General features: G+C 44.9%; 1 protein-coding gene across 1 annotated transcript; it reads right to left on the bottom strand.

Annotated features, from left to right (window-relative positions):
• Positions 1–7,934: 7,934 nt before the first annotated feature.
• tmem161a (transmembrane protein 161A) lies at positions 7,935–53,828 on the bottom strand. Its single transcript, XM_073068093.1, has 12 exons — positions 53,730–53,828; positions 51,736–51,839; positions 48,296–48,376; positions 37,724–37,821; positions 36,319–36,475; positions 30,917–31,068; positions 30,080–30,146; positions 26,998–27,141; positions 25,479–25,592; positions 19,875–20,049; positions 15,659–15,755; positions 7,935–13,661 (listed from the first exon to the last, which is right to left on the bottom strand). Exons 1-12 carry the CDS (start codon positions 53,730–53,732, stop codon positions 13,390–13,392), a joined length of 1,464 nt encoding a protein of 487 aa, XP_072924194.1. The 5' UTR covers positions 53,733–53,828; the 3' UTR covers positions 7,935–13,389.
• Between the last annotated feature and the right edge of the window lie 68,068 nt (positions 53,829–121,896).

The following is a 121,896-nucleotide window of genomic DNA, read 5'->3' as shown; positions in this document are numbered from 1 at the left end:
GCAGTGTCATGGGCAAAAATACCTTGTTAATGAGAGAGATCAGAGGAGAATTGGCATGCTGCTTCAAGCTGATAGGAAGGCAACAGTAACTCAAATAATCTCAAGTTACAACAGTGATGTGCAGAAGAGTATCTCTGAATGCACATCACATGAAAATGGATGGACTACAGCAGCAGAAGACGATAAACGTGCACTCAATGGCCACTTTGAGGTACAGGAGGCAGTTAATAAAGGGGTCACTGAGTATGCTCTTTCAGTATCTTCCAAACCTTTCCACTTGTTCATTGTTTATATTAGCCCTTTATCCTGTTATACATTCCTCTGTCCCTATTACAGTGAATATGGTTCGTGGGAGAGGGCAGGAGAATGGGGTTGAGGGGGAAAATCAATCAGCCATGATTGATTGGTGGAACAGACATGATGGGTTGAATGGCCTAATTCTGCTCCTATGTCTTATCCTCCATCCAATCCCGATTGAGGGACAGAGAGAAGGAATTAACTAGCTGAAAGCAAAGTTCCCTCATCTCATACCTAAATGTAGTGCAGAGTCTGGGGTTTCTGCGGGTGTGGGGAGGTGGAGTTATTGAGGATACTTCAAGAGGAAGTATCTAATTATTTTGAATGAGGAATTGAGAGCTGAGGCCAGTGTGGATCAGCCATGGTCAAATTTGGATGGTGGTACAGGTCTGAAGGCACTGCGGACTCTCTTCTTATTCTTGTTGCTCTACAGCAGCAACCACGATGCTGGTTACTACGAACTCTCTGAAATGTGTTGATTAATCACTATGGTTGCATTTGCTGGGTTATGGCAGCCTCATGCAAGATAAAATCACAATGACACCATCCTCCACACTGTGTGAAAAGTGCAAGTTACCATTAAAAATGTCACCATTCAGGACTTTTTCCCTTCAATGCCATCAAATGCTTAAGAGTTGATGATTGTGTTCTAAAGAAGCTTGGATTGGAAACCAGTAATCAGGATGTAACTCCTTTTTTATTTTTCCAGACAGTATTATACTTCATTGTGTTGTTTCTCGGGGGACACTGTCTGGGTGTCTGTTAGGCACGCCTGCTGCCACCACCCCAGGCCCTCAGCCTAGCAACCGTCACTACAACAAAGGCCTAACCAGGCCCAAAAACAGATGCACCATTTAACCTCGGGCTGGGGAGACCTGGTATCCAAGCATTTCATTAACTTAAACACTGATGTGGTGGCCAGACAATGGCAGTATTTTTAACCCTTTGAGTGCCAGCCAGGGCTGTTGCTGTAAATACCAGCATTTGGATTTGTCCTAAATCACCAAGATGTTGAGAAAAGGCTGGAGAGAAATCTCTGCCACACAAGACATAAACACAGTGCAATTTGAAGCACAGCAAGTGCTTTCATTGGTAATGAAATATCCAAATTGAACCAAGCACTTGTGGAACCAGGTAGTGGGTGTCAACCACATATCCAGCCACTGGGCACCTGACAAGAGGAAACCAACTCAAAGCTGTAGGTTCAAATGCACAAATATGTTGATGTTTTGCAGTAAATTGGAATTATACAAACTGCTACAGGATTTTCAGCAATGTGACAGAAAATAGCAACACACACAAAATGCTGGTGGAACGCAGCAGGCCAGGCAGCATCTATAGGAAGAAGCACTGTCGACGTTTCAGACCTCCTGACGAAGGGTCTCGGCCCGAAACGTCAACAGTGCTTCTTCCTATAGATGCTGCCTGGCCTGCTGCGTTCCACCAGCATTTTGTGTGTGTTGCTTGAATTTCCAGCATCTGCAGATTTCCTCGTGACAGAAAATAAATCTGTCATTAGAGCATAGAAGACAGGCCATTCAGCCAATTATGTGCTGATCTTTTAACCAACTCTAAGATCAATCTAACCCTTCCTCCTACATACAGTAGCCCTCCATTCTCTATCATCCATGTGCCTATCTAAGAGCCTTTTAAATGTCCCTAATGCATCTGCCTAACCAACCCTCCCCCCCCCCCCACCCTGGCAGCAGGCTTCACACACCCACCATCCTGTCTGGGGAAAAAATACCTCTGATGTCCCCACCCCTCCCCATACTTACTTCCTATATCACCTTCAAATTGTATTGGTGATGTCATTGTTAACCACTGGAGTTTCTCAAACAGGGCACCAAACCTCACGTGCTAGATAAAGGTACATGGAGCGAGTGGGAGAGGCTTAGAGAAGGAACTGCAGGGTTGTCAGAGCACAAGCTGCACAAAAAGCTGCCACGGCTGGAGTGTTGGGATTTGCTGAAGTTGGAGGCGAGATGGTTCAGGAGGGTCAGGTAAGCTCATGACAAGTTTAATATTTTTGAGAAGCTGCTCACTGAACTGCTACTGAAAGGAAAACTATGGATACAACAATACAGTCTAGAGGTGTGAAAGGTATCTGAACTATTTCTCACATTTTTGAAAACAACAGCAGGAGAGGACGCTGAGTGGAGAGGTGTGAATTGGGAGAGCAGAGCAGGAGCTATGGCTGATTCAGAAGGAATGTGCTGTGTGGTTCACTGGGTCAAATGGCTAATGAACAGAGATCTCGTTTCTTCTGCCTGAGGGACAGGCATGCAACAGCTTCTATCAAGCCACTTTTCATCCATGTTTGCTCTAAAGAGAAAAGCACTAGCTTGCTCAACCTATCTTCATAAGACGAGCTCTCTAATCCTGACTGCATCCTGGTAAATTTCCTCTGCACCTTCTCTAAAGCTTCCACATCCTTCCTATAAACAGGCTTTCAAAACTAAACAGAATACTCCAAAAGTGGTCTGATCAGAGCTGCAACATTACCCCATGGCTCTCAAAATAAATCCCAACTGCTGAAGACCAATACACCACCTTAACAACCATATCAACTTGTGTAGTAATTTTGAGGGATCTATGGAGAGGGACCCCAAGACCCCCCCCCCCACCACATTCCTCCACTCTGCTAAGAATCCTGCCATTCACCTTGCTGAATCTTCCAACTATTCTAGTGCAACACGAGTGAATCTGCGGATGCTGGAAAACTCCTGATGAAGGGTTTTGGCCCGAAACGTCGTCACTACCTCCTTCCATAGATGCTGTCTGGCCTGCTGAGTTCTGCCAACATTTTGTGTTTTCAACTATTCTAGTGTTGGTTTGTAGTCGAGGTTCTGGCCTGTTGGTTGGGTGAATAACAGTGTGCCTCTTTTGGAGAATGTGGGCTCTGGTGCCATGGAATCAGAGGTGCTTTCTTTTAAGACTACACTGAGACCCCAAGGACTCCACAAGAGGCTGGGCCAATCATTTCTCTTGCCAAAATCAGGTGTTTTTTTTCTCCTCTAACCAGAACTCACAAACTGCAAGGAATTGGGGACATGGGTCAAGGATGTGGAAGGTGCTATAGGAATGCAAGTCTTTATCAGTGTAGAACAGAGATGAGGAAATTCTTTAGCCAGAGAGTGAAGAATTTGTGGAATTCATGTACCTGCACAGCTCTGGAGGCCAAGTCATTGGGTATATTTAAAGCAGAGGTTGATAGGTGCTTGATTAATCAGGGCATCAAAGGTTACATGGAGAAGGCAGGACAATGGGGGTGAGTGGGATAATAAATCAGATCTGATGGACTGAATGGCCTAATTCTTCTATATCTTATGATTTCCTTAGAGGTTCCTATCTGGGGTTGTCTTGAGAAGATGAAGCTTGATGTGGAGTACATAGGCTGTGCAGAAGAGTGGGTCAGGTATGAAGAAACAGCCAAAATACCCTGGTATTCTTCCGTGAGTGAGGGAGGAGAATTCAGTGATGGACTGCAGTTCTTGCAGCTGTCAGAGAAGCCACAGTAAACACCTGAGGGAACACCAGGCACTTTGCCCAAAGATCTGCCTGTGGGATAGCAGCAGAATTGCTGGTCTGGGAATCCAGCAGTCCAGATGCCAGAGCTGATATCCCTCAATAGTGGCTGCAGAATTAGACGACATGCATTTAAGGTGAGAAGGAGTAAATTTCTGTGCAGGCAATGATGGCTAGAATCGAGTGTGTGGGGTGGTGGTATCAGAATCAGGGTTAATACTACTGGCTTATGTCATAAAATTGCAATAAATAAAATCTATAAGTTACAGTAAGAAATGTTCTATGTTACAAATTCAGTTATTGAAAATGTCTGAAGTAAAGCCCTTGCAAGCATTGGTCTTCCTTTTGGTGACAGCTTTGCCCAGCCACTGGATGTGGTTGCTTCACTGGCCCTCTGTGCTGGCCTTAACCCTCCCATGGTAAGAAATACAGCCATCTACTGGTGTGGAGTGGCCTCACTATAGTTTTGTTGTACTGATGATGAATCACAGATAACAGTTCAGAAGCTCCAAGAAAACTCCCACTACTCCTCAACAGGGCCACACAAAGAAAGGTGAGGAACATGAGAAAGGCAGAGCTCCCACCCCAAGACTGAGATTTATTTCCCCTCCTAACTTTTCCCCTTTATGACCAATGCTGCACGTATCGGGAACTGGATAGTGTGACACCAGCAGAGGTTCTGAACACACAAAATTCTTCTTCAAAGAATTAGGAAGTAGGCTTGGTTCAACTGAGCACATTGGTCAGCATGTTGGAGTTGGGCTGAAAGCCTGTTGTGACGAGTCCTTCCCTAACCTCTGTACAGAGCAGGAGGCCATCCCCCATCACCAATCTCACGTTTGAAGATTGGCGTATTCATCCTCACTTCACCCAAAACCAGAGCCGAGATTCGCTTTAAAAAGTCCATCTAACAGTAAATAAGGGATATTAGAATCAGCTGACGGCAAATCCATCTTTGGTGTGTTAAACCAGTCTGAAATTGTTATTAGTAATCTGATTAATTTGCAAGAATTGTGTGTTTTAGTGTGCATGCACAGACTATAGTGACACTCTAAATCAGCCTCATGTTGAACAAGATCTACTTATAAATTTTCTGCATACCCCAGTCACACACTCTGGGCTGCCCACCAATGCTGGCTAATGAACACCTCTTTGGAACGTCACAACCTGTTCATCATCCTGTCAGAGCTACAGCCAGCTGCTTGGAGAAAGCAGCAATACTCCGAACTACTTTGTTGCTGTGACCAGCCTGGGTCCGAACACTGGTTCCGTTGGAACGATGCTACAGTGGATTCCGGTTCATTGGGCCAAAATGTACTTGGTCCTGATGTGTCCAGAACCAGAATCCACTGCATTGTCTTTAGGCACGGCAAAGTAGTGTAGTAGTTCACATAACACTATTAAATACCAGCGACCAGGTTTAATTCCCACCACTGTCTCCCCATGACCATGTGGATTTTCTCTGGTGCTCCAGTTTCCTCCCACATTCCTAGACATCCTGGTTAGCAGGTTAATTGGTCACATGGTTGGTGTGGGCTCATTCCCATTCCGTATCTAAATAAAATAAAAATAACATTACAGAGATCAGGGCAAAGCTGGCATGAGAACAGGCACACGTCAGTACTGACCAGCTGCTGCACCATGTTTGCAAGACGTTATTAAACGTGTGCAGATTGGTGATAATATGGCCTCCTCGCTGACGATCAACACTGGCGCACCTCAGGGGTGTGTGTTTAGCACATTCCTCTACTCTCTCTATACCAACGACTGTGTGGCTAAGTATAGCTCAAGTACCATCTACCGTATAAATTTGCAGATGATACAACCATTGTTGGTAGAACCTTAGGTGGTGAGAGGGCATACAGGAGTGAGATATACTACCTAGTGGAGTGGTGCCACAGCAATAACCTGACTTCAGGAAGGGTAAGACGAAGGAACACATACCAATCCTCATAGAGGGATCAGAAGTGGAGAGAGTGAGCAGTTTCAAGTTTCTGGGTGTCAAGATCTTTGAGGATCTAACCTGGTCCCAAGATATCAATGCAGCTATAAGGAAGGCAAGACAGCAGCTATACTTCATTAGGAGTTTGAAGAGATTTGGCATGTCAAATACACTCAGAAGTTTCTATTGATGTACCATGGACAGCATTCTGACAGACTGCATCACTGTCTGGTATTGGGGGAGTGGAGGGGCTACTGCACAGGACCAAAAGAAGCTGCAGAGGGTTGTAATCTAGTCAGCTCCATCTTTGGTACTAACCTACAAAGTACCCAGGATATCTTCAGGGAGCAGTGTCTCAGAAAGGTAGCGTCCATTATTAAGGACCTCCAGCACCCAGGGCATGCCCTTTTCTCACTGTTACCATCAGGTAGGAGATACAGAAGCCTGAAGGCACACACTCAGTGATTCAGGAACAGCTTCTTCCCCTCTGCCATCTGATTCCTAAATGGACATTGAACTCTTGGCCACTAAACTCACTTTTTAAAAAAATATACAGTATTCGTTTTTTTGCATATTTTTTAATCTATTCAATATACATATACTGTAATTGACTTGTTTATCATTATTCTATTTATTATTTTTAAATTTTATTTATTATTTTTTTCTCTTCTCAAATATGTATTGCATTGAACTGCTGCTGCTAAGTTAACAAATTTCACGTCACATGCCGGTGATAATAAACCTGATTCTGATTTACTTCAGCCACAAGGAGGAACTTCCAACAGGTTTTTCACAATACTTAACCCCATTAACAGAATTTGGCCATTCAGCCCATCGAGTGCTCAGCCATTCCATCATGATCTACATTCTCTATCTCTCAACCCATTCTCCTGTTTTCTCCCTGTAACCTTTGACACCTTGCCTAATCAAATACTGTACCTATCAACCTCTGCTTTAAAAATATATAACAACTTGGCCTCCACACTGTCCGTGGCAATGAATTCCACAAATTCACCGCCTTCTGTAAATGAAATTCATCCTCAACTCTGTTCTAATGATGGAAAAGATGCTTTAAGATTGCAGATGATACGAAAAATTGTGGTAGTATTGAGGAAACGGGTAGGCTGCAGAAAGAGTTAGATTAGGAGAATGGGCAAATGAAGTACAATATTGGAAAGTGCATGGTTGTGCACTACAGTAGTAGAAATAAATGTGCAGACTATTTTCTAAACAGGGAGAAAACCCAAAAATCTGAGATGCAAAGGGACTTGGGAATCCTTGTGCAGAACACCCCAAGTGTTAACTTACAGGTAGAGTTGGTGGTGAGGAAGGCAAATACAATGTTAACATTCATTTCAAGAGGTCTCGAATACAAGGAAGTGGATGTGATGCTGAGGCTTTATAAGGCACTGGTAAGGCCTCATCTTAAGTACTGTGAACAGTTTTGGGCTCCTTTTCTAAGAAAAGATATGCTAGCATTGGAGATGGTGCAGAGGAGATTCACAAGGATGAAAGGGTTATCATATGAGGAACGCTTGATGGCTTTTGGCCTGTACTCGCCAGAATTTAGGAGATTTGGGGGAGGGGATCTCACTGAAACCTTTCAAATGTTGAAAGGCTAGATAGAGTAGACGTGGAAAGGATGTTTCCCATGAAGGGGAAATCTGGGAAGAGGGCATAGCCTCAGGATAGAGGGGCATCTATTTAAAACAGCTGGAGAGAAATTTCTTTAGCCAGAAGGTAGTGAATTTGTGGAACTGGTTACTACAGGGAGCTGTTGAGGCCAGGTCATTTGGCAGAGATTGATAGGTTCTCGTTTGGACATGGCTTCGAAGGTTATGGGGTAAAGGGACCAGCCATGATTGAATGGCGGAGCAGACGACAGACCAAATGGCCTAATTCTGCTGCTATGCCGTATGGTCTAAGGGAAACATCCTTCCCACATCCACTCTATCCAGACCTTTCAGTATTTGATAGGTTTCAAAGGAAAAACTCTAAACACCAGATTGTGGCCAGGTTCCCAGCAGTTTGTGGGTTGCAATGATTGCTACTTTACAAAGAGATGTCCTTGGCTGTAATGCAGTTTGGGACCTGGGGTTGGAGCTTCTTAGAAACTCCAGTTGTTTCTTCCTGTGGTCATCGGACTGGAGAAAAATAAGAACTCACAGAAGATTTTAAAATATAATTATATTTTTTTAAAAGCTTGTTTCCAAAAGCACACACATCAGTCCATAATGTGCAATTTCACTCTCTTTTACATGATTAAGTCGGTGAGGGTGGGTAGAGATCAGAGCTCTAGTGTACACACACATTAATGCATATACACACACATGTATGCAATATACACATACAAAACCTATATACACACACACACACACACAAACTAGGTCTGCTTTCATACTTTCACACACAGACATTTCCACAGTGGGCACCAGTTGACAAACTGGAACTGGAAGTCCTGTTCCACTCACTGCCCCCAGCCCCCCAAGCCTGCGGCCCACGTCCATCCCACTGCCGTTGTGCTGAGATCCCAGCCTGGTGCAGCTGCTCTGCGGCAGAATGGGATTTGAAGATGAAATTCTACATTCGAGAGGAGCTAATGGGAGGGTTTAATATTTAATTCATATCTGGCTGGGATGGACTGGCCCTTTAACACATACAGCTTTATAATTAAGTCATTTGAGTGGAAATGAGACAGATGAGTGAATTGGGAGTCTCATGGGAGTCTGTAGGGGCCAGTTTCTCTCGGGCAGCATGTGACCCAGACACACATTACAGGCTGCAGTCAGAGACTTCTGCACAGCCTAATGTGCACAAAAGAGGGTCTCAGAGGGACTTGGATCAGATGGTTTACTGAACCTTAACTGAAAGCAATTTACTTTACAGTAGCTGTTAAAACATGAGAGGTGTGTGCTTTTACAGAAAGGGTAATCACTACAGAGAGATGGCTGGTGGGAGAATGAGAGTGGCGAGGTGAGAACTGTCAGTGGAGGACACAAGATTCCTACACCCTGCCTGCTCCTAGCTTGACAAAGCCCAGTGAGTGAGGATACCAAGCAAAGGAAGAGGTGGGGACAAACTTTAGTGACCCTCAGACCCAGCCATGAGTGTGAGATCCAGCCTTGTGTCAGTGCACTCTCTCATGCAGGGGATCCACAGACTCTTCAGTTAATGGTAGGGGATCCAAGGCATAACAAAGGGTGGGAACCCCTGTTTTAACATCACAAACACAAGTGAATGATCAGCCATCACCGGCTTAAATGCTAGAGATCCCTTGAGGGGCTGAATGGCCTGTATTCCCCTCCACCTTGTTCCTGATTTCTGAGTGTTCATTCAGAGAACAAACATAGTACAAGGAAGTCCTTGCTTGTGCAGAGGGTGTTTCCTTTAGTGGGAGAGTCTAGGACCAGAGGGCACAGCCTCAGAACAGAGGGAACAAGGAATGGTGAGTCTGTGGAATTCATTGCCACAGATGGTTGTGGAGGCCAAATTATTGGGTACACTTAAAGAGCAGGTTGATGGGTTCTTGATTCGTCAGGGTATCAAAGGTTATGTGGAGAAGGCAGGAGAATGGGGTTCAGGGGAATAATAAATCAGCTATGAGAGAATGGCAGAGCAGACTTGATGTTTCGAATGGCTTAATTCTGCTTCTATTTCTTATGGTTTTAAATGCAGAGTTGTCAGAATGCAGCCAACATCCAAACAACACAAGAGGGAGCAACATGTCTCTTTTTGACAGTGTAGTGGAGGGGCACTGTGTGTACATGTGCTCCCAGTCTGTGCTCCCCTACCCTGAAGTGAGTGAGACACCGTGTATCACACTGACCCTGCTCTGATCGGGTGAGAAGGATGATATCACGTATTTGCTGTACAAATCACTCTCTCACCTAGATGGGGTCAGTTGTGCTGTGAGGATTACATTCCTTGACTTCTCTAGTGCCTTTAACACCATCCAGCCCAAGATCTTAAGGCACAAACTAACGGAAATGGGAGTAGACTCTCACATGGTGGATTGGATAGTGGACTACTTGACAGATAGACCTCAGTATGTGCGGTTGGGAGACTGTAGGTCTGACACGGTGGTAAGCAGCACAGGGGCGCCGCAGGGAACCGTACTCTCTCCGGTCCTGTTCACCCTGTACACATCAGACTTCCAATATAACTCGGAGTCCTGCCATGTGCAAAAGTTCGCTGATGACATGGCCATAGTGGGGTGTGTCAGGAATGGACAGGAGGAGGAGTATAGGAAACTGATACAGGACTTTGTGATATGGTGCAACTCAAACTACCTGCGTCTCAATATCACCAAGACCAAGGAGATGGTGGTGGACTTTAGGAGATCTAGGCCTCATATGGAGCCAGTGATCATTAATGGAGAATGTGTGGAGCAGGTTAAGACCTACAAGTATCTGGGAGTACAGTTAGACGAGAAGCTAGACTGGACTGCCAACACAGATGCCTTGTGCAGGAAGGCACAGAGTCGACTGTACTTCCTAAGAAGGTTGGCGTCATTCAATGTCTGTAGTGAGATGCTGAAGATGTTCTATAGGTCAGTTGTGGAGAGCGCCCTCTTCTTTGTGGTGGCGTGTTGGGGAGGAAGCATTAAGAAGAGGGACGCCTCACGTCTTAATAAGCTGGTAAGGAAGGCGGGCTCTGTCGTGGGCAAAGTACTGGAGAGTTTAACATCGGTAGCTGAGCGAAGGGCGCTGAGTAGGCTACGGTCAATTATGGATAACTCTGAACATCCTCTACATAGCACCATCCAGAGACAGAGAAGCAGTTTCAGTGACAGGTTACTATCGATGCAATGCTCCTCAGACAGGATGAAGAGGTCAATACTCCCCAATGCCATTAGGCTTTACAATTCTACCGCCAGGACTTAAGAACTTTTTAAAAGCTATTATTAATGCTTTTTGAGAGTGATTTAGATGCATATCATATTTTTACTGAGTTAAGTATTGTATGTAATTAGTTTTGCTACAACAAGTGTATGGGACATTGGAAAAAAGTTGAATTTCCCCATGGGGATGAATAAAGTATCTATCTATCTATAGAGGGAGCTTTAATCTGTATCTAGCCATTTTTAAACCATAAGACATGGGAGTAGAATTAGGCTATTCGGTCCATTGAGTCTGCTCCGCCATGCCATCATGGCTAACTTATTATCCTTCACAATGCCATTTTCCTGCCTTCACCCATAACCTTTGACACCCTTACTAATCAAGAACCAGTCAACCTTGGCTTTAAATATTCTCAATGACTTGAATTCAAATAAGTTTATATTCAAATGGCCTGTATCCCTGCTGTACTTTTCTATGACTTGGTCTCCATGGATGTCTGTGGCAATGAATTCCACAGGTTTACCACCCTCTGGCTAAATGGATGTCCCTAATCTCTATTCTAAATGGATGTCCCTCTATTCTGAGGCTGTGCCCTGTGGTCCTAAACTCCCCCACTATAGACAAACATTGTCTCCACTTCCACTCTATCCAGGCCTTTCAATATTCGATGTTTCAGTGAGATCTCCTCTCATCCTTCTAAACTCCAGTGAGTAATGGCCCAGAGCCATCAAACGCTCCTTAGTTAAACTCATTCCTGGAATCGTTCTCATGGACCTCCTCTGGACCCTCTTCAACAAACCTGCTTGATTCACTCAAAGCTGACAGATAATATATCCAGATTCAAGTTTAAAGTTGTATAAGCAATCAGCTGTTCTAGAGTTGAGAGAGGCTTACTCTCCGACTCACCCCTCACTCACTCTGCTCCCCCACATCACAGTACGTTATACAAGATTCATTTTAAACAGTCTTCTCCCCAAATACCCAGGTGAAGTTTCTCTAATTATCCCATTTCTACAGTCCAGTGTCCTACCAGAACAAAGGGCCATTGAGATGAAAAGTGAATTCTCCTTCCTTCTGCACGGACACTGCCGAGTGTTTCCAGAGCTTTCTGACTTTATTTCAGATTTCCAGCATCTGCAGTTCTTTATGTCCTTGACCCCACCCTGTTCATAACCGTAACCCTCATCTTTGCCCAGGGTATAACAGGAGAGGGGACAGTGGATTGATTACCTGTGCTAACCTTCCCCTGCCCCTGTGTCAGCCTCTCCCTCACCAGTCACATCAGTGACCACCGAGCAACATTCCACACTACTGTCAGGTGAGAGGACATGGGGTTGTAACGGTTTATGTCAGAACACTCTCAACATCATTTCCATATGTTCTAATACCCTTGGGATGTCCTTATCTTCTGAAGCGGCAGAGGCTGATAAAGAGTTTGATAAGATTATGAGAAGCACAGCATCTTTTTCCCAGGGCATGCACTTAGAGTGAGAGGGGGTCATTTCAAAGGAGATGTGAGGGGTAATTATTTTACTCAGAGAATGTGGGTGCCTGGGGTGGAGGTAGCTGCAGAATTTTAAGAGATTTTTTGATAGGTACATGAATGTGAAGAAAATGAAAGGATATGGACATTGGGAAGGCAGAAGAGTTGGACATTTGATTCCTAATTTAATTGGCTTGGCACAACATCATGGGCTGAAGGACCTGTTCCTGTGCTGCGTTGTTCTATGTTCCGTGTTACCCATAGCACACACACAGATCTACAGGCACTTAACAGCCTTGGAAACAGTAAACATCATGTTCATGGTCAGCACAGGACAAGGATGGCAGTTTCCAGAGGTCTGGTGAAGATCCAAGCCCACTGTAACAAGCCTGACCTCACCACAACCCTCTCTTGTGCCCCAGCATCACCTGAAACAATGCATCACTATGCCGAAACCCCAATGCAAACATCTCTCCTGTCATCGTGAGAGAGAGAGAGAGAGAGAGACATACACACAATGCTGGAGGAACTTAGCAGGTCAGGCAGCATCTACGAAGGGAATAAACAGTTAATGTTTTGGACTGAGACCTTTTTTCAGCAGCTAATGAGGGGTCTCAGCCCAAGTGATGACTGTTTATTTCCCTCCCTAGATGCTGCCTGACCTGCCGCGTTCCTTCAGCGTATGGTGTGTGAGACCCTTCAGTCTATTTCAGATTCAATTGCTCTGTCCAGCCAGAGTCTGATCTCCATGCCACTCCTCCCAGGGTTTCTGCCCATTCCCACACAGAGTTATGCACAATGTGGGTGACCAAACAATTTCACCCTTCACTGCCCTAGTGATACCTTCACTGGAGAAGCACAGACACCACTTTCCAATCCGAGAAAAGAACATGCTGAACAAAAAAACCAGCTCAGGTGTTTAACGTTAAATGAACAACTGCCCAGAAGAGTGAACCAGGAACATAGAGGCCAACAGCTCAGCTCCTCCTGATCAGACAAACATCCAGTACCTTGCCCTGAGTGTATGGGCATCTGGCTCTTCCACACAAAGCACAACGAGTTCAGTTACAGCAAGCTGCTGTCTATACCTTATCCACAGGCAAAGAGGAGACAGTACGTATCTGTGGGAGTCAGCGGTCAGCACAATCAAGGGCAAGGGTGGGGCAAGCGAAGAAACTAATGAGGCTCAAGAAGTAAGAAGCTTTGTTTAAGCTGGACTGTTCGCCTGTGGTCCAACATGACAGAACGAAGGCACTCGAGAGAGCAGACACGGTCCCGTAGCTGAGCTACCCGCCGTCCTATGAGCCCATGAGGTACTGATGGAAGTACAGGCCGAAGAGGTTGGTCACCACCTGACAAGCAGCCAGCCACCAAGTCAGGTAGGAGAAGAGTCCCCGGTAAAAGAGTGGCGTGAAGACATTCCGTAAGGCTCCCAGTGCTGCTGTGATCTGCGAGGCGGCCATTCGATAATCGTCTTCTTCGCCGGGTGCAGAGCCCGAGTTACGTGGACTGGCATCAATGGCTGGTGAAACTCCAAGAGGTTCCGGGTACCAACCCCAGGAATAGTCCCCTGAAAAAAGACAGAGCCCATACAGTTACAGATCTGAGGCCATGATAATAAACCTGATTCTGATTGTGGTCAGAATGAGGAGGGGGACTGGATGCTTCAGCACTACACAGGAATCACACTGCAGTTGAGCGAATTGATGGCTACCTCACTGTGATGTGGAGAAAGTGGCTGGGCTAGAATCTGGAACCAAGGATACAATGTCAGGAGAAGGGAGTCAGCTGTTTAGGAGAGAGCTACAGAGGAAATATATCAATAAGAGAAAATTTATAAAGCTATTGCTGGGACCTAAGGACCAGAGTTATAGGGAAAAGGTGAACAGGTTAGGACTTTATCAAATTGTCCCCCAATCCTCTACATTTTACGGAATAGAGGTATACACAACTATGAGGGGTATAGACAGGGTGAATGCAAACAGGTTTTTTCTACCAAGGTTGGCTGAAACTAGAACTAGAGGGGTAGTGAGAGTGTGGGCCGAGATGCCCGTGCAAATGCTGAATGCAACTTCAATCTCAACACTTTAGAGAAGTTTGGATAAGTACACGGGATAAGAGGGGTATAGAGGGCCATGGTGCGGATGCAGGTCAATGGGACTAGGAAAAATATGTTTGGCATGGACTAGATTGATCAAAGGGCCTGTTTCTATCCTAGAGTGCTCTTCTGTCAGAAGTCTATAGATCCCCACAGCCTGAGAACATTCAGAACTCAAGAGATACAACACATTTGGCATTTGCATTCTCAGCCAAGGCTGGCGATTTCGATTGCCAGAGTCAGGGAGTGTGTGACTAGGCAGTATTACTAAAGAGCCACTGCAGATTCTGTTGCTGCACCATTGAGTGGATAAGGCAAGGATGGTGTTCAGGGTGAATGCAGCAAGTACTGGGAGAATCCAGAACAAAACCATCAAGACCCCTCACCCAGCAACTGGATCAATGTCATTTCCAGTATGGAAGTGTAAAAGAGAATAAAATAATTGTTACTCTGGAACTGTTCCCCCAAAGCTGCAGCAGGGGAGCAGCTTCCGACACCCAGACCAGGCATTCATGGGATGCCGATGGGCTGCCACATAATTTCACAGGCTGGTTAAGAAAGCGTATCATGTGTCTGCATTCATTAGTCAGGGGACTGAGTTCAAAAGATACGAGGTAATGTTGCAGTTCAATAAAACCTGTTAGACCACATTTAGAGTATTGTACAAACACGAGGAAATCTGCAGATGCTGGAAATTCAAACAACAACACACACAAAATGCTGGTAGAACACAGCAGGCCAGGCAGCGTCAATAGGGAGAAGCGCTGTCGATGTTTCGGGCCGAGACCCTTCGTCAGGACTAACCGACGTGAAAGATAGTAAGAGATTTGAAAGTAGTGGGGGGAGGGGGAAATGTGAAATGATAGGAGAAGACCGGAGGGGATGGGATGAAGCTAAGAGCTGGAAAGGTGATTGGCGAAAGTGATACAGAGCTGGAGAAGGGAAAGGATCATGGGACGGGAGGCCTCAGGAGAAAGAAAGGGGGGGGGGGGGAGCACCAGAGGGAGATAGAGAACAGGCAAACAACTAAATATGTCAGGGATGGGGAGGAGGGGCATTAACTGAAGTTAGAGAAGTCAATGTTCATGCCATCAGGTTGGAGGCTACCCAGCCGGTATATAAGGTGTTGTTCCTCCAACCTGAATTTGGATTCATTTTGACAATAGAGGCAGCCATGGATAGACATATCAGAATGGGAATGGGACGTGGAATATTGTAGAGTATTGTGTTCAGTTCTGATCGCCTCGTTATAGAAAGGATATGGAAGCTTTGGAGGGTGCAAAGGAGATTTACCAGGATACCACCTGGAGTAGAGAAGATGTTTTATTAAGAGATGTTGAACAAACTGGGGTTCTTCTCTTCCCGAGTGAAGGAAGATGAAAGGTAACTTTATAAAGGTGCACAAATTCATAACAGGCATAGATCAAGTGGACAGCCAGAGACTTTTTCCCAGGGCAGAATTGGCTTACCCAACACTTTAAGCAGCAGAGTAGAGTGTAGCAGGAGAATGGTGGGGCCCAGGTACTGCACGGTGACCACACACAGGTAGCAGAACACTCGGGAGATCTGGTATAGGAGAAACAAAAATACCCTGTAAGTCACCTAACATGGACACAACTGTCCACTGAATACACCGGGGGGAATCATGGCACTATGTCACATATCCCCTGGGATCATGATTTCAGAATACAGATGCAGTGAACAAGCACCAGGTGATATCAAGCCCAGACAGTGTTCTCAAAATAAACTCTCAAATTAAGTCCAATTTGCAATATGTTCTTAATAATTGGTTACTGCAACATAACTTTCAACTCCAGCCCACGCTCAAATCCCTCCTGGAGTGAAGGGGATTGTTTTGCTGTTGAGGCTGTGCTGCTGTGTTATTTCTGCTGAACATTGCGGACATGGTATGTTGGCACCCTAATGTGTGGGGACACTTGCGGGCTGCCCCTAGCACATCGTTAGATGGTGTTGGTTGTCAATGCAAATGACACATTTCACTGTATGTTTCCAAGTACATGTGACTAATGAATGAATCTGAATGATAGTCAACTGATCGGCACATGAGGAAGCTTTACACTGAAGTATCATGAGCTATGTGTGATATATGTTTCATGGGGGCACTGTGGTCCGGAGGAACGTTGTTTCATTTCGTTGTATACATGTACAGTCAGATAACAATCATGAACTTAAGACCATAAGATATAGGACCAGAACTAGGCATCGAATCTGCTCTGCCATTTCCTCATGGCTGATCCATTTTTTGTCAGCCTTAGTCTCCTGCCTTCTCCCCACATCCCTTCATGCCCTGACCAATTACGAATCTATCAACCTCTGCCTTAAATATACGTAAAGATTTGGCCTCCGCCACTGCCTGTGGTAATGAATTCCAGAGATTCACCACTCTGGTTGAAGAAACTCCTCCTCATCCCCATTCTAAAATGATGTCCCTCTATTCTGAGCCTGTGTCCACTGGTCCTAGACTCTCCCACCATAGGAAACATCTACTCTTTCAAAGCCATTCACCATTCGATACATTTCAATTTGATCACACATCATTCTTCTGAATTCTAGTGAATACAGTCCCAGAGCCATCAGACACTCTTCATATGACAAGCCATTCAATCCTGGAATCATTTTTGTGTACTTTGAATACCCTCCAGTTCAGCATATCCTTTCTAAGATTAGGAGCCCCAAACCTGCTCACAATATTCCAAGTGAGACCTCACCAGTGCTTTATAGTGAGCGAGTGAGGCGTCTATCAGTCAGGGTCAACCATGGATATTGCATCCTAGCTGCCTAGATACGCAAGCCTACTCAGTACAATGTGGAGGGCCCATACAGCAAGCTTTCCCTCTCCATGCAGCTGAACCCAAAGGAATGCCAGTGTTGCTGGAGTTGCCGCTCAGTAGGACTGCCTTAGGGACTCAGTCTCTAGATTTTTCCCTCAGGGTTTTCCCCATGAGTGGGTATAGCCACTAGGCAGTGGGGGCCTTGAGATCAGAGCTTTCCTTCTCCTAGATGAGCTGATGAGCCCCATCTGCCTGAAGCAACTGGTTTTAAAATGCCAGTAACCGGCCTTTGCCCATCCTGTCAGTAGAAATAGGCTCGCCGGGTTTAGTAGCATAGCCACATGTGAAGATCAGGAGCAGAATTTGAGGCGCACATCAGTGGGAGCATTTAATAGATAGTGGGAGCTTGTCCCCATTACCGCCCCTGGCTATAACAACATTAAGGATCCTGTGCTTTACAAAGTCTCAACATTACATTCTAATCCTCTTGAAATGAATGCTAACGTTACATTTGCTTTCCTCACCCCAGTCTCAACTTGCAAATTAACTGTTAAAGAATCCTACACAAGGACTCCCAAATCCCTCTGCACCTCAGTTTTTTGAATTTTCTCTCCATTTAGAAGATGGACAGTCCTTGCATTTCTTCTACCAAAGTGCATAACCATACACTTCCTGACACTGTGTGCCATCTGCCATTTCTTTCCCCATTCTCCTAATCTGTCCAAGTCCTTCTGCAGCCTCCTTACTTCCTCAAAACTACCTGCACCTCCGCCTTTCTTCATATCATCTGCAAACTTTGCAACAAAGCCATCAATTTCATCAACCAAATTATTGACAAATAACATAAACAGAATCAGTCGCAACACAGTCCTCTGTGGAACACCACTAGTCACTGGCAGCCAGCCAGAAAAGGCTCCCTTTGTTCCCACTCTTTGCCTTTTGCCAATCAGCTACTGCTTCATCCGTGCTAGAATCCTTGTAATACCATGGGCTCGTAACTTGTTAAGCAGCCTCATGTGTGGCACCTTGTCAAAGGCCTTCTGAAAATCCAAGTACACATCAACCAATTCTCCTTCATCTATCCTGCTTGTTATTTCTTCAAAGAATTCCAACAGATTTGTCAGGCAAGATTTTCCCTTGAGGAAACCATGCTGACTATGGCCTATTTTATCATGTGCCTCAAGTACACTGAAACCTCATCCTTAACAACATCTTCTCAACCACTGAGGTCAAACTAACTGGGCTATAATTTCCTCTTCTGCCTCTCTCCCTACTTGAAAAGTGGATTGGCATTTGCAATTTTTCAGTCATCCAGAACCATTCCAGAATCTACTGATTCTTGAAAGATCATTACTAATGCAGCCACAATCTCTTCAGCCACCTCTTTCAGAGCCCTGGGGTGTACACCATCTGGTCCAGGTGACTTATCCACCTTCAGACCTTTCAGTTTCCCAAGAACGAGCCTCCTAGTAATGGTAACTTCATGACCCTCAACACCTGGAACTTCCACCATACTGCTAGTGTCTTCCAGAGTGAATACTGATGCACCATACTTATTCAGTTTGTCCACCATTTTCTTGTCCCAAACTACTAGCTCTCTAGCCTTGTTTTCCACTTTCACACTTTATGTACCTGAAGAATGATATTCTTTAATATCATTGGCTAGCTTACTTTTGTATTCTATCTTTACCTTCTTAATGACTTTTTTAGTTGCCTTTTGTTGGTTTTTAATAGCTTCCCAATCCTCTAATTTCCCATTAATTTTTGCTCTATTATATGCCCTCTCTTTGGCTGTTATGTTGGCTTTGATCTCTCTTGTTAGCCATGGTTCTGTCATCTTATCTTTAGAATATTTCTTCCTTTTCAGGATGTATAATATCCTCTGCCTTCCAAATTGCTTCCAGAAATTCCAGCCATTGCTGCTCTGCCATCATCCCTGCCAGTGTTCTTTTCCAATCAATTCTAGCCAACTCCTCTTTCATGCCTCTGTAGTGCCCTTTACTCTATTGTAATACTGATATACGTATCTGATTTTATCTTCCCCTTCTTAGATTTCATGATGAATGTGATCACATTATGATCACTTTCTCCTAAAGGTTCTTTTACCTTTGATCTCTAATCAGTTTCAGTTCATTGCACAACACCCAATCCAGAATAGCTAATCCCCCAGTGAGCTTAACCACGAGCTGTTCTCAAAAGCTATCTCGTAGGTGCCCTAGAAATTCCCCCTTTTGGGATCCAGCACCAACCTGATTTTCCTAATCTATCTGCATATTGAAGTATCCAATGACTATTGTAACATTGCCCTTTTGGCATGCGTTTTCTGTCTCCTGTTGTAACTTGTGGATCACATCCTTACTACTGTTTGGGGATCTGTATACAACTCCCATCAGGGTCTTTTTACCCTTGCAGTTCCTTAGCTCTATCCACCATAATTAAACACCTTCCAACCCTATATCACCTCTTTTTAGTGATCTGATTTCACTTTTTACCAATGAAGCAATGCCACCTCCTCTGCCTTCATGCCAATTCTTTCAAAACAATGTGCATCCTTGGACATTACGTTTGAAGTTTGCATTACAAAGCTGGAACGGAGAACTTGATGGAAAATACTGGCATGGTGCTACTGAGAAGTGTGATGAATTTTATGAGCAGCCATGTGTTGTTGGGCCTATTGTTGTGCTATTTGAACAGATTTCTTCATTAGCCATGAGGCAACCATTTCCACTTAGGAGAACAGGCTGATATTTTGTCAGCCATGGCTCCTTCACCCTACTACCTTTTTCTGCCTCAGTGGGACAGATCTATCCAGAACCCCCAAGAGCCCCTTGTGCAGCCTCCACATTTCTGCTGTGACTGCTGACCCTCCTTCTCCCCATGATGCCATGCTTACCTTCCGCTGAATCTCGATCATGGAGATGCAGCCAGCCTCCCTCCTCATCAGTGCCACCCACCGCTCGGCCAGGTTAAGGTAGGCCTGTAGGTGATAGCGGGTCAACAGAAGACGCAGTGTGCAGAGCCCCAGGATTATCCACAGGCGCACTGTGTTGTACATCGAATCAGACAGCCTTCAGGAGCAGGAAGGAAATGCCAGAGTCAGAGAGACTACACCACTGTGGGAGACACGACTGCAGATGGGCAGGATTGCTTAGAGAGCAGGGCTGAGGGAAAGAAGCTCGCCTCAGCCCTTGTTTGAGTCTGATTGTGCTGAGCCAGATGGGAGACAGGACATTCAGGAAGTACAAAGCCCTTTTCCCCAGTATTTTACAGTTTGGCTTTTGCAGTTTGGTTGCTTGTCACTGTTTGATTACGTGTTTCGTCTCACAGATTATATGACATTTCTTAGTTTTCCTCTATATGCTTGCATAAAGGCCATCGGAGTGAAAGACCCCACAGACGGGAACTCTGGGGTCATCCTCCTCCATTATTTGTGACATTTACTGGGAGTGCTGCAGCAGAAGGGTTTGAAGCATCGGTGAGAATCCCTACCACCCACTCCACAATTCCTGACCTACTTCTGTCAGGAAGGAGGTACGGGACAATCAGGACTAGTGGACTGCCAGACTGGGTAACAGGATGTGAGACTAATGAACACCCTGCCACCACTGATGACAGTGAGCTATTTACTGTTTATCTGTCAGGCACACTACATGCATTCTGAATTATATTTTATTGGAACATTAGAAAGTTTTTGACAAGTACAGGCCATTCGGCCCAAAACACTTGCCAAAGAACAGAGAGGGAGGCAAAAGAGGTGGGGGCGTGGCATTGCTAATTAGGGATAGTGTCACAGCTGCAGAAAAGGAGGAAGTCATGGAAGGATGGTATTGGAAAATGAACCTGATCAAGTGTCAGATCACTCGGTGGGAGAGCATTTTGGAGACAGTGATCACAACACTATCTCCTTCACCATAGTGCTGGAGAGGAATGAGCAGACACTTTGGGAAAACATTTAATTGGGGTATGGGGAAATAAGATGTTATTAGGCAGAAACTTGGGAGTATAAATTGAGAGCAGATGTTCTCAGGAAAACGCAAGGCAGAAATATGGCAAACGTTCAGGGGATATTTGCGTGAAGTTCTGCATAGGTACGTTTCAATGAGACGGAGAGGATGGTATAGTTAAAGAACTGTGGTGTACAAAGTATGTAGAAAATCTAGTTAAGAAGAAAAGAAAGGCTCATGAAAGGTTTAAGAAACTAGATATTATTAAAGCTCTAGAAAATTACAAGGTTGCTAGGAAGGAGCTTAAGAATGGAATTAGGAGAGCCATGAGAAGGCCTTGGTGAGCAGGATTAAGGAAAACCCCACAGCATTCTACAAGAATGTGAAGAGCAAGAGGATGAGCCGTGTGAGACCAGGACCAATCAGGTGCGATAGCGGAAACGTGTGCATGGAGTCAGAGCAGGCAGTGGAGATATTTGACGAATACTTTGCTTTAGCATTTACCAGAATTGTGGGGATGACTTATAGTCAACTGAAATGCTTGAGCATAGAGACATTAAGAAAGAGGATGTGCTGGAGCTTTTGAAAGGTACTAAGTTAGAGAAGTCTCTGGGACTGGATGAGATATACCCCAGGCTACTGTGAGAAGCAAGGGAGGAGATTGCTGAGCCTCTTGCGATGATCTTTGTGTCATCAATAGGGATGGGAGAAGTATTGGAGGATTGGAGAGTTGCAAATGTTGTGCCCTTGTTCAAGAAAAGGAGTAGAGGTAACCCTGGAAATTATAGACCAATGAGTATGACTTCAGTGGTGGGTAAGTTATTGGAGAAGATCCTGAAAGGCAGGATTTATGAGCATTTGGAGAGACATAATCTGATTAGGGATAGTCAGCATGGCTTTGTCAAGTGCAGGTTGTGTCTTACGAGCCTGATTGAATTTTTTGAGGATGTAAAACACATTGATGAAGGTAGAATAGTGGATGTAGTGTATATGGATTTCAGTAAGGCATTTGATAAGGCTCTCCATACAAGGCTCCTTCAGAAAGTAAGGAAGCATGGGATCCAAGGAGACCTTGCTTTGTGGATCCAGAAATGGCTTGCCCACAGAAGGCAAAGGATGGTTATAGATGGTTCATATTCTGCATGGAGGTCGGTGACCAGTGGTGTTCCACAGGGATCTGTTCTGGGACCCCTCCTCTTTGTGATTTTTATAAATGACCTGAACGAAGAAGCAGAAGGGTGGGTTAGTAAGTTTGCTGATGACACAAAGGTTGGGGCATGTTGTGGATGGTCTGGAGGGTTTCAGTGGGACATTGATAGAATGCAGAACTGGACTGAGAAGTGCCAGATTGACTTCAACCCAGATAAAGTGTGAGGTAGTTCATTTTGGTAGGTCCAATCTGAAGACAGAATATAATATAAATGGTAAGATTCTTGGCAGTGTGCAGGATCTGAGAAATCTTGGGGTCCATGTCAATAGGACACTCAAAGCTGCTGCAAAGGTTGACAGTGTTGTTAAGGCAGTCTATGGTGTGTTGGCATTCATCATCCGTGAGAAAAGGTTGAGTGTGCTTGGCCTTTTCTTCTTGGAGCAGTACAGGATGTCAGGTGACCAGATAGAGATGTATAAGACAATGAGAGGCATTGATCGTGTGGATAGCCAGAGGCATCTTCCCAGGGCTGAAATGGCTAACACGAGGGGGCAGAGTTTTAAGGTGTTTGGAAAAAGGTACCAAGGGGATGTCAGGGGCAAATTTTTCCACACAGAGTGGTGGGTGCGTGGAAAGCACTGCCGATGGCAGTGGTGGAAGCAGATACAATAGGGTCTTTAAAGAGCCTCTTAGATAGGTACATGGAGCTTAGAAAAATAGAGGGCTATGTGCTAGGGAAATTCAAGGCAGACTCTAGAGTAGGTTACATGGTCAGCACAACATTGTGGGCCAAAGGGCCTGTAATGTGCTGTAAATTCTATGTTCTATGTCTTCTAAGAGACTCCTGGACAGGTGCATGGAACTTAGTAAAATAGAGGGCTATGGGTAACCCTAGGTAATTTCTAAGGCAAGGAAATGTTTGGCACAGCATTGTGGGTTGAAGGGCCTGTATTATGCTGCAGGTCTACGATTCTAAATTATCTTAGTCAGAGGGTGGTAAATCTGTGGAATTTGTTGCCACAGGCGGCTGTGGACGCCAAGTCATTGGGTGCATTTAAGGCAGAGATAGATAGGTTCTTGATTAGCCAAGGCATCAAAGGGTATGGAGAGAAGGCAGAGGGGTGGAGATGACTGGAAGAATTGGATCAGCCCATGATTGAATGGCACAGCAGACTCAACGGGCTGAATGGCCTACTGCTGCTCCTATACCTTACGGTCTTAAGGACTGTGTAAAAGCCAAGGAAAGGGCATATAAGGTAGCAATAGTGAGTGGGTAGTTGGATGATTGAGAAGCTTTTAAAATCCAATAAAAGGCAACTAATATAGCTATAAGGGAAAAGATGGTAAGGGCAGAATAGCCAATAATATACATAATACCAAAAGTTTTTTCAGTTATATAAAGAGAAAAGAGTAAAAGGGAGGTGAGAGTTGATATTGGACCACTGGAAAATGATGCTGGTGAGGTAGTATTGGGGGGACAAAGAAATGGCAGACGAACTTAATGGGTACTTTGCACCTGTCTTCACTGTGGAAGACTTCAGCAGTGTGCCAGAAGTCTGTGACTGTCAGTTAGCAGGAGTGAGCGTCATTGCTATTACAAAGGAAAAAGTGCTAGGCAAACTCAAAAGTCTTAAGGTGGGTAAGATACCTGGACTGGATTGACTACATCCCAGAGTCCTGAGAGAGATTGCTGAAGAGATAACAGATTCAATAATCACTTGATTCTGCACACTTCCAGATGACTGGAAGATTGCAAATGTCACTCCACTCTTCAAGAAGGGAGGAAGGTAAAAGAAAGGAAATTTAGGCCAGACAGCCTAACCTCAATGGTTGGGAAGTTCTTGGAGTCTTTTATTAAGGATGAGGTTTTGGGGTATTTGGAGACTGATAAGTCAAGGTCAGAATGGTTTCTATAAAGGGAAATCTTAACTGACAAATCTGTTAAAGATTTTCGAGGAAGTAACAAGCAGGGTAAACTAAGGAGAGGCGGTGGATATCATTTACTTGGATTTTCAGAAGGCATTTGATAAGGTGCCACACGAGGCTGCTTAACAAGATAAAATCCTATGGCATTACACAAAAGATACTGGCATGGATAGCGGAATGACTGACAGCCAGGAGGCAGTGAGAGCGAATAAAAGGGGCCTTTTGTGGTTGGCTGCCAGTGACTAGCGGTGTTCCTGGGGGTCCGTATTGAGACCGCTGCTTTTCATATTGTTTGTCAATGATTTGGATAATGAAATTGATGGCTTTGTTGCAAAGCTTGTGGATGATACAAAGATAGGTGGAGGGGTAGGTAGTACTGAGGAAGCAATGTGATTGCAATTGGGAGAATGGGCAAAAAAGAGGCAGATGGAATAGTGTTGGGAAATGTAAGACAATGCATTTAGAAGGAACAATATTTCAGACTATTATCTAAATGGGGAGAAGGTTTAAACACCAGACTGAGGAGTTCTGATGTAAGACTCCCTGAAGGTTAATTTGTAGGTTGAGCCTGTGGTAAAGAAGGCAAATGCAATGCTGCCATTTCTTTCAAGGGGAATAGAATATAAAAACAAGGAAATAATGCTGAGACTTTACAATACACTAGTCAGGCCACATTTGGAGTATTGTAAACAGTCTTGGGTCCCATATCTCAGAAAGGATGTGTTGTCATTGGAGAGATTTCAGAGATTTATGGAGATGATCCCGGGAATGAAAGGGTTAACATATGGGAGCATTTGGCAGCTTTGGGCCTGAACTTACTGGAATTCAGAAGAATGTGTGGTGATCTCATTGGAACCTACCAAATGTTGAAAGGACTAGATAGGGTGGATGTGGAGAGGATGTTTCCTATGGTGGGGGTATCCAGAACTAGAGGGCACAGCCTCCAAAGTGAGGGGCAACCTTTCAGAACAGAGATAAGGGGGACTTTTTTGAGTGGACGCAAAGTCCATGGGCATATTTAAGATGGAAGCTGATAGTTTCCTGATTGCAGGCCAGGCAGCATCTATAGGAAGAAGTACAGTCGACGTTTTGGGCCGAGACCCTTCGTCAGGACTAACTTAAAGAAAAGATAGTAAGAGATTTGAAAGTGGGGGGGGGGAGGGGGAAATCCTCCCTTCGCAACTCCTTTGTATTTACTGTGAATGCCCACAATAAAATGAATGTCAGGGTTGTATATGGTGACATATATGTACTTAGATAATAGATTTACTTTGAACTTTGTCATCAGAGACCCATGGAGTCCCCAACCCATGATGGTCAAACAGCTTCAAACTCACACCAACCAGCTACCTTCGAAATGACCCAGCAAGACCCTGTCCAACAGGCATCGTGGAGTTGTGCACAGAGTTCAGCCTCACCTTCCCTAGGCAGTGTACGATGTGATAAATGTGACGTGCAAAACAGGTCAGGTACTCACAGTTGGACCTTCTCCTTCCCGAATGGAGTACTGATGACAAAGTCTCTGCTGATTGGCTTCACCCAGAGCAACAACACGAGAATGGGTGACAGAAAGTTTGCGTACAACAGTACCCTGGGAAAGGGACACAAAACCACGAGATTGTCAGCAGTTTTGGGCATAATTCTGCTCATACGTCTGTGGGCCCACCAGACCATGGAGGCGGCAGCAGCAGCACCTGCTGGAGGAACTAAAGCAGAGCAAGAGAGACCTGGGGCAAGGTAACCATCTGGCTCAAACATCCCCCACTTAGAACATAGAAAATCTACAGCATTTTACAGGCCCTTCGGCCTACAACACAGTGCCAACCACGTAACCTAGAAGCTACCTAGAATTTCCCTACCGCATAGCCCTCTATTTTACCAAGCTCCATGTACCTATCTAAGAATCTCTTAAAAGACCCTATGGTATCCGCCTCCACCACTGTTGTTGGTAGAGTATTTCACGCACTTCTATAGCATGATTCAAATGTATTTATTACGTGCACATCAAAACAAACAGTGAAATGCATAATCTGTGTTAACAACTAACACATTCCCCCCCCCCCCATACTTTCCTCCAATCACATTAAAATTATGCCTCCTCGCGTTAATCATTTCTGTCCTGGGACAGTCTTTGGCTGTTCACTCTACCTATGCCACTCACTATCTTGTACACCTCTATGAATCACCTCTCATCCTCCTTCATTCCAAAGAGGAAAGCCCCAGCTCACTCAACCTGTCCTTTCTAATCCAGGCAATACCCTGGTAAATCTCCGCTGCACCCTCCCTAAACCTTCCATCTCCTTCCACAGGGGACCAGAGCTGAACACAATATTCCAGGTGTGGTCTAACCATAGTCTTATCGAGCTGCAACATTACCCCGTGGCCCTTGAACTCAATCCCGACTAATGACGGCCAACACAGTAAATACCTTCTTAATCATCCTATACCGTGTTTAGCAGTTAGCGCAATGCTTTACAACACCAGCTGTAAGATCGGGATTCAATTCCCGTCCCTGTCTATAAGGAGTTTGTACATTATGCTCATGACCACATGGGTTTCCTTTGGGTGCTCTGCTCTCCTCTCACATTCCAAAGATCCAAGAGCCAATGTTAATGAGTTGCGGACAACCAACATTGGCGCCAGAAGCACAGTGACACCTGCAGACTGTTCAGTACAATCCTCGCCAGTTTGATTTGATGCAAACAATGCATTTCACTGTATGTTCCGATGTACATGTGTCAAATAAAACCAAATCTTCATCTTTAAACTTGCACTGCAACTTTGAGGGATCTGTGAACGTGAACCCCAAGATCTCTCTGTTCTTCCACACTGCTAAGAATCCTGCCGTTAACTCTGCAATGAAACGAGCACCAAGCAGTGCAGGGAGCAACTGTGGTGGCTCAGAGAGCCGATCTCTGCTCTGTCCTCCAACAGCTGCTCCCTACCATATGGTCTCACGAACGCACTGCTCTCATCGCCACCAGTCTGTTACTCACTGTGTTAGGGGCTTGTCTGCAGTCATCCTGAGAGCGTCTAAGTGAGTCTGTGCCAGCCGTAGGCCTGGAAATGTTAAACATGCTCCAATGAACGAGGAAACTCCAACCAGTGAGAGCTTAAAGATCAACCTGGCTACTGAGTATCTGCAATGGAAAGAAACTGGCATCAGTGCTCGTCTTAGACCGGGACTCCCAACCCATTTTATGCCATGGACCCCTACCATTAACCAAAGAGTCTATGGACTCTTTGGACTATGGACTCATAAGACAAAGAGTCTTATGTGAGGCAACTCGTCAAGAGGAAAAAGGAAGCATATGTTAGATATAAGAAGCAGGAAGTAGGAGGGGCTTATGAGAAATATAGGGTAGCCAGGAAGGAGGTAAAGAAAGGACTTAGGAGAGCTCGAAGGGGGCATGAGAAGGCCTTGGCATGTAGGATTAAGGAGAACCCCAAGGCGTTCTATGCATATGTGAAGAATAGGAGGATGACGAGAACGAAGGTGGGACCACTAAAGGATAAAGAGGGCAACATGTGCCTGGAGGTGGAGGAGGTTGGGGAGGTCCTAAATGAATACTTTGCTTCAGTATTCACAAGTGAAAAGGATCTTGATCAGGATGAGGTCGAAGCAGAGCGAGCCTGTGTGCTGGACAATGTGGAGATTAAGGAAGAAGTAGTGCTGGATCTTCTTAAAAACATTAAGATTGATAAATCCCCACGGTCAGATATGATACACCCCAGGTTGTTGTGGGAATTGAAAGAAGAGATTGCAGGAGCATTAGCTCCTTTGAATTGAATATTCTGGCTGCAGGGGAAGTGCCAGAGGACTGGAGAATGGCAAATGTTGTTCCCTTGTTTAAAAAAGGTAATAGGGAGAAACCTGGGAACTATAGACCAGTGAGTCTTACGTCGGTGGTATGCAAACTACTGGAAAGGATTCTTAAGGATAGGATCTACGAGCATTTGGAGAAGTACAGTCTACTCATGGATAGTCAACATGACTTTGTGAAGGGAAGATCGTGCCTCACGAGCTGATTGAGTATTTTGAAGAGGTAACAAAAGAAATTGATGAGGGTAGGGCAGTGGATGTGGTCTACATGGACTTCAGCAAAACATTTGACAAGGTCCCTCATGAGAGACTCATCCAGAAAGTCATGAGGCATGGGGTAAGTGGAACCTTGGCTGTTTGGATAAAAAATTGGCTTACAGGAAGAAAGCAGAGGGTAGTAGTGGAAGGAAAGTATTCTGCCTGGAGGTCGGTGACTAGTGGAGTGCCGCAGGGATCTGTCCTGGGACCCCTGCTATTTGTGATTTTTATAAATGACCTGGATGTAGAGGCGGAAGGATGGGTGAGTAAGTTTGCGGATGACACGAAGATTGGAGGAGTTGTGGATGGAGCTGTAGGTGGTCGAAGATTACAAGAGGATATAAACAGGCTGCAGAGTTGGATAGAAAAATGGCAGATGGAGTTCAATCCCGACAAGTGTGAGGTGATGCATTTTGGAAGGACAAACCAGAAGACTGAGTACAGGATTAATAGTCAGTTACTTAAGAGTGTGGATGAACAAAGGGACCTTGGGGTTCAAATCCATTCATTCCTCAAGGTCGCAGCACAGGTTGATAGGGTAGTTAAGAAGGCCTATGGGATGCTAGGCTTCATTAACAGGGGGATTGAGTTCAAGAGCAGAGAGGTCATGTTGCAACTCTACAAATCTCTGGTGAGACCACACTTAGAGTATTGTGTTCAATTCTGGTCACCTCATTATAGGAAGGATGTGGAAGCTATGGAGAGGGTGCAGAGGAGATTTACCAGGATGTCGCCTGGTTTGGAGAACAAGTCATATGAAGCAAGGTTAGCAGAGCTGGGACTTTTCTCTTTGGAGCGTAGAAGAATGAGAGGGGATTTGATAGAGGTCTACAAGATTATGAGAGGCATAGATGGGGTGGATAGTCAGTACCTGTTTCCCAGGGCACCAATAGCAAACACCAGAGGGCATATGTACAAAATTAAGGGAGGGAAGTTTAGGGGAGACATCAGGGGCAAGTTTTTTTTTTATTTTTTATTTATATTTTTACACAGAGGGTTGTGAGTGCCTGGAATGACTTGCCAGGGATGGTGGTGGAGGCTAAAACATTAGGGGTATTTAAGAGCCTCTTGGACAGGCACATGGATGAAAGAAAAATGGAGGGTTATGGGGTAGTGTGGATTTAGTACTTTTTTTTAAGGATTATATGGGTTGGCACAACATGGAGGGCTGAAGGGCCTGTACTGTGCTGTAGTGTCCTATAGTTCCATGGACCACAGGCTGTGAACCCGTCTTAGAGGGACCACTCACTAGGACACCGAGCATGTGGAAATAAGCCCAAAACTGCCCATTACAGATGTCCACAAGAGAGACGACAGATGCTGGAAATCTGGAATGACACACGTACAAAATGTTGGAGGAACTCAGCAGGTTCAGCAGCATTTATGGAGGTGAATGAACCATTCATGTTCTGAGCTGAGACCCTTCATCAGAGCTGGAAAGAAAGACCTAGATTCATTCATCATGACTAGCACATACCCCCCCCCCCCACTTCCCCTCACCCTTTCATGCTGTCTTCTGCCTCCTTCCTTTCCAGTCCTGCTGAAGGGTCCAGCAAAACTGTGCATCTAGTGGCCTCACCCACTGGAAATATCTGCAAATAACCCACCTAACTGCTTTATCCTGACAGCCAAATTGTGCAGAAGATCCCACAAGTAAACCTACAACATCATTTGGCCTTCTGTAGACTTTGGCTGAGAAGTGAATACTGGCTGGGTCAGCGGGGAGAGAGCTCCCATACCCATTTTCCAAAAGGAGCAGAGGAAGGCAGAGTTTGAGGTCACACATTAAAGCTAGTACACTGAACAGGACTATATTCCATCATCACTGCCTTGACGCATCACACAGATCACTGTGCCTGCCTCTGGAGCTGGGCACCTACCACAGTCACTTAACACAGGCAAGAACATTAGCCACTAAGTCAGAGATGGAAGAAAAAGGCAAAGAAAGAGTTCAGTAAAGGCAAAGCTTTTTATAACAAGAAAGGAGGGAGACTTACGGCCAGATGTCACCCAGTCCCAGCTGCCTGAAAAACATCTGCAGGTTTTCGTACAGGTTAGAAAAGCCTGTGTGGGGATCAAAGACAAAGAGGCGGTCAGCGTCCAGCAACACGGTGAGGCGGTCAGCATCTGGAGATACAACCACTAGCCTGTTTTTACAGTCACTTGTCTTCTGAGTGACTGAGCCACATCGGTCAAACTGGCATCTCAGGGACAGAGCAGCCCAGTGCCATTGTGACTGCCTCACAGCCCCATGACCCAGAGTTGACTCTGACTGCTGCTGTGTGGAGTTTGCACATTCTTCTTGTGATTGCATGGCTCTTTCCCTCATACTCCACTTCCCTCCTACATCCCAAAGATCCGGAGATGTAACGTCACACAGCACAGGTACAGTCTCTTCAGCCACCATGTCCACCCTGACCTCTGATAGGTTAACTCACCGTTGTCAATGACCCCTGCTGTAAGTGGTTGGTGGGGGATTCAGGGTATCTTAAAGGGAACAGGGTGGGGTAGCATCATTGAGCACTGCCGAACAGCAAAGTTCAGTGAAATGTGTTGATTTACGTCAACAACCAACGAGGAGGATGTGCTGGGGACAGCCCGCAAGTGTCTGGTACTAACACAGCATGCCCACAACTCAATAACCCTAATCTGTATGTTCTTAGAAAGTGGGAGGAAACCAAAGCCATCACGAGGAAGACGTGCAAACTCCTTACTGTAGCAGCAGGAATTGAACTTGGATGACTGGTGCTGTACAGTGTTATGTCATCTGCTATGCGACCATGCCACTCACTCACTCTGCAGTGCATTATGAGCACTATTCTCAAGAAACTCACCTGGCTCAAGACCAAACTCCAGATAATCCTCGCGCACCACCAGTACTAACATGGCAATAAGGACGAAGAGGAAAGCAAAGGTCAGGCAGACAGAGCGCTCCCCTCCTTCCTCAGTCTTGAAGTAGTGAGCCATCAGAGAGAAGAGAAGTTTACTGTATGTGACATGTCAAGGTGAGCAAAATACTTTGTGGAAAAAAAATCAAACTGAAATAGAGATGTGTGGCGCATTGGGACAGACTTTAAAATTATACTTCTCAGAATTTCTTTGTCAGTGATCGTCCAGTTAGGGAAGCAAATACTCTACTCTGGGAAGGGGAATGGGAATGGACTAGGACAAAACTTCACTGCCATGGATCTTACCCTGTAAACAGGATGCACCCAATCTAACCCATGCCTGTCCTGTCACTCATTTACATGAAACGACTGATCACTGAACCTTGCAAAGGACACAAAAGGAAGAACTAAGCATCCTTGGTCGAGAGTATTACTGAGCATTTTATAGGACAGGTATGAGGTAGCAGTTTGGGCAGAGGATGCCCATCCTCTGGAGGTAGAGATCAGAAACAAACAGGATAGGATAGGATACATGAGCATTTGGAAACCCATGGCCTAATTCAGGAGAGCATGCATGGGTTTGTGTCTGACAAGTTGTACCTTACCTACTTGATTGAGTTGACAAGGTGTTGAAAGAGTTTGATGAAGGTAGGGCAGTGGATGTTGTCTACATGGATTTTAGTAAGGCGTTTGGGAGGCTAATCCAGAAGATACATGGGATCCGCGATGAATTGGCTGCTTGGATTCAGAACTACCTTGCACATAGAAGACAGAAGATAGTGGTTAGAGGGACTTATTTGAGCCAGAAGTCTGTAATTAGTGGAGTTCAGCAGGGATCTGTGCTGGGATCTCTACTGTTTGAGATGTATGTAAATAACCTGGATGAAAATCTAGATTGGTGGCTTAGTAAGTTTGCGGATGATACCAAGGTTTTTGGAATTGTGGATAATGTAGAAGACTGGCAAAGAATACAGCACAATATACATCAGTTGCAGACATGGGCAGAGAAATGGCAGATGGAGGTAAGGAGAATGGAGAGAAAGGGATATGGAGATAGTGTAGGTAAAAGGAATTACTGCTTGGGTGGTTTTGATTTGCTTTTTAGCTGGTTTGGCACAACATTGTGGGCCAGATAGCCTGTTCCTGCGCTGTACTCTTCTATGTTCCAGGAGGGACGCAGAAATCAGATGGAGCTTGAGATGTTAGAGAAATTGCAGATTTAGAACTAATAAGGTGGAGATTCAGAATCAGGTTTATTATCACCAGCATGTGACGTGAAATTTGTTAACTTAGCAGCAGCAGTTCAATGCAATACATAATCTTGCAGAGAAAAAAAAGTAATAAATAAAATTTAAAAAGTAATAATAATAAATAAACAAGTAAGTCAATTACATATATTGAATAGATTTTAAAAACGTGCAAAAACAGAAATATTGTATATTTTAAAAAAGTGAGGTAGTGTCAATCCAGGATTCAGATGGCAGTGGGGAAGAAGCCCCCCCCAAATCGCTGAGTGTGTGCCCCCAGGCCTCTGCACCTCCTACCAACTATCAATAGTTCCATTTAATATACAACCTGAAATTCTTGTTCTTCACAGACATCCACAAAAACAGAAGTGTCCCAAAGAATGAGTGACAGTAAAAACACTAGAACCCTAAAGCCCCATACTCCCCCCTCACGCACAAGGCAGTAAAACAATAACCCCCCCTTACTTCAGCAAAAAAAAAGCATTAACTCTGTCCACCCACCAAGCAAGCAAAAGCAAAGCCCCCAATAAAGACCATGATCTGCAGTACAACAAAAACTAGTTGTTCATCTGACAATTCAACATGTCACAAGCTCTCTTTTCCCAACAAAGGGACAAAGAGGTGTCATCCTTTCATAGTGAAAGGGGAGAATAAACAAAACATGATGCTGATTTACATTGACAAAGTCTGCTACATCACGTTTATGTGCCCACAGGGGTGTAAGGGTATTCAGGGAGGGGTAGCACCTCTGGTGAAGGGGCTTGGCTTACCTATGCCAGGGCAATTTGCTCACCTCTGGGCCCTACCAGACACTCAGCTCTCACCTGTGGCTCCAAGTAGCTGTTTGCATGCGACAGCATCCACACACAGGTAAACCGCTTCAACAGGTAGGCTAAACCAGGTGAGGGTAGCCTGCAGGACTCGTACTCTGGTGAGATAGGGACATGCCTTTCTTAGCATGCGAGGTCAGCTCCAGCAAACTGGGTGGATGAGATCAACAGTGAGATCCAACGGCCAGGAAGGTGGTTCTGTGATGCTTCGTGGAGGGCAAAGGGCGTGACGAGGCACAGAAGAGATCATGGTCATCCATTACAACCATGGAAGACCCCAGTTTGTGATGACTACTCATACTACAGGAACTGGACTTCTAGGCTGAGAGAGTGGAACTCTCCCAGTGCAATGGCATTTCCACTTTAAAAACACTTGTGATCATTGTATATGACAGACAACTACCACATTTACCAATGAGAACACCTAGAACACACTACGGAAGGATGTGGAAACTTGGGAGAGGGCGCAGGAAAGTCTAACCAGGGTGTTGCCTGGATCAGAGAATCTGAGTTTTGGAGAGGATGCAGAAGAGGTTCACCAGGATGCTGCCTGGATCACAGAGTGAAGTACATGAGCAGTTGGAGAACTTAGGTTGTTTTCCCTGGAGCATCATGGCTGAGGCAAGACCTGGTTGAGGTTTGTAAAATTATGAAAGGCATAGACAGGTGGATTAGTTAGAATCTTATTTGATAAACAGAATATTGAACACAACAGGGCATAAGTTTAAGGTGAGAGGGGAAAGTTTAGAGGAAATCTGAAAGGTAAGTTTCTTCTTTACACAGAATGGTGGGTGCTTGGAACATGCTGCCAGTGGAGGAGATGGATTAGTATGTGTCCTGATGAAGGGTCTTGGCCTGAGATGTTGATTGTTTATTCCTCTCCGTAGCTGCTCCCTGACCTGCTGAGTTCCTCCAGCACTGTGTGTGTTACATTTGCAATACACTTCCACTGGCAAAGGAACAGACAGGGAAGGGTGGGGTATCAACAACTTGCAAGCAGACAGCATTATGGTCAGCACGAACATTATGGGCAGAAGGGTCGGCTCCTGTGCTGTCCGATCAAAAGCACACTGCCTCCTTATACTTGCCCAATCACACAGATGTCAGCTGGTGACACAGGACAGGTCAGGGCTACAGGCAGACCCTGGTCCAGGACAGCACTGCAGGGGCCAGACAGTGGGTCAGAGCAGGGGCCTGGCCCATAGGATGCCCTTGTCGTCTGTTATTTATAATTACTGAGAGGGATCAAGTTTGTTTATCCATGAACCCTGGATAAGGGAGGGTTGCAGGATGGTAAATAGTTCAGTTCATTACACAAGCACCTTTCTGCAGGGGACACCATCATTAACTACATTCACAGCACTTCACAGAGTTGGTGTTTCAATAGTAGATGAACACATTGCACCAGGCTTCAGGAGTGTTTGCAGCAGCTGTGCTCTCTCTCTCTCTCACCACTTAAAGCAAAAAGCAACATACTCTACGGACGCCAGAGCTACAGTGACGGGATTTCTTCCACCTTTCATCATTAACAGAAACAAGTCCAGCCTAACACTGTGGCAATGAAAAGATCATCACCTCGTGCACTTTTCTCTCCATCAACTCACAAGGCAGCCAAGGAAGAGCAAATCACAGGCAACTCCGCACATCCAGCACACAGCAAGATCCCACTGCAAATGCAATTTGTATCACTGGGCCCAAGGACAGCTTATATCCTGCTGTTATAAGATGATTGAAGGATCTCCTAGTACAGCGCTATCGCAGAAAAGAACCATCCATCATCAAGGATCTCCACCACCCAGGTCATGCTCTCTTTTCAGGAAGGTACCGAGGGGTGCTTGGGAGTAGGTACAGAGGAGATGTCAGGGATAAGTTGTTTTTTTTAAAAAACGCAGAGAGTGGTGAGTGTGTGGAATAGGCTGCTGGCAGCGGTGGTGGAGACGAAAACAATAGGGTCCTTTAAGAGACTTTTGGATAAGTACATGGAGCTTAGAAAAATATTTGGAGTTTGAAGAGATTTGGCATGTCAACAAATACACTCAAAAACTTCTGTAGTTGTACCGTGGAGAACATTCTGACAGGCTGCATCACTGTCTGGTATGGGGTGGGTGGGGGGAGGGGCTACTGCACAGGCCCGAAAGAAACTGCAGAAGGTTACAAATCTAGTCAGCTCCATCTTGGGTACCAGTCTACGAGGTACCCAGGACACCTTAAGGTAGTGGTGTCTCAGAAAGGCAGCATCCATTATTAAGGACCTCCAGCACCCAGGGCATGCCCTTTTCTCACTGTTACCATCAGGCAGGGGATACAGAAGCCCGAAGGCACACACTCTGCAATCCAGGAACAGCTTCCTCCCCTCTGCCTTACAATTCCTAAATGGACATTGAATCTTTGCACACTACCTCACATTTTAAAAAAATACAGTATTTCTGTTTTTGCACATTAAAAAAAAATCTATTCACTATACATAATTGATTTACTTATTTATTATTATTACTTTCTTTATTTTCCTCTGGTAGATTATGTATTGCATTGAACTGTTGCTGCTAAATTAACAAATTTCACGTCACATTCCATGATAATAAACCTGATTCTGATTATGTTGTGCTTTGTAAACCTACTCCGAGATCAATCTAATTCTTCCCTCCTACATAGCCCTCCATTGTTTCTTCATCCATGTGCCTATTCAAGTGCTGAAATGACCATAAAGATTCTGCCTCTACCACATCTCTGGCAGGACATTCCACAAAAAAAATCTACATCTGACATACCCCTATACTTTCCTCCAATTACCTTAAAATTACAGTATTAGCATTTCTGCCTGGAAAATATCTTTGGCTAGCCACTCAATCCTCATCATTTTGTATACCTCGATAAAGTCACCTGACATCTTCCTTCACTCCAAAGAGAAAACCCCTAGTTCAATCAAACCTATCCCCTATATTCTGTTATTGTTTTCCTTTGTTCCTCCTCAATGCACTGTGTAATGATTTGATCTGTATGAACAGTATGCAAGACAAGCTTTTCACTGCAACAATTATAATACTACTAAATCAAATCCAAGTAAACCTGCTCTTCAGACATTGACTGAGAGGAATGAGGCCTCAGATCAACACCTCTTCCTACTCTAAACATCAGCCTCAGATTAACTCCTCACCCATGCAATCGCATCTCTCACCGGCAGAGCTCTAAAACATCAGCCTGTAGTTAAATGCTTGAGGTTCTATGTGCACAAATGAGGAGATGAGGGGGGCTCCCACTGTTGCAAGGATACATTCCGAAGACCAATGTAAGCAGGCACCATAGCACGCCCACGTTGATCTCGCCCTGAACGTTGAGCAGACTGTAGTACGCCTCTGTGAACATGTAGACCAGGGTTGCATACATGACGAAGTCCACCAGCCACTGGTAGTCCAGGAAGTAGCGCAACACTAGGTAGAGATGACACAGAAGTAGAGAAGGCGGCCATTTACCAAAGCACACAGAAATTTCATTGGATTGGCCAGTACTGGCCACACTGACACTAGACATTATAGACCTCCACTTGGGCAGTGCTGTTAACTCCTGATTTCTCGCACTACTCCCACTTCCCTGTTTTACCCCAAATCATTACACAACCTTCAACATGCTCATGGATCCTGCTGCAAACATCACAAGGGAGACTGTCCAAAACGATCAGCACTGGTTACCAAGGAGTGGGCAGAGCCGGAGGCCGTAGCATCAGGGAGCAAGAGAGAAGTGCGGAGGCTTGAGCAGTCAGCCTCAGAACTTGAGAGCAGAGAGGTAGCTGTGTTAGGGCATATTCTAGACTGTGTTTTAAAGATTGTTGGTCAAATTTCTAGAACAATCTCTGCTTGTCTTGTAGGCAGCCAGTAGGGATGGTAGTGTAGATGTACATGCAGATAGAGTAATTGGGGGATGGGTCCTGAAGCAGGGCATTTTTGCTGCGCTATTTGATTAGACCCTCCTTAAGGTTTGGCTTTTCCTGGAACAAATTTAATTTTGTCCGGGAGGGCCAAGAGGAGGGACTGTAGGAGCATATCCTAGACTTGTGGTATATAGCAAAAGATTAACTTCAGCAACCGATCTTCAGACCTGAAAGTGGATTGTAGATTAAATTTAAAATGCAGCCCTGGATAATAGGTTCCTAGCACTGTGAGCAGCATTTAATTGAAAAACCAAACAATGCTGGTTAACATTCATTTTGGGTGTGTGGTGTGGGTGCAAAGGAGATGTGAAAATTATATGTAATTCAAAGGAAGCATTGTAAATATAGAATTGTCCTTTGATCTTTAGCAAATAAAATGTCATGTAATATTGGATTGAACAGGTCTCATCCTCCAAAAGGGGATCAATCTGATGCCTGCTGCTCATTTTTGTTGAATAAAACACTTCTAAATCCACTAGCTTTAGTCTCTCTCTGGTGACTTTACTCACATTACAACAGCAAAAAGGGACTTCCTCCAACATTGGGGTGAGGGGAACGAAGAAAGGCCAGGCAGCCAGAATTTCAGCATGTGCACGAAGAAAGTGAGTTGGATATAATAAAGGGGATGGAGAAAATGGATGCATTTCTGAACTGGTCCGGGAGCTTAGATGGGGTGTGACTAAACTCTCTGAACCCAGGGTGGGCACAGATACTGCAACCGACAGCCACCGAAGCAACACGCACTCCTTACCCAGAGCGTCCAGAGGCTTGATGGGTGTTGCTTCCAATGACAGCTTGATATCTTTGGGCACCATCTCAGGTTTGTTCTCAGTGACGCCATTCTGCCTCCTGTCAATAAGTGGAAAATTCAGAAGAAGCCCAAGAAGCTGGCTGCACACTGAGTGACCGCCCACTTACCAGCCAGCTTGTTTTTGTACATATCAGCATCTATGTTCATAACATCACTGTGGGCTAGAGAATTCTAAAGCTTCAGAACCTTCACAACAAAGAAATTACTAGTTTCAGCAAACCTTTAAGACTCTGAACCCTTAATTCACTCCTCACCCCAGGAAGCACCTTCACCAAACTCACCACGTCAGACCTTAGAATTGGTATGTTTCAATCTCATTTGTCTTAATTCCAGGTTGTAGAAGCCTAGTCTAGTGTAGCTCACCTTAAGCATCAGACCTATCACCTCGGGAATCAGATTAGTGGCTCTCTGCTGCATTCCCTCTCCAGCAAGCATCTCATTATTAGATAAGGACCCCAACATTGTACAAAGTCACTCCAGGAATGCTATGTCCAACGATCCATCTCATTGTAGTGAGACATATTTACTTCAAGAGTGTAATCTATCTATCTGGACAGGCAAAGACCAATCACGGACAGTCAGTTGGCTTTGTGAATGGAGGTTGTGTCTCACAAATCTAGACCACAAGACATAGGAACAAATTAGGCCATTCAGCCTATCGAATTTGCTCTGCCATTCCATCATGACTTATTTATTATCCCTCTCAACCCCATTTCCCTTGTAACCTTCTGAAGCCCTGACTAGTCAAAAAGACTATCAAACTCAGCTTTAGATAGACCCAATGACCTGGCCTCTACAGCCGTCTGTGGCATTGAATTCCAGAAATTCACCATCCTCTTGCTAACGAATTCCTCCTCATCTCTGTTCTAAATGGACACCCTTCTATTCCGAGGCTGTGCCCTCTGGTCCTAACCTCCCCCTCTATCAGAAATGTCCACTCTATCTAGACCTTTCAATGTTCAGTAGGTTTCAATGAGATCCCACCGTTATGCTAAACTCCAGTGTCCACAGGCCCTAAGCAATCAAATGCTGATCATATGTTAACCCTTTCATTCCTGGGATGAATCTCGTGAGCCTCAAGTTCAATTGTCATTCAATCATACACAAGAATACAGACAAATGAAACATTGTTCTTCTGGGGGCAAGGTGTACAGTACATACAGTCACACACTGAACAGAGCTCATACAGTTACAACAGCACATACAGTGCCTATAAAAAGTATTCACTCCTCCCTGGAAGTTTTGAAGTTTTGTTTTACAAAACTGAATCACAGTGGATTTAATTTGGCTTTTTTGACACTGATCAACAGAAAAAGACTTTCATGTCGAAGTGAAAACACATCTCTACAAAGTGATTGAAATTAATTACAAATATGAGTCAAAATAATCGATTGCATAAACATTCACAGTATTTGTAGATGAACCTTTGGCAACAATTGCAGCCTTGAGCCTGTGTGGATAGGTCTCTATCAGCTTTGCACATCTGGACTCTGCAACTTTTCCCCATTCTTCTTTACAAAACTACTCAAACTCTGGCAGATTGCATGGGGATCATGAGTGAACAGCCCTTTTCAAATCCAGCCACAAATTCTTATTTGGATTGAGGTCTGGACTCTGACTTGGCCACTCTAGGATATTAACTTTGTTGTTTTTTAAGCCATTCCTGTGTAGCTTTTGGTTTTATGCTTGGGGTCACGGTCTTGCTGGAAAACAAACCTCTCAAGTTGCAGTTCTCTTACAGACTGCATCAGGTTTTCCTCCAGGATTTCCCTGTATTTGGCTGCATTCATTTTACCCTCTACCTTCACAAGCCTTCCAGGACCTGCTGCAGTGAAGCATCCCCACAGCATGATGCAGCCACCACCATGCTTCACGGTTGGGATGGTGTGTTTTTGATGATGTGCAGTGTTTGGCTTATGCCAAACATAGCGTTTAGTCTGATGGCCAAAAAGCTCAAATTTTGGTTCATTAGACCATAAAACCTTCTTCCAGCTGACTTCAGAGTCTCCCACATGCCTTCTAGGAAATTATAGCCGTCATTTCATCTTTTTTTTCAACAGTGGTTTTCTCTTTGCCACTCTCCCATAAAGCTGTGACTGGTGAAGCACCTGGACAACAGTTGTTGTATTCACAATCTCTCCCATCTCAGCCACTGAAGCTTGTAACTCCTCCAGAGTTGCCATAGGTCCCTGGTGGCCTCCCTCACCCGTCCCCTTCTCGCACAGTCACTCAGTGTTTGAGGCTGGTCTGCTTCTGGCAGATTTACAACTGTGCCATATTCTTTCCATTTCTTGATGATTGACTTAACTGTACGCCAAAAGATATTCAGTGACTTGGAAATTTTCTTGAATCCATCTCCTGACTTGTGTTTTTCATTAATCATTTTGCAGAGTTGCTGGAGTGTTCTTTTTTGGCTTCATGGTGTAGTTTTTGCCAGGATACTGACTCACCAGCAGTTGGACCTTCCAGCCACAGCTGTAATTTTACTACAATCAATTGAAACACCTTGACGGCACACAGGTGATCTCCATTTAACTAATAATTGTGACTTCTAAAACCAACTGGCTGCACTAGTGATGCTTTGGTATGTCATATCAAGGATAGGGACGAGTGAATATTTGCACGATCAATTATTTTATGTTTTATATTTGTAATTAATTTAGATCACTTTATAGGCAGTGTACAGTCACAAAATAACATGAGCACAAATCCCTGAGTGGCCTGAAGATTGATGACTCATAGGATACTTTCAGGGAGCCATGTTTCCACAAGAACAACCAGTTCCTCTTCATGTGCGGAGTCAGTTGCAGCAAAGTAAATCCAGCTCGTCCCACGTTGAGTCAGTCACAAACAAAGACAATCCAGCTTGTCTCATGTTGAGTCAGTTGCAGATGAAGACAATCCAGCTTGTCTCGCGCTCAGTCACAAAGACAATCCAGCGATTCACACTGTCAGTCGTAGATGAAGACAATCCAGCTCGTCTCATGTTGAGTCAGTCGCAGATGAAGACAATCCAGCTTGTCTCGCGCTCAGTCACAAAGACAATCCAGCGACTCACACTGTCAGTCGTAGACGAAGACAATCCAGCTCGTCTCATGTTGAGTCGGTCACAGACAAAGACAATCCAGCGTCTCACACTGTCAGCCGCAAACGAAGACAATCCAGCTCGTCTCACGCTGAGTCAGTCGCAGACAGAAACAATCCAGTTGGTCTTCCAGGGAGCAAACACTGGAGATCAGCACCGACGGAAGAGCAGGCCAGCAGGGGCCAGCCCCCAACCCAGCACGGATTCCAGCACAACTGAGGCCACTCAGCTCTGCCACCATTGGCCTTACCAATGAACTGGATTTGCAGTATTTGTATTACCTATGTTTAATAAAGCATTGAAATCACAAGACAAACGTTCAAGACATTTGCACCATTTGCTAGACCCAGAGAGGCCACTGCTACCAAACATGCCATTCATCCTATTAGAAGGGTGAGGCTGCTTTGAACCCTCTCCAATGCCAGCACATTCTTTGTTAGATAGGGGGCCTAAAACTGCTCACAATACTCTAAGTGCAGTATAACTAATGCCTTATAAAGCATCAGCATTATTTGACTGATTTTGTTGGAGGGAACCAAAAGGATTGACGAGGACAGGGCAAGAGACATAGTCTACTTGATGTTTAGCAAGGCTTTTGACAGCGTCCCATATGGTAGGCAGGTCCAGAACACTAGATCACATGGGTTTCAGGGTGAGCTATCCACTGGAAATGAAAATGGGCTTGCTGGAAGGGTTGTTGTCCAGATTGTTGGTCTGTCAGCAGAGGTGTGCTGGATCCCCTGCCATTTGTCATCAATTTGGAAGAAATTGTAGGTAGTGGGATTCGAAGGTGTGCAGATAGTCTTAATAATAAAAAAGTACAGCACAGACAAAAGCTCTTCAGACAATCTAGTCTCTGCTAGACCATTTAAACTGCTACTACCATCGATCTGTACTTGGACCACTGCCCTCCATATCCCGACCTTCTATGTCTCTTAAATGCTGAAACTGCACTGGCAACTCATTCCACACTCCCATGAAGAAAGTTTTCCCTCATGTTCCCCCTAAACTTCTCACCTTTTGCCCTTAACCCATAACCTCTAGTTGTAGTCTCACCCAACCTCAGTGGCAAAGTGTGGCTATATAACCTCAATTTTGTATACAGTACCTCTATCAAATCTCCTCTGAATCTTCTATGTTCCTAGGAATAAAGTCCTAACCTTTTCAAACTTTCCACATAACTCAGGTTCTCCAGACCCAGCAACAACCTTCTAAATTTTCTCTGTACTCCTTCAACCTTATTTACGTCTATCCTGTAAGGTGACCAAAACTGCACAAAAAAACTCCAAATTTGGCCTCACTAATGTCTTATGGAACTTCAACATAACATCCCAACTCCTGTACACAATACTTTGATTTATGAAGACTAATGTGTCAAAAGCTTTCTTTACGACCCTATCAAGCTCTGACACCACTCTCAATGAATTATGGACCTGTATTGCCAGATCTCTTCGTTCTACCACACTCCGCAGCGTCCGACCGTTCACTGTGAAAGACCTACCCTGGTTGATCCTAACGAAGTGCAACACCTACTCTTGTCTGCATTAAATTACATCAGCCATCTTTCAGCCCAGTTTTTCAGCTGGTCTAGATCCCGCTGCAAGCTATCTTAGTCTTCCTCATTGCCCACTACACCTCCGGTCTTGGTGTCCTTCCCAAATTTACTGATCCAGTTAACCACATTATCAGCCAGATCGTTGATTTAGATGACAAATAATTATGCACCCCGCACTGATCCCTGTGGCACTCCACAGGACACAGGCCTCCAGACAGAGACAACCGCTACCACCATACTCTGGCTTCTCCCACAAAGCCAATCTCTAATCCAATTTTGCCTAACGAACCTGCTGGAATTCTTTGAGGAAATTACAAGTAGGATAGATAAAGGGGGTGTAGTGGATGTATATTTGGATTTTCAGAAGCCTTTCAAAAAGGTGCCACACGTGTGACTGTTTACCAGGTTAAATGCCCACAGTATTACAGGAAAGTTACTGGCATGGTTAGAGCATTAGCTGACTGGTAGGAGGCAGTGAGTGAGAATAAAAGGATCCTTTTCTGGTTGGCTGCCAATGACTAGTGGTATTCTGCAGGGGTTGGTGTAGGGACCACTTTTTATGTTTAATATCAATGATTTAGAAGACTGAAGAGATAGCTTTGTGCCAAGTTTGCAGATGATATGAAGATTGGAGGAGGGGTAGGTCGTGTTGAGGAAACAGGAAGGCTGCAGGACTTAGACAGATTAGAAGGATGTGCAAGGAAGTGGCAAATGAAATACAATGTTGGAAAATGCATGGTCATGCACTTTATGGGAGAATTAAATTTACAGACTATTCTGTACAACAAGGAGAAAATCCAAATATCTGAGATGCAAAGGGACTTGGGAATCCTTGTGCGGAACTTGCAAATAGAGTCAGTGGTGAGGAAGGCAAATGCAATGTTAGCATTCATTTCAAGAGGTCTAGAATTTAAGAGCAGGGATGTGATGCTGAGGCTTTATAAGGCACTGGTGAGGACTACTCACTTTCAGTATTGTGAACAGTTTTGAGCTCCTCATCTAAAAGATGTGTTGGCATTGGAGAGGGTCCAGAGGAGGTTCACAAGGATGATTCCAGGAATGAAAGGGTTATCATATGATTAATGTTTGATACCTCTGGATCTGTACTCGCTGTAATTCAGAAGGATGAGGGAGGATCTCATTGAAACCTTTCGAACGTTGAAAGGCCTAGACAGAGTCGATGTGGAAAGGATGTTTCCTATGGTGGGGGAGTCTAGGACAAGACGGCAGAGCCTGAGGATTGAGGGGTGTCCATTTAAAATAGAGATGCAGAGAAATTCTAGAGGGTGGTGAATTTGTTACCAGTGGCAGCTGTGGAGACCAATACAGGTTGGGTGTATTTAAGATAGAGATCGATAAGTTCTTGATTGGCCACGGCATCAAAGACTACGGAGAGAAGGGTGGGGAGTGGGGCTGAGGGTGGGGGCGGGGAAAAAGAACCAGCCATGATTGAATGGTGGAGCAGAAATGATGGGCCAAATGGCCTAATTCAATAGACAATAGGTGCAGAAGTAGACCATTCGGCCCTTCAAGCCTGCACCGCCATTTTGAGATCATGGCTGATCAATTACTATCAATACCCAGTTCCTGCCTTGTCCCCATATCCCTTGATTCCCCTATCCATAAGATACCTATCTAGCTCCTTCTTGAAAGCATCCAGAGAATTGGCCTTCACTACCTTCCGAGGCAGTGCATTCCAGACCCCCACAACTCTCTGGGAGAAGAAGTTTTTCCTTAACTCTGTCCTAAATGACCTACCCCTTATTCTCAAACCATGCCCTCTGGTACTGGACTCTCCCAGCATCTGGAACATATTTCCTGCCTCTATCTTGTCCAATCTCTTAATAATCTTATATGTTTCAATCAGATCCCCTCTCAATCTCCTTAATTCCAGTGTGTACAAGCCCAGTCTCTCTAACCTCTCTGCGTAAGACAGTCCAGACATCCCAGGAATTAACCTCGTGAATCTACGCTGCACTTCCTCTACAGCCAGGATGTCCTTCCTTAACCCTGGAGACCAAAACTGTACACAATACTCCAGGTGTGGTCTCACCAGGGCTCTGTACAAATGCAAGAGGATTTCCTTGCTCTTGTACTCAATTCCCTTTGTAATAAAGGCCAACATTCCATTAGCCATCTTCACTGCCTGCTGCACTTGCTCATTCACCTTCAGTGACTGATGAACAAGGACCCTGAGATCTCTTTGTATTTCTCCCTTACCCAACTCTACACCGTTCAGATAATAATCTGCCTTCCTGTTCTTACTCCCAAAGTGGATAACCTCACACTTATTCACATTAAACGTAATCTGCCAAGTATCTGCCCACTCACCCAGCCTATCCAAGTCACCCTGAATTCTCCTAACATCCTCATCACATGTCACACTGCCACCCAGCTTAGTATCATCAGCAAATTTGCTGATGTTATTTTCTATGCCTTCATCCAAATCGTTAACGTAAATGGTAAACAGCTGTGGTCCCAATACCGAGCCCTGTGGCACCCCACTAGTCACCACCTGCCATTCCGAGAAACACCCATTCACCGCTACCCTTTGCTTTCTATCTGCCAACCAGTTTTCTATCCATGTCAATGCCTTCCCCCCGATGCCCTGAGCTTTGATTTTACCCACCAATCTTCTATGTGGGACCTTATCAAATGCCTTCTGAAAATTGAGGTACACTACATCCACTGGATCTCCCGTCTAACTTCCTGGTTACATCCTCGAAAAACTCCAACAGATTAGTCAAGCATGATTTACCCTTGGTAAATTCATGCTGGCTCGGCCCAATCCTATCACTGCTATCTAGATATGCCACTATTTCATCCTTAATAATGGACTCTAGCATCTTTCCCACCACCGATGTCAGGCTGACAGGTCGATAGTTCTGTTTTTTCCCTCCCTCCTTTCTTAAAAAGTGGGATAACATTAGCCATTCTCCAATCCTCAGGAACTGATCCTGAATCTAAGGAACATTGGAAAATGATTACCAATGCATCCGCAATTTCCAGGGCCACCTCCTTTAGTACCCTAGGATGCAGACCATCTGGACCTGGGGATTTGTCGGCCTTCAGTCCCATCAGTCTACTCATCACCGTTTCCTTCCTAATGTCAATCTGTTTCATTTCCTCTGTTACCCTATGTCCTTGGCCCATCCATACATCTGGGAGATTGTTTGTGTCTTCCCTAGTGAAGACAGATCTAAAGTACTTATTAAATTCTTCTGCCATTTCTCTGTTTCCCATAACAATTTCACCCAATTCATTCTTCAAGGGCCCAACATTGTTCTTAACTATCTTCTTTCTCTTCACATACCTAAAAAAGCTTTTACTATCCTCCTTTATATTCCTGGTTAGCTTGCGTTCGTACCTCATTTTTTCTCCCCGTATTGCCTTTTTAGTTAAGTTCTGTTGTTCCTTAAAAATTTCCCAATCATCTGTCCTCCCACTCACTTTAGCTCTGTCATACTTCCTTTTTTTTAATGCTATGCAATCTCTGTCAACCACAGTGGCCCCGTTCCCCCCTTTGAATCCTTCCTTCTCTGGGGGATGAACTGATTTTGCACCTTGTGCATTATTCCCAAGAATACCTGCCATTGCTGTTCCACTGTCTTTTCTGCTAGGCTATCCGTCCAGTCAACTTTGGCCAGCTCCTCCCTCATGGCTCCATAGTTTCCCCTGTTCATCTGCAGCACTGACATCTGCAACTGTGTTGACCCTGACCTCCCACATACTGCATCCGGAGCACACCACTGCTCTAACTGTCTCCCCCATTACCTGATCCCAGATTAGTCAGAATAAATGAAAAGCATGCTTCTTGTCGAAGTCCTCTTGCGCCGAAGCCCGCTGAGCCAAAGCCCAGCACTCTGCTCCTGCGCACTCCGCTGCCCGCTCCTGAAAGTGGGTCGCTTCTTAAAGCCCGCGCTTGCACAGCTTTATCTTCCTCCTCAGGTATTCTCCAGGTAGGTCCGAGGGTCTGCTCCTATGTATTATGGTTATCCTTACCTTTTATTCTGACAGGCACATACAAGGTTTATACTCTCAAAATTTCACTTTGAAGGCCTCACTCACAAAATACACCTATGTCAGAAAACACCAAAATTAGCAGTGTAGTGGACAGTGAAGAAGGCTGTCTAATCTAGATCACCTGGGGAAGTGGGCGAAAGAATTTCATTCAGAGAAGTGTAATGTGATAGCTACTGAGGGGTGAAACCAGGACATACAGAGCAAATGGTGGGGCACTGGGCAATACCGTTGAACACGGACACCCAGGGCTACACTTGGAAGAGTGGTAACACAGGTATACAAGATGTTGAAGGATATGTATGTTTTCATTGGATGGGACACTGATATAAGAATTGGGATGCCTGTTACAGTTGTACAGGGTGTTGGAGACAACACACCCTGGAATATTCTAATCACTGTACCAAAGGATGGATGTGATTAAGTTGGAGAAGGTGCTAATTAAATTCATAACAATGTTGGTAATCCTGGAGGGTTTATGTTTTAAGGAGACTGGACGGGCTGGGGTCGTTTTCCCTGGAGTGAAGGAGGGTGAAGGGAGACCGTACAAAGGTTTATAAAATCATCCTTGGCATAGATCAGATGGACAGGTAGTCTTATTCCCCCAAGGTAGGTGAGTCTAAAGTTAGGGATCACACATTTAAGGAGAGGAGAAAGATTTAAGAGGAATTTGAGGGACAACTTTCCCTCATACAGAAGGTGGTAGGTATATGGAACAAGCTGCCATAGGAAGTGTTTGAGGCAGGTGCAATTACAATGTTTACAAGATATTTGGACAGATACATCATTATGAAAGGTTTAAAAGGATGCGGGCCAAATGCAGGAAAGTGGGAGTAGTTCAGGAAGAGTTACTTTGGTCACGTGGATGTGATGGGCCATAGGGCTGTTCCCTGCTCTCCAACTACAAATACAAGGTGAAAATTCAAATACTATTTGACTTCCTAATAGCTGGCTGAATCAACATAACAGCTTTCAGGATCTCAAATTGAATATACCAATGCCCTTGTATGAAAATCTTACAAAGAAAGTAGTGGGTATAGCCTCGTCTATCACAGGTAAAGCCCTCCCACCATTAGGCATATCTACGTGAAACATCATCAAGGACCCCCACCATCCAGGCCATGCTCTCCTCTCGCTGCTGCCATCAGGAAGAAGGTATAGAAGCCTCAGGACCAACACCATCAGGTTCAGGAACAGTTATTATCCTTCAAACATCAGCCTCCTGAACAAGAGGGGATAACTTCACTCAACTCAATACTGAACTGTTCCCACAACCTAGGAATTCACTTTCAAGGACTCTTCATCTCATATTCTCAATATTTATTGCTTAATTATTTATTATTATTAATTCTCTTTTTTTGTATTTGTATGGTTTGTCTTTTGCACATAGGTTGTTTGTCTGACCTGTTGGGTGTGATCTTTCATAAATTTTTTTGTGTTTCTTTGAATTTACTATGATTGCCCGTAAGAAAACAAATCTCAGGGTTGTATATAGTGACATATATGTACTTTGATAATAAATTTACTTAGAACTTTGAAAACATTTCTTGAAGCATGGGCACACTTTTGTAACCCCCACCCCACAGGAATTGTGCCAGAATCTATGGAATTTTGGAGATTGACAACCTGTTGCAACTATCTCTTTCAAAATTGGGATTTTGTGATATTTATCAGGTGCTTAGAATTTATCGACTTTCAGGCTCAAGAAACACATCAGTATTAGTAAAAGAGAAATCATCTTTTTTCATTTCCTTCCTGGGTTCAAGGATCACCCACAGCTTCATCCTCACTGTCAGAGGGAAGTGGATCTAATCAGGAATTATTCCCAGGCTTATGCCAAAACTCCACCAACCTGTCTCTTCTCAGCCTTGGCTTCTGCTTTCCTGCTAGGGCTCGAAGTTCGTCATCTGATGGATGCTTAAATCTGAAGAGACTGCAACAAAGTAGAAGGCACAGTAAGATGTGTCAGACGTACATTGAACACACAGCAAAATGTGTCATTTGCAGTCCAAGGACGTGCAGGGCAGCCTGCAAGTGTCGCCATGCTTCTGGTGCCAACATAGCAAGTCCACTACTCACTAACCCTGACCTTTATGTCTTTGGAATGTGGGAAGAAACCAGAGCAACTGACCCGCATGGTCACAGACAGAACATACAGACAGTGGCGGGAATTGAACCCTGATTGGTGGCACTATAATGGGTTAACTGCAACACTACCATGCCGCTCATCTGAAATCACAAATCCTGTGGGGCAAGCGAGAGCACAAAGGGTTTGAATTTATAAACATTAGATCAGGTACAAGTCGGGTTACAGGTTATACCCCAGGCTGGGGGTGAAGTGGGTTAGTTGTAGATCGGGGGGTCATGGTGGAGAAAGCAGGAACAAGAATGTGGGAAGGTGATGGTGATATGTCATTCAGTAGAGGAGAAAGCCCCTGTTTATACCTGCTGCTGCTCTATATATATGTGGTTAAATAACCTATGTATAGACACTTCTGTATCTAGTGTCATTTTATTGACAATCATGTACTCAAGCTATATTATTTTTTTATATTTATTGCATTTTTATTATTACTGTGTTTTTTAATCTTATTGTGTTCTTTTTCTGAGTAACAATTATTTTGTTCTCCTCTACACTTGTGTACTGGAAATGACATTAAACGATCCTGAATTTAGCACCAATTCCTATTCTCACTGGGAATCCAGTGGGTCCAGGAATGTACTGCAGCTAACTGGTCAGGTTACTGTGCCACCAAAACACGAATCTATTATAAAGGAGAACTGGTGTAAAGGTACAGCAAAGTCCTTGCTGTAGTTAATTGGTGGAATATTTCCACACAAGGAAAGTTTGGGAAACTTCCCCTTCCATCCCAGGGATCAGACACTGTGTGGATTCAATACCTAGTCCAGCTTGCTGTGCACTGTCCTGGGCCACATCTCTAGCCCAGCTGGGGAAGATTCAGTATGTCATCAAAAAATCTAACACATCTCTGCAGATGTACCATGAAGAATATTGTGACTGGTTGCATCACCGTCTGGTATGGAGGCAGCAATGTACAGGATTGGGGAAAGCTGTAGAGGGTTGTAAACTCAGCCAACTCCATCATGGGCACTAGCCTCCCCAGCACCAAAGATACTTTCAAAAGCTGTTGCCTCAAGAAGACAGGACCCATCATCACCATTCATCTTATGATTTCATAAACCTTTGTAAGGCCTGTAACGAATAAACTCTTCTCGGGATGACATTTTGATAACAAACTCTGCCATCTTCTTCAGGGATGATGCCTGGGCTAGTCCAGTGGTATTCATATCCCTGGGTTACACAGAGAAATTGATGGTAGCAGAACATTGCATTCTCAATGGCCATAGGATTGACTTCAATGGTACAAAACTACTGTGCCATGCCAATGGCGGAAATCTGATTGGATGAGGACTAAGTACTCAGGAGGGACGCACTATGGGGGTATAAATACCACTGGACTAGACATTATTCCTGCTGAAGATGGCAGACTTTGTCATTGAAACATTGGTTACAATCGATACCTGTATCTGGCTGGAAGCCCGAGAGTAGTTTATTCATCATTTACACCAGGAAAGCATGAGATCCTTTTTCTCTGTAAGGTCACCTCTTGTGTTCCAGAGAAAATGGTCACAGCCTAACCAGTCTCTCCCTTACAAGCCAAGCCCTCCAGTCCCAGTAACATCCTCCCTGTAGCTAAGTGACATGAACTGCACACGTTTCACCAACACCTTGCACAGTTGTAACACAACTGTGTTACCCATTCCTGTGCTCAAAAGTTCAAAGTAAAATTTATTATCAGAGTGCATACACGTCACCACACATGTACAACCCTGAGATTTGTTTTCTGCAGGCATACTTAGTAAATCTACAGAACCATGACTGTAAACAGGATCAATGGACAACAAACTGTGCAAATGCAGATACAAATAAATAGCAATGCTCTGTCAAACGAAGGCAAGCATACCAAGCCACACTGCCTACCTCCACCTGCCACTTTCAGGGAAATAAGTACTGTGTCTCTGTTCTACAAAACTTCCTCGGCCCCATTATTCACTGTGCAAGTCCTGTCCTAGGATATGGACCAGGACACTGGCCCACACACCCGCTCTTGGGAATAGTGTTTTAGGATTCATTCCCAGGAGTGTATGGGATGTCAAGGAGGGGTAGCGCCTCAGGTGAAGGGGCACATCGAGTACAATCTGGGGAGCTCACACACTTCTGATTCCCATTGGTCACTCAAAGCTAACATAAGGCTCCAATTAACCGTTTGGATGCGATAGCAGCCACACCAAGGTACACCACTTTGAAAGGCAGGATAACCCAGGGTCTGACCTGGTAGACAGAGGGCCTCATATCCCAGTGAGACAGGGACATGCCTGTCCTAGCATGTGAAGTCAGCTCTGGCAGACTGGATGAATGAGGTCTACAGTGAGATCCAAATGGCCAGGGAAGTGGTTCTGCAACAATCTGTGGGAGAGCGATAGGCATCTCAAGGCACAAAAGAAGTCATGGTCATCCACTGCAACTAAGGAAGACCCCAGTTTGCGAAGACTACTCTTACCACTGTACCCAGACTTCCGAGGACAAGACAGTGGAACTTCCCCAGTTTAACGGCTTTTCCACTTTAAAGAACTCTCCCATCGTCGGATACAACAGACAACCAACACTACAATTCAATCACGTGCACGGCACCCCTTGCACTAAAGTCTTGTCTAATTCGATTGAGCCATCAGAGGGTTTCTGATAAGCTCTGAACCTGTGCAAGAACTGGCACGAATCAACAGAATTAACAAACCACATCTGAAAGGAACTGAGCCAACACATCCAGAGCAACACACACAAAATGCTGGAGAAACTCAACAGGTCAGGCGGCATCAATGGAGAGGAATAAACAGTTGATGTTATTGGATGAAATCCTTCATCAGTACTGGAATGGAAGAGAGAAGCTAGAATGGAAGGAGGTGGAAGGAGAGTACAAGCTGAAAGGTGATAGGTGAGGAAGAAGGTGTGTGGGTGGGGATTTAGAAACAAGCTGGGAGGTGATAGGTGGAAAAGGTAAGTGACCGGAGAAGAAGGAATCAGATTGGAGAGGAGAGTGGACCATCGCAGAAAAGGAAGGAGGAAGGGCTCCTGGGGGAGGTGGAAGAGGTAAAGTGGACCATGCGAGAAAGGGTACCAAAGACGTGTGATGGGCAGGTGATAAGAAGAGAAAGGGTGAGAGGGGAGCCAGAATGGGAAAGGAACTCTAGCTTTCACCAAACAGATCTCACCTGCCATTGCAGAGTAACCAGCGACCGATGGAGTAATGAGGCACCAGTCTCTGCATGAGGGAAGCCATCAGTAGACTCACAACAAGCTGAACGCCTATTACACCCTGGTAAGAGACAAAATTCATTCATGTATTACAGAAAGAACAGCAAAATTAGCTTTCAACACACAAAATGTGAGGGAACTCAGCAGGTCAGACAGCATCTACGGGAATGAATAAACAGTTAACATTTTGGGCAGAAACACTTCCAAAGATGCTGCCTGACCTGTTGAGTTCCTCCAGAATTTTGTGTGTAAGCCCTAGATTTCCAGCACCTGCAGAATCTCATGTTTAAAATTAGCCTTCAACTTCTTTTTGTTACTCTGAATGGAAGTCTAGTTTCTACATTAATATCCATTCCCGAATCCTTCCTTACAATGTCCAATTTCCAGATTTGTGGAAGATGCTTTTGAAATGCAGTCACTTCAGAGTTAGCCAGAACATATCGGCCCTTTGGTCCACAATGTGGTGCCTACCTATATTCCACGATCAATCTGATCTTTTCTCTGATACAGCCCATTTCCCTTTCATCCATGCGCCTATCCAAGAGCATTTTACATGTTGCTGTAACTGCCTCTACCAGCACCCACCTCTGACATCCTCCCTACACTTTTCTCCATTCAGCTCATCTGTTCTAAATGGAGCCTGAAGACCTACACTCAATGATTTAGCAAAAGCTGGGAGGTGAATTCTCCACCGTGATTTTTGAACAGTCCCTGAACCCATGAACACCAGCTTGTTATTCATTTTCACATACTATTTATTTTGTAATTTATAGTAATCTTATATCTTGGCATTGTACTGCTGCCGCTAAACACCATATTTCACATTGTATAAAATGGTGGTAATAAGACTGAATGTGGGCTGCCAAAGCACAATGACCCTTGGCTTAGTAATGCTGGCATTTCACAATCAGAATCAGAATCCAGTCTAGTATCACTGGCACATGTGAAATTTGTTACGCAGCAGCAGTACAGTGCAATGTAATAATTGTAAACTACAGTAAATATATACTGTATATTAAAAAGTTAAATGAGTAGAAAGAGAAAAAAAAAGTAGTGAGCTGGCGTACGTGGGTTCATTGTTCATTCAAAAATCAGATGGCAGAGAAAAGGCTCTTCCTAAATCATTGTGTGCCTTCAGGCTCCTGAACCTCCTCCTTGATGGTAACAATGAGAAGAGGGTATGTCCTGGGTGATGGGAGCCCTTAATGATGGATGCGCCTTTGTGAGGCATCACTCCTTGAAGATGTCCTGGATGCTGGGGAGGCTGGTGGTTTTGTAGATTTATGGAAGTGTGAGTGTGCCAGATGGAAGACGACAATTAATTCCATGGCCTGTCAGACTTTCCACAAGAAGGACCAAATGTGGCTAATCAGAACTCCCTGCACCCTCTCAGGCAGAGAGTTCCTGGCCCCGTCTCTCTCTCTGGGTGGAAGCATCATTCAGCCGCCGAGGGTCCCAAGCCCGGCTGCGAAAGGAGGGTTGAGCATAGGGCTAGCAACCTCAAAGTTACAGAAAGGCCAGCAGAAGCTCCGGGCAGAGGAAGGATTTTCGCCTAGGCGTGTAGATGTGCTACACCTGGATTTGAAAGACTGCTCAGGACAGAGCTGCTGTTGGCTGCCTATGCCCCAGTAGGGTGATGCGGTTAGGAAGATAATGCCAGACCATGATCTCCCTATGGGTGACCCCTGCACTCATCCACATCTTGGCTTCAAATTAATATTCTAATCAGACAATATTTTCCTTTACCGCCGCTGGTCTCGTACTGGCCGGACCGGCAGACGGAGGGCGGGGGGTGTTCCGTGCTTCACCTTCGACCCATGACCACCTGCAGGTAGGGGGTCATTTGAGCCGTACCATACGCATTTGACTCTCCAGTGGCGGTGGTGTGAGCCACGCCGTTGACACGCGTCCGGTCGGTGGTCCCGCTCCTCCCCCCACGTGCTCCGCTCACCATCTCTCGGCCGCTGCTCGCCGATCCCTTCACCACCCGTCACAGCAGCAACGGAGCCGCCACCGACTACCCGGCAAACTCCGGCCAACTTCACCGACGACTGACAGCTCAGCCGACCAATCACATCGCCAGTCTCTGTCCATTGCCGTGTTTGGTGACCATTCATATCGTCGAGAACTCGATTGTCTCCACCCTCTGGTTCTTTAGCCAATCACAGCGTTAAGAGGGCGGTAGTTTCGTTCCAACCAATCACCTCTCACTTTGATGGCAGGCTGGTATAGAACGGGGGACGCAGTGCGGATACTGGTGCACAGCATTCTGGGAGTAGTAGTTCCACATTATTAAGCTGCCGGTCTGAAACGCCACAGGTCACCGATGAACTTCAAATCTCAGAGCGCTTTGGATAGGTGCGCATGTGCGCATTCTTGATGAGATTATTATATTAAGTTATTAACAGGTGATAAATCAGCTCTGAATGCGCCCGGCATCGTCTGTGCACTTGCATCAGGTGACTCTGATACTCCGCATTCCCATAAAAGGAGACAATTCAGGAGCGTTTAAAGGGCCAGATGAGGCTTATTTTTGGCCGGACTAGCTGGCGGGGTCTCTTCGCTTCGGACCCAGAGCACAGGGAACTTGGGTCAGCGACGCTCGTTCCCGCCTGCAGGAAAAGGGTCCGATGCACGAGTCCATGTCTGCACAGTTGCAATGAGAAGTTACTCACACCATCACAGGCACATAACTTTAGATAAGCAGCAGTCACAAGACAAAATACATTTTTACAAGGCAATGTTTTAAATTGTAAACGCAGCCGCGATCTCTTCGCTCCTTCGCATCCAATAGAGAAAGGGGTGAACTTTGTCTGATTCTGTGGGTCAGAATCAAGTTTAATATCACCGGCACATGTCGTGAAATGTATTCTGCGGCAGCAATACATTGCAATGCATAAAATAGAAAACTATGACATACATATATACACATACACACATGTAAATACATACACACACACACACACACACACATTGTATAACGATTTAGGAACAGCTTCTTCATCAGATTTCTGATTGGACAATGAACCCATGAACACTACCTCACTATTTTTCTTTCTGTTTGCATTGCTTTTCTCGTATCTATGTACTTTATTACTATGCATAACCTGGGCCTCTGTACTTCCCTCTGCAATTGAATCCTCGACTTCCTAACTATAAGACCACAATCTGTATGGATTGGTGATAACATCTCCTCCTCGCTGACGATCAACACTGGTGCACCTCAGGGGTGTGTGCTTAGCCCACTGCTCTGTATACACATGACTGTGTGGCTAGGCATGGTTCTATAAATTTGCTGAAGATACGAACATTGTTGGTAGAATCTCAGCTGGTGACGAGAGGGCATACAGGAGTGAGATATTGCCAACTAGTGAAGTGGTGCCACAGCAACAATCTGGTACTCAATGTTAGTAAGACAAAAGAGCTGATTGCAGACTTCAGGAAGGGTAAGACGAAGGAACACATACCAATCCTCATAGGAGGGATCAGAAGTGGAGAGAGTGAGCAGTTTCAAGATCTCTGAGGATCTAACCTGGTCCCAACACGTTGATGCAGCTACAAAGAAGACAAGACAATGACTATACTTCACTAGGAGTTTTAAGAGATTTGGTATGTCAACAAATACACTCAAAAACTTCTATAGATGTACTGCCGAGAGCATTCTGAGAGGCTGCATCACTGTCTGGTATGGGAGGGGCTACTGCACAGGACCGAAAGAATCTGTAGAAGGTTGTAAATCTAGTCAGCCCCATCTTTGGTACTAACCTACAAAATACCCAGGACACCTTCAGGGAGCGGTGTCTCAGAAAGGCAGTGTCCATTATTAAGGACCTCCAGCACCCAGGGCATGCCCTTTTCTCACTGTTATCATCAGGTAGGAGGTACAGAAGCCTGAAGGCACACACTCAGCAATTCAGGAACAGCTTCTTCTCCTCTGCCATCCTATTCCTAAATGGACATTGAACATTTGGACACAACCTCACTTTTTTAATATACAATATTTCTGTTTTTTGCACAATTTTTAATCTATTCAATGTACATATACTGTGATTGATTTAATTATTTATTTTTTCTCTTTTATATTATGTATTGCATTGAACTGCTACTGCTAAGTTAACAAATTTCACGTTACATGCCAGTGATAATAAATCTGATTCTGACACTGTACTGCTGCAGTAAAACAACAAATTTCACATCATATGCCAGTGATATTAAACCAGATGCTGATTCTGATTTTGAGTACTTTCTTATTAGGTGGGTCGTGCTGAAGAATCCTTTCTTTCCATCCTAATGAAGGATCTCGGTGCAAAATGTTGACTGTTTACTCCTATCTATAGTTATTGTCTGACCTGTAGAGTTCATCATTTTGTGTGTGTTGCTGAAGATTTCCAGCATTTGCAGAGTCTCTTGTGTTTATCGGTACTGAGAGAGTTCTCCTTTGTTACTGCACCGGGAGAGTCAGCCTGACTTGGCAGATACGATTCTTTCTCACTAACTAAGCATTCTTTGGGTGCCCGTTCATTTGGAGTGTTTAGAGGGGCTTTGGCTCATTGGGCTTGTCTCAGCTACATCATCTTGTAAGATACTGTCTCTCTGTCCATATTTGTTCATTCCTCATCCATTAGGGCAGAGATGATTAGTGAGAACAGCTCCAGGGGCAGAGTGTTGTACTGAGTGTGGGAAGTCTGGGAGACGTCCACTCTCCCAGATAAACACATCTGCACCAGGTGCACTGAGTTGCAGCTCCTGAGAGAACCAGAGCTGCAGCTCGATGACTTTTGACTCATACGGGAGAATGAGGAGGCGATGGATAGAAGCTACAGGGAGGTACTCACCTCTAGATTGCGGGAGACAGGTAACTGGGTGACTGTCAGGAGAAGGAGAGGAAATGCAAAGACAGTGCTGAGTACACCTGTGGCCGTTCACCTCAATAATAAGAATACAACTTTAAATACTATGAGAGGGGGCGACCTAGCAGGTAGGAGCCAAAATGACCGGCTCTTTGGCACTGAGTGTGGTGCTGTGGCTCAGAAGAGCAGGGAGGTGAAGAGGACTGCAGAGTTGATAGGAGATTCCTCAGTCAGAGGAACAGAGATGAGGTTCTGTGGGCATGATAGAGACATCTGAAAGGTATATTACCTCCCTGGTGCCAGGGGCAGGGATGTCTTGGATTGATTCCACGGCGTTCTCAAGCACGAGGGTGAACAGCCAGAAGTCTTGGTGCATATATCGCTCCACTGTCATAGATAGACAAGGTGAAAAGGTCCTGAAGAGCGATTTTGGGGAGCTAGGTAGAACTCTGAGAAACAGGACCTCCTGGGTGGTAATCGCTGCCTGTACTATGTGCCAGTGAGGGTAAGAATAGAATGATTTGGGAGGTGAATGTGTGGCTGAGGAACTGGTGCAGGGGGCAGGGGTTCAAATTTATGGATCATTGGGACATCTTCTGGGGAGGGTATGACCTGTAAAAATGGAACAGGTTACACCTGAACCAGAGGGGTCCAACATTTTTGAGGGCAGGTTGGCTAGAGTTGTTTGAGTGGGTTTAAACTATTTTGTCAGGGGAATGGGAACTGAAGAGATAGTGCTGAAGATGAGTAGGTGGTTTATGAACAGAGCCAATGTGTAATAAGGAGAGGCTGATGATAGGGCAATATTGCAGTCAACAGGATGAGTTGCAATGTAAAAGACAGACAAAATCGAAAAGGCTGAATACAGGACTGAAGATGTTATATTTGAATATAAGGAATAAGGTAGAAGAACTTGTAGCACAGTTTGACAGGTGTGATGTTGTAGGCTTCACCAAATCATGGTAGAAAGAAGATTATAGCTGGATGCCTAATGTCCAAGGATACACATTTTATTGAAAGGACAGGTAGGAAGGCAGAAGGGGTGGCGTTGCTCTGTTGGTAAAAAATGAAATTAAATCATTTGGAAGAGGTGATATAGAGTCAGTAGATGTTGAATCATTGTGGATAGAGCTAAGAAGCTGCAAGGGTAAATAGACCCTGATGGGAATTATATACAGACCCCCAAACAGAAGTAAGGATGTGGTCTACAAATTACAGAGGAAACAGAAAATGCACGCCAAAAAGGCAATGTTACAATAGTCAAGGGGGATCACAATATGTAGGTAGATTGGGAACGTTAGGTTGGTGTGGGATTCCTAGAGGGCCTATGAAATGCCTTTTTAGAGCAGCTTGTGGTTGAGCCCACTAAGGGATCAGCTATTCTGGATTGGGTGTTGTGCAAGGAACCAGAATTGAATTCTGGTTAAGGGAAAAGGCAAGTCATCATAATATGATCGAATTCACCCTGATATTTGAGAAGGGGAGGCTAAAGACATATGTATTGGTATCACAGTGCAATAAAGAGAATTACAGAGCCATGAGAGAGGAGTTGGCCAGAATTGATTGGAAAAGAACACTGGCAGGGATGACGGCAGAGCAGCAATGGCTGGAATTTCTGGAAGCAATTCTGAAGGCGCAGGTTGTGTACATTCCAAAGAGGAAGAAGTATTCTAAAGGAAAGATCGTGGCTAATAAGAGAAGTCAAAAGGGAAGTTAAAGGATTGGGAAGCTTGCAAATGCCAACAGAAGGCAAATAAAAAGTCATTAAGAAGATAAAGATGGAATAGGAAAGTAAGCTAGCTAATAATATTGAAGAGGATACCAAAAGTTTCATCAGAAAGAGTAAAGTGTAAAAGAAAGTGAGAGTGTGTATTGGACTCCTGGAAAATGATGCTGGAGAGCTAGTAATGGGGGACAGGGAAATGGTGGACAAACTGAATAAGAATTTTGCATCAGTCTTCACTGTGGAAGACACTAGCAGTATGGTGGAAGTTCCAGGTATTGGGGGTCTAGGAAGAATGCTCTTGGGACACTGAAAGATCTGAAGATAGATAAGTCACCTGGATCAGAAGTGACAGATGGAATGCAGTGTCGAGAAGTGTATGGTTATGCACTTTGGCAGAAAAAATGAAAGGGCTGACTACTTTCCAAATGGAGAAAAAATACAAAAAACTGAGGTGTAAAGGGACTTGGGAGTCCTTGTGCAGGATTCCCTAAAGGCTAATTTGGAGGTTGAGCCTATGATGAGGAAAGCAAATGCAATGTTACCATTCAAATCAAGTCAAGTCACTTTTATTGTCATTTCAACCATAACTGCTGGTACAGTACATAGTAAAAATAAGACGTTTTTCAGGACCATGGTGTTACATGACACAGAACAAAAACTGCACTGAACTACATTAAAAAAACAACACAGAGAAAGCTACACTAGACTACAGACCTACACAGGACTAAAGTGCACAAAAACAGTGCAGGCATTACAAAAGTCCTCATTTCAAGAGGATTTGAATATAAAAGCAAGGATGTAATGTTGAGACTTTATAAAGCATTGGTGAGGCCTCATGTGGAGTATTGTGAGCAGGTTTGGGCCCCTTATCTTAGAAAGGATGTGCTGAAACTGGAGAGGGTGCAAAGGAGGTTCGCAAAAATAATTCCAGGATTGAATGGCATGTCATATGAAGAGTATTTGATAGCTCTGGGCACGTATTCACTGGAATTCAGAATGAGGGGTGACCTCATTGAAACCTATCAAATGGTGAAAGGCCTTGATAGAGTTGATGTGGAGAGGATGTTTCCCATGATGGGAGAATCTAAGACCAGAGGACACCGCCTCAAAACAGAGAGGCCATCTTTTAGAACGGAATGAGGAGGAATTTCTTTAGCCAAAGAGCAGTGAATCTGTGGAATTCATTGTCACAGGCAGCTGTGGAGGCCAAATTTGTATGTACAAATGTTTGTATATTTAAGGCAGAGGTTGATAGGTTCTTGATTGGTCTGGGCATGAAGGGATATGGGGAGAAGGCAGGAGATTGAGGCTGAGAGGAAAAATGGATCAGCCATGATGAATAGGTGGAGCAGTCTCAATAGATGTTCTCCTGCGCACCACTGATGTTACGTGTGGTTATTTGAGTTACAGTCACCTTCCTGTCAGCTTCAACCAGCCTGGCCATTCTCCTCTGGCCTCTCTCAATAACAAGGCATTATCACCCACAGAACTGCTGCTCACTGGACGTTTTTTGTTTTTCGCACCATTCTCTGTAAACACTACAGAATGTTGTGTGTGAAAACCTCAGGAGATCAGCAGTTTCTGAGATAATCAAACCATCCCATTTGGCATCAAAAACCATTCCACAGTCAAAGTCACTTGGATCATATTTCTACCTCATTCTAATGTTTGGTCGCAACAACAACTGAACCTCTTGAGCTGTCTGAATGCTTTTATGTGTGGAGTTGCTGCCAGGTGATTGGCTGATTAGATATTTGCATTAATGAGCAGGTGTACAGATGTACCTAATAAACTGACCACAGAGTGTATATAAAATAATGCAAAAGGGAGCAAAAAATAGTGAGTTCATGGACGGAGAAACAGTCAATTTCTCAGTAGTGCTGGTAGGGTATGAAGTCACATCTCCAATCCACCTGCTCAAACCTTTGGGCTATTCCTTCTTCAACAGAGCAATTGTTAACAACCACACCACAGCAGCTGGATGCTCAGAGTGGAGCAGGGGCGAATACAGAGCAAGATCCCACCAGCTCCTCCATGACAAACTATTAGCTTTATTCAGGGGTTGTTGGGATATTTCACAATTTTAGCAGAGTAAAGAAATGGGCACATGTGGGGAAAAGCAGCTGGTACTGCATCCAGTGCTCCAGGGAAGTGCTGGGATGCTGTCCTCACATCCTGGCACATGAAGGGTATGAGCTGGTCACAGTGCTGCAGGCAGAGTCTTCAGGTCGTCTCTTCAAACACATTCACACTCTTCTGCTTCCTCTGCACACTGAGACAACACAGCTCCCTCAGCTGCTTGCTAGATGTTTCTCCAGAACACAGCCTGAACAACAAAGTGTTACGAACCCCGTAACTGGGTCACTTACCAGCAAAGATAGAGGTCCGTTGAAGTCTGATGATACTATTTTTAACAGTATTTATTAGTAAAAATACACAAAAATAATATCAATGCAAATATACAGATAATATATGTCGTCAATACTAAATCTAAAAGTGCGGGTATAATAATAATCAATAAGAAATAAGCTGTATCGTTGTCTAGGGGATAATGAATTGTCCGATGGAAATATAAATTTCACTCAGTTCATCCAGGCTGCAGCCTTTGGGGACCGCTGTGTGGCAATGGTTGGAGAGAGAGAGAGATTTTGAGAAACTTGCCGGCTTTCCTTTTATGATTTCGATCCGTCGGAGTCTCATTGGTGTGGCCGTTCACTTGTGGCCTCTTCTTTAGCTAAGCCGTTCTTCTGTGATGAGCCCGCCAATCCCAGGCAAGGGAAGGACGCACACGAGCCCCCCACCAGCTGTCGCTATTAAACGCTGTCACGGGATTTCTAGCGTTTCTCCTGGTGCATCCAAAGGGGTTGTTCCCCAGACCCTCTTTTATCCTTACTCACGGGGTCTCAGATGTCAATCAGGTTGGGATGATGCAATCCCTCCACCAGCCCACTCTGGTCATCCCCTGAGGGGCTTCAAGGCATAGTACAGTACTCAATACACAATTCCATCTCCAAGAGACAATAGCCGTTATCAATGGTTTTGTTTCGCTGAGGCCAGGACACATTCCAAACCTTGTGGATTCTCTCTCATTTCCTGGGTCCCAGACCCGAATTAATAGCGATCTTGCGATTCTCAAAAAAGAGGGGGATACTTTGTACCCTTCGGCCCCTCAGAGTTGTGGCACATTCGTAACAAAAGTAAGTGCTGTAGTAGCTGGCAGAAACCAAACCCCCTCTCTGGGGGTCTCCCTCTCCCTCTCTCTCTCTCCCTCTCTCCCTCCCTCTCTCTTTTCCTACCATCCCTCTGTCTCTCTCTTTCTATCCTCATTTCTCTCTCCATCCCTCTCTTTGTCCTCCCCCCCTCTCTCTCAACCATCCTTGTCTCATTTCCCCCATCTCTCTCTCTTCTTTCTTTCTCTCTCTCCTCTTTCTCTGTCTTTGTGTCTCTGTCTGTTTTTCCTCTCTCTCTGTCTTTCTGTCTCTCTCTCTCTCTCAGTCTCTTCGAGTGAACAGTTTTTAAATAGAAAACATGAGAAAGTCTGAAGATGCCGGAAATCAAAGTAATGCACACAAAACCGCTGAAGGAACTCAGCAGGTCAGGCAGCATCAATGGAAAAGAGTAACCAGTTGACATTTTGGGCCAAGACCCTTCTCCAGGAGTGAGAAGTAAGGCAGAAGATGCCACAATAAAAAGGTGGGTGGGAAAGGTTAAGGGCTGGAGTAGAAAGAATCTGACAAGAGAGGAGAGTGGACAATGGGAGAAAGGGAAGGGGGAGGGGACCCAGGGGAAAGTAATAGCAGGTGAGAAGAAATGAAAGGTCAGAATGGGGAACAATGGAAGGCTGGGGGTGGGGGAAAGAACTTGTTCACTGGAAGGAGAAATTGATATTCATGCCATCAGGTTGGAGGATGCACAGATGGAATATAAGGTTTTACTCCTCCACCCTGAGGATGCCCCCACTCTTGGCTCAAGAGGAGGCTATGGATTGATACATCGGAACAGGAACGGGAATCAAATTAAAATGTTTGGCCACTGGCAAGCTCTGCTTGTGGTGGACAGTCTGGAGGTGCTCAATAAAATGGTCCCCCAATTTACGACAGGCCTCACCAATGTCGAGGAGGCTGCAGTGGGAGCACCAGGCAAATGGACGACCTCAGCAGATGCACAGGTGAAGTGTTGCCTCACCTGGGGGACTGTTTGGGGCCCTGAATGGAGCTGAGGGAGGAGATGTATGGGCAGGTGTAGTCCTTAGGCTGCTTGCAGGAATAAGTGCCAGGAGGGAGATTAGTGGGGAGGATGCCTGGGCAGATCTGGACGGAGATGAGTGCCCACTTATGTCCCTCCAGACACTTAACCCTGCAAGCAGCTTTCAAAAGTAACTCCTAACTGAAACACAACTCACATTTAGAAGAGCAGTTGAAATCACTCTATCAATGGAAACTGCAGCCAGAGATGCAGTTCATTTGCAATGAGCATGAACAAGATTGCAACATATAAACAGAAACTGGCTTGGCTGAGCAAATGGGTTACTGTTGTGGCAGGGGCTTACATACACCAGACTAATGCAGGTTTAAAAGCAAAACTTGCAGAAAATGCAACAAAGTAGGACAAAAACAAAGAGCATGTCGGGCAGACAAAAATAAATGGACCACACAGGGAGAAAAAAAATTAACAAGTCAAGTTGCAGTTTCAAAAAAGTGCACTAATTTGAATGGTTTTGATGAAAAATGTGATGATGATCAGAGTGACACAGGCCTACATAGCCTTAAGATTTACAATGTGAAAACTAACAATATTCAAGCAATATATAGTTTACACCAGAAGAGAACAGCAAATTAATTAATATGGCATTGGACACTTGTTTCTCTGTTCCAGTCATTCCACAAAATGAGTTTGAACGTTATTTCGAAGATACTGAACTGAAGCCTGTAGATATCCAACTAAGAAGCTAAACTGGAGAAAAGTAACTCCTATGGGAATGACATTAGTAATAGCAACCAATGACCAACAAACTACATTGAGCCTGTATGTGGTAAAAACAGGAAGGCTAGTATTGTGGAATCATGAGAGACTGAGACAACTACAACTTGATTGGAGACCCACCCATCATCCGCAAGCTGCATTCCCTGCAACAGAGTCAACAGAAAGCAAATTAAGATAAGTACTGGATGATGCTACAGCAGTGATTTTAAGGTGCTACAAGGCTGCCCAGGCACTCGGTGTTACCTGGATGACATCATTGTCACTGGTGAGGATGACAAGAAACATCTCAAAAATCTCAAGAGAGTTAAAAAGATTACAGGCTCAGAGTACAGCACAGCAAGTGTGAATTCTTTAAACCAAGCATCACTTACTGTGGACACACCACTGACATACAAGATTTGCACAAGGTTTACACAAGTGTGCTGAGAAAATTCAAGTAGTAGTGGATCTCTCCAAGGCCAAAGGACATGACACAGTTGCAGTCATTTTTACAATTTGTCAATTACTACAACAGCTTCCTGCCAAAACTAGCTACTCTGCTGCATTACTACCGTTCGGGGAGGAATGGCAATGGGCAAAGCAGTGTGAGGTGGTTTTCAATATGGTAGCGGAAATGGTGATGTCAGACACCATACTTACACATTATGATCCACATCGTCCAGTGAAACTTGCCTATAGTATAGATACAGTCTGTCCACATGTTATGAGTCATGGAAGTGACCACCCTTATGCACAGAGAAGCCTTGAGTCTGGTTTGGGTTTAAAATGTTTCAACCAGTACTTGTATGGGAAAAAGTTTACCCTCATTACTGATCGTCAACCTTCTTCAATGCACAGAAGGGTTCCCACTAACAGCAGCAGCACAACTGAAGAGATAAGCTCTGTTTCTTGAAGGACACAATTACAAGATGCAATTTTAGAGGAAGTCTAATCATGGAAACACTGATGGATTGTCCCGATTACCCTTGGGAAAGGAAATACCTGAAAAATTTACAAAAGAGGACTCTCCTCTTTACGTATTCTCTCTAATGCAAATTGAAAGTCTCCCTAATAAGGCAGAGATAATCCCAAGGGAACCAGAAAAGAACACCACACTGTTTCAGGTCTACATGGAGCCCAAAATAGTTTGAATGTGCAGCAGAAACTCCAGTTCCTTCATTTTTACCAGCGCTGGGATGAACTTGCCCTTGACCAGGGTTGCCTTATGTGGGAATTGAGAGTCGCCGCATCATCCTCACTGAGAGCTGGTGTTGGAGGAGCTACATGCCATGTAGGCATGGTCAAAGTGGAAGTGTTGGCTGAAGCTTTGTCTAGTGGCCAGCAAAGAACTCATGTGGATTTTGCCAGACCATTCATGGGCACAAATTTCTTGGTAGTAGTGGATGCAACTTCAATGTGGCTGGAAGTGTTCTCAATTCCCTCCACTACAGCCTCACACACTCAAACCTCTTCTCAAGGACCGGTCTTCCAGAGCACTTAGTCAGTGATGATGGATCGCAGTTTATTGTGGAACTGAATGGAATAAGAAATGTAACACCTGCACTATACCAGCCAGCTTGGTGGAGATGTTTGGCCAGAGTCTGAAGAACGTACTGTGAACAGCGTCAGCAGAACACACTGCACTAATGCTGAATCAGAGACTCCTCAATTCCCTCTTTGCATATCGCAATGCAGCACACACCACTGCCAACAACTCACGGGCTATACTGTTCCTGGGTCGTCCCTTGTGTTTGTGCTTGGATCTCCTCAATCCCAATCTCAGGAGTATGCAGGATAAACAGCTAGAAATGACATACTGATCAGTTGAGGAGAGCAGAGTCAATCGTTAGAGAAGAAAGCTGTCCTGAGTTGTCAGAACCACTTGCTACAGTCCCAGAGTTAACACTTACAACCACCCTGGAGGAGGCTGAGGTGCATTCTATATTGAGTTGGAGTTTATAGCTAAGCAGGGAGAAGTGTTGTATATTTAATATTTCAGGAACATTTGAGTAATATTGTAAATACATTGTTTGACTAAGCATTCTTGGTTGTTACATGTTACGTGTTGTTATGTTGCAGGTTACATGTAGAAGTTTGTGAATGTCATACATCATTACGCCACCACGTCGTAAGTGCATGTCTCACAAAAATAAACAAAACTAAGGACACAACATTCCCAGCTCTGTGTTTCTCTTTCAATTATTTCTATTTTTTGGAATTACAAAACTTAACAGTTATTACCCCTCAGCCATCAGGCTCTTGAATCAGAGGGGATAACTTCACTCACCCCAACACTAAACTGTTTCCACAACCTATGGACTCACTTTCAAGAACTCCTCATCTTACATTCTTGGTATTTATTGCTTGCTTGCTTATTTATTTATTTATTTATTTATTTATTTGTTTGTTTGTTTGTTTGTTTATTTATTTATTATTCATATTTGCACAGTTTCTCATTTTTTACACGTTGGACATTTGTCCATTCTGTTGGCTGCGGTCTTTCATTGATTCTATTGTATTTCTTGTGTTTACTGTGAATGCCCACAAGAAAATGAATCTCAGGGTTGTATATCATCATATATATGTACAGTACTTTGATAATAAATGTACTTTGAACTTTGTTCTCTGTGACTCACTGGGAAGGTAGTGCACAGCCCTGTGTTATTGGACTAAGGATCCACAGAATAAGAGTCCAAATCCTGCCCCATGGTTAAAAACTGCTGAGAGATTGTCTGGTTAGTATCTACTTTAAGGTGGAGGGTTATATGGGAGGCAGGGTTTAAGGGTTGGCATAACATTGTGGGCTGAAGGGCCTGTACTGTGCTGTATATATTCTATGTTCTATGTACTTGCAAAGACATTGGCATGGATAGAAAATTGGCTGACTGGCAGAAGGGGAAATATGGGAATAAAGGGAGCCTTTTCATGTTGGCTGTTGGTTACAAGTGATGTTCTGCAGCATATGACAGCTCTGGGCCTGTACTCCCTAGAGCTTAGAAGAATGAGGAAGGATCTCTTGATACCTATCGAATAGAGAAAGGTCTGGATAGAGTGGACATGGAGAGGATGTTTCCTATAGTGGTGGAGTCTAGGACCAGAGGGCACAGCCTTAGAATAGAGGGATGTCCATTTAGAACAGAGATGAGGAGGAATTTCTTTAGCCAGAGGCATAGTGAATCTGTGGAATTCATTGCCACAGATAGCTGTGGAGGCCAGGTCATTTGGTATATATAAATTGGAGGTTGATAGATTCTTGATTAGTCAGGACGTCAAAAGTTACAGGGAGAAGGCAGAGGAATGTGGCTGAGAGGGATAATAAATCAGCCATGATGGAATGGTGGAGCAGGCTCGATGGGCTGAATGGCCTAATTCTGCTCCATGTGGTTGCCACAAACACTCATATTATTCAAGGAATCCACATTTATTCCCATTTTCTTAATGACAATGAAGGACAACGTAAGACCATAAGGCATAAGAGTAGAATTGAACCAGTCGGTAACAGTGACCAAAACCCCCTAATCTTCTGAATAACTATAAATAAGGATAGGTATGGTCCTTGTAGGAGAGTCATAAATTAGAGTAGGGCAAAACATGAGGGCATTAGGCAGGATATAAGAACTGATATTTGGGAACACCTTTTCTCTAACAAGTCCACATCTGACATGTGGAGGGTGTTTAAAGATCAATTGCACAGAGTACAGGAAACAGTAAGTTCCTCTTAGAAGGAGGGATGGGGTTGGAAAGATAAGAGAATGCTGGATGTCCAGAGAGGTGATGAATTTAGTTGAGAAGAAAAAAGAAGTATGTGAAGCTTTGGAAGTCAGGTCAAAAAGAACACAGGAGGATTATAAAGAAGCCAGAAAAGAACCAAAGAAGGGAAATGGAAAAGCCAGGAAGGGTCAGGAAAAGTCCTTGGCAAATAGGATTAAGATGAATCCCAAGGCATTTTATACATACATCAAGAACAAGAGGACAACTAGGAAGAGGGTGGGACCATTCAAGGATAAAGAGGGGAACATTTGCTTGGATGCAGAGAATGTGAGTGAAGTACTTTGCTTTAATATTTACCAAGGGAAAGGATATGGAGGTCCAGGAGATCAGTGACCATAAGATATAGGAGCAGAATCAGGCCATTTGGCCCATTAATTTTCCACGTAGCCCCAATATCCAGCCTTCTTGCCATATCACTTCTTGTCCTGGCCAATCAATAATCTATCAAGCTCCGCCTTTAAAGACTTGCCTCCAGAGCTGCCTGTGTCAACAGTTCCACAGATTCACCATCTCTGGCCAAAGAAATTCATCCTCATCTCCGTTCTACAAGGACACTCCTCTATTCTGAGGCTGTGACCTCTGGTCTTAGACTCTCTCAACATAGGAAATATACTCTCTGCACTCACTCTATCAATATGTTTCAATGAGATCACCCCTCCTTCTTCTGAATTCTAGTGAGTACAGGCCTAGAGCCATCAAACGCTCTTCATATGACAAGCCGTTCAATCCCAATTTAATTTTATGAACCAGCCTTGAACCCTTTCCAGTTTCAAGTCAAGTCAAATGAAGTTTATTGTCATTTAACTACATACATGTAAAGGCATAACATTTATAATGTATATAGAAATAAGACAATGTTTCTCTGAACCAGGGCGTAAAGCATATAACACACATAACACACGATATCATGAAGGTAGGGATAAAATCTACAGATGAAGCACACATAAATAACAAACTAAAATGTATTGATATTAAATATTGTAAGGTATGGAACATATTAACCATTGACATTTGGAATACGATATGGCCAGGAGTTCAGAAGCCTAATGGCCTGGGGGAAGAAACTGTTTCTCATTCTGTCCAATCTTGTCTTTATGCATCGGAGTCTCCTGCCTGATGGTGGAAAGTCAAGGAGGATGCTGGATGGACGGGTGGGATCCTTAATAATACTAAGGGCCCTGAGTACGCAGCGCTCCTGATAAACGGCACTGATGGATGGTAGGGAGACCCCAATGATCCTCTCAGTCAATCTCACAGTCCTTTGTAAAGATGTCTGAAGCTCGACTGCTCCCATACCAGATGGAGATGCAACTTGTCAGGACACACTCAATGGTGCTCCTGTAAAACGCAGTAAGGTGGGTCTGGGGAAGCTTGCTCGCTTCAATCCTCTTAGGAAGTGGAGGAGCTGCTGAGCCTTCCTGTTCAGGGGGGTGATATTAATGGACAAGATGAGGTAATCCATGTTGTGAACTCCCAGGAACCTGGTGGACTTAACTTTCTCTATGGAGGAACCACGTATTCACAGATAGGGATGGTTTGTCTGCACCTTCCTGAAGTCCACAATGTTTTCTTTTGTCTTCTCCACGTTCAGGCTTAGGTTGTTCTTCGCACAGCAATCCACCAGCCACTCCATTTCCTTTCTATACTCTGTCTCGTCATCATTCTTGGTAAGGCCAACCACTGCTGTGTCACCCACAAACTGGTGACACAGTTTGAGCTGGATCCTGTGACACAGTCGTGCGTCAGCAGCGGGCTGAGCACACAGCCCTGGAGAGCATCAGTGCTTGGTGTAATGAGAGAAACTGCTGCCCACACAAACTGACTGTGGCCTTACTGTTAAGAAGTCCAGTATCCAATTGCAGAGGGAGGTGTTGAGACCCGTGAGAACAGTTTCCCCATCAGTTTCTGGGCTGTGATGGCATTGAATGCTGAACTGAAGTCTACAAACAGCAGTCTGCCATATGAGACCCCATTTTCCAGGTGGGACAGGACAGGAGGGCAGAGGCTATTGTATCATCAGTGGATCAATTTGAGCAATACGTGAACTGGAAAGGATCCAGCGTAGCCGGGAGAAAGGCTTTAATTTGCTCCCTGACCAGTCGCTCATAGCATTTCATAATGGTTGATGTTAATGCCACTGGTTGATTGTCATTCAGGCAGGTTACTGTCACCTTCTTTGGCACTGGAATGATGGTTGTCGCCTGTAAAACCAAGGGGACAATGGATTGTTCCAGAGAGATGTTAAATATGTCTGTCAGCTTGTCTGCCAGCTGGGCTCCGCTGTCTTTCAGCAACCAATCTGGTATATAGTTGGGCCCTGCAGCTTTGCATAGATTGACTCTGGCCAGGGTCTTCCTCACCTTCATCTCAGCTTCAGCTGGACAGAGTGTCTGCTCCTTTGGGGGAAGGGGTGCCTTCCTCACCAGCATTTCTGCGCATCAAACCAGGTGTAGAAGACATTCAGCCTCTCGGAGTGAAGCATCCTAGTCGCTGATGTGCAGGGTAGACTTGTAATGTGTAATCCTCTGAATTCCCTGCCACGTGTGCCTCGTGTCACTGGTATCACAGAAGTGACTGTACATTCTCTGAGAATGCTCCCATTTCCCCTTCCTGATGGAGCGGGAAAACACAGTTCTTGCTTCCCTGAGAGGTGTCGCATCTCCCAATCTATAACCGGCATCGCTTTGTAGTCTTATGGTCTTAGTACTCATGAGAAGACCGAGCACTTCCTCCTCCTTGACCTTCAAACGCCCAAACAGATCTATACACTCAGCACTGATTCCAGCATGGATAAAGCAGTGGCTGATTGGCAGGAGGCAAAAAGTAGGAATAAATGGGAGTATTTTCTGGCTGGCTGCTGGTGACTAGTGGTGTTCCACTGGGGTCTGTGTTGAGACCGATTCTTTTTACATTACATGTCAATAATTTGAACAATGGAATTGATGGCTTTGTTGCAAAGTTTGCAGACGATAAGAGGACAGGTGGAGGGGCTGGTAGTTTTGAGGAAATTGAGATGTGACAGAAGGCCTTAGACTAGGAGACTTGGCAAAGAAGTGGCAATTGGAATACAGTGTTGGGAACTGTAGAAGAAATGAACAGGCTATTTTCTAAATGGAGAGAAAATACAAAAATCTGAGGTACAAAGGGACTTGGGAGTCCTTGTGCAGGGTTCCATAAAGGTTCATTTGCAGGTTGAGTCTGTGGTGAGGAAGGCAAATGCAAAGTTAGAATTCATTTCAATAGGACCAGAATATAAAAGCAAGGATGTAATGTTGAGACTTCACACAGCACTGGTGAGGCCTCACTTGGAGAATTCTGAGCAGTTTTGGGCCCCTTATCTTCAAAAAGATGTGCTGAAACTAGAGAGAGTTCAAAGGAGGTCCCGGACCCCACTCAACCCCATACACCTGCCTTCTTGCCTAATCCTTTAATGCCCTGACCTATCAGAAAATGGTAAGAGATTGATAGATTCTTGACTGGTCGGGGCATGAAGGGATATGGGGAGAAGCAGGAGACTGGGGCTGAGGACAATTGGGTCAGCAATGATGAGTGACGGAGCAGTCTCAATAGGCCTAATGGCCTAATTCTGTTTCTATATCTCATGGTCTTTATAAAACTCTGGTTAGGCTACATCTGGAGTGTTGCATATAGTTGTGATTGCCCCACTATAGGGGCAATCTATTAATATGTGATAGCTTTGATGGTGACAAATTTTTTATTTATTTTTAACTTTATTCAGAGATACAATGCAGAACACAACCTTCCAACCCAATGCTGCACTTCCCAGCACCCCACTTACTTAGCACTCACCTAAGTAACAGAACAATTTACAGTGACCAATTAACCTATTAATCGGCACTTCTTTGGACAGTGGGAGGAAACTGGAGCACCCAGAGAAATCTCGCATGCAAACGCGGAGAATGTACAAACTGCTTACAGAGGACGTCAGAACTGAACTTCAAACTCCAACACCTCAAGCTGTAATAGTGTTGCACTAAGCACAATACTACGTAAATAGAAACTAATCTTAATATTTTCATATTTTAAAGCTGCAAGAAGTATTGATTTGCTGGCTCCTTCTTACCAAAAACCCTCTTTACACCCTCTCTCTATTTTACAAAACCCAAAATGTGATAAAGACATCATTGTGTAGCCTTGTCACTTTCTGCCACAGCTCTGTATAATATTTTAATGCTTAACGTGGGGTTTCTGTTTAAGGCCATTGAGTGGAGTGGAACGCTTCTCGTGCAGCCATCATTGCTCTCTCTTGAAAACATTATCGGGTGATCAAATTAAATTGACCCGGCAGGGGCTCCCACTGTAGGGAACATCAAGTTCATACTGCTAATTTATGAATTGTATTTGCTGTAAAATGGATTCCAGTGGCTCTTTGTGTTCACATACCCATGGTCCATCCATCTTCTCTTTGTTCCTGGAGTGAAATTAAATGCTAGACTGTCCATCTTGAAATTCTCAAGGCATTCGTTCCACTGATTATAATGGGCTCTTTTGTGTATCCTGTACTGATGTGAAACTCCAAACTGTGTCTGACCAAGAGGAGGGTGAGAAAATCATATTCAACCCCGCCCCGCCCCCACTACTTGATCTGGACACAAAAATCCAGCCACTTCCTTCAATTTAATTTTTGCTTTCCTTCATTCTCTCCTCTCTTCTCCGTCTTGCTGAGTGTATCAGACTTTTCAGCCGACATTCCCCCAGAAATCATTTGTATTTTGTGGTCCATTGAAGACTGTGTGTGTGAGTGTGTGTTTATTCTTAGTGCATTACCATGACAAAAGCGAGGTCCTGTGAACCTCGTGCACCTTTAGACCTCTGCGTCAACCTGCTGAATAGAGAGTTCCAAACTCCCTTTTCGGTTAGCATAACAAGCTCAAACTGAGCCCGGTCTTGTTTAAACTCTTTACTCAGCTCATTTAATATCCCCACTCAATATTTCTCAGATGCTGTGTGGAAAAACACAAATATACACAGAGGGTCTTTTGGATTTGGCCGTCTGTGGGGGTCTGTGAGCAGATGGCATCCTGATCACTGTTCCCAGGTGCTCTTTGTCGTACAGTTTCCTGAGAAACGGTCTTTGCACACACCCACAGCAGATTCACCCTTCCCTCCTGAAAGTGTCCGGGTTCAGGTATCCAGCCCTTCCTCTTCGTGTCTCCCATTCACATGTGTCAGCTTAGACACTGAGAGCATTGAAGCATTTGACCTTGAGATCAGAAACCGAATCGGGTTGAACATCACTGTCATGTGCCGTGAACTTTGTTGTTTCGTGGCAGCAGCACCTTCCAATACATATTAATAGAAACTGTAAATTGGAATAAGAAGTATCCATTAAACAAATTAAATTAAATAAATCATTGAAAAAGAGAGAAAAAAATAGTGAAGTGGATTTCATGGGTTCATTGCCCATTCAGAAATCCAATGGCAGAGGGGAAGAAGCTGTCCCTGAAACACTGAATGTGTGTCTTTAGGCTCCTGTACTCCCTCATTGGTGGCAATGAGAAGAGGGCATATCCTAGGTGATGCGGTCCTTAATGATGTCACTGACTTCATCAAAACCCCTGTGTGGATGGGTGTTTGCCTTCAATAACATACCGACTATACCCAAGTCAGAAGCCATGGATGAACCAGGAGATTCGCAGTCTGCTTAGGGCTAGATCTGTGGCCTTCAAACCTGGTGAATCAGAACTATACAAGAAGTCTAGGTATGCCCTTCATCTTAATAGTGAAAAAAAATTCCACTTGGGGTTAGAGACGGAATCGGATGCACGCCAGCTCTGGTAGATCATTACTTGTTACAAAGTGCAATCTAATACCATGAATTGCAGTGATGCTTCACTCCCAGATGAGCTCAACTCCTTTTATAGACACTTTGTAAGGGAGAATAAAGCTACATCAGTGCAAATCTCTGCAGGGTCTGGTGACCCTGTAACCTCTGTCTCATAGGCTGACGTCAGAACATCTTTCCAGAGGATGAACCCTGGAAATAATCAAGCCCTGATGTTGTACCTGATCGGGCTTTGAAAACCTGTGCCAACCAACTGGCAGGAGTGTTCAAGGACATCCTGAACCCCTCATTGCTGCAGTCGGAGGTTTCCACCTGCTTCAGAAGGGCGACAAAGGAGAACGTGGTGAGCTGTCTCCGAGTGGCATTCACGTCTACTCAGCTGAAGTGCTTTCAGAGATTGGTTATGGCTAGAATTGACTCCTGTCTCAGCAAGGACTTGGCGCTGCTGCTATTTGCTTATTGCCACTATAGGTCTACAGAGGATGCAATCTCTCTGGCTCTCCACTTGGCCTTGGATCACCTGGACTATAATAATACTATGTCAGACTGCTGTTGAATGACTACAGCTCAGCGTTCAATTCAATATTACTCTCAGTTCTAACCAAGAAGCTCCAAAACCTGGACCTCTGTACCTCCCTCTGCAACTGGATCATTGTCTTCCTGACTGGTAGACCACAGTCTGTGTGGATCAAAAGTAGCATCTGCTCCTCTCTGACAATCATCACTGGTGCACCTCAGGGATGTGTGCTTAGCCCACTGCTCTACTCTCTCCACACACACAATTGTATGGCTAGGCACAGCCCAAATGCCATCTATAAACCAGCTAATGACACAACTAATGTTGGCAGAATTTCAGATTATTTTGGGAGACAAGGAGGCACACAGGAGCGAGATTGATCAGCTGGTTGAGTGGTGTTGCAACAACAACCTAGCACTCCACTTCTGTAAGATCAAGGAATTGATTGTGGACTTATGTAGGATAACTCACCAGTCCTCATCGAGGGATTAGAAGTGGAAAGGGGTGTCAGCATCTCTGAGGTGTTTATTGACGAGATTACAAAGAAGGCACAACAGTGGCTATATTTCATTAGGAGTTTGAGGAGATTTGGTATGTCACCAAAAATAACTGCAAATTTCTACAGGTGCACCGTGGAGAGCATTTTAACTGGTTGCATCACAGTCTGGTATGGAGAGGCCACTGTACAGGCTTGGAAAAAGTTGCAAAAAGTTGTAAACTCAGCCAGCTCCACCATGGGCACTCGCCTTCTCAGCGTCGAGGACATCTTCAAAAGGTGATGCCTCAAAACGGTGGTATCACCATCACCCAGGACGTCCACTTCTTACTGCTGCCATTGAGGAAGTACAGCAGCCTGAAGACGTATACTCAATATTTCAGAATCAACTTTTTGCCCTCTGCCATCAAATTTCTGTATGGACAATCAACCCATGTACACTTCCTCAGTATTTTCCCTTTCTTTTTGCATTACTTATTTAATTTTTTAATGTTTACTTCTTATTGGAATTCATAGTTTTTATTATAATGTATCGCAATGTCATTAGATATTGTCACACATCAGGCAAACAAACCACTCAGCCCATCCAGGCCACACCTATCAGCAAGCCACCATTTACATGATTCCTACACAAATCCTAACTCCAGCATGGACCATCTCAAGCCTGGAAAGGATGAGGTTTGGGTAGAGTGGCAGAAATGGCAACAGAAGCTCCAAAGACCTCATTTGTGGGAGAGGAAGGATCTTCGCTTGGAAGACATGTGGTGCAAGTGGAAGCCACAGTGTTGATCAACCTTCTATCAACCCAGGACCAAGGACTCTGGTGAGCTGCTGTTGATAGCCCATCCCCATTAGGGGTGATAGGAACAAGAAGGAAGAGGAGAAGAAGACGAAAGAGGACAAGAAGGAGGAGGAGAAGAAGTAGAAGGAGGAGAAGAAAAAGAAGAAGAAGAAGAAGAAGAAGAAGAAGAAGAAGAAGAAGAAGAAGAAGAAGAAGAAGAAGAAGAAGAAGAAGAAGAAGAAGAAGAAGAAGAAGAAGAAGAAGAAATATTAATGCCTGCACTGTGGCTCAAAACCACAATTTCACGACACATGCCAGTGATATTAAATTTAATTCTGATTCTGATTCTGACCCTGGGTTTGCTTGCATTAACAAATATTAGAACTTAAGGAAATGCTGAGGGCATACATTCTCAGACGTCCTTTATTTCACATCCATGTTGTTGGCCTTTCAACATTCCTTTGAGTATTTTCTGGATCTCTCTAATCTCTCTACTTCCTCCCCATAATGTGGTGTCCAGAATTGAACACAGTTCCTAAGCGGATGTTCAGCATGCTTTTCCCTGCTTTTGTCCTTCATGCCTGCATGGATAAAGCTGGACTTTCTCAACCTGTCCTGCTGCTTCCAAATACTTGTTCACCCTCACCCCAGCTCCTTCTGTTTTGTTCCCTTTTAGAACAGAATAAGTTATTCAACTGTCCAAATCAAGGTTTTCAACCCAAACTATTGACTGTCCATTTTGCTTCATAGATGCTCCCTGAACCTGCTGAGTTCCAGCAGCGTTGACACACGCCAGTCCTCATCGAGGGATTAGAAGTGGAAAAGGCGGCAGTTTCAAGTTCCTAAGTCTCAACATCTCTGAAGATCTATCCTGGGCCAACATATTGATGCAATTACAAAGAAGGCATGTTAGCGACTATATTTCATTAGGAGTTTGAGGAGATTTAGTACGTCACCATAGGCTCTTGCAAATTTCCATACATGTACCATAGAGAGCATTCTGACTGGTTGCATCACCACCTGGTATGGAGGGGCCACTGCACAGGATCGAAATAAGCTGCAAAATGTTGTAAAAAGCAGCCAGCGCTAAAAGACCAATAGGACCTTAAAACATAGGAGCAGAATTAGGCCATTCAGCCCATTGTGACTGCTCTGCCATTCCATCATGGCTGATCCTTGATCCCACTCAACCCCATACACCTAACTTCTTGCCATATTCTTTGATGCCCTGACCAATCAGGAAATGATAAACTTCCGCCTTAAATATATGCATGAACTTGGCCTCCACTACAGTCTGTGGCAGAGCATTCCACAGATTTACTATTCTCTGTATAAAAAAATTTCTCTTTAACTCTGTTCTGAAGGGTTGCCCCTCAATTTTGAGGCTGTGCCCTCCAGTTCTGGATACCCCCACCGTAGAAAACATCCTCTCCACATCCACTCTAACTAGTCCTTTCAACATCCGGTAGGTTTCAATTAGATCCCCCCACATTCTTCTAAATTCCAGTGAGTACAGGCCCAAAGCTGCCAAACACAACTCACATGTTAACTCTTTAATTCCCAGAATAATCCTCGTGAAGCTTCTCTGGACTCTCTCCAATGACAACAATCTGTTCTGGAATATGGGGCCCAAAACTGTTGACAATACTCCAAGTGCAGCCTAAGTAGTGTCTTACAAAGTCTCAGCATTATCTCCTTGCTTTTATATTCTATTCCCCTTGAAATAAATGCCAACATTTCATTTGCCTTCTTTACCACAGACTCGACCTGTAAATTAACCTTCTGGGAGTCTTGCACGAGGACTCCTAAGTCCCTCTGCACCTCTGATGTTTGAACCTTTTCCCCATTTGGATAATAGTCTGCACTATTGTTCCTTTTACCAAAATGCATTATCATACATTTCCCAACACTATACTCCATCTGCCACCTTTTTGGCCATCGTTCCAATTTGTCTGAGTCCCGTTGCAATCACACTGCTTCCTCAGCACTAGCTACCCATCCACCTAACTTCATATCATCTGGAAACTTTGCCACAAAACCATCAATTCCATTATCTAAATCACTGATAAACAATGTAAAAAGTAGTGGTCCCAATACTGACCCCTTAGGAACACCACTAGGCACTGACAGCCAACCAGAAAAGCATCAAACTCAGCCAGTTCCACCATGGGGTCGAGTCTCCCCAGCATCAAACTCAGCCAGTTCCATCATGGGCACTGACCTCCCCATTATCAAACTCAGCCAGTTCCAAAATGGACATTCACCTCCCCAGCATCAAACTCAGCCAATTCCATCATGGGCAGTAGCCTCCCCAGCATCAAGGAAATTTTCAAAAGGTGATGCCTCAAAAAGGTGGCATCTATCACTAAGGACCCCCATCATCCAGGATATGCCCTCTTATCATTACTACCACCTGGGAGGAGGTACAGGAGCCTGAAGACACACACTCAATGTTTTAGGAACAGCTTCTTCCCCTCTGCCATCTGATTTCTGAATGGACAATAAACCCATGTACAGTGCCTCATGAATTTTTTTCTTCTCTTTTTTAGCTCCTTTTTACACCACTTATTTAATTTATATATATTTCTTATTATAATTTATTATAATATGCAGTGCATAATTTTATTATGCACTGCAATCTACTGCTACTATAAAACAACGAATCTAACAACATATGCCAGTGACTCTGACTCTGATTGCCTGATTGCAGCGTCCACACTCTCATATCGCTACTCCGTATGGTCTCTCAGTTTTCCTCCCAGTGCGTGCTCTGTGTCAGAGCTCACCTGTCACACCCATCACTCTGTATCTGCCTGCAACCCTTCTCCCTGCTCTAAGAGTTCACAGTACTGTAAGCTGTGTGTCTCCTGTAAACTTAGAAATTGTGGCTTGCAACCAGAATTCCGGGCTATTTCTGAGATTAAAAAATACAACACTGACACCTGGAAAAGATCACACTCACCTCCGAGAAATATTGGATTCTGATGTTTTAAATCCAAAGTTCTTTCAGAAGTCAGGAAAGGCACAAAACTTGCTGCTTCACAATTGGTTCATTAGGTGCTAATAGAACAAAGGAAATTAGATACTGGGCAGTGATAGAGGTCTCGTACGTGATGGGGAAGAGAAGCAAAAAGATGGCAGTGTGTCATGCTCAGCTCTGATTATATCTAACAGAAATGACCATTCAGGATGACTCTTCCTTATGTGTTAAAGAGATAACTTCACAACTATGCTTTCAATTCCCTTCATGCCGTGTGCTGTGACTTCATGGCTAAGCCTGTTACATTCCATCATCACATTCACTAGAGTCGTAGAGATGTGGAGAGGTACCGCAGGAAGCCGGGCCCTTTGGCTCGTTGACCATCAGTCAGGATGCTGCCCGGATTATAGAGCACGTGCCATTACAAATGGTTGGACAAACTTGGGTTACTTTCTCTAAAACAAAATTAAACTAATCCCTTCAGCCATTCATCTTTCAAGACAAACCGAACCTGCTCAAACTCCTAATATATACCAACCAAAATATATCTTTGTGATGTGGGATGAAAGTGAAGTTGTCACAGGGAGAACGTGCAGACTCCACACAGACAGCGTTGGCGTTGAGGATCGAACCGGGTTTATGGTGCTGTAAGGCGGTGGTGCCCTCGCTGCACCACTGTGCCTGCCCAGTGAAACCTTCCTCTGTGATCGTCACAGTCCACAGGGTCACCCGGTAGAGCTGAGTAGGACATAGGTCATTGTCTCATCCGGGTCATTTACAACAGGGCATTGGTCCTTTGAGACGTACTGCCCAGCAAGACCTGACAACCCCTATTTAACACTAACCTAATCATGGGACAATTTACAATGACCAAGTAACCTACCTGGTATGAGTTTGGACTGTGGGATGAAAGCAGAGGACTCAGGGAAAAACCACGCTTTCCATGGGGAGGATGATATTACAGAGGGTGCTGGAATTGAACTCCAATGTCCCAAGAGGTAATATCATTGTGCTAAGCACCATGCTACCACGGTGCCAGATGAGTTCTCCGGTCAGGACGTCCATCACCCACTGTGTTTCTGCCTGTCATGATGCGGAATCTGGTCAGACTCGCAGATAGACAGCTGGAACAGATTGTCAATCACAATGCACATTCACATAGTTCGGGTTTCCGGGTAACTGCAATGAACTCCCTTCCTTTCATTTCAGTCTAGTCACCGAAGCACAGCGATGACAACACTCCTTATCTTAGACAACGTGCCATGAAAGAAGATGAATAATTTAGGGAAATGCTGTGAAGGAGTGGTATTATTTTAATAATAAGTTACTGCATGTGTGCTGCAGTGTTGGCGTTCAGTTTGAGAGTTTGAGTTAGCGACACTGTTGGCAGAGAGTTTCATATTTTTCCTTTTGTTCAGCACCGTTTTTCATGAAACTCAGTGAAATATTCTTTTGTGTCAGTATAATCTCGCTCTGCACGTGGACATTCAAAGTACCTATGTCACTGTCACTCACAGAGTTATCACTCTTTGACCATCACTGATCACATTTCACTGACGCGCACAGAGTAATCCCACTCCTCATCTCTGACCCCGAGTCATTGGTCACCAAGTAATCCCACTCGGGCTATCAAAAAACCCGTGTCACTCTCACTCACAGTGTAATCTCACTCGGGGTATCACTGAACCCATCACTCTCACTCACAGAGTAATCCCTCTCCTCATCACTGAACACATCACTCTCACTCACAGAGTAATCCCTCTCCTCATCACTGAACCCCCGTCACTCTCACTCACAGAGTAATCTCTCTCCTCATCACTGAACCCATCACTCTCACTCACAGAGTAATCACACTCCTCATCACTGAACCCCCATCACTCTCACCAACAGAGTAATCACACTCCTCATCACTGAACACATCACTCTCACTCACAGAGTAATCACACTCCTCATCACTGAACCCCCATCACTCTCACTCACAGAGTAATCGCACTCCTCATCACTGAACACATCACTCTCACTCACAGAGTAATCCCTCTCCTCATCACTGAACCCGTCACTCTCACTCACAGAGTAATCCCTCTCCTCATCACTGAACCCGTCACTCTCACTCACAGAGTAATCCCTCTCCTCATCACTGAACCCCCGTCACTCTCACTCACAGAGTAATCACACTCCTCATCACTGAACACATCACTCTTACTCACAGAGTAATCCCTCTCCTCATCACTGAACCCGTCACTCTCACTCACAGAGTAATCACTCTCCTCATCACTGAACCCCCATCACTCTCACTCACAGAGTAATCACTCTCCTCATCACTGAACCCATCACTCTCACTCACAGAGTAATCCCTCTCCTCATCACTGAACACGTCACTCTCACTCACAGAGTAATCACACTCCTCATCACTGAACACATCACTCTTACTCATAGAGTAATCCCTCTCCTCATCACTGAACACATCACTCTCACTCACAGAGTAATCACACTCCTCATCACCGAACCCATCACTCTCACTCACAGAGTAATCACTCTCCTCATCACTGAACCCCCGTCACTCTCACTCACAGAGTAATCACACTCCTCATCACTGAACCCATCACTCTCACCCACAGAGTAATCCCTCTCCTCATCACTGAACACATCACTCTCACTCACAGAGTAATCACACTCCTCATCACCGAACCCATCACTCTCACTCACAGAGTAATCACTCTCCTCATCACTGAACCCCCGTCACTCTCACTCACAGAGTAATCACACTCCTCATCACTGAACCCCCGTCACTCTCACTCACAGAGTAATCGCACTCCTCATCACTGAACCCCCGTCACTCCCACTCACAGAGTAATCACACTCCTCATCACTGAACCCATCACTCTCACCCACAGAGTAATCCCTCTCCTCATCACTGAACCCCCATCACTCCCACTCACAGAGTAATCACACTCCTCATCACTGAACACATCACTCTCACTCACAGAGTAATCACACTCCTCATCACTGAACCCCCATCACTCTCACTCACAGAGTAATCCCTCTCCTCATCACTGAACACATCACTCTCACTCACAGAGTAATCACTCTCCTCATCACTGAACCCCCGTCACTCTCACTCACAGAGTAATCACACTCCTCATCACTGAACCCATCACTCTCACTCACAGAGTAATCACACTCCTCATCAACGAACACATCACTCTCACTCACAGAGTAATCACACTCTTCATCACTGAACCCCCATCACTCTCACTCACAGAGTAATCACACTCCTCATCACTGAACACATCACTCTCACTCACAGAGTAATCACACTCCTCATCACCGAACCCATCACTCTCACTCACAGAGTAATCGCACTCCTCATCACTGAACCCCCGTCACTCCCACTCACAGAGTAATCCCTCTCCTCATCACTGAACCCCCGTCACTTCCACTCACAGAGTAATCACACTCCTCATCACTGAACCCATCACTCCCACTCACAGAGTAATCCCTCTCCTCATCACTGAACCCCCATCACCCTCACTCACAGAGTAATCCCTCTCCTCATCACTGAACCCCCATCACTCTCACTCACAGAGTAATCCCACTCCTCATCACTGAACCCCCATCACTCTCACCCACAGAGTAATCACACTCCTCATCACTGAACTGCCATCACTCCCACTCACAGAGTAATCCCTCTCCTCATCACTGAACACATCACTCTCACTCACAGAATAATCCCTCTCCTCATCACTGAACCCATCACTCTCACTCACAGAGTAATCCCTCTCCTCATCACTGAACCCATCACTCTCACTCACAGAGTAATCACTCTCCTCATCACTGAACCCCCGTCACTCTCACTCACAGAGTAATCACACTCATCACTGAACACATCACTCTCACTCACAGAGTAATCCCTCTCCTCATCACTGAACACGTCACTCTCACTCACAGAATAATCACACTCCTCATCACTGAACCCATCTCTCTCACTCACAGAGTAATCCCTCTCCTCATCACTGAACACATCACTCTTACTCACAGAGTAATCACTCTCCTCATCACTGAACCCCCGTCACTCTCACTCACAGAGTAATCCCACTCCTCATCACTGAACCCCCGTCACTCTCACTCACAGAGTAATCCCTCTCCTCATCACTGAACCCCCGTCACTCTCACTCACAGAGTAATCACACTCCTCATCACTGAACCCATCACTCTCACTCACAGAGTAATCCCTCTCCTCATCACTGAACCCATCACTCTCACTCACAGAGTAATCCCTCTCCTCATCACTGAACCCATCACTCTCACTCACAGAGTAATCACACTCCTCATCACTGAACCCCCATCACTCTCACTCACAGAGTAATCACTTTCCTCATCACTGAACCCATCACTCTCACTCACATAGTAATCACACTCCTCATCAATGAACACATCACTCTCACTCACAGAGTAATCACACTCCTCATCACTGAACACATCACTCTCACTCACAGAGTAATCACACTCCTCATCACTGAACCCCCATCACTCTCACTCACAGAGTAATCACACTCCTCATCAATGAACACATCACTCTCACTCACAGAGTAATCACACTCCTCATCACTGAACACATCACTCTCACTCACAGAGTAATCACACTCCTCATCACTGAACCCCCATCACTCTCACTCACAGAGTAACCACACTCCTCATCACTGAACCCCCATCACTCTCACTCACGGAGTAATCACACTCCTCATCACTGAACCCATCACTCTCACTCACAGAGTAATCCCTCTCCTCATCACTGAACCCATCACTCTCACTCACATAGTAATCACACTCCTCATCAATGAACACATCACTCTCACTCACAGAGTAATCACACTCCTCATCACTGAACCCCCATCACTCTCACTCACAGAGTAATCACACTCCTCATCACTGAACCCCCATCACTCTCACTCACGGAGTAATCACACTCCTCATCACTGAACCCATCACTCCCACTCACAGAGTAATCCCTCTCCTCATCACTGAACCCATCACTCTCACTCACAGAGTAATCACTCTCCTCATCACTGAACCCCCGTCACTCTCACTCACAGAGTAATCCCACTCCTCATCACTGAACCCCTGTCACTCTCACTCACAGAGTAATCACACTCCTCATCACTGAACCCCCGTCACTCTCACTCACAGAGTAATCACACTCCTCATCACTGAACCCCCATTACTCTCACTCACAGAGTAATCACTTTCCTCATCACTGAACCCATCACTCTCACTCACAGAGTAATCACTCTCCTCATCACTGAACCCCCGTCACTCTCACTCACAGAGTAATCACACTCCTCATCACTGAACACATCACTCTCACTCACAGAGTAATCACTCTCTTCATCACTGAACCCATCACTCTCACTCACAGAGTAATCCCTCTCCTCATCACTGAACCCCCATCACTCTCACTCACAGAGTAATCACACTCCTCATCACTGAACCCCCGTCACTCTCACTGACAGAGTAATTTCAAGCCATAATAATTTCTCCCCTTACCTGATATCTCTGTGTTCACATCAATGCCATGTAGACATTGAAGCAGCCTGGTCTCTGTTGTCCACAAGTTATGGTTTTCCCAAGTGTGTCTGGAAGTGACCTTGCAAGTGACATTGTCTCTCTCCCCATTCCCAATATGAATGGGAATTACACAGCATCATAATGTAGCAATTTCAGCAACACTTTGGAGCAGCTGGTTGTAATATCAGCTGTTTCTACCTTCCGCTATTTTGTACGGTGTTTATACGTTCTCCCCTTGACCACGTGGCTTTCCTCTGGATGACCAGTACCAATACCATAATGCTTTGCAGTGCCCGCGATCAGTCGATTCTGATTTTTGCCGCTGTCTGTAGGAGTTTGTATGTTCTCTCCATGACCACATGGGTTTTCTCTGGGTGATCGGGTTTCCTCCCTCATTCTAAAGACGTACGAGTTAGTTTGAGTAAGTTGTGTTCATGCTGTGTTGACATCGGAAGTGTGATGACACTTGTGGGCTGCCCCCAGCACAATCCTTGCTGATTTGTTCTGGTGTAAAACAATCCATTTCACTGCGTGTGTCGATGTACATGTGATGTCCTGGGATGTCTGGACTGTCTTACGCAGAGAGGTTAGAGAGACTGGGCTTGTACACACTGGAATTAAGGAGATTGAGAGGGGATCTGATTGAAACATATAAGATTATTAAAGGATTGGACAAGATAGAGGCAGGAAATATGTTCCAGATACTGGGAGAGTCCAGTACCAGAGGGCATGGTTTGAGAATAAGGGGTAGGTCATTTAGGACAGAGTTAAGGAAAAACTTCTTCTCCCAGAGAGTTGTGGGGGTCTGGAATGCACTGCCTCGGAAGGTAGTGGAGGCCAATTCTCTGGATGCTTTCAAGAAGGAGCTAGATAGGTATCTTATGGATAGGGGAATCAAGGGATATGGGGACAAGGCAGGAACCGGGTACTGATAGTAATTGATCAGCCATGATCTCAAAATGGCGGTGCAGGCTCGAAGGGCCGAATGGTCTACTTCTGCACCTATTGTCTATTGTCTGTTGACAAACTCCACCAACTTTTATTTTCTCTTTCTCATGCCACGTGCGTGTTACACCTAATCCCTCGTGCTCTTATTTTGTTCAATAACCCCTCTGTGGCTTCACGTGAACTTGCTTTTGAAAGTTTGCAGATGGCATGAAGGCTGGCGGGGTTTGGGATCATGTAGAAGGTGGTTGTAGTTTGCAACTGGACATTGACATCATGTAGAGCTGGGCTGAGAGGTGGCAGATGGAGTTCAATCAAGAGAAATGTGAAGTGATTCACTTTGGAAGCATAAATGAAGACAGGGTACAGTGTGAATGACAGGATTCTTAGCGGTGTGGAGGAACAGAAGGATATTGGGGTTCATGTCTATAGATGCCTCAAAGTTCCCACTCAAATTGATAATATTGTAAAGAAGGTGTATATGTGCTTGCCTTCAGTAATCAGGGGATTGTGTTTAAGAGCTGCAAAGTAATGTAACAGCTCTACAGCAAGGATGTGGAGACCCTCTCCTTGGGACCCTCTCTTAATGAGACACATCCTTAGTGGGACCCTCTCTCAGTGAGACCCTCTCCTAGTGGGGCCCTCCCTCAGTGAGATGGCCCTCCCCTTAGGTCTGTTGGACCCTAATTCAGTAGCAGCCGCCTGCTATAGACGCCGTGATACTGAGTTGCATGAAATCCAGCATATGATGGAGGCAAATGCTGAGGATGTTCCCATCCTGTCATCCCTCAAACCCAGTGTCGGGGGAGTCTGATGACCTGTGGACTCTTACTGTCCAAGGACACTGCCCCAGAATCAAGTGACTGATAGATGGAGAGAGGTTGGGACTTTTTTTAGAGCATTGGACACTGGCAAATGGCCATGTAGGGGTGCATAAGGTAGTCGGTGGCATGGACAGGGTGAATGGATTTGGTCTTTTTCCCATGGGTTGGCCATGAAGAGCTAAAGGAGTTGGCTACTACCCTTCCAGATGCTGTTATACTGTACCATCAGTAAGGTGGCATCTTGCTACCTTCAGCGAGAAGGAGGTGCAGGAGCCACAGGACCCACATCACCAGGTTCAGGAACAGTTCTGACCCTACAACAATCATGTGTGGACAATTTCACTCACCTCAACGCTGAACCGATTCCACAATAGACACACTTAACTGCAAGCACTCTGTACAGCTCCTGTTCTCAGAATTACATTTTTTATTTGCATGATTTGTCTTCTTTTGCACAATGTTTGTTTGTCAGTCTATATTTATGTATTTTTTGGAGATTTTATTGTATTTCATTATTTTCTTGTGAATGCCTGCAAGAAAATGAATCTGAAGGAGATATATACTAATATATACACAAAGTACACTGCAGATGCTGGGGTCAAAGCAACACGTACAACACGCTGGAGGAACTCAGCAGGTCGGGCAGCATCCGTGGAAACGAACAGTCAATGTTTCAGGCCGAGACCCTTTGTCACACATACTTTAATCATGAGTTTACTTTGAACTTTGATGTTTAAGGTGACGGTTGAGATTTAATACGGACAGTGACAATGATGCAGGCGTACCCAGACCCTTCAAAGTCGGGGGGGGGGGGGGGTGTTGTGCAGATCGAGTGTCCGAGCAGCGGTGAAGGATTCAGGCCCTCTTATTGAGGATCCACCATCCAGGCCACGCTCTCTTCTCATTGCTGCCATCAGAGAGGAGCATCAGCACCCACACCACCAGCTTCAGGAGCAGTTTTTACCCCTTAACCAAAGGGGATAACTTCACTCAGCTTCTCTCATCCATCACTGAACAGTTCTCTCCACCTATGGACTCACTTTCAAGAACTCTTCATTTCATGTTCTCTATATTGATTGCTTACTTATTATAATAATACAATTATTATTGTTTATTTGTATTCACAGTGAATGTCTGCAAGAAAATGAACCTCAGGGTTGTATATGGTGACACATACGATATGAGCTTTGATAATACATTTACTTTGAACTTTAAGGGGCAACTGGTGGGGTTGGGTTTGTCATCATTCTCCTCACTCAGCTCCCCCACATCTGCAGCAGGGAATGGGTGTAGTGGCTAGGGGAGGGCACCCTTTGGATTGACACCTGGAGTGGGGAAATCTGCAGCGCAGGGACAGGACAGGTTTGGTGATCTCTCTGTCAGTCAGACAAGATGTAATGGTCTCTCTATCTGACAGATGACATTGGTTGTCTCTCCATTGGACAGGGTAGGTTTGATGATCTCCCTGTGGGACATATGAGGTTTGGTAATGTCCGTGTGGAACAGGGGAGGTTTGGTAATGTCCCTGTGGAACAGGAGAGGTTTGGTAATGTCCGTGTGGAACAGGAGAGGTTTGGTAATGTCCGTGTGGAACAGGGGAGGTTTGGTAATGTCCGTGTGGAACAGGGGAGGTTTGGTAATGTCCGTGTGGAACAGGAGAGGTTTGGTAATGTCTGTGTGGAACAGGAGAGGTTTGGTGACCTCACTGTAGGACATATGAGGTTTGGTGGTCTTGCTATAGAACAGGGGAGGTTTGGTGGCCTCCCTATGGGACACGAGGTAGGGTTAATGGTCTACCTATATTTGACAATAAGTTATTGTCTATAGGAGTCCATGAGCCAGTCCTCTTGGGGATTCAGTGGCGGAGAGGGTCAGCAACTTTAAATTCCTCAGTGTTGTCATTTCATGTTGGCTGTTTGTCTGTCTTGTTGTGTGTGGTCTTTCACTGATCCTATTGTGTTTATTTGTATTTATTGAGTATGCCCGCAAGAAAATGAATCTCAGGGTTGTACATGGTGACATATATATATATATATACTTTGATAAAAAACTTAATTTGAACTTTGAACTAATCAATTCAAATTAGAGGGATGTGTAATGGGGATGGGGAGATTGTGGGGAGCCTGTGGATATTGGCTGCTGTGTGGGAGATTGAGCAGTGGCCTCTGTGTTTGGGGGGGAGGGTCTGGGCTACAGCAGGGTGTAGACAGTAAGAACAGAGGGTGGGGAGCGGGTGAAATGTGTGTCCCTGAGCTGTGGCATAGGTTGTGTTTTGGTGTCAAATGCCAGGTGATAGAGTGAGATGGGTGATCATTTGGGGGCGGTGGGATTTGAACCGATTTGGTGAGGTCAGTGTGGTTGTGCTGCCCTGAAACTGGAGAATGTGGGGGCCAGAAATAGTAGAAGTGGTGGTGGCAGAATCCTTTCAAGATTTTGGAGCGCCACGGTAGCGTAACAGTCAGCATGATGCTATTACAACTCGGGGTGTTGGAGTACAGAATTCAATTCCAGCGTCCTCTGTAAGAGATTTGTATGTCCTTCCCTTGAGTGTGGGGGTTTCCTCTGGGTGCTCCAGTTTCCTCCCACAGTCCAAAGGCAGACCAGTTAGTTGGTTAATTGGTCATTGTAAATTGTCCCGTGATGAGGTTGGGGTTGAACTGGGGAATTGGTGGATGCTGTGTCTCTAAAATTAAAAACAACAGGTATATTCTATCCTACCTATAAAATATCTTCTGTTTTGCTGTGAATAATGTGTGGGATGTGTAACTCAGAACCTGGTGATAATCCACAGGAACACACACAAAATGCTGGAGGAATTCAGCATCGATGGAAGTGATTGAACAGTCTGAGGCCCTCCATCGCGACTGGCTGAATCTGCAGAATGCCTTGTGCCTCTCTAACGGTGAGTTGCAGGACGTGTGATAAACTGAAAATGTTGGAAAGATTCGGCAGGTCAGGCAGCATCTGTAGGAAGAGAGACTGAGTTAATGTTTCAGCATTACTAGCATCTGCACACTTGTTTTTTTTAAAAAAAATTCACTTACAGGATAGATTGTTTGGTACAATGCAGCAATGTTGCATCATTCTGTGAGCACAGCCCCCATGCATTACTCTGTACAATGCAGCAACCTGCAGTTAATGCCAAACTCCCAATGTCCCTGTAAGGATTTATAATTCTGTTGTTGGTATTTATTTTTTATTATTTACTGATTCAGCATATTTACAGGCCCTTCCGGCCCACTGAGCTCACACTGAGCAATTACACCCATGCGACCAAATAACCTACTAACCCAGACATCTTTGGAGTGTGGGAGGAAACCAGAGCACCTGGAGGAAACCCACAGGGTCACGGGGAGAACACGAACACACAGGGAATTTGCTGTCTGGAATGAGCCACCAGGGGAGATAGTGGAGGCACAAACAGTAACGACATTGAAGGAGGTATCTGGCCAGGGCAAATGGGGTCAGTATAGATTGGCAGAATGGTAATTCTACAGATGGCCAGTAGAGAGCAGCCTTACAAGTCACATCACTGCATGGTATGGAAACTGCAATATTTATTGTGTCTTTTTATTATTGTGTTCTTTACCTTATTGTGTCTTTTTTGTGCTGCATTAGATCCAGAGTAGCAATTATTTTGTTTTCCTTTACACTTGAGTACTGGAAATGTCATTTAACAACCTTGATGCCTGAATATAGATAAGATGGGCCAAAGGGTCTGTTTCTATGATGTACAATTAAGATTCTATTACATCCAGTATCTTAATGTGGCAACATCTACCCCCCTTCACCAGTGTGTGTGACGACACTCGGGGGCTGCCCCAAGCATGTCCATATAGGAGCAGAATCAGGCCATTTGGCCCATTGAGTCTGCTCCGCCATTCCATCAAGGCTGATCCATTTCCCCTTCTCAGCCCCACTCCCCATAACCATTGATGCCATATCCAGTCAAGAACCTATCAAGTTCTGCCTTAAATACACCCAATCACCTGGCCTCCACAGCTGCCTGTGGTAACAAATTCACCACCCTCTGGCTAAAGACATTTCTCCGCATCTCTGTTTTAAATGGACGCCCCTCTATCCTGAGGCTGTGCCCTTTTGTCCTGGATTCCCCCACCATGGGAAACATCCTTTCCACATCTACTCTGTCTAGGCCTTTCAACTCTTGAAAAGTTTCAATGAGATCTCGCCTCATCTTTCTAAATTCCAGTGAGTACAGCCCCAGAGCCATCAAACGTTCCTCATACGATAACCCTTTCATTCCCAGAATCATCCTCGTGAACCTCCTCTGAACCCTCTCCAATACCAGCACATCTTTTCTAAGATGAGGAGCCCAAAACTGTTCACAATACTCAAGGTGAGGCTTCACCAGTGCCTTATAAAGCCTCAGCTTCACATCCTTGCTCTTGTATTCTAGTCCTCATAAAATGAATGCTAATATTGCATTTGCCTTCCTCACCACCAACTCAACCTGCAAGTTAACCTTCTGGGTGTTCTGCAAAAGGACTCCCAAGTCTGTTTGCATTTCAGATTTTTGGATTTTCTCCCTGTTTAGAAAATAGTCTCCACATTTATTTCTACTACCAAAGTGCATGACCATGCATTTTCCAACATTGTATTATCATTTCCCACTTTCTCCTAATCTGTCTAAGTCCTTTTGCATCCTACCTGTTTCAACACTACCTGCCCCTCCACCAATCTTCGTATCATCTGCAAACCTAGCAACAAAGCCATCTATTCCATCATCTAAATCATTGATATACAGCATAAAAAGAAGTGGTCCCAACACCAATCACTGTAGAACACCACTAGTCACTGGCAGCCAATCAGAAAAGGATCCTTTTATTCCCACTCACTGCCTCCTACCAATCAGCCAATGCTCTAACCATGTTAGTAACTTTCCTGTAATACCATGGGCTCATAACTTGGTAAGCAGCTTCATATGTGGCACCTTGTCAAAGACCTTCTGAAAGTCCAAATAAACAATATCCACTGCATCCTCTTTATCTATCCTACTTGTAACCTCCTCAAAGAATTCCAACAGGTTCATCAGGGAGGATTTTCCCTGAAGGAAACCATGCTGACTTTGTCCTATTCTGTCCTGTATCACCAAGAACTCCATAAACTCACCCTTAACAATTGACTCGAACATCTTCCCAACCACTGGTCTATAATTTCCTTTCTGCTGCCTTCCTCCTTTCTTAAAGAGCGGAGTGACATTTGCAATTTTCCAGTCCTCTGGCACCATGTCCTTGGGTGTGTTGGTTGTTAATGCGAACAACACATTTCACTGTAAGTTTCAAAGTAAACATGAATTTGGGATTGAGAATGATGCTCCCTCTGTAGTTCTATGTTGAAAGCTCTGCCCCTCCCAGTGATGAACACGTGAGCAGTGGGTACGTTGGGCCTAACCTGGAGTCTCAGTCAGTTCCTGAGGTTCCCAGTCTCACCTCATTCATCCCCCATCCTGAGCAGCCATCAGCCCAGCATTTCCATATTGTGTATCTTCAGGGAGGCTTCAAGATCTCATCTACTAACCCCGAGTAACTGCTATAAAGACCCGTCACACCATGAGTGGTACGTCTGTATGAGAGAGGTTGGACCATGTCACTGGAGAGGTTGTGGTCTGAAAAACAGAAGTAAAATAAAGCTCCCATGATCAAATCCAGAATGAAAATGGCAATATATAATGAGCAGGAAAACATAGAAAACCTACAGCACAATACAGGCCCTTCAGCCCACAAAGCTGTGCTGAGCATGAACCTTAGAAATTACTAGGCTTCATCCATAGCCCTCTATTTTTCTAAACCAGGAGTTTTTTGAAAGACCCTATCGTATCCGCCTCCACAGCCACCGCCAGCAGCCCATTCCACCCACTCACCACTCTCAGTAAACAATTCTCTTGTGTACCTACTTCCAAGCACCTTAAAACTGTGCCCTCTTGTGCTAGCCAATTCAGCCCTGGGGCAAAGCCTCTGACTATTCACACCATCAATGCCTCTCATCACCTTATACACCTCTAACAGGTCACCTCTCATCCTCAGGAGTGCAGTTGTATTTCAATGCAGCTTTTCAGATGTCTGCCCTGGTGGTCTTGTTGAGCCATTCATCTGATGTGATGGTGCTGAGGGAGACTCCAGGGTGCCTCAGGCAGCTGAGATGGAACATTTCAGTTATGAAGAGAGACCCAAGAGGCTGGGTCTGTTCTCTCTGTAGTGGAGAAGTTTTAAACGGGACATGATGGAGAGGCTGGGTCTGTTCTCTCTGTAGTGGAGAAGTTTTAAACGGGACATGATGGAGAGTTTGGGTCTGTTTTCTCTGTAGTGGAGAAGTTTTAAACGGGACATGATGGAGAGGCTGGGTCTGTTCTCTCTGTAGTGGAGAAGTTTTAAACGGGACACAACTGAGGTCAGAAACAGTGGGTTGACTTCTCACTGTTTTGTGTAAGGACTTCATATTCTCCGTGTTCTCTGGTTTCCTCCCACACTCCTGTACAGGTTAGGGTTAGTAAGCTGTGAACATGCTATGTTGTTGCCAGAAGCATGGTGACACTTGTGTGCTGACCCCAGGACTTCCTCAGACTGTGTTGACTGCTGACACAAACAAGGCATTTCATGGTATGTTTCAATGTAAATGTGACAAAGAAAGCTAATCGTTGGATCTTTCATCGTTAGGTTACCCACAGGGTTCAGTTGGTGAGTTAGTGCCCAGAGTGTGTTCATCCTCCAAGACTGAACATAGAATTCTACAGCACATTACAAACCCTCGGCCCACAATGTTGTGCCAACCGTGCTAGGATCTGAAACCACCATGTCTGTGGACTGTAGTTCCACAAACACTTCCTTTTATTTGTTCATAATTGAATAGATTATTAATTAAAGGAATGATAGCTGAAGTTATCTCCTCAGGCACCGGAACCAGAGGGGATAACCTCACTCACCCTGACACTAAACTGTTCCCACAACTAATGGACTCATTTTCAAGGACACTTCATCTCACGATCTTGATATTTATTGCTTATTTATTGATGATTGGTTTTTGCCTTTTTTGTACTTGTACAGTTTGTTGTCTTTTGCACATTGATTGTCTGTCTTGTCTGTCTCTTTCATTGATTCTGTTGTGTTTCTTTGTATTTACCATGAATGCTTGCAAGAAAATGAATCTCAGGGTTATGTATGGTGACATACAACAAATTTACTTTGAACTTAAAAAACTATTTTTGAGAGGAAACCGTGCAATGCCCTTTCACTTTTTTATTCAGAGTCAATTCTTTTAGTTCTGGTCTATTACACTCCTACACAGCAATGCACGGCTGTCACTCACGTGCTCCCTCCCCCTCCGATACTACGACAATAGTTGAGGGGCTTCCTCAATTATTGTAGCATTAATTATTCTCACAAGAACATCCTGTCCTCTCAGAACTGTACCCTGAACTTCGAGGATCAGAGTGACATTGGTCAGACCGCACTTCGAATATTGTGAGCAATTTTAGGCCCCTTTATCTAAGACAAGCTGTACTAGGTATTGGAGAAGGTCCAGAGGAGGTTCAATGGAATGATCCCAGGAATGAAGGGGTTAACTTGTGAGGAGTGTTTGATATCTCTGGGCCTGCACTCATTGGATTCAAAAGAATGAAGGGGGAATTGTATTGAAACCTATTGGATACTGAAAGGTCTGGATAGAGTGGATGCAATGAGGATGTTCCCTATAGTGGGGGAGTGTTGAACCAGAGGGCAAAGCCTCAAAATTGAGGGGCATCTATTTAGACAAGAGATGAGGAGAAATTATTTTAGCCAGAGGGTGGTGAATCTATGGGATTCATTGTCACAGAGAGCTGTGGAAGACAAGTTATCGGATATATTTAAAGCGGAGGTTGATATGTTCTTGATGTGTCAGTATGTCAAAGGTTATGGAGAGAAGGCAGGAGAGTGGGGTTGAGAAGGCTAATAAATCAGCCATGATGGAACGGTGGAGCAGACTCGATGGGCTGAATGGCCTGATTCTGCTCCAATGTCTTTTGGTGTTATAGACATTCCTGAGGCAGAGTGATCAAGGACTTTAAGGAAGAACCACTGTGGGAGAGGAAAAGGGAAGACAGACCTTCCACTTTCCATTAGTTAGGCTAATAGATGGAATTGCAGATAATTTTAAGCTTTTAGCCTTATGGTGTAAAGGCAAGTTGTCTTCAGGAGCTGAAGCATCTGAGGGACACAGACGAGAGCTGTCTGCAGGAGACTCACAAATCGCCAAGTGGCCCTTTGCTTCTGAGTACAGTACTGGCCCAGGGAGCCGTGCTCTTTCTCCAGCCGTTTCCACACTTGGTGCCTAATTTGAGCTATTTTGTCCTGAGAGTGTCTGGAGATGAGAAAATGACTGAACACCACGGTCAGGGCCACTCGCCAGAGAGCCTGTTGTTAAAGATTTGTGGGAACAGAGAGACACAACACAGAGTCCGGGCACATTGTTTCCCTCGTACCCTCAATCAACCCCTCTCCCTCGTACCCTCAATCAACCCCTGTCCCTTGTACCCTGAATCAACCCCTCTCCCTTGTTCCCTCAATCAACCCCTCTCCCTCGTACCCTCAATCAACCCCTCTCCCTCATACCCTCAATCAACCCGTCTCTCGTACCCTCAATCAACCCCTGTCCCTTGTACCCTGAATCAACCCCTCTCCCTTGTTCCCTCAATCAACCCCTCTCCCTCATACCCTCAATCAATCCCTCTCCCTTGTACCCCCAATCAAACCCTCTCCCCAATACCCCCAATCAACCCCTCTCCCTAATACCCCCAATCAAACCCTCTCCTTAATACCCCCAATCAACCCCTCTCCCTTGTACCCCAATCAACCCCTCTCCCTCATACCCTCAATCAATCCCTCTCCCTTGTACCCCCAATCAAACCCTCTCCCCAATACCCCCAATAAACCCCTCTCCCTCGTACCCTCAATCAACCCCCTCCCTTGTTCCCTCAATCAACCCCTCTCCCTCATTCCCTCCTTAACCCTCATTCCCTCCATGAGTGCCTCTTCCTTAATCCATCAGTCAGTCTCCCTTATTCCCTCCTTCAACCCCCTCTATTGTTCCCTCCATCAATGCCTCTCCTTCATTCCATCAACCTCTCTCCCTCGTTCCCTCCACCAGCCCCTGTCCCTCGTTCCCTCCTTCAACCCCCCTCTCTTATTCCCTCCATCAACCCCCACCCTCATTCCCTCAATCAGTCCCTCTCATTCCCTCCACCAACCTCCCCTTTCTCTCCATCAACCCACCCTCAGTCCCTCCATCAGCCCTTGTCCCTCGTTCCCTCCTTCAATCCCCTCTCTTATTCCCTCCATCAACCCTCACCCTCATTCCCTCAATCAGTCCCTCTCATTCCCTCCATCAACCTCCCCTTTCTCTCCATCAACTCCCACCCTCATTCCCTCCATCAACCCCTCCACTCAATCACCCCATCCTTTGTTCCCTCCATCAACCCACTCCCTTCAATCAGCCCCACTCCCTCGTTCCCTCCATCACCTCTTACCTTGTTCCCTCCATCAACTACCGTCCCTCAGTTCCTCCACCAAACCGCCCTCATTCCCTCCATACAAACCTTTTCTTTGTGTTCATTTCCTGCTGCTGTCTATGTAATCACCTCCAATCCCTACATTCCACCACCTCTTCCAGTCCCTACACTCCATCACCTCTTCCAGTCCCTCCACACCTCCACCTCTTCCATTCACTCCACCCCTCCACCCTGCACTCCCTACATCCCTCCACCTCTTCCAGTCCCTCGACCCCTCCACCTCTTCCAGTCCCTACATCCCTCCACCTCTTAGAGTCCCTACACTCCACCACTTCTTCCAGTCCCTCCACCCCACCACCTCTTCCAGTCCCTCCACCCCTCCACCTCTTCCAGTCCCTACACCCTTCCGTCTTTGTAACCCTCTCGACCCCTATCCCCACCCGTTTCTGTAATCCTCCCAACCCCTAAAACCCACCCCATCCCTGTTACAGCCTCCCTCCCCTACACCCCTCTCTGTTTCTGTAACACCCTCCCTCCCCAACACCGCTCACCATCTCTGTTAACCTTTCCCTCCCCTACACCCCTCCCTGTCTCTGTAAATCTTATTGTCCCCTACACCTCTCTCCCCTACACCCCTCCCTGTCTCTGTAAATCTTATTGTCCCCTACACCCCTCCCTGTCTCCCTCAACCCCCTCCATCTCCCAAACCCCACCCCATCTGTGTAAACCCCCTCCATCTCCCAAACCCCTCCCCATCTGTGTAAACCCCCTCCATCTCCCAAACCCCACCCCGTCTGTGTAACCCCCTCCATCTCCCAAACCCCACCCCATCTGTGTAACCCCTTCCATCTCCCAAACCCCTTCCCGTCTGTGTAACCCCCTCCATCCCAAACCCCTCCCCGTCTGTGTAACCCCCTCCATCTCCCAAACCCCTCCCCTTCTGTGTAACCCCCTCCATCTCCCAAACCCCTCCCCTTCTGTGTAACCCCCTCCATCTCCCAAAGCCCTCCCCGTCTGTGTAACCCCCTCCATCTCCCAAACCCCTTCCCGTCTGTGTAACCCCTTCCATCTCCCAAACCCCTTCCCGTCTGTGTAACCCCTTCCATCTCCCAAACTCCTCCCCGTCTGTGTAACCCCTTCCATCTCCCAAACCCCACCCCGTCTGTGTAAACCCCTCCATTTCCCAAACCCCTCCCCATCTGTGTAACTCCTTCCAACTCCCAAACCCCACCCCGTCTGTGTAACCCCTTCCATCTCCCAAACCCCTCCCCGTCTGTGTAAACCCCTTCCATCTCCCAAACCCCACCCCGTCTGTGTAAACCCCTTCCATCTCCCAAACCCCTCCCCGTCTGTGTAACCCCCTCCATCTCCCAAACCCCTTCCCGTCTGTGTAACACCCTCCATCTCCCAAACCCCTCCCCGTCTGTGTAAACCCCCTCCATCTCCCAAACCCCTCCCCATCTGTGTAACCCCCTCCATCTCCCAAACCACCCCATCTGTGTAACCCCCTCCATCTCCCAAACCCCTCCCCGTCTGTTTAACCCCCTCCATCTCCCAAACCCCTCCCCGTCTGTGTAACCCCCTCCATCTCCCAAAATCACCCCGTCTGTGTGGCATGGGTTTCTTTCTGCTGCTCTAATTTTCTCTGAGGTCCAAAGATGTTTTGGTTAGTAGGTTAAGTGGCCATTGTAAGCTGTCCCATGATTGGGCCAGGGTTAAATCAGTAGGCTGCTGGGCTGTGCGGCTTGTTGGGTACGAAGGGCGTATTCTGTGCTGTTTCTCTAAATTAAAACAAAAATGCTCTAGTATTAAAAGAGACTTTTCTCACTGCGCAACAGTTAAAGGCCAACTGTTTCACTTTCCCAGTTTACGTACTCTGACTGTGTATTTTGTTTTACTTCAGGATTTGCTTTTTAAGTCTGTAGTGATCTTTCAGGGAAGAATGCTTCCATGTACATCTGGCCCAAGCGAAGTTCCAAACTGGATCCGGTTCCAAGTGAGGTCTGGACACAATACAAAGTCTGTACTCCAGCTGTGATATTTACACTGTTCATCAGCTGTGGTCAGTACACTGTCCAGCTGTGACCTGTACACTGTACTCCAGATGTGGTCTGTACCGTGTCCAGCTGTGGTTTGTATACTGTCCAGTTGCGGTCTGTTCTGCCCTGCTGTGATCTGTACACTGTTGTCCAGCTGTGGTCTGTACTCTGTGCTCCAGCTGTGGTCTGTGCACTGCCCTGCTGTGTCCAGATGTGATCTGTACTGTGTCCAGCTGTGGTCTGTACTCTGTGCTCCAGCTGTGATCTGTACTGTCCAGATGTGATCTGTACGCTGTGCTCCATGAGAGTGATCTGTACGCTGTGCTCCATGAGAGTGTTCTCAGGAATGAAAGGGTTAAGATATGAGAAGAATTTGATGGCACTGGGCCTGTACTTGCTGTTTTAGAACAATGAGGCAGAATCTCATTGAAACTTACCAAATACTGAAAGACTTAGATGAGTGGATGTGTTTCCTATAGAGGGGGAGTCTAGGACCAGAGGGCACTGCCTCAGAATAGGGAGGCATCCATTTAGAGCAGAGATGACAAGGAATTTCTTTAGGCTTTCTTTAGGTTTTAATTTAAATTTCTTTAGAAACTCTTTAAGAATTACTTTAGTGGTGAATGTGTTGAATTCATTGTCAAGTCATTTTGGGGTGTATTTAAAGTGGAAGTTTATAAGTTGTTGGTTAGTCAGGTGTGAAAAGTTACAGGGGGAAGACAGGAGAATGGTGTTGAGGGGATAATACATCAGCCATGATGGAACAGCAGAGTGGATTCAATGGGCCAAATGGCCTGTTTCTGCTCCGATATCCTATGGTCTGAAAACTACCTATGATACTCCAGCTACGTTCTGGACAATGTCTTAGTGCATCTGGCCCCCTGGACAGGAATGCTAGCATTGCATTTCCCTTGGTCACCAGCAGATGATGGTTATGCTTACAATAAGACCATAAGTCATAGAAGCTGAATTAGGCCATTCAGCCCATCAATTCTGCTTGCCTCCTGTGTGATCCTTCTGTGAGGATGGTCAGATCTGTCCACTGCTCTTTGGCCCATCTAGTCCATGTTGAACCATTTAAACTGCCTACTCCCATTGACCTGCACCGGGCCCACAGCCCTCCATACCCCTCCATCCACATACCTACCCAAACTTCTCTTAAACATTGAAATCGTGAAGGATGTTTTAAAGTAAGGAGGCATGGGATCTAAGGGGACATTGCTTTGTGAATCCAGAACTGGCTTGCCAAAAAAGGCAAATTGTGGTTGTAGACGGGTCATATTCTGCATGAAGGTCGGTCACCAGTGGTGTACCTCAGGGATCTGTTCTGGGATCCCTTCTCTTCGTGATTTTTATAAATGACCTGGATGAGGAAGTGAAGGGATGGGTTAGTAAATTTGCTGATGACACAAAGGTTGGAGGTGTTGTGGATAGTGTGGAGGGCTGTCAGAGGTTAACAGTGGGACATTGATAGGATGCAAAACTGGGCTGAGAAGTGGCAGATGGAGTTCAACCCAGGTGAGTGTGAGGTGGTTCATTTTGGTAAGTCAAATATGATGACAGAATATGGTATTAATGGTAAGACTCTTGGCAGTGTGGAGGATCAAAGGGATCTTGGGATCCGAGTCCATAGGACACTCAAAGCAGCCACGCAGGTTGACTCTGTGGTTAAGAAGACATACAGTGCATTGACCTTCATCAACCGTGGGATTGAGTTTAGGAGCCGAGAGGTAATGTTGCAGCTATACAGGACCCTGGTCAGACCCCACTTGGAGTACTGTGCTCAGTTCTGGTCACCTCACTATATGAAGGATGTGGAAACCATAGAAAGGGTGCAGAGGAGATTTACAAGGATATTGCCTGGATTGGGGAGCATGCCTTATAAGAATAGGTTGAGTGAACTCAGCCTTTTTCCTTTGGAGCGACGGAGGATGAGAGGTGACCTGATAAAGGTGTACAAGATGATGAGAGGCATTGATCGTGTGGATAGTCAGAGGCTTTTTCCCAGGGCTGAAATGGCTAACACAAGAGGGCACAGTTTTAAGGTGCTTGGAAGTAGGTACAAGGAGGCGTCAGGTAAATTTTTTACGCAGAGAGTGGTGAGTGCGTAGAACAGGCTGCTGGCAATGGTGGTGGAGGCGGATACGATAGGGTCATTTAAGAGACTCCTGGACAGGTACATGGAGCTCAGAAAAATAGAGGGCTATGGGTAACCCTGGGTAATTTCTAAAGTAAGCACATGTTCAGCACAGCTTTGTGGGCTGAAGGGCCTGTATTGAGCTGTAGGTTTTCTATGTTTCTATGTTTCTAAATGTCTCTGCTAGGACCCCGGCAATTTCCACACTTGCCTCCCACAGGGACCCTGAGAACACCTTATCAGGCCTGGGATTTATCCATCCTAATTTGCTGCCGGCTCTTGTGATCATCTTCCTGTCTCTGAGACCTAAGCCTGTTGGTTTGAAGCCACGATCACGCAGGGCATGCCCTTTTCTCACTGTTACCATCAGGGTGGAGGTACAGGGGCCTGAAGACACACAATCAACAGTTCAGGAGCATTTCTCCCCTCTGCCATCAGATTTCTGAATGGACATTGAACCCATGAACACCACCTCACTACTTTTTAAAATTTCTATTTGTTTGCACTACTTATTTATCTATTATATATACTTACTATAATTCACACTGCAACGTGAGGCACAGTTGTACAAGCTCACCTGCCACTGACTGGCCACGGAACAGAATCAGAAACTGAATCAGGTTTAATATCACTGGCATATGAGATGAAATTTGTGGCCTTGTGGCAGCAGTTCAGTGCAATACATGATAGTAAGTTACAATAAGTATATATAAAAATAAATTACATACTGTATTTGCATATACCATATAATTATTTGCAAAAATAAGTTATATAGTGCAAAAAGAACACCAAAAAAAAATGGTGAGGTAATGTTCATGGGTTCATTGTCCATTCAGAAATCTGATGGCAGAGGGGAAGAAGCTGTTCCTGAATCGTTGAGTGTGTGTCTTCAGGCTTCTGTACCTCTTCCCTGATGGTAGCAAAGAGAAGAGGACATGTCCTGGGTGATGGTCACAAAGCCATAGTCATGTGATTGTTGTGGGAAATCACTGAGTCACGTGATCAGTGTGAGAGACCACTGAGTCATGTGATCGGTGTGGGAGATCACTGAGTCATGTGATCGGTGTGGGAGATCACTCAGTGAAAATGGTTGCCACAGATCATGTGGCAACTGAATATCAACATCAAAGCTAATGGCAGTGGGCATATTTATAAGGAGATTGGAGGGGGAATGTCTGAAGTAGGCTTTTACATAGAGTGTGGTGGGTGTGTGGAATGTGCAGCCAGGGATGGTGGCAGAGGCAGATATATTAGGGATGTTTAAGAAACTCTGAGATAGGCACATGGATGATTGAAAACTGCAGGGTTAGATTGATCTTAGTGTAGATTAAAAGGTCAGCACAACATTGTGGGCCGAACAGCCTGTATGTGCTTTGCCTAAGAGCAAAAGAACATATGAATTTACTTTGGGAGTCCATTCTGAAGGCCTTGAGAAAGTGTGAGAAGGATCTCCACCTGGTGAAGATGGGGCGAGAGGTGCGTTCTTCACCTGTTGTAGTTCACCTGGCAAAGGTGGCGAGGGGTGAGGTGGGATCTTCACCTGCTGTAGTTCACCTGAGTGTGTCTGTGTTTTGTGTGTGTGTATGTGTATGTGTGTGTCTATGTTTTCTGTGTGTGTGTATTTTGTGCATGTCTGTGTTTTGTTTGTGTCTGTGTGCATGTCTTATTTTGTGTGATTGCATCTATGTGTTGTGTGTGTGTGTGTATGTGCATGCGTGCGTGTGGCGTGTGCGTCTATGTTCTGTCTGTGAATGTTCGTTTGTGTTTTTTCTGTGTTTGTGTACGTATGTTTTGTCTGAGTGTGTGTGTGTGTGTGTGTGTGTGTGTGTGTGTGTGTGTGTGTGTGTGATTGTTTTGTGTTTCTGTGTTTGCCTGTTTTTGTGTGTGTCTGTGTTTTGTGTGTTTGCACTTTATATTATGTGTGTGTGTGTGTGTGTGTGTCTGTCTCTATGTTTTGTCTGTGTGTTTATGTCTGTGTTGTATTGATATATGTGTGTGTACATCTTTGTGTCTGTGTTTTCTGTGTGTGAGTGAGTGTGTGTGCGCATGTGTTTTGCGTTGTGTGTATTTGTGTGTGTGACTCTTTTCTCTGTGTGTGTGTCTGTTTTGTGTGTGTTTGATGTGTGTATGTATGCAGAAATGTGTGTGTGCGACTCCGTGCATTGTGTGTGTGTGTCTGTGTGGTGAACTACATATACCTGTCTGGACACGCCCCCCCTGCTGACTGCTCCTGTGGCTCCTCCCATGGACCCCGGTATAAAGGCGACTGGGGACACCGCCCCGGCCTTAGTCTCCAGGATGCAGTGTGGTGGTCAATTGCTGCTTGTTCTTTCTTCCAGCCAATAAAAGCCTTTATCTCGCCTCATGTCTCCAAGAGTTATTGATGGTGCATCAGTCTGTGTTTTCTGTGCGTGCGTGCGCATGTGTTTTGTGTTGATTGTGTGTTTATTGTGTGTCTGTATCTGTCTGTGTGCATGTGTGTTTGTGTGTCTGTTGCATGAATATGCGTGTGTGTGTGTGTTGTGTGTATGTGTCTTTTTTTCTGTGTGTGTTTTGCTTGTGAGTCTGTGTGTGTGCGCTTGCGAATTGGGTGGGAGGGAGGGTAGGGAAAGGGCTTGTGAGGTTATTGTCTGTGTCATTCTGCTGAACATGGTGTGTTGGCGCCAGAACGTGTGGAGATACTTACGGGCTGCCCCCGGCACATCCTTACATTATGTTGGCGGCTAACACATTTCACTGCGTACAGTACACATGAGAAATTAATCAGAATCGGAATCACAATCGGAATGTGATGCAAGGGTTAAAGTGACAGAGTTCATGGTGAGCTCTGGCAAGTTCACTATGTGAATCACAGCTAACTCATTATTGCCGCTCTCTCCATATGAAAGGGCTTTGTTGGACAAGTTTGTGATCCCCCATCACAGAATTCATTTGAACAAATTTACATAATGTTTCCTTTATTTTCTGACTGAACTTGAATAACAAATAGTCACTTTGTCTCCTGAAAGAATTAGTCTCTACAAACCTTTCTCTGCAAACAGGCATGGGAGCAGCAGGGGAAGGTAGTGGGCAGATAAATGGGGTAATTCTGGGGGAGTGAGGGGGGCTCTGTTCATCCCCAGACCCTACAGGTGGGGCTGTCCGGGACTGAGATTTACCCACACTTACTGATGACCATCTCTCTATTGCCCAGAGGAGGCTTTTGTAAGGTGGGTTATGGCTATTAGCTGTGCCTCGATTTGAGTGCACAATGAGAGCGCAGGGTGTGATGCAGTGGGAGTGACGCCAAGGAAGTGACACAGGGTGTGATGCAGGGAGTGATACAGGGAGTAACGCAGAGCGAATGATGCTGGGAGTGATACAGAGAGTGACGTAGGGAGTGACTTTGAGGGAATGATGCAGGGAGTGATGCTGAAGGAGTGACAGAGGGTGTGATGCAGGGAATAATGCATGGTTTGATGCAGGGTGTGATACAGGAAGTAACGCAGAGCGAATGACGCTGGGAGTGATACAGAGAGTGATGTAGGGAGTGACTTTGAGGGAATGATGCAGGGAGTGATGCTGAGGGAGTGACAGAGGGTGTGATGCAGGGAATAATGCATGGTTTGATGCAGGGTGTGATACAGGAAGTAACGCAGAGCGAATGATGCTGGGAGTGATACAGAGAGTGATGTAGGGAGTGACTTTGAGGGAATGATGCAGGGAGTGATGCTGAAGGAGTGACAGAGGGTGTGATGCAGGGAGTGATGTGGGAGTAATAGATAGAGCGATGTAGAGGAAGTGACACAGAGGGAATGATGCAGGGAGTGATGCCGAGGGAGAGAGTCAAGGAGTCGGCATCCATCATTAAGGACCCCATCACTCAGGACGTGCCCTCTTCTCATCGCTATCATCAAGAGGCAGTTACAGGAAGCTGAAGACACACACACATTTTTGGAACAGCTTCTTCCCCTCTGCCATCAGATTTCTAAATGGACAATGAACCCATGAACACTACCTTAGTACTTTTGCTCTCTTTTTGTTCTGCACACATAATTTTTGATCGTAACTTATATTTTTATGTACTGCACTGTGCTTCTGTTGCAAGGCATTAAATTTCACGACATAAGTCAGTCATAGTGTTCTAGTGAGAACGTAGAACATGCAACTGTACAGCACAGGTACAGTCCCTTCAGCCCACTATCTTATGTCGAACCAAATAAATTAGTAGTCAAATGGCCACCTAAACTAATCCCTTCTGCCAGCACAATGTCCATATCCTTCCATTTTCCTCACATTCATGCTCCAATCTAAACATCTCTTAAATGTCCCTCATGTATCTGCCTCTACCCCCCTCCCCCGGTCAGTACATTCCAGGGACCCACCTCTCTCAGTGTAAAGAACTTGCCCCTTTCATCTCCTTGGAACTCTCACCTTAAACCCAAGGGAAGTGGGTCCAAGGCAGCAGCCAGCAGACTTGATGCCAGGGCCTCAATCTGAGAACAACAAATTCACATAGAAAAATAAGAAAACGATAAATCTTAGAAATCACTACGTACACTAAACGCACTTAGATTAACACTATCTAGTACAGAAGGAAGAAGAGGAATAACAGGCATGAAATATTTGCGCAACAATCAGGTAAAACTTTGAAGGATCTATTTCCGACAATGAAAACAGGATTCGGCACTCCACACAAGCATATGCAGTTCTGACAAAAAGTACACATCATTAAACTTAACTGAAAGCGCAACCCAGGAAAACGAAGAAAAGGTGAACAGCGGAAGAGCCTGACCCTCCGTGGGAAACATCCACATGAAGTGAGCAGACTAAATGTTGTCGAGGAGAGTCGAACACCTGGCTGAGTTGGAGAGCTCTTCCGAGAAACAGACGGGCTCCTGGTGGCAATACAGGACCAGATGTAAACACAAATAATGATCAAAAATACATAATAAAAGATCAACAAATTGAAGATAATAAATGTAGAAGCATCAAGAGAAAACAGAAACAATCCAGCACATTACGGGATCCTGTAGCAGTTTAATACAGTCCGACAGGCACAATCAAGTAGGAAACATCATTCACCAGTATCTTGCTTTAAAATACAAACTCATAAAAGACACCATGCCTCAATATAAATACAACCTTGATCCAGTTTCAGAGTCAGAGCCCTGCAAACTACATTACAACCGATACAGCATGTTAATACAAATAGGACGATTCGGATTGGTGATAACATCTCTTCCTTGCTGACGATAAACACTGGTGCACCTCAGGGGTGTGTGTTTAGCCCACTGCTCTACTCTCAATATACCCATCACTGTGTGGCTAAGCATAGCTCAAATACCATCTATAAATTTGTTGATGATACAGTTGTTGTTGGTGGAATCTCAGGTGGTGACAAGAGGCTGTACAGGAGTGAGATATGCCAACTAGTGGAGTGGTGCCACAGCAACAACCTGGCACTCAATGTCAGTAAGATGAAAGAGCTGATTGCGGACTTCAGAAAGGGTAAGATGAAGGAGCACATACCAATCCTCATAGGAGGGACCAGAAGTGGAGAGAGTGAGCAGCTTCAAGTTCCTGGGTGTCAAGATCTCTAAGGATCTAACCTGGTCCCAACATATCAATGTAGTTATAAAGAAGGCAAGACAGTGACTATACTTCATTAGGAGTTTGAAGAGATTTGGTATGTCAACAAATATGCTCAAAAACATCTATAAATATATTGTGAAGAGCATTCTGACAGGCTGCATCATTGGTATGGGGGGGGGGGGGCGCTACTGCACAGGACCGAAAGAAGCTGCAGAGGGTTGTAAATCTAGTCAGCTCCATCTTGGGTACGAGCCTACAAAGTACCCAGGATATCTTCAAGGAGCGGTGTCTCAGAAAGACAGTGTCCATTATTAAGAACCTCCAGCACCCAGGGCATGTCCTTTTCTCACTGTTACCATCAAGTAGGAGGTACAGAAGCCTGAAGGCGATTCAGGAACAGCTTCTTCCCCTCTGCCATCCGATTCCTAAATGGACATTGAACCCATGAACACTACCTCACTTTATTAGTATATATTATTTCTGTTTTTGCATGATTTTAATCTATTCAATATACAAATACTGCAGCTTACTTATTTATTTATTTTTCTTCTACATTTTGTACTGCATTGAACTGCTGCTGCTAAGTTAACAAATTTCACATCACATGCTGGTGATAATAAACCTGATTCTGATTCATAATAATCATTCAGATATAATAATACACAATAAACAAGCAAGAAAACTTACTTAATAGGTGTCATATTAAGCATCAGCAGTAATCTTTCATAGTTGAGTATGATATAGCCTTCCAAATGCACATAACATACAGAAATCAGTAAGTGAAAAACACCAGAAATATGCTGAATTAAAAGAGGAAATTGAAAGACTTTGGAACATGCACAAGGCATACACTCTCCCGATAGTAAAATCTGCAACTGGTGTCATCCCAATGGCACTACACAATAGCACTAAAAAATAAGGGTCACACACCAGCATTTATATTATGTAAATCTTCAGAAAGCCACAATACTAAACACCACTAGAACAGGCCAAAAGTTCCTAGCAATTGACAAACGAGTGTGCTTAGCTGTGCCTGCACCTCCAGATTTACCAGCTTGAACTGAGAACAAAATATAAATATAATAACTTATATATCCAGCACTTTTCATACAGTTGATGTAGTTCAAAGTGCTTTACAATAGGATAAAATGCAAACCTGAAAATAAAATAAAAATGAACATGAAAATAAAAGACAAAAAGATGTCTGCTAAAAGCAAAGTTAAATAAATAGGTTTTGAGCTGGTGTTTAAAAGTGTCAGCTGAGTCTGTATCCCTTGTAGTTTAGGTATTGAGTTCCACAGTTTAGGAGCGTGGTTCAAAAAAACAGACCTGCCAATTACTTTTTGAGGGAGAATGTTTAAATTTAGGAGACTGGTGGAAGAAGACCTGAGAGCTCGAGCAAGTTTATTAAACAAAAATGATTCTGTGATGTATTCCAGTCCCAGACCATTGAGAGCTGTAAGAGAACTTTAACATCAATAATAACAAATCTGATTCTCTGCAGATCAATGGTTCCAGTGGTCCAGCCATTTACTGTATGCTTTCCTTTTATAGAGCCCCCAAAGTGCAACACTTAACACTTGTCCAGTTTAACCTGCATCTGCAATTTGCCTGTCCACACTGCCAATTGACCCATATTACTCCTCACTGTCCACAACTCCACCAACTGCCATCTCACCTGCAAACATACCAATCAGCCCAGCCACTTCCTCATCCAAATGATTTGTACATTTTACAAACAAAAGACAAAAGGTGTAGAAGTGTTTGGGCCTAATGCCGGGAATAGGTTAGCCTGGATGTGACGGGTTGAAGCACCTGTGTCTGTGCTGTACTTCCTGACACCTGACTTTCAAGAACAGTGTGAGGGACAGCTCAGCTGGGAGCCCCCCTCATCTGACCCATCCTGGGTCCGGCCAAGGTCCGCGTAACAGTCATCAGGGAATCCAACTGTCTTCCATAAGACTACAAGACATAGGAAAAGAATGAGATCATTTGACCCGTTGAGTCTGCTCCACCATTCCATTATGGCTGATTTATTATCCCTCTCAACCCCTGTGACCTTTGACATCCTGACTAACCAAGAGCTTATCAACCTCCGCCTTAAATATACCTAATGACTTGGCCTTCACAGCTGTCTATAGAAATGAATTCCTCAGATTCACCATCCTCTGTCTAAAGAAATTCCTCCTCATCTCTGTTCTAAATGGATGTCCCTCTATTCTGAGGGTGTGCCCTCTAGTCCAGGACTCCCCCACTACAGGAAACATCCTCTCTACATTCACTCTATCGAGGCCTTTCAACATTCAACAGGTTTCAATGAGATTCCCCCTCATCCTTCTGAACTCCAGTCAGTACAGGCCCAGAGACATCCAGTGCTCCTCATATGTTAAACCTTTCATTCCTGAAATCATTCTTGTGAGCTTCCTCTGAACCACTACAATGCCAGCATATCTTTTCTTACATAAAGGGGCCCACAACTGCTCACAATATGCAAAGTGTGGTCTGACCAATGTCTTATAAAGCCTCAGCATCTGGTTTAGCCACCCGATCTGCTATAGGCTCCTGGAAGTGTTGGAGCGTTTGGAGATGGAGCAGGTGCGTACACCTAGATAAGTGATCGATCCTCGTCATAAGGATCACACTACTCTAGTTCTTTTTCTACCTTTCATGGACTTTGAACGTGCACGTGCCCACACCCATTCCACCTGATTGCACCCGATGTTCTGATCACAAACAATCGTGCTGCTGTTGTTCCTTTGGTGAATTGTTCTGAAACCCAGACAGCATCACCACTCCTGAAGATTTTGCTCTGTGTCTGAGATTGTGCATGCTCTTTGTCTCCTCAGGCTGTGTTGTCTCAGAATTTCTCACTTTGTTTAAGTCCAGTGAGTGAGGGTGGCGAAGGGGAGGAAGAACGGCAGGCTTGTTCTCAGTCCCCGCTCTGATGGACTGTAGCCAGGCACAAGAGGTAGGGAGTGATAGGCTAGCAGTGCTTTGCAGGGGTATTTTGCCTTCAGCAGGAGACTCTTTGCACTGCTCTTTCTGCTTCTCCATTTGCCTGTGGTACTGTGGACTGCGGACTGCTGTCCCTAGCAAAGGCTTTGAATCCTGAGCAGCTGAATTCACAACCGTTTTCTGACACAAGTGTCCCTGGTATTCCATGATTCTTGATTAATCAGGGTGTCAAAGGCAAGAGTTTGGAGTTGAGAAGGATAATAAATCAGCCATGATGGAATGGTGGAGCAGAATAGCCTAATTTTGCTCCTCTGTCTTATGGTCTAATGAGACAATGAACTCCTCTTCAGCCTGTGTCTTTACTCCAGGGTACCAAACTCAGGGTCCCAAGGCCAATCCCTCCAGCTCTTTCCTTGGGATCTGTGAGAGAAGTCAATGGAACTGCATACTGATCCAGTATCCACTGTGCTCCATTCAACGAAGCCCAAGAGGTGAAGGCCATTCAACCATCAAGCCTATCTTACCTTGAAGATGTCTTCGACACACAGCTCTGGAATATCTGAACAATGACGATGCCTGCCTGGTATGGAAACACTGATGTCCGGGAAAGGAGAAGTCTACAGAAAGTGATGGATACAGCCCAGTCCATCACAGGCAAAGCCCCCCCCACCCATTCAGCACATTTACAAGGAACGCTGTCACAGGAAAGCAGCATCCATCATCAAAGACCCCCACCATCTAGGCCATGCTCTCTTCTCACTATTACCATCAAAAGGAAGAATAGGAGACATAGATCCCATATAACCAGGTTCAGGAACAGTTATTACCCTTCAACCATAAGGCTCCTGAACCAGCGCACTCCACAATTCACGTTCTCTGTATTATTTTTCTTCATTTGCACACTTTGTCTTCGTTTGCATATTGGTCTTTGTTTATGTGTAGTTTCACTTTTTTTTGTATTTTTAATTTAGCTGTAAATCCCTGCAAGAAAATGAATCTCACCTGACCAGTCTAGAATCTATTAATCTCTGATGTCTATATACATAAAGAGTTGGCTCCCACAGCTGCCTGTGGCAAAGAATTCCACAGATTCACCACTCGCTGGCTAACGAAATTCCTCCTAACCTCCATTCTAAAAGGATGTCCCTTATTTTCTGAGGCTGTGTCCTCTGCTCTTAGATTTTCCACATCCACTCTACCAAGGCCTTTCACTGTTGCATAGGTTTCAATGAGATCATCCCTCATTCTCCTGAATTCTAGTAAATACAGGCCCAAAGCCATCAAATACTCTTCATATGACAAGCTGTTCAATCCTGGAATTATTTTTGTGAATCTCCTTTGAACCCTCTCCAATTTCACCACATCCTTTCCAAGATAAGGGGCCCAAAACTGCTCACAATGGGGCCTTACCACTGCTTTATAAAGTCTCAACATTACATCCTTGCTTTTATATTCTAGTCCTCTTGAAATGAATGCTAATATTGCATTTGCCTTCCTCACCACAGACTCGACTTGCGAATTAACCTTGAGGGAATCCTGCACAAGGACTTTTGTGCCTCAGATTTTTGTATTTTCTCTCCATTCAGAAAAAAGCCAACCATTAAACTTCCTCACCAAAGTGCATGACCATACACTTTCCACCGGTGGTTTGGCTCATTCTCCTAATCTGTCCAAGTCCTTCTGCAGCCTCTATACTTGCTCAAAACTACCTGCAAGATCCACTCTTCTCATATCATCTGCAAACTTTTCAACAAAGCAATCAATTCCATCATCCAAATCATTGACATATAATGTAAAAAGAATTATTTATAACACAGTCCCCTGTGGAACACCACTAGTCACTGGCAGCCAGCCAGAGAAGTCTCCCTTTATTCCCACTCTTTGCCTCCTACCAATCAGACACTGCTTTATCTGTGCTAGGATCTTTCCTGGAATACCATGGGCTTGTAACTTGTTAAGCAGCCTCATGACAAGATATACCCCAGGCTACTGTGGGAGGTGAGGGAGGAGATTGCCGAGCCTCTGGCGATGATCTTTGCATCATCAATGAGGACGGGAGAGGTTCCAGAGGATTGGAGGGTTGCAGATGTTGTTCCCTTATTCAAAAAAGGGAGTAGAGATAGCCCAGGAAATTATAGACTAGTGAGTCTTAGCTCAGTGGTTGGTAAGTTGATGGAGAAGATCCTGAGAGGCAGGATTTATGAACATTTGGAGAGACATAATATGACTAGGAGTAGTCAGCATGGCTTTGTGAAAGGCAGGTCGTGCCTTATGAGCCTGATTTTTTTGAGAATGTGACTAAACACATTGATGGAGGTAGAACAGTAGATGTGTATATGGATTTCAGCAAGGCATTTGATAAGGTACCCCATGCAAGGCTTATTGAAAAAGTAAAGAGGCATGGGATCCAGGGGGATCCAGAACCGGTTTGCCCACAGAAGGCAAAGAGTGATTGTAGATGGGTCATAATCTGCATGGAGGTTGGTGACCAGTGGTGTGCCTCAGGGATCTATTCTGGGACCCCTTCTCTTCATGATTTTTATAAGTGTCTTGGATGAGGAAGTGGAGGGATGGGTTAGTAAATTTGCTGCTGACACAAAGGTTGGGGGTGTTGTGGATAGTGTGGAGGGCTGTCAGAGGTTACAGCAGTACATTGATAGGATGCAAAACTGGGCTGAGAAGTGGCAGATGGAGTTCAATCTGGATAAGTGTGAAGTGGTTCATTTTGGTAGATCAAATATGATGGCAGAATATAGTATTAATGGTAAGACTCTTGGCAGTATGGAGGATCAGAGGGATCTTAGGTCCGAGTCCATAGGACACTCAAAGCTGCTGCACAGGTTAACTGTGTGGTTAAGAAGGCATACGGTGCATTGGCCTTCATCAACCGTGGGATTGAGTTCAAGAGCCGAGAGGTAATGTTGCAGCTATACAGGACCCCGGTCATACCCTACTTGGAGTACTGTGTTCAGTTCTAGTCGCCTTACTACAGGAAGGATGTAGAAACTATAGAAAGTGTGCAGAGGAGATTTGCCTGGATTGGGGAGCATGCCTTATGAGAATAGGTTGAGTGAACTCGGCCTTTTCTCCTTGGAGCGACAGAGGATGAGAGGTGACCTGATAGAGGTATACAGGATGATGAGAGGCATTGATCGTGTGGATAGTCAGAGGCTTTTTCCCAGGGCTGAAATGGCTAGCATGAGAGGGCACAGTTTTAAGGTGCTTGGAAGTAGGTACAGAGGAGATGTCAGGGGTAAGTTTTTTACGCAGAGAGTGGTGAGTGGATGGAATGACCTGCCGGTGATGATGGTGGAAGCAGGTACGATGGGGTCTTTTAAGAGACGCTTAGATAGTTACATGGATCTTAGAAAAATAGAGGACTATGGATAACCCTAGGAAATTTCTAACGTAAGTACGTGTTTGGCCGAAGAGCCTGTATTGTGCTGTAGGTTTTTATGTTTTATGGCGGCTTGTCAAAAAACTTCTGAAAACTTAAGTACACATCAATCGATTGTCCTTTGTCAATCCTGCTTGTTATTTCTTGAAAGAAGTCCAACCAATTTGTGAGACAAGATTTTCCCTTGAGAAAACCATGTTGACTATGGCCTCCACATTTTATCATGTGCCTCCACGTACCCCAGAATCACATCCTTAACAATCGACTCCAACATCTTCCCAACCACTAAGATCAGACTAACTGGCCTATAATTTTCTTTCTTCTGACTTTCTTCCTTCTTGATGAATGGAATGACAATTTCAATTTTCCAGTCTTCTGGAAACATTCCAGAATCTAGTGATTCTTGAAAGATCGTTACTAATGTTTTTTCAGCCACCTCTTTCAGAACTCTGGGGTGTACACCATCTGGTCCAGGTTGACGCAAAACGCTTATTCAGTCCTTCCATCCTTTCCTCGTTGCCCATTACTACCTCTCCAGCATCGCTTTCCAATGGTCTGATATCCACACTCATTTCTTTTACACTCTATGTATCTGAAGAAAGTTTTATTATCCTCTTTAATATTTTTGCCTAGCTTACTTTCGTATTCCATCTTTACTGCTTAATGACGTTTTAGTTGCCTTCTGTTGGTTTTTAAAAGCTTCCCAATCCTCTCACCTCCCACAAATTTTTGATCTATTATATGCCCTCACTTCAGCTTTTATGTTGGCTTTGACTTCTCTTGTTAGCCACGGTTGTGTCATCTTTTCCTCTTTGGGATCCTGTGCCTTCCAAATTGCTTCCAGAAATTCCAGACATTTCTGCTCCACAGTCAACCCTGCCTGAGTTCTTTTCCAATCAATTCTGGCCAATTCCTCTCTCGTGCCTCTGTAATTTCCTTTACTCCACTGTAATACTGATACATCTGACTTAGCTTCTTCTCAAATTTCAGTGTGAATTTGATCATATCATGATCACTTGCCCACAAGTTGCTCAAAGAAGCCATCTTGTAGGCTTTCTAGAATTTCGCCCTGTTGAGAACCAGCACCAACCTGATTTTCCCAATCTACCTGCATATTGAAATCCCCCAAGACTATTGTAACATTGTCCTTTCCGCATGCATTTTCTGCCTCCCGTTGTAATTTATCAAGCACATCCTTACTACTGTTTGGGGATCTGTGTACAACTCCCATCAGGGTCTTTTTACCCTTGCAGTTCCTTAAAACTATTCACAATGATTCTGCATCTACCAACCCTATGTAACCTCTTTCTAATGATTTGATTTCATTTTTTATCAACAGAGCAACACCACTCCCTCTGCCTTCCTGGCTGTACTTTCAATACAAAATGTATCCTTGGACATTAAGTTCCCAGTTATAATCTTCTTTCAGCCATGATTCTGTGATGCCTACAACATCATGCCTGCCAATCTGCAAATGTGCTGCAAATTCATTGACCAAATTCCGTATGCTCGTGCACTCAGTCCTGTATTCACTCTTTTCAATTTCTGAACAGTCTATGACCCTTGACATCACCTCATTCCTTTTTTCATGCACTACTTAATTTTCTCTCTCTCTCTCACTCACTCCAACCCCCGTCTCTCCCTCCCTCTCTCTCCCCCCACCTTTTTTCTTTTTCTCTCTCTCTCTTCCTCTCCCCCACCAAGAAGCCCATGTTGTCATGCAGACTTTCTAACCTACTCTACAATCAACCTAACCCTTCCCTCCCACATATCCAAAAGTCTCTTAAATATCCCTAATATATCTGCCTTTAACATCACCCTTGGCTGCACATTCTATACACCAATCATTATCTGAAATCCTCCACTATACACTCCTCCAGTCACCTGAAGATTATGCCTCCTAGTATCTGTCATTTCTGCCCCGGGTAAAAGCCTCTGGCTGTCCACTCTATGCCTCTATTCATCTTGTACATCTCTATCAATTTGCTTCTTATCCTCCTTCACTCCAAAGAGAAAAGCCCAGCTCGCTCAACCTATCCTCATAAGACACGCTCTAGTCCAGAGAGAATCCTGGTAGATCTCTTCTGCACCCTCTCTAAAGCTTCCACATCCTTCCAATAATGAAGTGACCAAAACTGAACTCCATATTCCAGGTGTGGTCTAACCAGAGTTTTATAGAGTTTGAAGTACCAGATGATAGATGTTTAGTTAGTTTGGATGTTAAAGCTTGTAGAACGAACCCATGTATCAACCGGTCGCACTCACAAATGGCTGAATCAGGCATTTGTGAATTCAAGACCCACACCAGCGACTTTGGCATAAAAATCTCCACAGGATTCTGGTCCTGCTCCAAGTGACTGCTGTTCTCTCAGGTGGGATCCTAAATCAAGAATCAAAGATCAACAATATTCACCACATACATTTACATGTATTAGGAATTTGCTGTGATGTGTTGGTCAGGGCAGGACATGCAAGAAATCAACATTCAACAACTATATAGAATAAATAATTATATAAAATAAAGAAGTATAATTAATTAGAAACAACAAATACAGCTAGAGTCTAAAGGATGGATATGGAATAAAATGCACATAAATACATACATTCCCATCTGTATTTACAATGTAAACAACATTATAAACAGTAGTTTCAAGTGTTCACAGTGCAGTAATGGAGGTAATAAATAGAGGGGGTGGGGAAGGTTAACCAGAATGGTTGATCAGATTAACTGCCTGGGGAATAAATTTTTAAAACAGTGTGTACCTTTTATTTTAATAGCCCTTTAGCACTTTCCAGATGGGAGCTTTTGTTCAGGACCTCGTGACGATGTTCGCCCCACAGCTTCAGTTGATGTATTTATTTTATTAATTTATGTATTTATTTTAACGATACAACACGGGACAGGCCCTTTCAACCCAATGAGCAACACTGCCCAGCAAGCCACCCTTTTAACCGTGACCTAATCACAGGACAATTTACAATGATCAATTATATCTTTGGACTGTGGGAGGAAACTGCATCACCTGAAGGAAACCCACACATTTCACGGGAAGGATGTAAAGACTCCATGCAGATGACCATATAACCATATAACCATATAACAATCACAGCACGGAAACAGGCCATTCCGGCCCTCCTAGTCCGTGCCAAACTCTTAATCTCACCTAGTCCCACCTACCCGCACTCAGCCCATAACCCTCCACTCCTTTCCTATCCATATACCTATCCAATTTTACCTTAAATGACACAACTGATCTGGCCTCTACTACTTCTACAGGAAGCTCATTCCACACAGCTATCACTCTCTGAGTAAAGAAATACCCCCTCGTGTTTCCCTTAAACTTTTGCCCCCTAACTCTCAAATCGTCCTCTCGTTTGAATCTCCCCTACTCTCAATGGAAACAGCCTATTCACGTCAACTCTATCTATCCCTCTCAACATTTTAAATACCTCGATCAAATCCCCCCTCAACCTTCTACGCTCCAATGAATAGAGACCTAACTTGTTCAACCTTTCTCTGTAACTTAAGTGCTGAAACCCTGGTAACATCCTAGTAAATCGTCTCTGCACTCTCTCTAATTTATTGATATCTTTCCTATAATTCGGTGACCAGAACTGTACACAATATTCCAAATTTGGCCTTACCAATGCCTTGTACAATTTTAACATTACATCCCAACTTCTGTACTCAATGCTCTGATTTATAAAGGCCAGCGTTCCAAAAGCCTTCTTCACCACCCTATCTACATGAGACTCCACCTTCAGGGAACTATGCACTGTTATTCCTAGATCTCTCTGTTCCACTGCATTCCTCAATGCCCTACCATTTACCCTGTATGTTCTATTTGGATTATTCCTGCCAAAATGTAGAACCTCACACTTCTCAGCATTAAACTCCATCTGCCAACGTTCAGCCCATTCTTCTAACCGGCATAAATCTCCCTGCAAGCTTTGAAAACCCACCTCATTATCCACAACACCTCCTACCTTAGTATCATCAGCATACTTACTAATCCAATTTACCACCCCATCATCCAGATCATTTATGTATATTACAAACAACATTGGGCCCAAAACAGATCCCTGAGGCACCCCGCTAGTCACCGGCCTCCATCCCGATAAACAATTATCCACCACTACTCTCTGGCATCTCCCATCTAGCCACTGTTGAATCCATTTTATTACTCCAGCATTAATACCTAACGACTGAACCTTCTTAACTAACCTTCCATGTGGAACTTTGTCAAAGGCCTTGCTGAAGTCCATATAGACTACATCCACTGCCTTACCCTCGTCAACATTCCTCGTAACTACTTCAAAAAATTCAATAAGGTTTGTCAAACATGACCTTCCACGCACAAATCCATGCTGGCTACTCCTAATCAGATCCTGTCTATCCAGATAATTATAAATACTATCTCTAAGAATACTTTCCATTAATTTACCCACCACTGATGTCAAACTGACAGGTCTATAATTGCCAGGCTTACTTCTAGAACCCTTTTTAAACAATGGAACCACATGAGCAATACGCCAATCCTCCGGCACAATCCCTGTTTCTAATGACATCTGAAAGATCTCCGTCAGAGCTCCTGCTATCTCTACACAAACTTCCCTCAAGGTCCTGGGGAATATCCGGTCAGGACCCGGAGATTTATCCACTTTTAAATTTCTTAAAAGCGCCAGTACTTCCACCTCTTTAATTGTCATAGGTTCCATAACTTCCTTACTTGTTTCCCACACCTTACACCATTCGATATCCTTCTCCTTAGTGAATACCGAAGAGAAGAAATCGTTCAAAATCTCTCCCATCTCCCTCGGCTCCACACATAGCTGACCACCCTGATTCTCTAAGGGACCAATTTTATCCCTCACTATCCTCTTGCTTTTAATATAACTGTAGAAGCCTTTCGGATTTACTTCCACCTTATTTGCCAAACCAAACTCGTAACTTCTTTTAGCTTTTCTAATCTCTTTCTTAAGTTTCCTTTTACATTCTTTATATTCCTCGAGCAATTCCTTTACTCCATGCTGCCTATATCTATTGTAGACATCCCTCTTTTTTCGAACCAAGTTTCTAATATCCCTTGAAAACCATGGCGCTTTCAAACCTTTAACCTTTCCTTTCAACCGAACAGGAACATAAAGATTCTGTACCCTCATAATTTCACCCTTAAATGACCTCCATTTCTCTATTACATCCTTCCCATAAAACAACTTGACCCATTCCACTCTCTCTAAATCCCTGCGCATCTCCTCAAAGTTAGCCTTTCTCCAATCAAAAATCTCAACTCTAGGTCCAGTCCTGTCCTTCTCCATAATTATATTGAAGCTAATGCTATTGTGATCACTGGACCCGAAGTGCTCCCCAACACATACATCTGTCAGCTGACCTATCGCATTCCCTAACAGGAGATCCAACACTGCCCCATCTCTAGTCGGTACTTCTATGTATTGTTGCAAAAAGCTATCCTGCACACATTTCACAAACTCTAAACCATCCAGCCCTTTTACAGAATGAGCTTCCCAATCTATGTGTGGAAAATTAAAATCTCCCACAATCACCACCTTGTGTTTACTACAAATATCTGCTATCTCCTTACACATTTGCTCTTCCAACTCACGCTCCCCATTAGGTGGCCTATAATACACTCCTATCAGTGTTACTACACCTTTCCCATTCCTCAATTCCACCCAAATAGCCTCCCTAGAGGAGCTCTGTAATCTATCCTTCCAAAGCACCGCCATAAGATTTTCTCGGACAAGCAATGCAACACCTCCTCTTCTGGCCCCTCCTACTCTATCACACCTGAAGCAACTAAATCCAGGAATATTTAGTTGCCAATCACACCCTTCCTGCAACCATGTTTCACTAATAGCTACAACATCATAATTCCAGGTATCAATCCACACTTTAAGCTCATCCACCTTTCTTACAATGCTCCTAGCATTAAAATAGATACATTTAAGATACTCTCCACCTCCTCCTCTCTTTTCATCCCTAGCAATGCATTCAAATCTATTATCCTTTTCTTTCTTCTCCCCTACAACTTCGGGCTGAGCGCATCCCTCCTCCATCACCTGCCTGTCCTCCCTCACACACGGTCTACTTACTTGCTCTACTGGTGAACTAACCTCCTCTCCCATAGTTTCCTCAAATTGATTTCCGCCCCCCCATCTTACTAGTTTAAAGTCTGCCCCGTAGCCCTAGCAAACCTCCCCGCTAGGATATTGGTCCCCCCAGGATTCAAGTGTAACCCGTCCTTCTTGAACAGGTCACGCCTGCCCCAGAAGAGGTCCCAATGATCCAGAAACTTGAATCCCTGCCCCCTGCTCCAATCCCTCAACCACGCATTCATCCTCCACCTAATTCCATTCCTACTCTCACTGTCGCGTGGTACAGGCAGTAATCCCGAGATTACTACCTTTGCGGTCCTTCTTCTTAACTGCCTTCCTAACTCCCTATACTCTCGTTTCAGGGCCTCTTCCCCTTTCCTACCTATGTCATTGGTACCTACATGTACCACGACCTCTGGCTCCTCACCCTCCCACTTCAGGATATCTTGGACGCGATCAGAAACGTCCCGGACCCTGGCACCAGGGAGGCAAACTACCATCCGGGACTCCCGATCACCTCCACAGAACCGCCTGTCTGAACCCCTGACTATCGAGTCCCCTATTACTATGGTCTTTCTTCTATCCCTACCCTTCTGAGCTACAGGGCCGTCCTCTGTGCCGGAGGCCTGGCCACTGTCACTTCCTCCAGGTAGGCTGTCCCCCCCAACAGTACTCAAACATGAGTACTTATTGTCAAGGGGTACAGCCACTGGGGTACTCTCTAGTACCTGCCCCTTCCCCTTCCTGATCGTGACCCACCTATCTGCCTCCCGTGGCCCCGGAGTGACCACCTGCCTGTAACTCCTCTCTATCACCTCCTCACTCTCCCTGACCAGGCGAAGGTCATCGAGCTGCAGCTCCAGTTCCCTAATTCGGTCCCTCAGGAGCTGCAGTTCGGCGCACCTGGCGCAGATGTGGACGTCCGGGAGGCTCGGAGACTCCAGAATCTCCCACATCCGACACCGAGAACAACAAGCTGCCCTCACACTCATACTTCCCGAATAACTGAAAATAACAAGAACTAAAAGATAAGCCTACTGTGCCCTCTTCCGCCTAAGCCCTCTGAGCCCAAGCCCTACACTCTGCTCCCGACTCACTCCGCTGCCCGCAAACGAAGCTGCCCGCTGCTTAAGGCTGCGTTCTTTTTATATCTTCCCTCCTTCCCAGGCCTCCTTCACGCGCCTGCGCAGTCCCGCCTCTCAGAACTCCGATCTGAGAAGCAATTTGAAAATGGCCGCCGCCGCACTTCTTCTCAGCCTCGCTGTCCTCTTCCAAAAGTTCCATCAGAATTGAACTCTGAACTCTGACATCCCAAGCTGTAATAGTGTCACACTAACCATCTTTCTTGTTCATCTCTCTTCAGCATTTCACGGCGGACAATTCAGTCATGACTACATTTCTCTCTGGTGGATCTTGCTACACAGAAATTAGCACTACATTACCACAGAGTACCGACTTCTTTTCAATAGGAGCACCTTTGGTCCTGGAGTCATACAGGCGCTACAGAAAGGAAACTTGGTCTTTCAAGCCAGCTGAATGGAGTTAAGGCTCTGCTGACCCAGGCCACTGAACTCAGTTCTTCGGAGATGGCCCAGTCTTGAGACGGCTCTGCCTGGTCAACAGGATTCACCTGCTGCTTGTGCCAGACTCCTGGCCTGCAGCCTATTTAACCCCAGTTCTCAACCACAGTCCTCGTTCACTCATCAAACCAACCAGCTTCAACCAGTTGCTCCTCACATTCGCTCTCCCTGCCTAGAGTTTACCTTGTTGCCTGTTCTTGTTCTCTCTCGTTTTGTGGCCTCTTGTGGCTTGTTATCTTACCAATAATTAGTTTTCGTTAACGCTATATTGTCTCTATTGCTCTGCTTTTGCGTCAGGCCTCTTTTACGTCTCCTAACAGTTTTAGAGTCATAGAGTCACACTGCATGGAAACAGCCCTTTGGCCCGACCTGTCCATGCTGACCGTATGGCCCTGCGGCTCAGTCCCATCCGCCTGCATTTGGCGCATAGCTTGCTAAACCACTCCTACCCATGCATGGCTTTCAAACATGGTTAATGTACCCACCTCAACCACTATTTGTGGCAGCTCATTCATATACCCACCACTTTTTACGTGAAGGAACTGTCCCCCCAATGTCCCTTTTAAATTGCTCACCTCTGATCTTAAAGCCACCTCCCCATGTTTTTAGCACCCCCCCCACACCCCAGGGAAAAGAGTGAGTGAGGTGTCTGATGAAGGGTCACAGTCTGGAAAGTCGACTGTTTATTCCTCTCCATGGATGCTGCCCGACCTGCTCCATTCCTCCAGCATTTTGTGGGTGTTGTGTCCCTGTTCACCTCACAGCTGGGATGAAAGAGCCACTGTTCTATCAAACCTTTCACCTGATCGATATCCCACTCTTCTTGTGATCCACAGCACCAATTTTCTCATTGCCTGCGTACTGACCAATGCGTCCGGAATGGGAGCCAAGGGAAACCCGAATTCAATCACTTGTTTACTCTAATAAACCCCAGCTTCCACAAAAGCACCATAATTTTTACATTTTTCAAAAGATTAATTTAAGCAGGCAATTAATAATGGAATATGGACAGAATTCAGGCGAACACCTTTTTAATCACCAGGAAGGGAAAAGTCCATAAGACCATAAGACATAGGAACAGAATTAGGCCATTCAGCCCATCTAATCTGCACTGTCATTCCATCATGGCTGATCTATTATTCCTCTCAACACCATTCTTCTGCCTTCTCCCTTAAACCTTTGGTGCCCTGACTAATCAAGAATCTATCAACCTCTACTTGAAGTATACCCAAGGGCTTGCTCTCCAAAGCCGTCTGTGGCATTGAATTCCACAGATTCATCATTCTCGGGCTAAAAAAAATGCCTCCCCATCTCTGTGCTAAATAGACCTCCTTTTATTCTGAGGCTATGCCCTCTGGTCCTAGATTCCCTCAATATAGGAAACATCTTCTCCAAGTCCACTCGATCCAGGTCTTTCACGATTCGATAGGTTTCAATGAGATCCCTCTCAATCATCTAAACTCCAGTGAGTGCAGCCTTAGAGCCATCAAATGCTCCTCAGACATTAACCCTTTCATTTGCAGAATCATTCCCATGAATCTCCTCCGGACCCTCTGCAATGCCAGCAGACCTTCTCTTAGACAAGAGGCTCATTACTGGAGAGTTTAACATCGGTAGCTGAGCGAAGGGCGCTGAGTAGGCTACGGTCAATTATGGAAAACTCTGAACATCCTCTACATAGCACCATCCAGAGACAGAGAAGCAGTTTCAGCGACAGGTTACTATCGATGCAATGCTCCTCAGACAGGATGAAGAGGTCAATACTCCCCAATGCCATTAGGCTTTACAATTCTACCGCCAGGACTTAAGAACTTTTTAAAAGCTATTATTAATGCTTTTTGAGATAGTGATTTAGATGCATATCATATTCTTTACTGAATTAAGTATTGTATGTAATTAGTTTTGCTACAACAAGTGTATGGGACATTGGAAAAAAGTTGAATTTCCCCATGAGGATGAATAAAGTATCTATCTATCTATCTATCTATCATTATGCTCAAGCAGGGAGACGGAATGCAAGATAGAGAAAGATTGAGCAGTGAGAGGGAACGAGGAGAGACAGAGAGTGTGTGAGATAGTGAAAAATCAAGCAAAGAGAGAATGAAGAGAGGCACAGAACGTGAAAGAGAGATCAAGCAAAGAGAGGGAATGAGGAGAGGCACAGAACGTGAAAGAGAGATCAAGCAAAGAGAGGGAATGAGGAGAGGCACAGAACGTGAAAGAGAGATCAAGCAAAGAGAGGGAATGAGGAGAGGCACAGAACGTGAAAGAGAGATCAAGCAAAGAGAGGGAATGAGGAGAGGCACAGAACGTGAAAGAGAGATCAAGCAAAGAGAGGGAATGAGGAGAGAGGGAGAGAGAGAGAATGTGGGATAGAGAAAGATCGAGCAGAAAGAGGGAATGAGGAGAGAGAAAGAATGTGAGATAGAGAAAGATGGAGTGGAGAGAGCAAACGAGGAAAGAGAGAGAGAATGTGAGAGATGGGTGTTGAGAAGAAAACACAGGGGGTGTACTACAGCGCATCTACTCAAAAAGAGGGCACAGAATAATGTTTAGTTTAAATTTAAAAGAATAGTGTATTTAAGAGAGTCTGAATTGCTAAAGTGAAAATGCAAACGATATTTTGGGAGGGGCTGTGAGATGAAGCTGGTTTGGTGCTGGTACCCAGCGGGCTTCACAGTAACGGAGACAATGCCACACACACGTTGTGCTGGGGACTTGTTTCGTTTTCATTTGGTCAATGCATGGTGCTCACATGAATGAAGTCAGAATCAAGGCTGCAGTCTCTAATTTGGTGCTCATGCATCTTAAACAGATGGGGTTCTACACCTGCTCAAAGTATGCAAACGATCGCTGTCTCCAGCTCACCATAAAACTGCATCCATCGGCTGCCTGCAGATTCTATTGCCGGGGGCAGAGAGGCAGGGAACGTGTGGAGAGAGGGAGGGAGGGAGGGAGGGAGGGAGTATGGAAAGCAGGTGGGAAGGGAGGAGTGAAGCAGGGATTAACTAGGTATTTAATCGAACAAATATCAAAACACAAATCAGTGATGGATGGCATGGTAGTTTTGCAGTTAGTGTAACGCTTTGTGGCACCAGTGACCCGGGTCCAATTCCCCCTGCTGCCTGTAGGCTCTCCCCATGACCACGTGGTTTCCTCCCATAGTCCAAAGATGTACAGGTTGGTAGGTTCACTGTTCACATGGGTGAAATCCGGCAGCACAGGCTCGTTGGACTGGAGGAGCCAGTTACCATGCAAAGTGGAGGCAGGGCAACATGGCAGCTAGTGTAAACACAGGAGATTCAGCAGATGCCAGAAATCCAGAGTAACACACACAAAATGAGTTCAGTTATATGGGAAGATTGAATAGGTTAGGACTTTATTCCCTGGAACATAGATTGAGAGGAGATTTGATAGAGGTATACAAAATTATGAGAGGTATAGGTACGTAAAGTGCAAGCAGGCTTTTTCCACTGAAGTTGGGTAGGATGACAACCAGAGGTCATGGGTTAAAGGAGAAAGGTGAAAGGTTTAAAGGTTTGAGGAAAAATCTTCTTCACTCAGAGGGTGGTGAGAGTGTGGAACGAGCTGCCA

This window comes from Hemitrygon akajei, chromosome 16 (assembly GCF_048418815.1).
Source record: "Hemitrygon akajei chromosome 16, sHemAka1.3, whole genome shotgun sequence".
Taxonomy (NCBI): Eukaryota; Metazoa; Chordata; class Chondrichthyes; order Myliobatiformes; family Dasyatidae; genus Hemitrygon; species Hemitrygon akajei.
Note: the sequence above shows the minus strand (reverse complement) of the source record. Positions and strands in the feature narration are given on the sequence as shown.

Bases quoted from the DNA above. Each gene is read 5' to 3' on its own strand.
- tmem161a (XM_073068093.1), bottom strand. The intron at 31,069-36,318 runs GTATCCTTGCAA...TGTCACATACAG, and splicing joins CTTACATTGGTCTTCGGAAT to TAAACTTCTCTTCTCTCTGA. The intron at 30,147-30,916 runs GTGAGTTTCTTG...ATCCCCACACAG, and splicing joins GGAGTTTGGTCTTGAGCCAG to GCTTTTCTAACCTGTACGAA.